The 113,417-nt window shown below is 45.9% G+C and overlaps 1 protein-coding gene across 2 annotated transcripts; it reads left to right on the top strand.

The window, feature by feature from the left end:
- The first annotated feature begins 15,157 nt into the window (after positions 1-15,157).
- On the top strand, positions 15,158-77,224 carry LOC122555711 (histone deacetylase complex subunit SAP130-like). Of its 2 annotated transcripts, none has more exons than XM_087993863.1 (21): positions 15,158-15,304; positions 27,236-27,365; positions 32,878-33,134; positions 36,113-36,280; positions 36,411-36,543; positions 37,316-37,443; positions 38,568-38,692; positions 40,653-40,800; positions 41,774-41,864; positions 45,262-45,366; positions 46,379-46,520; positions 47,333-47,460; positions 50,062-50,370; positions 54,493-54,664; positions 55,510-55,614; positions 57,788-58,149; positions 58,905-59,162; positions 59,841-59,966; positions 61,528-61,631; positions 71,829-71,942; positions 74,900-77,224. In XM_087993863.1, exons 2-21 carry the CDS (start codon positions 27,242-27,244, stop codon positions 75,056-75,058), a joined length of 3,258 nt encoding a protein of 1,085 aa, XP_087849989.1. In that variant the 5' UTR covers positions 15,158-15,304; positions 27,236-27,241; the 3' UTR covers positions 75,059-77,224. The 2 variants fall into 2 exon arrangements, with proteins under 2 accessions (XP_087849989.1, XP_043557693.2); XM_043701758.2 differs by having other exon boundaries at positions 54,490-54,664.
- The last annotated feature ends 36,193 nt before the right edge of the window (positions 77,225-113,417 follow it).

Below are 113,417 nucleotides of genomic sequence, written 5' to 3'. Positions count from 1 at the left end.
CCATAATGACAGATGACCAACTGGCATCAGACTAGCATTACCAGTGCTATGACCAGTATTACTCATGAATTATATAACAGTGCACAACATATCACAGCAGGCTGGTTTCACACTAATGCCAGTTCCTGGGTTTTCCTTCTGGGAGCCAATGTTTTTGTCTCCTGTAGAGAAGCTGATGTGATTTGATGTGGTTCCTCTAAAACGTGCCGCATTGAATGCGGAACTTGATTTACCCAGTCGAGTGAAGCTGTGGGTGTGCACAGCACAACTTGGCAGACCAGGTGATGGATGGTCACTTTTTTCTATTTAAGTGGCAGAGCTACTTATGCTTTCAATTACTGCATTTCCCACATTATCCTGCCTTTGAACTAAAGCTCTCAGAAGCAGTGGCAGGAAGATCCGGGAGCTAGGTGAAAGAATACAATTGAAACTGCCCTCACGGATTCCTGGTGTTCCCCACGTCATCTGTCAGCAATGGTTGCCCTGCACAGTAAACATTTCCACGTACAGATCCTTCTGAAAGTCAGTTGATTACCTGCTCCACCAGGGGCCCGAACATTTTAGACCACTGGTACACCACTCTGATGGATGCCTACCGCTCCATCCCCCGCCCTCATTTCGGGAACTCCGACCACAATGCCGTGTTTTTACTCTCGGCTTACAGGCAAAAGCTCAAGCCGGAGAACCGCCCCTCGTGGATACAGGTCCAGTGCTGGTCGGAGGAGGCAGAGGATCAACTCTGGTGCTGTCTGGAATCGGCTGATTGGGCCGTGTTCAAATAGTCCGCAGGTACCTTGGACAAGTCCGCCACCACCGTCACAGACTTTATCAGCAAGTGTGTGGAGGACTATATACCGAGGAAGTCAATCTGGGTGTTCCCCAACAGGAAACCCCGGATGAATAAGGACATACAGAACCTGCTAAAAACCAGGCATGAGGCCTTCAGATCAGGAGACCCACTCAAATATAAGGAATCCAAGTATGACCTTACCAGAGCCATTAAGACAGCCAAGGACCATACCGATCTAGAGACCCAGACAGACACCCGGTGACTATGGCAAGGACTGAATGACATCACAGGTTCTAAAAAGAGACAGTGCAAGATAGGAGACGATGACACATCCCTCCCAGACCGTCTCTTCTATGCTCGCTTTGAGCAGCATTTCGGCGGAGAGGTAACACCTATTCCAACAAGCCCTGATGAACCTATCCCAACAGTCACTGCATCAGAGGTCAGATCAGTTTTCCTTCGTGTGAATCCAAGGAAAGTGATGGGACCAGGCAGAGTACAAGGCCATGCAGTCAGGGCATGTGCAGATCAACTGACAGAGATCTTCTAGGACATCTTCAACCTCTCCCTGCAGCAGGCCACTGTCCCTGCCTGCTTCAAGAGGACCAACATCATCCCTGTGCCTAAGAAGGCTCATGCAGCATGTCTGAATGACCACTACCCACTGGCCCTAACTTCGGTGGTCATGAAGTGCTTTGAAAGACTGCTCATGGCATTAATCAACTCCAGCCTCCCCACAACTCTTGACCCACTCCAATTTGCCTATCGGACCAACAGATCCATGTCAGATGCCATATCACTTGCCCTTCACGCCTCCCTAGAACATCTTGACACCAAGAACAGCTATGTAAGAATCCTATGAATTGACTACAGTTCGGCCTTCAACACTATTATGCCCTTGAGACTGATTACTAAATTTAGTGATCTCGGACTAAGCCCCACTCTCTGCAACTAGACTCTCAGTTTCCTGACCCACAGGCCACAATCAGTGAAGATTGGGGACAATATTTCATTGTCATTAACATTCAACATTGGAGTCCCCAGAGGGTCATACTCAGCCCCCTACTATACTCACTGTATACCCATGACTGAGTCACCAAATACCAGACTAATGCCATTTACAAGTTCATTGATAACACCACCATGGTCAGTCGAATGTCAGATGGCAATGAAACAAACTACAGATGGGAGTTGGGAGACCTGGAAAAATGGTGCACTGACAACAACCTAGCTCTCAATGCCGGCAAAACCAAGGAACTCATTACTGACTTTCAGCAGGATGTTACTTATGCCCCCTACACATTAACAGCACAGAGGTGGAATGAGTGGAGAGTGTCAAGCTCCTGGGAGTGGTCATCCACAACAAGCTTCCTTGGACTCTTCACGTGGACGCACTGGTTACAAAGGCCCAACGACATCTCTTCTTCCTCAGGCAGCTGAGGAAATTTGGCATGATGGTGAATACCCTTGCCAACTTTTACAGGTGCGCCATCGAGAGCATTCTGTCTGGATGTATCACTACCTGGTATGGCAACTGTACCATACAGGATCGGAGATGGTTACAGAGAGTGGTGAACTTGGCCCGGACAATCACAAAGGCCAACTTCCCATCTATAGAATCCATCTCCAGCCCTGCTGTCAAGGAAAGGCCGCCAGCATTCTCAAAGATCCATCCCACCCTGGCAAAGTTTTTCTACAACCTCTACCATCGGGGAGAAGGTACAGAAGCCTGAACACACGCACCAGCCGGTTTCAAAACAGTTTCTACCCTACTGTTGTTAGAATACTGAATGGACTCACATACTCTTAATATTCGCCTGTAACTGTGTTTTTGTTTTTGCCGCTGTGTACCTATTATTTACTTATCTATGCTACTTAACTCTGTAATCTGCCTGTATTGCCCGCAAGACAAAGCTTTTCACTGTGCCTTGGTACACGTGACAATAAATTCAATCCAACTGTTTGGTACGAGGTAAGGTGAGGAGAAAGGGTGTGGGAGAGGCCAATGAAACCAGAAAAGGGGTGGGAAGGGACAAAAGGGAAAACATGGCTAAGTGTAGCACATCTGAAATTAGAGCTGGGACCACCAGCAAAACACTTTGGGCCTGTTACTGGAAATAGCCACTGCTTGCAAAACAACCTATTCAACCTCAATCTAGTCTACTGCATTTGCTGCTCACAATGTGGTCTCCTTTACATTTGGGGTAACAAAACATGGACTGTCCCGCAAAAAGACTGTGTGCTTCCAATGCCTGCTACTTCAACACACCACTGTGTGCCCTGGCCAACATCTCTGTCTCAGGCTTGCTGCAGTGCTCAAGAAAAGCTAAGCGTAAGCTGAAGAACAGCACCTCATTTTCCGCTTGGGAAATCTATAGCCTTCTAAACTCAATATCGAGTTCAATAATTTTTGGGCTTCAGGCACCTTCTCCCACATGTTTATTCTAACCTCCCCCCCGCCCGCCATCCAGCAGGCCTTGTTATCATGTGGTCTGCTATTACATATATTACCCATTGTTAGCCACTAATTGACCCCATTAATAGCTATCCATTCTCCCAGGCTGATTGTTAACCACTCTATTGTTTGTCCAATTATTCCTCTCTCTCATTGGACTCCATCTCCTTCTATTGTTTACTCCTTCTACCCTCCCTCCACGCAATCTTCTGCATAAAAAAAACTTTTTCCTCGCTACCATCAGTTCTGAGGAAGAGTCACTGGACTGAAATGTTATCTCTGATTTCTCTCCACAGATCCTGCCAGACCTAGTGTGCTTTTCTGGCAATTTTTGTTTCTAATTTCGAGCATCCGCAGTTTTTTTGGTTTTTTTGGTTTTTATTTGACTTACTTAACCTGTTGTTCAAACATGTTGCCGTCAGTTCAAAAGGACCTTCTGTCCACCACACATTCAGCAATGTTGTTATCAATTTCAGTGCTAGGGCTATGCCAGATACAAAGACCAATTGGCTGATCAGATCAATAACGTGTTCCTTTGGCTATTTCTAACAACTTACAGCCTATACGTGCAAACTTCAAAACTAAACATCTACTGTTTGATGTGAGTCCACAGTTGGGCAACACTTGCTGAGCAATCCCAAGTGTGCCAATAGAGTCATAGAGATGTACAGCACAGAAACAGACCCTTTGGTACAACCCATCCATGCCCACCAGATATCCCAAACCAATTTAGTCAGTCAAGCTCATTATGTGGCCAAATGTGGCAAGCATCATTCCTGATGAAGGGCTTTTGCCCGAAACGTCGATTTTCCTGCTCCTCAGATGCTGCCTGACCTGCTGTGCTTTTCAAACCCCACTCTAATCTAGACTTCAGCCACAAGAACCTTTTCTCTGCAAAAAAAAAGAACATGTTCAAGCCTTGCCCTGTTTTTGAATTACCCAGGAGGTTGAGACATCTATAGTTCCAGTTGCATTCTCCAAGGCAATCCTTTGGCCAATGAGAGTTGACTTGCTGATCATTCAGTATCCATTTCTCCTGTAGTACCAAATTGTGTTGACTGTTTGATAGTTAGCATTTGTGCACTTGTCCTAATGGGTGTAAATTTAAAGACTTGGACAACTCGTCTGTCTTTTCAACAACATATAATCAAACTAACTGAGTGGGTAACATTGTGACAGATGGAATGGAATATGGATAGGATTAAGAGTGTCTATTGATACTCCTGCAAGTGGCTTCTTGCCTTTGTCATTTCTCACTGCTACCCAAACTATTTCTATATCTCAGTTGCCTGAACCTAATTCTTACCTCTCTATTGTAGTAATACCATCATTGACTAACAGAGCCACCCTCCACCTTTTCTTAGCTTTCTGTGTTGCCTAAATATGCTGCACCCTTCAATGTTTGGGTCCCAATCCATGTCATATAGTTAAGTCTCTGTAAAGGCTATGAGGTCATAACTATTTCTATTTGCATTCTCAGTTTATTGGTTTGAAAGCAGTGTGCATTCGGGTACTAAGCCCTTAGTTTTTATTTATTTTTCTACTGATTATTATTTTTGTTGTTTTTTTTCTCTCTTTAACAGGATTTAACACAACATTTATTGCCCATCCCTAATGGCCCAGAGGGCAATTCAGCGTCAACCACTTTGTTGTGGGTCTGGAGTCACATGTAGGCCAGACCAGGTATGGATGGCAGTTTCCTTCCCTAAAGGACTTTAGTGACCCAGAAGGGTTTTTACAACAATTGACAATGGATTTATAGTAGTCATTAGATTCTTAATTCTGGATATTTATTGAATTCAAATTCTACCTTTAGCCATGGATTTGAACCCAGGTCCCCAGAACATTACCTGGGTCTCTGGATTAACAGTCCAGTGATAATACAACCTAGGCCATTGTATCCTCAGGCAACAATATAATTTACTCTCATATTTATACTTTCCATTCCTTCCTTTCATGGTTTATCATTTTCTGTACTTTTCCTGATATCTACTTCACTCTACTTTTTGATTTCCACACCGTCCCACAGTAGAATACTAGCTTCTGTGTTTTGCATACAATCCTCTCCACTTCTCCCATCATTTGATTTGCTAGAGTATAGGTCCTAGCATGACTCAAGCTTCCCAATCCCAAACCCCTGACCCTAACACCAATTTACTCCAACTCCACCACCAATCAGCATATTATCCACCATTTCCCAGCTGGTTTCCATTCTGACGAAGAGGCATTGAACTCAAAACATTAACTCTGCGTTTCTCTCCACAAATACTGCCAGATATGCTGAGTTTCTCCAGATCTTTCTGTATTTGTTTCTGACCTCCAGCATCAGCAGTTCCATGTGTTCTTTTATTGCGCAAGTGTAGATCATTCTAATGGTCCATATCCCATTCCCCAGTTCTGGTATTTCAGTGTGTAAGCGACACATTTATTTCACTAGTCTTATTTTCCCTTTGCCAATTTGCACATGGCTCAGATAACTATCCAAAGATTACTACTTTTGACGTTCTAATTAATTTAGTGGCTTGCTTCTCATTACTAACTATGTAGACCTTTCTCCTTGTCCTGTTGTGCCACCGGTACTTATATGGACCATCCCATTGCAAGTTCCTCTCCAGCCCTGAACAGGTGCCCCAAACTCTGGCTTTGGGCAGGCAACACAGTCAGGTGGAGTCAGCCTCTTTTCTGCAAAGAACAGTGTCAATCCTCCTCACTACACTGTCATTATATTCCTATTCACTCCTCTGCCCTCCCTATGCCCCATTTGAATAGCTTCCTGGACCATGGTGCCATGGCCAGTTTGCTCATTTACCCTGTAGACCTCATCTTCATCCAAATAAGAATAATAGAATCCCTACAGTGTTGAAGCAGGTGATTTGGTCCATCGGGTCCTCATCGACCCTCTGAAGAGCATCCCACCCCACCCACTCTTCTGACGTATCTCTGTAACTCTGCATTTCCCATGGCTAATCCACCTAGTCTGTACATCCCTGGACACAATGGGCCAAGCCACCTAACCTGCACATCTTTGGACTGAGGGAGGAAACTGGAGTACCCAGGTGGAAACCCACACAAACTCAGGGAGAATGTGCAAACTCCACACAGACAGTTGGCTGAGGGTGGAATTGAACCTGGGTCTCTGGTGCTGTAAGGCAGCAGTGCTAACCACTGAGATGAAAGAAACTCAAACCTGTTGGTCTATTGCAAAGACTGCGATTCCTGCACTCCTGCTGCCTGAGCCCCCTGTTCACAGACACTTGAAGAAGAAATCATTCCTTACAAAGAATCATAACGTTTAAAGAATCATATCATATCTTGCAATGGCCAAGATACTATCATCCCCATCCCTGGATATGTCCTGTCCCATTGACTGGACAAACCCAGCAGATGTGATGGCACAATGGTATATGATCGGAAGGAATGTTCTCTCTAAGCTGTGCAACTACTTAAAGAATATAAGAAAATATCTTTTGGCCAGTTTTTCACATTCAATAGATTAATACATGCCATGGGTAACAGCTCGCAGTTTAATTTTGGTAGCTAAAACTGTTTGAGGAATCATCACAATGCCGTAATCGGTTTAAAATTGAATATAGCTATCATAAAAACCAAAAAGAACTGCGGATGCTGTAAATGAGAGATAAAAATAGAAATTGCTGGAAAAGGTCTGGCAGCATCTGTGGAGAGAGAAATCAGTGTTAATTTTTGGGTCGAGTGACCCTGCTTAAGAACTAAGGAAGTTCTCGGAGTTCTGAGGATCACTTGACCCGAAATATTAACTCTGATTTCTCTCCACAGCTGCTGCCAGACCTGCTGAGCTTTTCCTATCAAAAAACATACTCGCTCTTGTCTGAACACACAAAGCTAATGAGGTACTGAAAAAGACATTAAGGAGAAATGAAAAGAAGCAAAAAAACTACTGCCACATTACTCTGAAAGATCCCAATCTGATTTGATCTGGAAAACCAAACAGTGTCAGCCCTCATTAATACTTGGAATACCAGATGCTTTCAGCTTTTTTACTCTGTAACAAAGTGTTAGATGTTCTGCATATTGTCAGTTCTCTCTCTCTCTCTCTGAATGGCTACTTTTCTTGTCACATTTCTTTGCTACTGGCTCTCCTGCTGAACTAGCCTGATAAACAAATCCCATGCCAGACCTCAACCTCGGGACTGATGCTGGATCCCAGATATTTCCAAATTTCAGATCGGGGAGTTTAGGCTGTGGGTGGTTCAGGTGAATCTAAGTTGGAGTCAAGAGTTGCTTGAAGTGCAGGACAGAGTGGTGTGTGAAGCCAGTAACTAGACTGAACCCTCACTGCTCTAAAGTACCATCTAAAGACTTGTCAAGGAAATGTTTTATTTAATTTTAATCAAATAAGGAAGATTATAAAATCGTCCGGTTTTCAAACGGTTCTTAAGTAACCAATGTTGAAGTATTCTATCTGAAAGTGTAAAACCTTTTTCTTGATAGTTTGTTTAGTTAATTAATGAAGCGTTACAAATGTTGACCTTCTCTCAACTCCCTCAGTGTTCTATCAACTCCTCTCTATACAATTCTGAGTCAAATTTATTTGCAGATACATTCTAATGTATTCAAAAAGCACACAATCTGTAGGAAGTCAGTCAATATGACTTTTTATAAATTCCTACTTTGGAAATAGAACCAGTCTGACTCAAGATTCGGATACAGACAGAATCTAACCGCGAGCTGAGATGTCACCTTTGTTTGTACTGATAAAACTTTAAGTTATCTCGGGACTGTGACGTGTAACAAGTTCTGGGATTTATATATTAATGAATGGAAACCTGCATCCCCTTCTAAGTGATTAAAGACTTAATAGCAATCTAGGTTTGTTCAATACATCGCATCAGCTGTACGACACTATGATCTTTTACAATAAAGTCTGATCCTCCCCCACTAGCTACCCAATGAAGGAGCAGCACTCCGAAAGATGGTACTTTCAAATAAACCTGTTGGACTATTACCTGGTATTGTGTGATTTTTAATTTTGTCAACCCCAGTTCAAAACCAGCACCTCATCATGGCTACCATTGATACTTAAAAGTACTTAATGAGACAATACCCTTCATTGGTGTGTCTTAACAACTTTTTTTTTAGATTAGATTCCCTACAGTGTGGAAACAGGCCCTTCGGCCCAACAAGTCCACACCAACCCTCCAAAGAGTAACTCACCCAGACCCATTTCTCTTTGACTAATGCACCTAACACTGTGGACAATTTCGCATGGCCAATTCACCTGATCTGCACATCTTTGGATTGTAGGAGGAAACCAGAGCACCCGGAGGAAACCCATGCAGACACGGGGAGAATGTGCAAACTCCACACAGACAGTCACCTGAGGCGGGAATCGAACCTGGGTCCCCGGTGCTGTGAGGCAGCAGTGCTAACTACTAAGCCACCATTAATGCCATTAATGACTTGTTGCTTAATTAATTACAACTGTGGTCTCATGTTAAGACCTAACACTTCAAGGATTTTGAGGACTTCTTATCCTTGGTCTTCTTTTTTGAATCAGGCTCTCTCTTATTTTTAAATTTATACTTGCGTTTGTGTTCGATACTGCTTTTCTTTATTTTCATGGAGTTTGTAAACAACATCATTCTTATCTTTCACATGAGAAAACCTTGTAACTAACTCCTTAATCTGAAGTACTATTATGCTTTAATGAAGTGTGATATAGCTACATGCCATAAAGAATTAAAATCTTTGTTACGGTCAACTGTGAAGCTTAAAAAGAGGGGAATGATTCACCCCTTCTTACCTGGTTGTATGCCTTAACAGAGTTACAAAGGGCATAGATACTATACCTAACCTCGGACAGTGGCACTATTGACACTGACTGCAAATAGTTCAATCTTGGCAGTAACATTTTAATTCTGAATAATAAAAACATTCCCCCAAAATATCATGAAATTAACTGACTAACTTATCTATTAAATTAAATTTAATACATTTTGCTTATTATGGCATGTTGTGACTGAATTGGGCAAAGATGAGTTGAATTCTTGTGGGCAGGCTTAAGTCTATTTTTAAGAAGTTGACTATTGTGTACTTGTGTATGTTGGACTGTCACTTTAAGGGTCCAATCATGTGACATAATAAGAGGTCATTGGCAATTTTGAGTGGCCATTTGGCAAACTTGCCCATCTGTGGAGTGAGTAACTTTGGAATAAAGATCCTTCTGTTAAAGACTTCCGTCAGTTTGGGAATGTAATACAAGAAGTGGTGACAAAGATAAAAATTATTTAAGAAATCCTCCTGGTCAATCCATTAAATCATCAACTAGAAATTCACAATCCTTCATCCAAGAGGTGAAAAGTGCAGAAGAAACTTGCCACGGTGCTCCATTCTAAAAGAACACTGTGAGATACAAGTATCCTAGCCTGAGGGAAGTGTTTTGAGCTAGGGGTGTAGATTTTTTTTTTGTGGGACATCATATCCTTCCCATTTAAAAAGACAATGGCAGGAAAGTTCAGTGCCAGAATACAATATCATGAAAATACAAAGATGTGTAAGTCCTTCACAGAGAGACTCTCTTAATTTATTCAAGCCAAGAAAATTGAAGCAGATACAGTGCCTGCACATTAATGGGGTGGGGTGGGGGATGTTTAACCTTCTGAGGAGTCTGGTATAACCAGAGAAGTCAGGTTCCAAAACTTGGATGAAGTTGTCAGAATCCTACAGAATAATTTTTCACCAAAACCATTGGTGAAAGGTTCAGATTCCCCAAATGCTGCCAGCATGATGGTGAATCTAACTCCTAGTTTGTAGCAACTTTAAAGAAATTAGCAGACACACAATGCTGGTCTAATGTATGAAACAATCCAGAAAAGATTACTGATGGAAAGGGACCTGCAGTTAAAGAAAGCACCAGAAATAGCAATCTTGGTGGAGCTAGCAACCAAGGAAGCTCAGCAGCTCTGGTATGAGAGTTTGCAAAATGGTGGCTGAGAGATGAGTCCAGTACCAATACAGACTCAAAATTACCACTGGTGTGGAAAAGCAGGTCACATAGCAGCGAATTGCTGGTATAAAGAAGCTAGATGCAGAAACTGCGGCCAAACAGGGCGCACTGAATAGGAAATAAACATGAATAACATACATACTGGGCTGATATAAATTGGTACACACCTGCAGTGATTTTAAGGTTTCTATTAATCTGGTTATATGTACTGAGCAATACCTTTCCCTTTAACCGATGACTTATTATTTGGTGATCAAGCTGGAGGTCAGCTTTTCAGTAAAATTGACCTTAGTCAAGACTATCTCCATATGAATGTAAATATTTGCTGATTGTAAAACATAAAGGACTATTCAAATACAAGAGACTTCCATTTGGGATCACCTGCGCTATTCCAACATGACATGGATCAGACTTTAAGTGGATTGGAAGTAGCCCAGTGTTACCTGGAGAATATTTTAGTCACAGGAAGAAACGAAAAAGACCTTCTCTAATCTGCTAAATGACTATGGCAAGTTTGTCCCAAATCTTGCACCCATTCTCATGCAGTTGCACAATTTATTATGACAGAACTGGAATTGGAAAGAGGAAGATCAATGTAAAAGGGCCTTTAAACAAGCCAAATAAGCTTTATTAAAGTCAAAGTCCTGACCCATTTTGACCCAAAGTTACTGTTGCAACGAGCATGTAATGAATGACTATATGGAGAGGGAGCAGTTGTTTCTCACATATTAGCCAATGATGAAGAGAAGCCAATAGCTTTTGCATCAAAATCATTAAACGAAGCAGAAATGGAAAATGCACAGATAGAGAAAGAAGTTCTTGGAATCGTTTTGATATTAGACCATTTCCAACAATGGCTGCATGGCGGGAATTTACCTACCAAAAGACCACAGACCACAGTATCTCATACACAGATACCTTCTCTAGCTGCCAGCCATATCCAGAGCTGGTTGTTGTTGCAATCAGCTCACGTTTATACAATTAAAAACCCAATTTACACAGGTTTTGATGAAGATTCACAGGACTCTAAATGTTAACATTGCTTTCTTCCCAGCGACGCTGCCAGGCTTGCTGAGTTCCTATAGCAATTTCTGATTTTGTTTCAGACCTCCAGTCTCTGCAGTTCTTTGTTTTATTGCAATTCATGTGGGAATGTTGATGGCCTCTCTATGTTACCTTTGCCAAGCAAGTTGACTATAAACAGTTGAAACTTTATTGCTGGAACAGCACAGCAGGTCAGGCAGCATCCAGGGAACAGGAGATTCGACGTTTCGGGCACAGGCCCGTCTTCCTGAAGAAGGGCCTGTGCCCGAAACGTCGAATCTCCTGTTCCCTGGATGCTGCCTGACCTGCTGTGCTGTTCCAGCAATAAAGTTTCAACTTTGATCTCCAGCATCTGCAGACCTCACTTTCTCCTTGACTATAAACAGCCCTAATTTAGACATTTTCTACTTCAAATAAGTAGAGAACACTTTGGTAATGACAGGACAACTTAGGAAGGACATTAGAAATGGTTGACTATTATCAGAAATGATGGACATGGTACTTTGTGAAAAGATCATAGGAACAATCCCAGATCTGAAGCCATACAATTGCATGGTGGCTAGAACTATCTATACAAGCAGGATGTCTCCCTTGGGGAATGAGGGTCGTCATTCCACCACAGCAAGGAAATGCGTGATAAATCAACTACATGAAGGTGGTTGTGGCATTGTCAAAATGAAAATGATAGCCAGAAGCTATTTTTGGTGGTCAGGGCTTGACTCCAAAACTGAGGTTGAGATGGGAATATGTGTAAGTTGTGAAAGAGTAAACAACCTAACTGCATTAATACCATGGGAATTCCCATGGGGATAGCCAGCAAGGCCATAGCAAAGAATCTATGTTGATAATATCTTTAGAGAAAACCATAGAAAGATGGGGTAGATCTTTGTGAGGTTTGGATCTCCAGAACAACTTGTTAGTGATAATGGACGACAGTTTAAATGACAAGTGTTTATCGACTGAAGCTGAATGGAAATCAACATATCCGATCAGCTCCTTATTACTCAGCCACAAATGATTTTGCAAAGGTTTGTTTGTTAAAGGTAATTCAAGAACAAGATCACTATCCAAAAGATTCAGCTAATCTTTGTTAACATACCGGAACATAACCCACTCACACTTCATTGTTTCGGTATTGCTCATGGTAAATTGTCAATTTCACATGGCATTTGATCTGCTGAAACCACTCCTGGCAATAGACATTGTTGACAGGAAACAATAGAATCAGGTTTTCCAATGAGAAAACAAGGCCAAATGCCACGTTTTCCAAAAAATATCAAGAAGTACTAGCATTATACCATTATTATAGCACAGACTACACTCTCCTACACTGGACAACTGAGACGATGTAGTATGGAGATGTACAGATCAACTTGGCAATGAGATTAATATGCCAGGGAGAACATTAGTTGAAGATCCACTATTAACTGCGCCAACAGAAACTCAGGTATATCTGAGGACAGAGCAGTAACTGGAATACTGGAATATCTGAGGGACTCAGTACCTTAGTGGAGATTAATGAGGCATTTTGTGAGCCTCTGAACATTCAGTTGTCTCAGGAAAAGATAACAACAGATGGTGTTCCTAGTATACCTAAAATAACAGGTTAAAGCCAGCAAGAAGAATAAACGAAAGCCTGGGCTGCACCAAAAGCCATACAGGAATCAATGAACTCTGAAATTACCTACTTTGGAAATATTGTGAATTCTTACATTCCAGGAACCTCTAATGTAAAAGTGGAGGGATATTGCTTGGACTGCCGCTTTAAGAGCCTGACCATGTGACATAGTGACGACATTTGCCAATTTGGGCGGGAAACATCTTACTGCAGGCACCTTGCTGAATGCACAGTGAACGTAATAAATTAAGTTCTGGGAATTTAACACTTCGCTTGAGCTTTTTGGAACATACCACTGACCAAATGAAATGGCTGCTGCTTTATTGTCTGAATTTTGAGGTATGGGGGAGTGACAATAAATGAATAGGATTGTCAATTAGACTTGGTCATGTTCCAAGTAACCCTATAGAGTTAGAGAGCTTTTACTAAATGGTTAAAGACCTGTTGGCCAATTAGGCCTACATCAATCATCTATCTAACCCCATTTCCCAACACTTGGCTTGTAGCCTTATCTGCTTTGGCATTTTAAGTTCTCATCTAAATATTTCTTAAATGTCTTCAGGGCTCCTGTCTTTACCATCCAAATTTTTCCCTCAAATCCACTCACAACCTCCTGCTTCTTATCTAAAAACTTAGTTTCTTAGTTATTGATCCTTTTACTAAGGGGTAAAGTTTCTCCCAATCTATACCCCTCTGAACTTTGTACATCTCAATCAGATCCCACACTCCCCTCAAGCCTTCTCTGCTCTAAAAAAAACAACTCGAGCCTATCTAACCTCACTTCATGCCTCAATCACTCCTACACCCATCCCTAGTGAATATCCTCTGCATCCTCTCTAATTCAATCACATCCTTCCTCTACTGTCGTGATCAGAACTGCTCATAGTACTCCAACTGTAGCTGAACTAAGGCTATATACAGATCCACCATAACCACCTTGTTTTTGTGTTTAATTCCTTGGCTAATAAAGGCAAGTATTTCATATGCTTTCTAAATCACCCGAGATTTCTCTTTGACCCTCTTTTCCTTTAAAGACAGTCAAAGCCAGGGCCATTGAATATTTTTCAGGCAGAGATAAATTCTTGTTAAAGAAGGAGGTGAAAGATTATCAGTAGTATGGGGGAAATGTGGATTTGAGGTAACAGATGAGCTGTGATATTTATAAATGGCAGAGCAGGCTGAATGGTCTACTCCTGCTTCTTGTTGAGAGGTTTGTAACCAAGATTGCAGATCACTCTCCTGATTCAGCCAATGTGGTTCAACTCTGGCCACTTGCACATTCGCCCTATTTACAGTCACCCACTGCGCTTTACTTGGATGCCTCGGCTCAGGGGTCATTTGCTTTTTGGTCAAGAAGTTTCAGACGTAAAACCACGTGCATTCGGTGAATCATCCAGCATGTGCTGGGGTGACTGAGGTGTTGGAATGATGAGACATGCAGCCACAGCCCTGGGATGAAAATGTGAGCCTTTGGTACCCAAGTGACCGCACACCCCTGTCCACTTTATTGAGTGAATGCAGAGCAGCCTGGGCATCACACGGTTCCCGGCGTGGCTGGCAACGCTTAATGATTACAAAAAAAGAACTGCAGATGCTGGTGGTCAGAAGCAAAAGCAGAACCTGATGGAGCGGGTCTGGCAGCGTCCATGGAGAAGAGTAGCAAAGTGACTGGTTTTGGGTCCAGCTACTCTTCTTTGTTTTTTCCAGCCATTTCTGTTTTGTCAACACTTCATGTGCTTTGTTTGACGGTGGGCAGTTTCTGGGGGACATTTTGCTTGGGGGATGGGGTGTGGGGAGGAGACACTCTCCGGGGGGGGGGGGGATGCATAGTCATCCCATGGTGAATCCCTGGGGCTGGTATCTTCCACAGTGGCCATTTTCACTCGGTGTCCAGGCTCCAGGGAGGGCCTACTCAGCAAAGGCCCCCCTGGGGATAGACAGCTCGCTCTTTTCAGCATTTTAATCAGAAAAATAAAGACTGCAGAGGCTGGTAATCTCAAATTTCATTTGGAAACAATCTGCAACTGCAGGGAACATCCGGTGTAAACAAACAGAGTTAGTGCTCGCTCCTCAGGACAGTGTCTCATCTCCAACAACAACAACCGGGCACCGGAAGTGTGCAAAAGACTACAACTCCCAGAGGGCCCTGCGGGAGGCCAGCCCGCGGCCGCCGGTTGCCATGGCAGCCGGGATCCAGGGTCGGCTCCGGGCGCTTCCACCCAATCGCGGCGGGCGGTGTTCGGCGGACGGGTTCGCCTCCACCAATAGCGATACAGGAGGCAACGAGGCCTGGCCAATCCGCTGTCCAGTTGTTGGGAAGGCCGTCGAGGGGCGGCGGAGCCTCGGGAAGTGAAGGCGGACAGAGCCCGCGATCTCAACCCCAACAGCAAGATAACCAGCGGCGAGGGTCAGGTTGGTAACTCGCCCCCACCCCACCCCACCCCGGCGGAGGTGCTCACATCCGCACCGTGAGCTCCGGGGCTGTGTTAATGACAGAGGAGGTGTGACATAGTGAGGCCAGACTCGGGTAGGGGACAGGGGGCTGTAGGTAAGGGAGGGGGCGAAGGGGAGGCGAGGGGACGGGGAGGGGGGGGAGGCGAGGGGGCGGGGGCGAAGGGGAGGCGAGGGGACGGGGAGGGGGTGAAGGGGAGGCGAGGGGGCGGGGGCGAAGGGGCAGGGAGAGGGCGAAGAGGGGGCGAAGGGGAGGCGAAGGGGAGGGGGTGAAGGGGAGGGGGTGAAGGGGAGGCGGGGAGGGGGTGAAGGGGAGGCGGGGAGGGGGTGAAGGGGAGGCGGGGAGGGGGTGAAGGGGAGGGGGAGGGGGCGAAGGGGAGGGGGAGGGGGCGAAGGGGAGGCGAGGGGGTGGGGGCGAAGGGGCAGGGAGAGGGCGAAGGGGAGGCGAGGGGCTGGGGGCGAAGGGGCAGGGAGAGGGCGAAGGGGAGGTGAGGGGCTGGGGGCGAAGGGGAGGCGAGAGGGAGGGGGCGAGGGGGAGGGGGCGAAGGGGCAGGGAGAGGGCGAAGAGGGGGCGAAGGGGAGGCGAGGGGGAGGGGGCGAAGGGGAGGCGAGGGGGAGGGGGCGAAGGGGAGGCGAGGGGGAGGGGGCGAAGGGGAGGCGAGGGGGAGGGGGCGAAGGGGAGGCGAGGGGGAGGGGGCGAAGGGGAGGCGAGGGGGAGGGGGCGAAGGGGAGGCGAGGGGGAGGGGGCGAAGGGGGCGGGGAGGGGGCGAAGGGAAGGGGAGGAGGCGAGGGGGCGGGGAGGGGGCGAAGGGGAGGCGAGGGGGCGGGGAGGGGGCGAAGGGGGGGTGGGGAGGGGGCGAAGGGGGGGTGAAGGGGGGGCGGGGAGGGGGCGAAGGGGAGGTGAGGGGGCGAAGGGGAGGCGAAGGGGAGGGGGCGAAGGGGAGGCGAGGGGGCGGGGATGGGGCGAAGGGGGGGTGGCGAGGGGGCGGGGAGGGGGCGAGGGGGCGGGGAGGGGGCGAAGGGGAGGCGAGGGGGCGAAGGGGGGGCGAAGGGGAGGCGGGGAGGGGGCGAAGGGGAGGGGAGGGGGCGAAGGGGAGGGGAGGGGGCGAAGGGGAGGGGAGGGGGCGAAGGGGAGGCGGGGAGGGGGCGAAGAGGGGGCGGGGAGGGGGCGAAGGGGAGGCGAGGGGGTGGGGAGGAGGCGAGGGGGTGGGGAGGAGGCGAGGGGGTGGGGAGGAGGCGAGGAGGAGGCGAGGGGGCGAAGGGGAGGCGAGGAGGCGAGGAGGCGAAGGGGAGGCGAGGGGGCGGGGATGGGGCGAAGGGGGGGTGGCGACGGGGCGAAGGGGAGGCGAGGGGGCGGGGAGGGGGCGAAGGGGAGGCGAAGGGGGGCGAAGGGGAGGCGGGGAGGGGGCGAGGGGGAGGCGAGGGGGCGAGGAGGAGGCGAGGGGGCGGGGAGGGGGCGAGGAGGAGGCGAGGGGGCGGGGAGGGGGCGAGGAGGAGGCGTGGGGGCGAGGGGGCGGGGAGGGGGCGAAGGGGGCGAAGGGGAGGCGAGGGGGCGGCGAGGGGGCGAAGGGGAGGCGAGGGGGCGGGGAGGGGGTGAAGGGGGGGCGGGGAGGGGGCGGGGATGGGGCGAAGGGGAGGCGTGGGGGCGGGGATGGGGCGAAGGGGAGGCGAGGGGGCGGGGATGGGGCGAAGGGGGGGCGAAGGGGCGGCGAAGGGGAGGCGAGGGGGCGAAGGGGAGGCGAGGGGGCGAAGGGGAGGCGAGGGGGCGAAGGGGAGGCGAGGGGGCGAAGGGGAGGCGACGGGGCGAAGGGGAGGCGACGGGACGGGGCGAAGGGGAGGCGAGGCGAGGGGCGAAGGGGAGGCGAGGCGAGGGGGCGAGGGGGCGAAGGGGAGGGGGCGAAGGGGAGGGGGCGAGGGGGCGAAGGGGAGGGGGCGAAGGGGAGGGGGCGAGGGGGCGAAGGGGAGGGGGCGAGGGGGCGAAGGGGAGGGGGCGAGGGGGCGAAGGGGAGGGGGCGAAGGGGAGGGGGCGAGGGGGCGAAGGGGAGGGGGCGAAGGGGAGGGGGCGAGGGGGCGAAGGGGAGGGGGCGAGGGGGCGAAGGGGAGGGGGCGAGGGGGCGAAGGGGAGGGGGCGAGGGGGCGAAGGGGAGGGGGCGAGGGGGCGAAGGGGAGGGGGCGAGGGGGCGAAGGGGAGGGGGCGAGGGGGCGAAGGGGAGGGGGCGAGGGGGCGAGGGGGCGAAGGGAGGGGGCGAGGGGGCGAAGGGGAGGGGGCGAGGGGGCGAGGGGGCGAAGGGGAGGGGGCGAGGGGGCGAGGGGGCGAAGGGGAGGGGGCGAGGGGGCGAAGGGGCGAAGGGGAGGGGGCGAGGGGGCGAGGGGGCGAAGGGGAGGGGGCGAGGGGGCGAAGGGGAGGGGGCGAGGGGGCGAAGGGGAGGGGGCGAGGGGGCGAAGGGGAGGGGGCGAGGGGGAGGGGGAGGGGGCGAGGGGGAGGGGGAGGGGGCGAGGGGGAGGGGGCGGGGAGGGGGCGAAGGGGAGGCGAGTGGGGGGGAGGGGGCGACGGCGAGGGGGCGAAGGGGAGGCGAGGGGGCGAAGGGGAGGCGAGGCGGCGAAGGGGAGGCGAGGGGGCGAAGGGGAGGCGAGGGGGCGAAGGGGGGGCGAAGGGGAGGCGAGGGGGAGGGGAGGCGAGGGGGCGGGGATGAGGCGAAGGGGAGGCGAGGGGGCGGGGAGGGGGCGAAGGGGCGGGGAGGGGGCGAAGGGGCGGCGAGGGGGCGAAGGGGAGGCGAGGGGGTGGGGGCGAAGGGGCAGGGAGAGGGCGAAGGGGAGGCGAGAGGGAGGGGGCGAAGGGGAGGCGAGGGGGCGAAGGGGCAGGGAGAGGGCGAAGAGGGGGCGAAGGGGAGGCGAGGGGGAGGGGGCGAAGGGGAGGCGAGGGGGAGGGGGCGAAGGGGAGGCGAGGGGGAGGGGGCGAAGGGAAGGGGAGGGGGCGAAGGGAAGGGGAGGAGGCGAGGGGGCGGGGAGGGGGCGAAGGGGAGGCTAGGGGGCGGGGAGGAGGTGAAGGGGGGGCGGGGAGGGGGCGAAGGGGGGGCGGGGAGGGGGCGAAGGGGAGGTGAGGGGGCGAAGGGGAGGCGAAGGCGAGGGGGCGAAGGGGAGGCGAGGGGGCGGGGATGGGGCGAAGGGGGGGTGGCGACGGGGCGAAGGGGAGGCGAGGGGGCGAAGGGGAGGCGGGGAGGGGGCGAAGGGGAGGCGGGGAGGGGGCGAAGGGGAGGCGAGGGGGCGGGGAGGGGGCGAAGGGGAGGCGAGGGGGCGGGGAGGGGGCGAAGGGGAGGCGAGGGGGTGGGGAGGAGGCGAGGGGGCGGGGAGGGGGCGAGGAGGAGGGGAGGGGGCGAAGGGGAGGGGAGGGGGCGAAGGGGAGGGGAGGGGGCGGGGAGGGGGCGAAGGGGAGGGGAGGGGGCGGGGAGGGGGCGAAGGGGAGGGGAGGGGGCGGGGAGGGGGCGAAGGGGAGGGGAGGGGGCGGGGAGGGGGCGAAGGGGAGGGGAGGGGGCGAAGGGGAGGGGAGGGGGCGGGGAGGGGGCGAAGGGGAGGGGAGGGGGCGAAGGGGAGGGGAGGGGGAGTGGAGGGGGCGAAGGGGAGGGGAGGGGGAGGGGAGGGGGCGGGGAGGGGGCGAAGGGGAGGGGAGGGGGCGAAGGGGAGGGGAGGGGGAGTGGAGGGGGCGAAGGGGAGGGGAGGGGGAGGGGAGGGGGCGAAGGGGAGGGGAGGGGGCGGGGAGGGGGCGAAGGGGAGGGGAGGGGGCGGGGAGGGGAGGGGGCGGGGAGGGGGCGAAGGGGCGGGGAGGGGGCGGGGAGGGGGCGAAGGGGCGGGGAGGGGGCGGGGAGGGGGCGAAGGGGCGGCGAGGGGGCGAAGGGGCGGCGAGGGGGCGAAGGGGAGGCGAGGGGGTGGGGGCGAAGGGGCAGGGAGAGGGCGAAGGGGAGGCGAGAGGGAGCGGGCGAAGGGGAGGCGAGGGGGCGAAGGGGCAGGGAGAGGGCGAAGGGGAGGCGAGGGGGAGGGGGCGAAGGGGAGGCGAGGGGGAGGGGGCGAAGGGGGCGGGGAGGGGGCGAAGGGAAGGGGAGGAGGCGGGGAGGGGGCGAAGGGGAGGCTAGGGGGCGGGGAGGGGGTGAAGGGGGGCGGGGAGGGGGTGAAGGGGAGGTGAGGGGGCGAAGGGGAGGCGAAGGGGAGGCGAGGGGGCGGGGATGGGGCGAAGGGGGGGTGGCGACGGGGCGAAGGGGAGGCGAGGGGGCGGGGAGGGGGCGAAGGGGAGGCGGGGAGGGGGCGAAGGGGAGGCGGGGAGGGGGCGAAGGGGAGGCGAGGGGGCGGGGAGGGGGCGAAGGGGAGGCGGGGAGGGGGCGAAGGGGAGGCGAGGGGGTGGGGAGGAGGCGAGGAGGAGGCGAGGGGGCGGGGAGGGGGCGAAGGGGCGGGGAGGGGGCGAAGGGGAGGCGAGGGGGCGGGGAGGGGGCGAAGGGGAGGCGAGGGGGCGGGGAGGGGGCGAAGGGGAGGCGAGGGGGCGAAGGGGAGGCGAGGGGGCGGGGATGCGGCGAGGGGGCGAAGGGGAGGCGAGGGTGCGGGGAGGGGGCGGCGAGGGGGCGAAGGGGAGGTGAGGGGGCGAAGGGGAGGCGAGGCGAGGGGGCGAAGGGGAGGCGAGGGGGCGAAGGGGAGGGGGCGAAGGGGTGGCGAAGGGGAGGCGAGGGGGCGGGGAGAGGGTGAAGGGGGGGTGGGGAGGGGGCGGGGATGGGGCGAAGGGGAGGCGTGGGGGCGGGGATGGGGCGAAGGGGAGGCGTGGGGGCGGGGATGGGGCGAAGGGGGGGTGGCGACGAGGCGAGGGGGCGGGGAGGGGGCGAAGGGGAGGCGGGGGGGCGAAGGGGGGGCGAGGGGGCGAAGGGGCGGCGAGGGGGCGAAGGGGCGGCGAAGGGGAGGCGAGGGGGCGAAGGGGAGGCGAGGGGGCGAAGTGGATGCGAGGGGACGGGGCGAAGGGGAGGCGAGGTGAGGGGGCGAAGGGGAGGGGGCGAGGGGGCGAAGGGGAGGGGGCGAAGGGGAGGGGGCGAGGGGGCGAAGGGGAGGGTGCGAGGGGGAGGGGGCGAGGGGGCGGGGAGGGGGCGAAGGGGAGGCGTGGGGGGGGAGGGGGCGGGGAGGGGGCGAAGGGGAGGCGAGGGGGCGGGGAGGGGGCGAAGGGGAGGGGGCGAAGGGGAGGCGAGGGGGCGGGGAGGGGGCGAAGGGGGGGCGGGGAGGGGGCGAAGGGGAGGCGAGGGGGCGGGGAGGGGGCGAAGGGGAGGCGAGGGGGCGGGGAGGGGGCGAAGGGGAGGCGAGGGGGCGGGGAGGGGGCGAAGGGGAGGCGAGGGGGCGGGGAGGGGGCGAAGGGGAGGCGAGGGGGCGGGGAGGGGGCGAAGGGGAGGCGAGGGGGCGGGGAGGGGGCGAAGGTGAGGCGAGGGGGCGGGGAGGGGGCGAAGGGGAGGCGAGGGGGCGGGGAGGGGGCGAAGGGGAGGGGAGGGGGCGGGGAGGGGGCGAAGGGGAGGGGAGGGGGCGGGGAGGGGGCGAAGGGGAGGGGAGGGGGCGGGGAGGGGGCGAAGGGGAGGGGAGGGGGCGGGGAGGGGGCGAAGGGGAGGGGAGGGGGCGGGGAGGGGGCGAAGGGGAGGGGAGGGGGCGGGGAGGGGGCGAAGGGGAGGGGAGGGGGCGGGGAGGGGGCGAAGGGGAGGGGAGGGGGCGGGGAGGGGGCGAAGGGGAGGGGAGGGGGCGGGGAGGGGGCGAAGGGGAGGGGAGGGGGCGGGGAGGGGGCGAAGGGGAGGGGAGGGGGCGGGGAGGGGGCGAAGGGGAGGGGAGGGGGCGGGGAGGGGGCGAAGGGGAGGGGAGGGGGCGGGGAGGGGGCGAAGGGGAGGGGAGGGGGCGGGGAGGGGGCGAAGGGGAGGGGAGGGGGCGGGGAGGGGGCGAAGGGGAGGGGAGGGGGCGGGGAGGGGGCGAAGGGGAGGGGAGGGGGCGGGGAGGGGGCGAAGGGGAGGGGAGGGGGCGGGGAGGGGGCGAAGGGGAGGGGAGGGGGCGGGGAGGGGGCGAAGGGGAGGGGAGGGGGCGGGGAGGGGGCGAAGGGGAGGGGGGGGGCGGGGAGGGGGCGAAGGGGAGGGGAGGGGGCGGGGAGGGGGCGAAGGGGAGGGGAGGGGGCGGGGAGGGGGCGAAGGGGAGGGGAGGGGGCGGGGAGGGGGCGAAGGGGAGGGAGGGGGCGGGGAGGGGGCGAAGGGGAGGGGGGGGGCGGGGAGGGGGCGAAGGGGAGGGGAGGGGGCGGGGAGGGGGCGAAGGGGAGGGGAGGGGGCGGGGAGGGGGCGAAGGGGAGGGGAGGGGGCGAAGGGGAGGGGAGGGGGCGGGGAGGGGGCGAAGGGGAGGGGAGGGGGCGGGGAGGGGGCGAAGGGGAGGGGAGGGGGCGGGGAGGGGGCGAAGGGGAGGGGAGGGGGCGGGGAGGGGGCGGGGAGGGGGCGAGGGGCGGGGAGGGGGCGAGGGGAGGGGAGGGGGCGGGGAGGGGGCGAGGGGGCGGGGAGGGGGCGAAGGGGAGGGGAGGGGGCGGAGGGGGCGAAGGGGAGGGGGAGGGGGCGAAGGGGAGGGGGGGGGCGGGGAAGGGGCGAAGGGGAGGGGAGGGGGCGGGGAGGGGGCGAAGGGGAGGGGAGGGGGCGGGGAGGGGGCGAAGGGGAGGGGAGGGGGCGGGGAGGGGGCGAAGGGGAGGGGAGGGGGCGAAGGGGAGGGGAGGGGGCGGGGAGGGGGCGAAGGGGAGGGGAGGGGGCGAAGGGGAGGGGAGGGGGCGGGGAGGGGGCGAAGGGGAGGGGAGGGGGCGGGGAGGGGGCGAAGGGGAGGGGAGGGGGCGGGGAGGGGGCGAGGGGCGGGGAGGGGGCGAGGGGAGGGGAGGGGGCGAGGGGGCGGGGAGGGGGCGAGGGGGCGGGGAGGGGGCGAAGGGGAGGGGAGGGGGCGGAGGGGGCGAAGGGGAGGGGGAGGGGGCGAGGGGGAGGGGGCGAAGGGGAGGGGGAGGGGGCGAAGGGGGCGGGGAGGGGGCCAAGGGAAGGGGAGGAGGCGAGGGGGCGGGGAGGGGGTGAAGGGGGGGGCGGGGAGGGGGCGAAGGGGAGGTGAGGAGGCGAAGGGGGCGGGGAGGGGGCGAAGGGGAGGCGAGGGGGCGGGGATGGGGCGAAGGGGGGGTGGCGACGGGGCGAAGGGGAGGCGAGGGGGCGGGGAGGGGGCGAAGGGGAGGCGAGGGGGCGAAGGGGAGGCGGGGAGGAGGCGAAGGGGAGGCGGGGAGGGGGCGAGGGGGCGGGGAGGGGGCGAGGGGGCGAGGAGGGGGTGAAGGGGAGGCGAGGGGGCGAAGGGGAGGCGAGGGGGCGAGGGGGCGGGGAGGGGGCGAAGGGGAGGGGAGGGGGCGGGGAGGGGGCGAAGGGGAGGCGAGGGGGCGGGGAGGGGGCGAAGGGGAGGCGAGGGGGCGAAGGGGAGGCGAGGGGGCGGGGAGGGGGCGAAGGGGAGGCGAGGGGGCGGGGAGGGGGCGAAGGGGAGGCGAGGGGGCGGGGAGGGGGCGAAGGGGAGGCGAGGGGGCGGGGAGGGGGCGAAGGGGAGGCGAGGGGGCGGGGAGGGGGCGAAGGGGAGGCGAGGGGTCGGGGAGGGGGCGAAGGGGAGGCGAGGGGGCGGGGAGGGGGCGAAGGGGAGGCGAGGGGGCGGGGAGGCGGCGAAGGGGAGGCGAGGGGGCGGGGAGGGGGCGAAGGGGAGGCGAGGGGGCGGGGAGGGGGCGAAGGGGAGGCGAGGGGGCGGGGAGGGGGCGAAGGGGAGGCGAGGGGGCGGGGAGGGGGCGAAGGGGAGGCGAGGGGGCGGCGAGGGGGCGAAGGGGAGGCGAGGGGGCGGGGAGGAGAGGGGGGGGGGAGGGGGCGGGGAGGAGAGGGGGGGGGGAGGGGGCGAAGGGGAGGCGAGGGGGCGGGGAGGGGGCGAAGGGGAGGCGAGGGGGCGGGGAGGGGGCGAAGGGGAGGCGAGGGGGCGGGGAGGGGGCGAAGGGGAGGCGAGGGGGCGGGGAGGGGGCGAAGGGGAGGCGAGGGGGCGGGGAGGGGGCGAAGGGGAGGCGAGGGGGCGGGGAGGGGGCGAAGGGGAGGCGAGGGGGCGGGGAGGGGGCGAAGGGGAGGGGAGGGGGCGGGGAGGGGGCGAAGGGGAGGGGAGGGGGCGGGGAGGGGGCGAAGGGGAGGGGAGGGGGCGGGGAGGGGGCGAAGGGGAGGGGAGGGGGCGGGGAGGGGGCGAAGGGGAGGGGAGGGGCGGGGAGGGGAGGGGCGGGGAGGGGGCGAGGGGCGGGGAGGGGGCGAAGGGGAGGGGGCGAAGGGCGGGGAGGGGGCGAAGGGGAGGGGGCGAAGGGGAGGCGGGGAGGGGGCGAAGGGGTGGGGAGGGGGCGGGGAGGGGGCGAAGGGGAGGCGAGGGGGCGGGGAGGGGGCGAAGGGGAGGCGAGGGGGCGGGGAGGAGGCGAGGTGAGGGGGCGGGGAGGAGGCGAGTGGGCGAGGAGGAGGCGAGGGGGAGGCGAGGGGGCGGGGTGGGGGCGGAGGGGAGGCGAGGGGGCGAAGGGGTGGGAGCGGAGGGGAGGCGAAGGGGAGGCGAGGGGTGGAAGGGTAGGCGAGGGGGCGAAGGGGAGGCGAGGGGACGGCGAGGGGCGAAGGGGGGGCGAAGGGGAGGCTAGGGGGCGGGGAGGGGGCGAGGCGAGTGAGGGGGCGGGGAGGGGGCGAGGTGAGGGGGCGGGGAGGGGGCGAGGCGAGGCGAGGGAGGGGGCGAGGGGGCAGGGAGGGTGCGAGGCGAGGGGGCGGGGAGGGGGCGAGGGAGGGGGTGAGGGGGCGAGGCGAGGGAGGGGGGCAGGGTGCGAGGCGAAGGGGCGGGGAGGGGGCGAGGCGAGGGAGGGGGCAGGGAGGGGGCGAGGCGAGGGGGCGGGGAGGGGGCGAAGGGGAGGCGAGGGAGGGGGCGAGGGGGCGGGGAGGGGGCGAAGGGGAGGCGAGGGGGTGTGGAGAGGGCGAAGGGGAGGCGAGGGGGGGGCGAAGGGGAGGCGAGGGGGCGGGGAGGGGGCGAAGGGGAGGCGAGGGAGGGGGCGAAGGGGAGGCGAGGGTGGGGGCGGGGAGGGGGCGAAGGGGAGGCGAGGGAGGGGGCGAAGGGGAGGCGAGGGAGGGGGCGAGGGGGCGAAGGGGAGGCGGGGGAGGGGGCGAAGGGGAGGCGGGGGAGGGGGCGAAGGGGAGTCGAGGGGGCGGGGAGGGGGCGAAGGAGAGGCGGGGAGGGGGCGAAGGGGAGTCGAGGGGGCGGGGAGGGGGCGAAGGGGAGGCGAGGGGGGGGAGGAGGCGAGGGAGGGGGCGGGGAGGGGGCGAAGGGGAGGCGAGGGGGGGGAGGAGGCGAGGGAGGGGGCGGGGAGGGGGCGGGGGGGAGGGGAGGGGGCGAAGGGGAGGCGAGGGGGCGGCGAAGGGGCGGCGAGGGGGCGAAGGGGAGGCGAGGGGGCGGAGGGGGGGCGGGGAGGGGGCGGAGGGGAGGGGAGGGGGCGGGGTGGGGACGGAGGGGAGTCGAGGGGGCGGGGGGGAGGCGAGGGGGCGAAGGGGAGGCGAGGGGACGGCGAGGTGCGAAGGGGGGGCGAGGGGGCGGGGAGGCGGCGAGGGGGGGGGAGGGGGTGAAGGGGCGGGGGGGGCGGGGAGGGAGGGAGGGGTGGAGGGGGCGGGGAGGGAGGGAGGGGGTGAGGGGGCGGGGAGGGGGCGAGGCGAGGGAGGGGGTGAGGGGGCGGGGAGGGGGCGAGGCGAGGGAGGGGGTGAGGGGGCGGGGAGGGGGCGAGGCGAGGGAGGGGGTGAGGGGGTGGGGAGGGGGCGAGGCGAGGGAGGGGGTGAGAGGGTGGGGAGGGGGCGAGGCGAGGGAGGGGGCGAGGGGGTGGGGAGGGGGCGAGGCGAGGGAGGGGGCGAGGGGGCGGGGAGGGAGGGAGGGGTTGAGGGGCGAGGAGGGGGCGAGGCGAGGGAGGGGGTGAGGGGGCGGGGAGGGAGGGAGGGGGTGAGGGGGCGGGGAGGGGGCGAAGGGGGGGAGGGGGCGAAGGGGAGGCGAGGGAGGGGGCGGGGAGGGGGCGAAGGGGAGGCGAGGGAGGGGGCGAAGGGGAGGCGAGGGAGGGGGCGAAGGGGAGGCGAGGGAGGGGGCGAGGGGGCGGGCGAAGGGGAGGCGAGGGAGGGGGCGAGGCGGCAGGGAGGGGGCGAAGGGGAGGCGAGGGAGGGGGCGAGGGGGCGGGGAGGGGGCGAGGGGGCGGGGAGGGGGCGAAGGGGAGGCGGGGAGGGGGCGAACGGGAGGCGGGGGGGCGGCGAGGGGGCGGGGAGGGGGGGCGAAGGGGAGGCGAGGGGGCGGGGGGGCGGGGAGGGGGCGAAGGGGAGGCAGGGAGGGGGCGAAGGGGAGGCGAGGCGGGGAGGGGGCGAAGGGGAGGCGGGGAGGGGGCGAAGGGGAGGCGAGGGGGCGGCGAGGGGGCGAAGGTGGGCGGGCGGGTGGAGGGGAGGGTGGGCGGGCAGGGGAAGCGAGGCGGGCGAGGCGTGGCGGGGAGGAGGGGCGAGGCGGCGGGGTGGGAGTGTGGGGCGGGGGGGGGCGGGAGGTGGGCGTGGGGAGGCGGGGTGGGGGCGGGGCGGGGGTTGGGGAGGGAGCGGAGGCGAAGGGGGGTTGGGAGGTGGCGTGGAGAGCGGGCAGAAGAGAGGTGGGGGCGTGTGGAGGTGAGGGGGCGAGGGGAATGCCTCAGACATCTTGGTAGCCCACAAACCCACTAACACAGCAGCTAATCAACATGAAGGACCCTATACAGACAACAAGTAAAACTAATGTCATTTACAAATTACTGTGCAAGAGCTGTAACAAACAGGCAGAAAACTAGCTATTAGGATACGTGAATATCAACTGGCCATAAAACGACATGATCCACTCTCACTAGCATCCTTACATACAAATGAGGAAGGACACCACTTCGACTGGGACAACACATCCATCCTCGGACAAGCCAAACAATTCCAACCTAACTCTATCAACAAACACATTAACTTGGATCCTATTTACCACCCACTGTTTGGCGGTGGGGGGGGAAATGATGTCGACACATGAAATTACATCGCCAATCAAAGGGAACCTAAACACATAAATGGAAAGCGGGCCATGCCGCCAGTGCTTCAGCCAGAGTCTCACTGACGATGTTGCCTAGTATGATGATGAAACATCTGAAAATGAACCTTCCAGCTCACCGAGCAGACCTATATCCAGTAAAATGCTAATTAGTTGGATTTTGGTCTCTGGTGCTGTTTAAACTGATTGACGGTATTTGAATTTGTTTTTGTACCGTGGCAACACAAAACCAGCTATTTGTGATAATCAGATGTTACATTTTTAAATTGTTCAGCACACTCTGTGCTCTCAGTCCTTGCCAGTTTCCTGTCTCTCTTAAAGATACAGTACACAGGTACACCTTCATTACAAGTGCTAACCACTGAGCCACCATGCCCATCTGTGCTAGTTATTCAGGACACAGTTGAGACAACACCTTATTTAAAGATTTAAAAAGCCAGATTGCCCATTTGAAATAATGAGGTGAACGTTTATCTAGGCGTGAGCATCTTTGGAACACTCTTCCTGAAAAGGCAGTTGCAGTAGAGTCCTTGAATATTTTTAAGGTTGGGATGGATGGATTTTTAAGTGATGGAATGAAAGGTTATCGAGTGGACAGGAATGTGAATTTGTGGTTGCAATAAGCTGAGCCGTCATATTAATGAAAAGCAGGTGTGAGGGACTGAACGGCCTGCTCTTGCTTCTTCTTTATATCGATGGGGAAACAAAACTACAGCAGTGTACTACTTGCACCATCCAATGGTTTTATCTAATTTCCCCTTTACTATTTTGTTCCAGTTTCCAATGAGCACTCAACAGTTTCCACGACCTAGCGCACCCACATCAGGCCTGGGAGCAGGTCAGTCTTCCGTCACCAGCATGCAGAACAGCAGTGGTCCGGGGGTGTCAGGCAACAACGCTGTAACAGGCAAGTGGAAAGCTATCTCATCAGTATCTTTGTAAATTAACTGAATTTGCAATGAAGGTCTTGACAGGAGAGCATTAAGCAGGGACTCATCGTTAGACTTTTTGAACTCCATGAAATCGTGGAATTAATTCTACCATCAGTGGTTCAGTGAGGATTCTTTTATTCCTATCTTGATAAGCAGTTTATGAACAGGTGCATGATGTAGATCCTAATGATGGATGCTAGATTGGAGGACTTGTTTATGACGCTGGGACTAGTTACCATAGTGGGTTGCAAAAATGATTTCAACAAATAGGGTTACCTGACATTTCCTTCCAGCTGGTTCACTCTGAAAACGGATGTAGTTTTCTTTTTATTCATTCTCTGGATGAAGGCATTACTGGCCAAGCTAGCATTGACAGGAACCTTGATTATCTGAAGGACGTGGGTGGGGAGTATTTCAATCAGTTAATCAAATGCCAGATAATGTCATTTAGCCAATCATCGGGACCTTGCGATCTTGTTCGGATAATCCGAAGTTCAGATAATTGAATGCTGGATAATCGAGGTTCCTCTGTATTTCTTATCCCTAATTGACCAGAGGGCAGTGAAGAGTCAACCACATTGTTGTGGGTCTGGAGTCACATGTAGGCCAGACCAGGTAAGGATAGTGGGTTCCTTCCCTAAAGGACATTAGTGAACCAAATGAATTTTTCTGATGATTGACAATGGATTCATGTTCATGGTTAGACTCTTAATTCCAGATTTTTTTTTATTTAGTTGAATTCAAATTTCACCTTCTGCTATGGCAGGATTCAAGCATGGCGCCCAGAACGTTACCTGGGTCTCTGAATTAACAGTCCGGTGATAATACCACTAGGCCATTACCTCCCCAGAGAGGAAATTCACTGCCTGAGAGGGTGGTGGAGGATGGTACTCTGCCAACATTTACAAAAACATCTGGATGACTACATAATGCCAGGGCATAGTAGCTACAGATCAAGTACAAGTCATAGTCATAATCATAGAAATGTACAGCACAGAAACAGACCCTTCAATAACTGTAGTTTGCTGATCTTCTGTTAGCATAGACATAATGGGCTGAAGGGCCTGTTTCTATGCTGTATATACATTTACATTATGGTAAGCCAATACATTTCAGGATGTGGAACATGCCACCCCTGTACAGGCTGGTTCACTCTGATTTATTCTCAAACCCTTACAGCTTTGTTTTACGCTTTTGGTTTCTGCTTTGACATGACATTCTTTCCTCCAGCTGTGAGCTTAAGACCATTTCAGAATTTGAGCAGATCATTCAGATTGATACTTTGGTGCAGTAATGAGCAGTTGCTGTATTGCCAGAGGGGTGTTTTGCATACAAGACATGACAACTGTATATTTGGGTTGATGCAAAAGAATTGTGTGGTATCTTCTATGAGCAAGGAGATCTATTTTATGCCCAAAGCTCACCCCTAAATGACAATAAAAATAAGCAAATTAAGCTTTTGCTCTGTGCAAATTAGCTCCCTGTGTAAGGGAGTACTCTTAAAAATATAATTTATTGTCTATCAAGTGTTTTGAGGATAGAAAAAGAAGTTTTGTTCAAATGCATCCTTTCAACTGAGGTATTTCTATGCATTGACCATCCTACTGGCTAATCTGACTTTCTGCAGTGGGAGAGAATTGATGAGAACTTGACTGAGATTACTCAGAATTGGACTGCAATTACGGAGTTTGCATCAGTAAAAGCTTCATTCCTGGCTCCACCAGGCATTGTTTGGCATGGACCAAGCAATAGGAGAAAGTGAGGACTGCAGATGCTGGAGATCAGAACTGAAAAATGTGTTGCTGGAAAAGCGCAGCAGGTCAGGCAGCATCAAAGGAGCAGGAGAATCGACGTTTCGGGCATAAGCCCTTCTTCAGGAATGAGGAGGATGTGCCAAGCAGGCTAAGATAAAAGGTAGGGAGGAGGGACTTGGGGGAGGGCGTTGGGAATACGATAGGTGGAAGGAGGTTAAGGTGAGGGTGATAGGCCGGAGAGGGGGTGGGGGTGGAGAGGTTGGGAAGAAGATTGCAGGTTAGGAAGGCGGTGCTGAGTCTGAGGGTTGGGACTGAGAAAAGGTGGGGGGAGGGGAAATGAGAAAGCTGGAGAAATCTGCATTCATCCCTTTTCCAACAACACATTTTTAAGCTATGGACTAAGCAATAGCCTATTGCCACTTAAATTGGGCGAGTCTCAGAAATGGAGCTCTCTGGTTGGGGATAGTAAGAATCTATCTAGATCTGCTGAAAGTGAGATAAAGAATACATAAATAATTAGTATTTCGTGTTTTGTAAAGTTCAGCACATGGGAGTTATTGCAGAAGTAATATTCTTAAAAACAAACAAAGGTTTTAAATGAGCTCAGTTGTTCACTAGAAGGAGTTTTGTCATAGCCAGTGTATTTCCTCAACAGACAGGACTAAGGCGGTTATCTGTTCATGTGTTGCTGGAAAAGCGCAGCAGGTCAGGCTGCATCAAAGGAACATAAGCCCTTCTTCAGGCTTATGCCCGAAACGTCGTTTCTCCAGTTCCTTTGATGCTGTCTGACCTCCTGCGCTTTTCCAGCAACACATTTTTAAGCTCTGATCTCCAGCATCTGCAGTCCTCACTTTCTCCTAGGTTATCTGTTCATGTTCACTTCGCTGGTTTGTGGGAACTTTGTGTGTTTAAATTAGTTCTGAAAATGTGTTGCTGGAAAAGCACAGCAGGTCAGGCAGCATCCAAGGAGTAGGAGAATTGATGTTTCGGGCCTGAGCCCTTCTTCAGGGATGGGTGGAGGTGTACAGGGACTGGATGTCCATGGTGAAGATAAGGCGTTGGGGACCGGGGAAGCGAAAATCATGGAGGGCGTGGGTGGTGTCCCAAACGTAGGTGGGGAGTTCTTGAACTAAGGGGGACAGGACCATGTCGAGGTATGCAGAGATGAGTTCGGTTGGGCAGGAGCAGGCTGAGACAATGGGTCGGCTGGGGCAGTCAGGTTTGTGGATTTTGGGCAGGAGGTAGAAACGGGCGGTGCGGGGTTGTGGATGAGTCTGCACCTGTGGGTAAGGCCGAACCACAACAGTCTCCTGTTTCTCATCTCGGAATGGAAGTGAAGGGATCGGATTAGAATGCTCACGGGGCAAGTGCTCCACATCCCGATTCATCTCCTCGTTGGGGGCTGGAAGTAAACAGAAAATAATGGTTAATCCACACATCACACAACTGGAAAGAGCCGCTGATAAAATGTGAGGTTGGAGGTGGTGGATGGGAGATCCCCTGAGGTGATGAGGTTATGGATGGTCTGGGAGATGATGGTTTGGTGGTGGGAGGTGGGGTCATGGTCAAGGGGGCAGTATTAGTTGTCACACTCCCTACATTTTTAACAAGAACTGCACTTCACTAAAATGGACCGTGGCATGTTATGAAGGTTACTGTAAACATGACTTTTTTTTGTTTTTGTTGGTAATTCAGCTGAAACAGGTGACAATATCAGTGGTTGGTTTGATGGAAGATGTTTGATTTTTTTTTCTCATCTAAACCAATGCTTCCTTAGTTATTTTCAATTTTTACCCTTGAAAGTTAACACAACTCCAGATGTAACCTGGGCACTTTTCCAGATTGTTGGGTACATGCCAGGGCTTGGAGAGGGTCATGGCAAATTCTGGGGTATGAATTTTCAATGCTGTTGCTGAAGTGTTTTTGTCAGGGTCTCATGATGGAAGCTTTCATCGATATGAAGATGGAATTTCATCTTCAGAAGGACTGTGTGGTGTTCAATCAGACTGATACTGTAATGGACAAATGCATCTCATCCAAATATTTTAAATTCGAATTCTACCATCTGCCATGGTTCCCAGAGCCTTTACCTGGGTGTCTGGATTACGAATCCAACAAAAATAGCACTGGGCCATCACGTCACTGACAACTGTCTTCAGTCATTGTGCAAATCCATCCAGTTCATTTAATATTCTTTAGGCAGGGAAATCTACCTTTTGAACCCTTTTGATTCCAGGTGCACACAGTGTGGTTGACTCTTTGAATTAAGGAGGGCGGAGGACAGTCAAAGGTAATTAGAGGTAGGCAACAAATGCTGGCCTTGCCAACAGCATCAACATTCCCTGAAAGAAACTTTAAAGAAATGCTGACATGCGTGGCTCAGGATAGCTCCCAAGTCAATGCCTTTGTGCCATACCAGAAGCAAAGAGTGGGGTTAAATGAGTGCTATTCTGGCTGGCAATCAGTGACTAGCGGTATGCCTCAGGGATTGGTGTTGAGTTTGCAATTATTCACAATTTATATAGATGATGATTTGGAGTTGGGGAACACGTGTAGTGTGTCAAAGTTTACAGGTGACACAAAGATGAGTGGGAGAGCAAAGTGTGCAGAGGACTGTGAAACTTTGCAGAGAAACAGATACTTTGAGTGAATGGGTAAAGGTCTGGCAGATGGAATACAATGTAAATAAATGTGAAGTCATACATTCGGTAGGAGTAACAGTAAAAAGGATTATTACTTGAATGGTGAAAAGTTGCGTCGGGAGTGTGATGCTGGAAAAGCATAGCAGGTCAGGTGGCATCCGAGGAGCAGAAGAGACTATGTTTCGGGCAAAAGCCCTTCATCAGGTAAAAAGTTGCACCATATTGCTGTGCACAGGGACCTGGGTGACCTTGAGTATGAATCGCAGAGGGTTGGTCTGCAGGTATGACAAGTAATTAGGAAGGCAAATGAAATTTTCCCCTTCATTGCTAAAGGGATTGAGTTTAAAAGCAGGTTATATTGCAGCTGTACAAGGTGCTAGTGAGGCCCCACCTGGAGTACTGCGTGCAGTTTTGGTCTCCTGCTTGAGAAAGGGTGTACTGGTATGGGAGGGGGTGCAGAGGAGGTTCACGAGGTTGATTCCGGAGTTGAGGGGGTTGGCTTATGATTGGAGACTGAGTAGATTGGGATTATATTCATTGGAGTTCAGAAGAATGAGGAACGATCTTACAGAAACACATAAAATTATGAAGGGAATAGATAAGACAGAAGTAGACAGAATGTTTCCACTGGCAGGTGAAACTAGGACAAGAGGACATAGTCTCAAGATTAGAGGGAGCAGATTTAGGACTGAATTGAGAAGGAACCATTTCACCCAGAGTTGTAAATCTCTGGAATTCTTTGCCCAGGAAAATAATTGATGCTATTTCAGTAAACATTTTTTAAAGCTAAGCTAGATTTTTTTTTGAACAATAAAGGGCTTAAAGGATGCGGTGAGAGTTCAGGTAAGTGGAGCTGAGTCCACGAAAAGGTCAGCCATGATCTTCTTGAATGGGGGAGCAGGCTCAGAGGGCCAGATGACCACATCCTCCTAGTTCTTATGTTATTATGTTATCTTTAAATTGAAATGCCAGCATGCTGAAAACTGTATCTGTAAATATTTACAAAGTGTTTTGGAGTTTTAGCATTTTATCAGCGGCTCTTTCCAGTTGTGTGATGTGTGGATTAACCATTATTTTCTGTTTACTTCCAGCCCCCAACGAGGAGATGAATCGGGATGTGGAGCACTTGCCCCGTGAGCATTCTAATCCGATCCCTTCACTTCCATTCCGAGATGAGAAACAGGAGACTGTTGTGGTTCGGCCTTACCCACAGGTGCAGACTCATGCACAGCCGCTACCAGCTGCACAGCACCATCTACAGCAGTCTGGGGTGCCTGTAACTCTGGGTGCTCCTCCCACACACCTCACACAAGGCACCCAGCTCTCCTTCCCTGAAGGACTAATGAAGGTACGTTGTCTTCTTCTAAAAACCATTCACTGAACCCCTCTAAGTTTAAATTTGAGATGGCGTTAATCATGTTTCTGTTCATTGCCGGTGTTTTAATTATGATATCAGTGCATCCCAGGTGGTTTTGAGTTTGAGGGGCCATATGTTGTTTTCTTCTGCTTATGCGACCAGGACACTACTTACATAGGTGATTCTTTTAATTGTAGTTTTACCTGTACTTTCTGACTGGGGACTAGAGTTAACTGTAAGTTAGGTATTCCTGCTTTGTCTCATTAGTATTTGGGCCAGTAAGGCATGATCCAATTGACATGCTTCAAAACAATAAAAGGGGTTCAAAGTGGTAGGTGTAGAGAAGTGGTTTGAGGGCAAGTCAAAAACAAGGTGGCATCATAAAATTAGAGCCAGGCCATTAAAATTGAAACCTGGGAACAATTTCTGCCTTAGGATAATGGATATCTATATGTTGGGTCTAGTGACCCTGAAGGAGTGAGACCTGAAACCTTAACTCTGCTTTCTCTCTCCCTAGTTGCTGCCAGACCTGAAATTCTCAGAAATTTCTGTTTTGGTTTCAGATTTCCAGCATCGACAGTTCTTTGTTTTGTCTTAATGGAAATCTGTAACTGTTGGGGTAAAGCTGAAGATGCTGAGGTCAGTTGGAGTATTCAGTACTTGGATCAATAGCTTTTTGTTTGGTAAGGATATTGTTAGAGGTAGATGGAGTGGAGGTACCAAACTCATTGGTGGAGCACCCGAGAGAAGCATTGTGGCCACTTCTCATCCTTGCAGGTTGGCAATGGAATCAGGACTGCTCCAACGTCGATGCAGTTGTCACCACAAACAAAAACAGAAATTGCTGGAGAAACTCAGCAGGTCTGGCAGCATCTGTGGAAAGAAAGCCGAGTCAATGTTTCAGATCGAGTGACCCTTCCTCAGAACTGGCAGTTGGCATCACGTTCTTTTGCATTCCAGCACCACGAAGCTGAGCAGCATTGCTGCAAGTAATTACAAAGCCCTTTGGAGCTTGTGCCTCGCTGAGGTTGGTGTGCTGCATGTGGCTCTTTCCAGTCCTTTGATTTTCAACATGATCATCAAGCTGGCTCGTTATCCTGAGTGAAGTCACATCGCTATTCTTTCAGTGCTGCATCTGTCAGACGGGCTCAATTATTTCATAATGACTCATGCATCTCCTGGGATATTACTTGTAGTGAGTCAAAGAATATGGCAGTTCTATTTGATACATTTTTTTTTTCTTGAATGATTCCTGATGAGTTTTTTTTTTATTAAGTTAACAGTTGAAAAACAATGACCCTTTGTACTAGGGACACATTTTGAAGTCTGATTTATGCCATCATTGATTTTTAATACATTTATTTTCCAGGGACGTGGTTGAATATAATGTAAGGTCTAGTAGGGCATGGTCCTTGTTGAAATTTGCCAGCTTTGAGAGTTAAATGATTATGGTGGAGGACTTCATTAACGCATTGCCTCACTGAGGCATGGACCTGCTTACTGCCTGACAGCATAATCAGGAAGCCTGTATTTTGAGCAGCTTGTCTGTGTGTTTCAATAGCTTATGTGACCTTACTTTTGTTTCCAGCAGTAAGCATATGGAATCCTTCCCAAAAATGTGAGATTTTATTGCCATGTAGTAAATGTGGAGAGAAAGCAAAATGGAAACCTCAAAGGTTCTGAAGAAAGATAACTGGACCCAAAACATTAATTGTGCTTTGTCTCCACAGATGCTGACAGACTTGCTGAGATTTTCCAGCAATTGCTGTTTTTATTCCTATAGCATTATGCTAGCCTGACCAGCTCTGATTCTTCCAAGTCAAGTACCCACTGGATGCCAACAGCATTGAGTTGTGGCATTTATTAAATTACAGAGTAGGTGGCTGTTGAATCTATGTAGGCTCTCTGCAAGAAAATCAAATCAATTCCATTGCCCTGCAGGTTTGGCTTCTTCCAATATCCCCTCAAGCTCCCACAACTCTTGTCCAAAATCTTAAATATGTCTGTCTTGGTCTTTGTGCAATCAGGTAATAGGAACAATTTTTCCTTTTCTATCTTGAATTGCCATAATCTGGTGTACTTTCATCAGATCTCCTGTCAATATCCTTTCTTCCAAGAAGAGTCTAGTTTTTCCACCCTAACCTGAAAACTAATATCCCTCAACGTTGCAGGATATTCCACTAAATCTGTTCTGTGTTTTGTCAAGAGCTCTTGCATCCTAAAGGGTAGTAACCAGGACTCTGTACTGTCTTTAGTTGGCATTAATCAGGGCATTTTTTAAAAGGTTCAATATAAAGGCCCTGTTGTAATATTCAGTCCAAAAGAATACAGTAAAGTTGCCATAGTCTTACTAGTCAGATTGGTCTCTCATTCAAGAGACAACCAGTGGTGGTTTAAGCTCAGGGTCTCGGATGAGGGAAGAGATTGAGAAGGACTGTCCTTTGTGGTAACCTCCAGCTAGTGTGGGAATTCAGTACCTCTCTTCATAAAACCTAAAATCCCAAATCTTTGTGAAACGCTCTCCTAATATGTCCTGCCGTTTTCAAGGACTGATTAACATGAACCTCCGGCTCCTTCTTTTCCTGTATAGATTTTAAAACTATAGCATTATAAGTTTATATTGCCTCTTCCTATCCCTTCTGCTAAAATGTGTCACTGCAGATTGCTTTGTGTGAAATTCCATTTGCCCTTTGCCTGCCTGTTCTGTTAGCCTATCTGTTATGTTGTAAGTGATTGTATCACACTCTTGTTTGACTTTCAATTTTTTCCTTGAGATCCACAGAATAACTGGTAACACCACTGAGGTGGTTAAAGTGTTTGTAGGTACAGCACCCATGATACTATCTGTCTTGCTCCAAAGTACTTGTGAACATTTTCAAACCAGCTAAATTCTTGCTGCCTTTTCCAGTCCCAATATTGCCATTTTTTGCTTACCTGCACAAAGTCAGAAGGTAATTTTGTCTTCATAGACCACCCTGAAGCCCCCCTTGCCCAGTCGGCCCATTGCTCCGGCTCCGTCATCTAGCCTTGGACATTTGGCTGTTCCTCCGAAGGTTTCAGGACATGTGCCTGTTAGCATGGACGCGAGTGTAGCGCAGGCCTCTGCAATCCCTGTGGCAACGATTAGTGGGCAGCAGGTAAGAGCACCAATCTCCTAACATGGCAATTCACAAATGCGCCCTCAAGCACTTTAAACAAGGGCAATCTGTTCTATTCTGCAGTTGTCATTTCCATTGTTGACTTGACACTGGATCATTTCATTACTAGGGGCATCCTAACATCCCTCATCTGATGGGTACCAACGTGCAAATGTCAATCATCCGAAACTCTGTTCCAGCTTCGCTCCATATTGGACCTTCCACAGCACAGCCACAGATGTTCTCATCGCATGTGCCAAGAGGTAGTGCATTAGGTCTAGTCAGTCTTTGTACGTTTTTCTGTAGAGATTTGAGAGTGGAAATAAAGTAAAAGTAATGGATTGTTGCATTTAACTTCATGGATTAATTTTATGGTTTTTAATTAGGTTAAAATTGTGAAAGGTTGCATTGCCCAGTGGTCAACTGGGTGTATGACATTGATTAATGTACACACCTTTCTTTGTGTTTCTCATATTTGGGCTCAGGATACTTTATAAATTGTGCAGATGAGGTAACACCCATCATATTGTTCCAATAAAATTGCAGACATATTCACTTTCTCCTGTTTTTAGGCCCACAAGCTGAAACTGTCCTCGATACAGCCTGTTAAGCAATCTTTCCATTTTATAATGCAGTTTAAAGGCTAATCACGTGTGTCAGTTTGTCTGTCTTGGTGACATTGTCCCTAGGATCTGGGGTCTGTGAATGCAAGCCCTGCTTCACACATGGGTCCATAAACTATATTGACACTTCAGTGAAGTGTTGACTACCGCATACTAGATGAGTCCACCTTGAATGAGTTTAAACTGAAATCCATCTGCCTACACTTTGGTAACTTGGAAAAACAATTGTAAATGGTCACTTTGCATTCCTGGTGCCTTGATACACTGATAACCCTCCAGCTGATCAGTTATTTCACATGTTTCCATGACTTTTCTGCACTAGAGTAACTCTGGTCAGTACAGGAATTCCCTCCTGGTGAGCCCTGTTCAGATGCTTCTTGCAGATATTTAAATTAAGTGTTTTCATACATAGGTGCAGCAGTAGCAGCAGCAATATCGAGTTCCAAAGTAACTACAGTTTTGCGTCCTGCTCCAGCACCATTACCAACAGCTGGAAATCCTCAGACCGCTGTGCAGCATTCTCTGCACCTACCTATACAGGTAAGTACTTTTAAATATTGAGCCCTTTCTAAACTAAAGCCTTTTATTGTGATGGAGTTGCAGAGCTCTTGAGATCTGGTAGGGTGAGTGTCGTGTTGTTAAAGATAAAAGGCTTTACATTCAGCAGACTTTCCAAAAGAAGGATCTGGATGAGATATAATTCTCAACTCTAAGCAAGACTGAAATACACCTCCATAGGCTGTTAGCATGCTGAACTCTCTTAACCTCCCTGGTTGACCATTCCTGAGCTTGGGTTTTCTGCCCTGTGGGAGGCTGATCGTCAAGAATGTTTTTTCACCTCCTGTTTAGGTCCACCTCATCATGTCCACTGCTGTGAACCGTTCTCTACATCTTACACCTTCATCAGAGGCGAGGCAGATTCATGTAGTGTTCTCATTCTTTGGGTTCCCAACTGTGTTCTGCATAGCCTTCAACCCATCCTCACCTATATCCTCCAGCATCAAGTTCCACATGATTCCTTGCATTGTCCGTTCTGAATTTGACTGGTATCCTGTGATTCAGTTGTTGGAGTTGGCAAGCCCTTGAAATTCACTAGACTACTCCCAAGTAAAATGTGTTTACCTTGATTTATTTATTCATGGTGTTGCAGCATCTCACCACTCCTCCTTTTCTATCTTTTCTAGTGCAACCTGAGATAAGATGATCTTCATCCTGCATTGCTCTAACTCTTTTTAGAGGGTGATGAGCATTGAATGCGTCTAAGGCCATGTCACATTGTGTAGATTGGACAGCAGCTGTTGAGGAATCTATCACCTGAGCAGCTCCTGTTCTATCAAACTGAAAGAATACTTGTCTTCAATAGATGTTATGATCTGGAAAGCAATGTCTAAAAGGGTGGTGGAGCAGATTCAACAGTCTCTCTCAAAAGAGAGCTGTTTGTATATTTGCAATGGAAAAACTTTCAGGGCTGTGTGGGGAGAGCTGGAAAGTGGCACTAAATGAATCAGTCTTTCAAATTCTAGCGTGGATGTGATGGGTCTAACTGACCTCTGCTGTATGATTCTCTGATGAATTAACATCCAGTGTGTCAGCTTGTGCTGTTTGATATGCAGTGGCATTGCCTCACTGTTTTAAGTGTGTTAATTTTGAGTTTTGTTTTGCAGTCTCGTCCTCCTTCAACCACCTCTACAGCAATTCCTCCAGCAGTGGTAGCAACGGTATCTGCAACACGAGCCCAGTCTCCGGTCATTACAACAGCAGCAGCTCATGGGACAGATGTGGCACACAGGTAATTTCAGGAAATTAGAGAGCCAAGGAAAAGTTTCTTATGTAACAGCCCTGCATGACTGAAGTTGGGCTTGTCTAATGCTCTGCTTATCTTTTAAGGTGCCTGTTCTTTGCAGTCAATGTATTGCCCATGTAATATGTAGCAATTAATGTTTTAGTGCTTTTTTTTAAAGAAACTGGAATTCAGCTGTTTGAGATGCTATCAGAAGGTGACAGCTGTTGATGTTGGAGTCTGTCCAAAATTTTGAGTCCCACAAGAGAAATGAATCAGGGAACACTGCCTGAGACTTGGTCCATCTCTCAGGCTTTTGTCAATTGTTTAGAGTTGTGATGAATAGCATCGCTCCCTTAGTGGTCGTGGTTTTAAAAATTGGCCATTTGCTCTGTCTATTTATAATGCTGAGTATTGTACTTATATTTCCAATCAACCTGTTCAGATGTTACTTCACACCTCTAGCAGGTGAGACGTGAACCTGGGCCTCCAGGAGTAGGGACACTAATTGTCCCACAAGAATTGCATCTTGTAATGCCATTCTGAAAAATGCTATTCTCAGCTGATTCTGAATGAGGGAGATTTGGAGATATAGATAATTGTCTATATCTGAGGAATTAACTGTCATACCTATAACCAACGATTATCACTGGACATTATTATAATACGTTGGGTAACTTTTAATACACAGTTACTGTTAGACCAGAATTGCAGTCTAATAAGTCTCTGGGAAGACCATATTTAACGAATGCGCTCCATTCTGGCTGTTGAACTTCAGGAAGGATGTTTGGCTTTGGTGGGATTGCAATACATTGACCACAATGATACTGAGGCTGAAAAGGTTAATTTTAGGTTTCTGTAACATGGACTGCCCTGCATACCCTTGAAAATAAGAGATGGAACGATGACCTAATTGAGGTGCTTGATTAAATTAAGGAGTTGTTCGGGTAGATAGTGTTATGCATTTGACCAGACCCCCTCAAAACATTTTAAGAAGGTAGCCTAGACCCTAACATTTTCTTATTTGCAAGATAGGCATGAAGTGCCATGTTCCAGCTGCAATACAATCGGTCAAACTACTCGACGTTAAGCAAAACACAATTTATTTAAACGCTATAGTTAAAATACTTAGGAAAAGAATGAGGAATTTAGAGCAACAAGTATTGGAAAACTTAACTGCTTTGTAGATATAGCAACTATAAACTAATATAGTAACATCCCATAAATACACCCCTTGGTAAAAAGGAAAAATCAGATGCAGATTCTCACATGCACTTCTCCCGTCCAGGAGGAAAAAAAATCAAGAGAAAGCTCAGAGAAAGTAGCAGCCACGAGACAGTCACTGAAGCTTCCAACCCTTTTGAGATCCCAAATGCTGCTTCTACTACTTAAATAAACAAAATCCAGGAATCTGGATCTGAGAGAGCTGGCCACATCCAATCAGGCTGTTTCTTTTTTTTAAAACAAACTCTAGGCCTCCCAAGCTATTTACTCAAGAAGTCTTTAGTAGTCAGTTTGATAACTCTGCTTTACAATCCCTCTTCAAAAACAAAACCAGGACAAAGTAACAGTGATAGCATCATCACAAAATAAAATGTTCCCTCTGCAGGGCAAATCTTGAGCAAGGGGGCATAACCTTAAAATTAGAGCAAGGTTGGTCAGGGATGTTGTCAAGAAGCACACCTTCACAAAATGCAGAAACATAATCTTCGGTTGGAGTTGGGAGTCAGTTGACGATGTCAAAACAAACTGAATTTTCCTTCCTTAAGAGTCACATAATTAAGACGTTGTAAGTGAAGTTGAGATACAGATCGATTGCAAGCGAATTGAATGGTGGACCAGCCTTGAAATGCTGAGCCACTATCTCCTGCTCCTATGATTATGCTCCAAACATGATTATCTGTCACTAGATATTCAAATTGCGATCTCTTGTCTGATTTTGTTACTTTCCTCCCTCTATCCTCTGCAGTCGACCAGCGCTGACCATCCAACCTCACCCATCTGCTGCTACAATTAGCATCCAGCGCACACAGCAGTCCAGGGATACAACAGCTCGAATTACATTACCTTCCCACCCTGCAGTGGCTGCCCAGAAACCACAGCTCCACATTACACAGGTAAAGGATCCAGCACTCCTCCCCTTCCCTCCCATTTGGGTTTGCTGCACTAAGAGTTACCAGGGACAATCCCAACACCCATCCAATACCCCTTGAGACTCTTCCACTTTGATCCAAGTTTTAAGTATTATTTCAGAAATGGCATGTTTCTGTAGCATGGTCAATTATTGCTTTAGAATCAAACTCATGTATAATTTAACTGGAGTGTAAGGGTCAGTTGACTTTCTTGTTCTTGCCCCATTAGGTCACTAACTTTGCACCATGTTCTTGTTTTCAAGTCAGGTGATTGTAAATTAAGTATCTTCAAGTTGGTTCAGAAGTGGAAGATGTTATGCATTTGAGACAAATCTTTTGAGACCCTTGTGCATCTAGTAATGTCTGCACAAAGTACTGGCTGCTTTGCTGAAGCAAATCTCCAATGTCTTTGTAATTGGGGGCATTTGTCAGGCTGTGATGAACAAACAAGTAGGATCATTGGGATTGATGGACAAATCAGCCACCTTCTGTGAATGTGATTTTTGACACATTCTTACACAGGAAACTCTTGTATGTGTTTATTAGCAGGATAGTTTCTGCAGCAACATAGCCATTGATGGTTCTTAAGCTATCATTGCTTTTTCAATGGAATAAAGGTTTTTTTAAACAGATTAGCAACACTGGAAAGCATTGAGTGTGTTCAGAACTGATGTGCTTCAGCAGCACTGGTTGTAGCCAGTGAATAATGCCAACAACAGCATACTATTTTGCCATCATGGCAGAGCTACTTGTGTTCTCAAGCTGACCACTGTCAACTATTCATAATGCAAGGTCTAGTTGAGCTGGCTTGACATTTTTGTTTCGTAGCGTGTTATATTTTGTGCTTATATCAAAATGGCTTTGTTCCTGTTGTTCGTCAGCTATTGGAAATAGAGTTGAAACCAGAGCTTGTAATGTTGTCAGCCTCAAGACCAACAAACCAGTTCTCTTTCAACAGAAAACAATGTTCAGTACCGGGACGCCAGTTGCTGCTGCCACTGTGGCACCCATACTCTCCACAAATTCAATCCCCTCTACTACAAGTCAGGGTGAGTACCTGGTTTCTGAAAAACAATGCTATTGTACATTTGCTCTAGAGATTTCATCTTAGACTGACTGACTGTTGACTGCTCTTTAAATTAAGATTACTCTGATAAGAACAGAGAGAGAGAGAAACATACTTGACCTCAACGAGAGTCACGGTATAGGTCTGTTTAAAAATAAAATCATGTACTGAGACTTCTGGGTACAGTTGCTGCATTTCAATTCAAATTTGGGTTCACATTGTTTAGTCATCACCAGCCTAAAAGCAAAGCATCTCTAGGCACATTTTAAAACATAGCCTCCTCGGGTGAGTTAAGTAAACAATAAAAGTACGGCACGTGCTGATACTTTCAATATAGAAATTTTCTGGAGATAGAATTCCTTTTCTCAATTGTACAGTAACCCTCAATAAGGTTTCCTCCTTATCACAGTATTGAATCCATGCTATCAAAGTCACAAATGACATCTTATGTGACTGCGATAAAGATAAACTATCCTTCTCATCCTCGACGTGTCAGCCTTTGATGCATTATCCTCTTCCAGTGCCTTTCCACTGCCATCCACCTGTGTGAGACTGTACTCCCTTGGCTCTGTCTCCATTCAGCTAATTGTTGACCAAAAATCCTTGCTGTGGTGTCCCTTCCTGGTTCTGCACAATTAACCTCTGTTGTCATCTCAAGGTCTGTCTTTAGCTCCCTTCTGTTTACCAGCTATGTTCTCTAAGTGGCATCATTTGAATCTTAAAGACTGTTTTCGTATTCTATTGCACTACCACTCTACCATAATTATCAGTTTGCTGGTCATGCATTCATTACTGGATGAATAGAATTTCTTCCAGTAAAATATTGGAAAGAATACGTTCATTGTTTTCAGACCCAGTCCAAACTCTCTTCCATTTGCCACCAATTCTGTTCTTCCTGGCATCTGTCTCCACCTTCTCAACCCTGAGATAAGCAATTTTGAATAGTATGTTTGCTTGCTGAACTGGTAGATTTGTTCTCAGGCATTTCATCATCACGCTAGGTAACATCATCAGTGAGTTTTTGGTGAAGAGGTGGTGTTCTGTCCTGCTTTCTATCCGTTAAGGCGGGTGATCTCCTTTCCGGTTCTTTTTCTCAAAGATTGGTAAATGGGGTCCAAATCAATGTGTTTATTGATGGAGTTCTGGTTTGAATGCCAGCCTCTAGGAATTCCTGTGTGTATTTCTGTTTAGCCAGTCCTAGGATGGATGTGTTGTCCCAGTCGAAGTGATGTCCTCCTTCGCCTGTGTGTAAGGATATTAGTGATAGCTGGTCATGTCTTTTGGTGGCTAGTTTTCTGCCTGTCTGTCCAATATAGTGTTTGTTGCAACAGGCAGAAAACTAGCCAACAAAAGACATGACCAGCTATCACTAGTATCCTTACACACAGACGATGAAGGACACCATTTCAACTGGGACAACACATCCATCCCAGGTCAGGCTAAACAGAGACACGCATGGGAATTCCTAGAGGCTGTCCTTTGCAAAGCTGGACATGAGCCATGCCTACCTGCAATTGTGACTGGATGCGGAGTGCCAGAAGTACCCAAACTTCATACCCATGAGGTATTTATATCAATATACAAGACTGCCATTTGGGGTATCATCAGCCTGCACCCTTTTCCAGAAGACCATGGAGAACATTTTACAAGGGCTACCCCAGGCTGCTATTTATCTGGATGACGTTCTAATGATGGGAAAGACCAATAAAGAGCACTTGGAGAATTTGGACATAGTGTTTAAATGTTTTGCCAAGGCGGGTGTATGCCTTAGAAGGGTTACACCGTTGGGGAAGGAAAGGTATCTCCACAGTTCAAGGGACTGACTCCGAGCTGGCTGGCCACAGCCAGTGTACTGTGCACAAGTAAATAAAAGGTGACTTGGTGATGGGATACTGGTCCTTCATGCATTTATTTCAGGAATGTAAACAAGTAGCCATATCATTGGACAGATTGATTTGGCATTTGAGACCTGGCTGAGAGAGAATCTGACAGTGTGGAAGCAGGCCATTTGACTCATCGAGTCCACACCGACTTCTTTGAAGAGCATCCCACCCAGACCTACCGCTGTATTCCTGCATTTTCCATGACTAACCCACCTAGCTTGGGCACTATAGGCAACTTAGCACAGCCAGTCCACCTAACCTGCACATCTTTGGACTGTGTGGAAACTGGAGTGACCAGAGGAAACCCACACAGGCACAGCATGTGCAAGCTCCATGAAGTCACTTATGGGTGGAATTGAACCTGGGTTCCTGGTGCAGTGAAGCAGCATTGCTAACCAGTGAGGCACCGTGCCGCCCTTGAGATTGTGTTGTTTTCCACTATAATGGTAACGCTCACAGTATAGTGGTAATGTCCCTACCTCTGAGCCAAGAGGTTTGGGTTCAAGTCCCACCTCCAGAAGTATGTGATAACAACTCCAACTTGGAAAATAGCTCCAGTGTAATGGTCATTATTTGAATCCAGGCTTGATAGATTTTTGAGTGATGAGTGTTCAATTGGTTCATTTTGGTAAAGAGGAAATTGAGGCCAGTATGGTCCGTCGCCAATGATTAGGGTTGCAATCTTACTATTCTGAAGCTAAACATTAAATTGTTATTCAAGTTGTGTGGCTGTGGTTCTTATTTGTATTCCATGTTTAGTGCAGCAGTTTCAAAGCTTCAGATGGTAAAGCTATATTTAAACTAGTCACTAAAATGCTCTTCCTGCCCTTGTCACAAGTCACAACACATGTATAATGCTTCAGCATACCAGTAGATGGGAAAGACTGGAATCCCAGTAAAGGACTAATTTACGTAGTAATTGACTTACTCGTATCAAAAATGGCCGATGTGTGATATTGTTTCCAGCACTTAATCTATTTTTGCTGCATATCAATGCTGGATATTTTAGTGTTAATCCTTTTTCTAAAGTAGGCTGAGCATGGTTGTGAAAAGGAAGTGCCAACATTCATACTTCTGGTCTTGGTCTTTTGTGCAACACAGTTCAATGGCTAGAATGATGCTTGATTTTTAGCAGAATCTGTTGCTTCAATTGCCTTTGCACTGTGGAAAGTTTTAGGCTTCCTACACTGTAACAGAGAAAGCAAAATTTGTGAGAATTTATCGTGAAACAAATAGAAGAAAATCAAAACCTGAACCATTAGTATGTTTAAAAACAGGCCTTTTAAAAGGTGTTTTGTTTCCAGTTAAACAACAGGACTAGGAAGTTGGATAAAAAACATTTTTTCCCTCATTTTGTTGTGTTTCTATATCTCCAACTTAATTTAATCTATATGTTGTCATCTGAGAGGTTGCCTTCCTTAGGAAAGAGATATCATTGGCTGTCTGTCCACTTTACTGATATTTTCACTGTTCACAATCCCACTTTTACTTTTACAGGTGCAGTTTCCCATGCTCAAGTGACCAGCAGTACAATTGTTAACATGACAATGGCCTCTCACACACCACACGCTCCCGTGGTCACCACTTCTACTATTCCAGTCGGTGAGTCAACATCACTGAACCCCAAACTCCATAGTTGAAAGGAATTTGATTCAACCCAAGCCTGGGCTGGTGTTTGGAGATTGGAAGTGTTTACATGCAAGCTTCAGGTTTCTGTTCTGGCTGATAGCAGCCTCCAGAGACTGGTGGAATAATGTATTGAATGACAATGTCAGACTTAGCATTTGGCGGACTTTATTAGAACGGCCCTTCCTATATAAGTGAACTGGTGACCCGGCAATGCGATAAAAGTATAGATGGATAGGAAAAAAAACTGCTTCACTTCTCAGTTTACAAGGTATACAAACAGAAAAGTTATGACGCAGAAGGATGCCATTTGGCCACTATGTCTGTGCTGACTGAAAACAAAAATGCAATATGTTCCACCTTCCAGCTCTTGGTCTGTACCTCTGTAAATTGTGGCACATCTTTTAAATTCAAGGCTTATTATTATTTTAGACACCACAATTAAATCTCTTGTCAGCCTTTCTTCCAAGGAAGACAATTCCAAACTAGCCAATCTGTCTTCACGGCTGAAATTTTCCATTCCTGGCAACACTCTATAAATTCCTTCCCTAGGGGTATGTGGATCACACCATAGCCGGTGGATTGCAGTGGTTCAAGAAGACAGCTCACTACCACCACCTCAATGGCAACTAGGAACGGGCATAAATGTTGGCCAGTCAGTGATGCCCACATCCCACTAATGAATTAACAAAAATCTCCTTTATTCCTTTCTAGTACAATCACATTGTAATGTGGTGACCTGAATTGTGCACTGTATACTGCAATAGTGCACTGAAATAAAATGATCCATTTTTGAGATGCTTAGAGATGGAATCTTGCTATTTTCTAATCTTGAACCAGGGTTTGATTTTATAGGTAGGGTGTATGTAAATTCACCTGCTCATCCACGACAACTTTGGAAAAGTTACAGTAACCCTGGAAATCTGGCATTGGCAAAAAGGACTCCAATCTTCACCACTGACATATGCTATTTTGTCTTGTGTTGCAGCAAAAGTTGTTCCTCAACCAATAACCCACACGTCCCCACGGATCCAGCCTGACTATACAACAGAAAGAGGAAACCTGATCCCCATCCCTGGTCACAGGGCCTCGCCTAACCCTGTTACCATGGAAACACGAACTGAGAACAGGTAAGCTGTCAGGCAGAGCTATGATCTCCAGTGTTTGATTCGATAGGCTAGAAGCCCAAAGGAAGATTTTTGAAGGCGTCCAGACATAATGTAGTTGATTTATGTCAAGGTTTTCCCCTTGTACCTCTGCCATTCCCATCCTTCTGAGGGTGCTGACTTATTTTTGACGGTAGCTACAGACATGCCTTGTGATACTTGAGTGGCCCTAAACTGTAGCATGAAGGGGGTAATGTCTGTCATGATGTCTCCCTTTTCTCTCTCTCCACGCACCCTCTGTTTCTCCCCTCTTTCCTACTCCATGCTCCAAATTTAGGATTGATTAGGATGCGATTGTCTCTCCAGTGCTTTGCACACGATTTAAGGAACCTGATCAAAGAACATAATCCATTGTTTGTGTTCACAGATTGGCAATTTGACCTCTATTTTCTAATCAACCTGTTCAGACCTGGAAGGACTTGAACCCAGGCCTTTCGGGTCCAAGGGTAGGGACACTACAATTGTGCCATAAGCTGCCCCTGAATGTTTCTTTTAACATCTATTTTTCTAATAAATTTATTCGGTGATATTATTACATCCATCTGGAGCAGATGGACTTGAACCTCAGTCTCTTAGTCCAGAGGTAGGGGATTGTACCTGTTTGACAAGGTGACCAATTCAATTTAAAGCATTTGAACGTACTGAAATCTAAGTAAACCTGTAGAGGTTGGTTCTAAATTTAAATGGTCTAATCCCAGATCAGTTTGTGAAACCTTTTGTAATTGCTACTAATTAAGATCAACTTAGTGTTGTAATTTGTTTTCCTTGCCATCCAGACAAGTATCTATGCAGTTCCAGTATTATCTGCCAGCTTACCCACCATCGGCTGCCATTCCTGGCTACTCAACACTGGCACATACCTTTCCAATAAGCAGTACAGTGTCTACAATACGCCAGTACCCAGGTATGGATGTATTGCATTAATTTATTTGTGTATTTTTACAGTAGCCAGGATGTGAATGAATATGGAACAATGAGCTGTCAGAGGTGTTCAGTCAAGGGAGTGTTGAAAGCTCAAATAATAAATGCTGGAAGTACCCAGCAGGTCAGACAACTGGGGAGAATGAAAGTGTTAATGTTTCAGATTGCTGACTGGCTTTGAAATATTTTTGCTGTGCAATGTAAACTCTTTCTCTTTCCAAATGTGTGCCCTTGATCTGTTAGTTTTAATTGGTTCTGCTGACATGTAAGAAATTGGATGTCCCAGGAGATGTTTTTTTCTGTCTTGCAGGCAGGTTGTGACAATCTAATCACACTCTGTAAATGCTGCAGTTTAAGGAATAACCTAATCTCACTCTGTTTTAAGGAATAACCTATTCACACATTGTTTCTGGAAATAATCTAATCACTTTACATTGATTTTGGGTGGCATGTGACAATGGGGGAGTGTCAGCGGGTTGTATCTTGCATGCATGACTGACTGTGATGTAAAACCCTGTATAAAGGGAGGATGGTTCTCTTGTTCGGGGAGCCTTGCTTGACACACTGTGCAAGCATTGCGAAGAGTGTTAAGTGATCCTCCAGAAGCTTGTACTTGCTGAAATAAATCCTGGCTGTTCACAGACGTTGGTGTATTGCAGTAGCATCAAGCGTGTATGAATCTCAAGAAGGAAACCTTACACCCTGATCTACTTAACATTGCCAGGATTAACTGTCTACATTTCAGACTTCTAGCCTGCTTTTTATATAATTCATTAAAGTTGAGTTTCTTGGCTGAATAAACTTAAATTTCTGAGGGTCTGTCATTCGATTTTAACTCCTATTTTGTCAGCAGCTTCCTGGAAATCTGCTTCTAAATCAGTCTGCTTGAAACCATACAGTATTGAGTTCCCAAAGATACATATATGCACTTAAAAACATGACAGCACCTTACTGGATTTTAAATCTTGCAATGCCTTTCAAAAAGAATCCGGCTTAATTGAAAGCATGCATTTTGGCTGACCTAATTTCCTGCACTAAATTTCACCACAGGTTTAATGACTAATCAACAATTAGTATTCATGTGATTATTTATTGCACAATAATTAGCTTGAACATTTAACACCAAATGTTATGAAGGTATGTGCCTGTGATCTTTGCATTATTCCCATTGACGTGAAATAAAATGTCTCATTTTAAATGTCATGAAACAACCTTGTAATTTTCTCTTTAATTATGATAGAAAGCTGCTTGATGTGTTTCATGCTGTTGTTAAAAATTCCAACAGTGAGTCAGTGTGGATATTAAGTTGAAATTTAGATAAGATTGCTTTGACATTTGATGTTACACTTAGTGACAAGTTGTGCTGTCCTTATCGTTAATGGAAATTCTGTTACTTAATTCAGTGCATCTCCTGGAGAGAGATTTTTAGACTAGGCTGGGCTCCATAATCACAGATGTTCTTGCATCTTCAGTAAACGCATAAAACTTAATTTCTGCAGTTCTAAAAGTATATTTTGTGTGTGTATGTAAATAGCATGTTAAATAGAATTTTCTGTTGATTTTTAAACCATATTTTTTTTTTAACTTCATCAATTATTTTTTAAATGAAGTACCGCTGTTAAATGAACCCAAGCTCCAAAGTGCAGACTGCATCCTGGGAACTGACAACTCTCTAGTACCTTTTACAAGTGGCTGATAATCTTGTCAGGCTGATTATCCCGAGGTTTTATTTTCTCTGACTGGGCAAGCTTGTCTGATCCAGCTGGATATCTGGAGAGTTATTTTCTTGTTTCTCTTTTCACCCAGCTTACAGACCTCTTTCCATTGGGTTCTGAGGTCAGTTGAAGGTATTTGTTCACTCTTGTGATTAATCCTTCACCAGATGCAGTGATATTAAAACTGAGACTACCTGTGTCTTTGACTTGTGCTACACTAGATATTGTTGTTGTTCAGAGGCATCCCAATTTTAGGTGTAATAAAAATAAAAATTGCTGGAAAGCTCAGATCAGTATCTGTTTAGAGGGTAATAGCTAATGTTTTTAGTCTCTTATGACTCCTCTTTAGAACAGTTTGAGATTAGTTAAGGCCAGTGACTGGGCTATTTGTTTTTATGATTTCCACTTAACTACATCAGTTTCAGGTTAGAGGGGAAAGAATAAAAGGGAGCCTGAGGGGCAATATTTTTTTAAGAGGGTGGTATGCAGAAGTGGTTGAGGTGGATACATTAACAACATTTAAAAGGCATTTGGACAAATACATGGAAAGGAAAGATTTAGAAGGATATGGGCTAAGTGCAGGGAAATGGGGTTAGCGATAATGGACATTTTGGTCGGCATGGATCAGTTTGGACCTGTCTCTATGCTGTAGAACTCTATGACTTAATATATGATTTTAAAAGACTAATTTGCAGGGCAATGGAGAAAGGGCTTGGTGTGTGACTGAATTGGAAAGTTGTTTCCAAGAATGGGCAACATGGGCTGAATGGTCTCCTTTGGTCTTGAAAGGTTCTAAAACGTCTTTGTAAACCACGAACCTCCTGAATAAGTTTCTATTTTTAAAGAATGATTTCCAATCTTTGTCTCAGTTTCAGCACAAACACCGAGTTCCGTGTCTGCAGCAGCCATTGCAGCTCAGGCGGGTGTGGGTGTGGCCTCCACTGTCCATCTGAACCCCATGCAGCTGATGACAGTCGACACCACCCATGCACGTCACATTCAGGGGCTTCAGCCTGCGTCAATTGGTGCCCAGGGCCTTCAGCCTACTTCAATCGGTCCCCAAGGGATTCAGCCAGCTCCACTGGGGACACAGGGGATTCAGTCAACATCTATCAGCACTCAAGCTATGCAACCTGCACCACTTGGCCCTCAACAGACCACTGAGAACAAACCACCAGGTAAAGGGAAAGCTTCATTTTGAATAATTAATGGATTTAACATATCGCTGCACAGCGCATAGAAACAGTCGCTAGCAAGCGATACATCCTGAATGTATCTTAAATAAGTGAAGCGATTGTGGCCGAATTTTTGATGTTTTTGCTGTATCTTGATAATTTTAAAATTGGCAGCATGATAGACTTGCATGTCCACATAAGTAAATGATTTGAATTGTTTGAAAAAGCGATTTATAAGGCACCTTTGCCTTATAAACGGAGGCAAAGTATAAAAGCGAGGAAATCATGGTGAACTCTTAAGTTTCTGGTTCGGCCTCAGCACGATCATTGTGTTCAGTTTTGGTAGCACACTTCAGGAAGAATGTGAAGTCCTTGAAGGTGCTGCTGAGAAGATTTATTAGAATGGTACTGGGGATAAGAAACTTCACTTACATAGCGGATTGTTCTCATTGGAGCAGAGAAGTAAGCATGGAAAATTTACTAGAGATGTTGAAAATGGTCAAGGATTTGATGAAAGTAAGCATGGGAAGATCAGTAACCAGAGGGGAAAGATTGAACATAATTGCTAAGACAACTAGTAGGATAGTTTGAATTTTGTTTGTAAACTTATTGAATTGATATTTAGGATTCGCTGTTTGAAAGGGCAGTGAAAGTAGAGATTGGAGTTACTTTCAGAAGAGAATGGAAGTAAAGTTTGTTGCGGTGTGGGGAAAGGGCAGAGGAGTGTGGCTGTTTTTGACTTTGCTCTTAAGACCTATCTTTTTGACCAAATGTTTGGGTAACCGTCCTACTGTTGTTCACGTGTTAAAATGTATCTATTAATGTTCCAAGATGCCTTACAGATAGGAGTTGTTGGCTTTTTCAAGAAGTACACATAATTTGCAAATGGGTGTTTCTATGCTATGCAACTCCAACTCCTGTGAATTATCTATCAGAGGGTTAGATGGGGTGGACAGTGAGAGCATTTTTCCTCTGATGGCGATGGCTCGCATGAGGGGACATAGCTTTAAATTGAGCGGTGATAGATATAGAACAGATGGCAAGAGGTGGTTTTTTGACTTAGAGAGTAGTAGGGGCTTGGAACACACTGCCTGCAACAGCAGTAGACTCGCCAACTTTAAGGGCATTTAAATGGTCATTGGATAGGCATATGATGATAATGTGATAGTGTAGGTTAGATAGGCTTCAGATTGGTTTCACAGGTCGGCGCACCATCAAGAGCCGAAGGGCTTGTGCTGCGCTGCAATGTTCTGAGTTCTAAAGTTTCTGGACCTTACTTGGCCTAGGAATCTAAGCTTAGCCCTAGTCGTCTGGAGGCATATTGTAGCTCATTTGTGTGTTCCTAATACTTTTAATTATAGGGAAGGATTAATAACTTTTGTGTTGTCTAGCAGAACCTATGTTACTGCTCTGATAGCCCAGAGGAGAAAATTGCATTGACACAGTGACTTTAATGTTGTAAAATGTCCCATTTGCCAGGAGAGACTTGTCAGACAAAATTGACATTGACCGTGGAAAGGAGGCATTGGGGCTGGTGACTATTTCCTTGAGCAGAGATATGAGTAATAGGAGATATTGAAGGAGAAAAAGAGACAAAGGTGAAAGGTTAAGGAAGGAAATTGTTGAACTTGCAACCCATACAGCTCAGGTCCTGCACATAAATGGTGATGCCACGATAATCTGGATGGGCAAGCAGCCTGGACTGGAGAGGTTACACAAAACGGGAAATACGAGACCATGAATGGATAGAAAATGAGGATGAGAATTTGGAAATTAAACCCATCTGTGACCTGGGATATGGGTGTTGTGAATGATTCGCAGTGCAACTTGGGAGACGGGCAGTAGAGTTTTGAATGAACACAAATTTTAGGATTCTGTTATGGGAGGCCAGCCAGTCGAACATTTTAAAGAGAGGAATTTGTATTACACAGCTTACATCTTGAATGGTTTGGGATAACTCAAAAATGTTGGTTAGTAAGAGATTTGTTTTCAAATGAAAAGCATGCAATACCTCTATTTCTCTATAGTGTCGTACGGCACAGAAACAGACCCATTATCCTCTTGACTACAGAAGCTTCTTGACCAGCGTATTATATACATTGCTTGGCTGTTGGAACATATAGTCATATGCGCTGACTTGTCTGTATGAGTGAAGTTTGCATTTTTAATGGGGGAGATTAGACAATCCAGTTGGTGGAACATTCTGATTGGTATGGTGCCAGGTAATTTGACATATAAGTTTGGTTGAGGGATATTAGTGGCAAATGAGCTGAGGCCACCTGATGTTACAGAGGTGGAGTTAAGTGTTGGTGATGGCAAGTATCGAATTAGAAGCTCAACACAGACTTTAATAGAACCCCGAGGTTTTGTCACAGTATGGGTTGGCCTGGAACAATGGTTGGAAACAACAGTGAGCGAACAGTGTTTGTGGCAGGGTCAGAAAGCAAAGGAATTCTGCCTAATCCAGAGACTTAATGTTGACCAGTTGTGGTTATGTTAGAAGGTTGTAAGTTTAAGTCCCACTCAAAGCAGGAGTGCAAAGTCAAGAGAACGCTCAGGACACGCATAAGAAAATGCTGGACCATCTGAAGTGCTATCTTTTAAATGCAAAACCAAGGCCTTGTCTACGCGATGTGTGACATAAACAATCTGATTGTATTAATTTAAAGCCGTGGACAGTGGTTTCTCTTTCTCACTCCAGCACCAGTGTCCTGTAAGAAGCATTTAGCTTGCAATAACATGTCTAGAGCTGCTAACCCTGTCATTATCACATTTTTGGATTCTACTTACACCAAAATTGGAGGTGTAGTGGACAGCGAAGAGGGTCACCTCAGATTGCAACAGGATCTTGACCAGATGGGCCAATGGGCTGAGAAGTGGCAGATGGAGTTTAATTCAGGTAAATGCGAAGTGCTGCATTTTGAGAAAGATAATCTTTGCAGGACTTGTACACTTAATGGTAAGGTCCTCAGGAGTGTTGCTGAACAAAGAGACCTTGGAGTGCAGGTTCATAGCTCCTTCAAAGTGGAATCGCAGGTAGATAGGATAGTGAAGAAGGCATTTGGTATGCTTTCTTTTATTGGTCAGAGTATTGAGTACAGGAGTTGGGAGGTCATGTTGTGGCTGTGCAGGACATTGGTTAGGCCACTGTTGGAATATTGCACGCAATTCTGGTCTCCTTCCTGTTGGAAACTTGAAAGGGTTCAGAAAAGGTTTACAAGGATGTTGCCAGGGTTGGAAGATTTGAGCTATAGGGAGAGGCTGAACAGGCTGGGGCTGTTTTCCCTGGAGTGTCGGAGGCTGTGGGGTGACCTTCTAGAGGTCTATAAAATTATGAGGGGCATGGATAAGGTAAATAGACAAAGTCTTTTCCCTGGGGTTGGGGAGTCCAGAACTAGAGGGCATAGGTTTAGGGTGAGAGGGGAAAGATATAAAAGAGATCTAAGGGGCATCTTTTTCAGAGGGTGGTAGGTGTATGGAATGAGCTGCCAGAGGAAGTAGTGGAGGCTGGTAGAATTGCAACATTTAAGAGGCATTTGGATGGGTATATGAATAGGAAGGGTTTGGAGGGATATGGGCCAGGTGCTGGCAGGTGGGACTAGATTGGGTTGGGATATCTGGACGGGTTGGACCAAAGGGTCTGTTTCCATGCTGTACATCTCTATGACTCTGCTGTGTGTTTATTGGCAGCCACATTCCCACTTTACATCAGTGACTCCAGTTGCAAAGAGAGAATTTGTAGTACCTGCTTTTGGGACATTATAGATAGAGACATAGAAATGGAAGTGTTTGGATGATGATGCTGAGAGGGCCACAGGTAATTGAAGAGGGAGTATTTGCACACTCCATTGTGAATTGATCAGATACATCGTGCTCTACTTCCACCAATGGCCAAGGGCCTGCTGCCACAGATCACTTTACAAAATACTGCACGCTGGAGACAGGGAATGGTGCTGTTGTTACACCGTCAGAAAATTAGACAGTAATCACTGTTGTATGGATGGTGTAACAAAAACTTTAGGGTTCAAATGATGAGCACTTCCCCAAAATGTCAAATGTCCCTGAGCTTGGCGTGTGTAGGATTTGCAAGTCTGATATTACTTATCTGTGCCTGTTTCTCAGCAGTGGTGCTAGCAGATGGAGCCACCATAGTAGCGAATCCTATCAGCACTTTCAGTGCAACGCCTGCTGTGACCACAGTGATCCAGACCCACACTCAGAGCAGCAGTACGACTGCACCAGCACAGGGATCGTCTCCGCGACCCAGCATTCTACGCAAGAAGCCTGCCTGTGATGGGTAAGAGTTTTTAAAATGCTGGTTGTACTTTGTCAGCTCGATAGGCGCAGAGATCACAGGGGAATTGTGATTTGAAGTTTTTCTACAGCCTAACTATCAGTTGCTCAGGGACATGTAGTGAATTCTGACTATTATGCATTGAACACCATCTTTCTGTAATGTCAGTACATTTTAGGAGATGAGAGAAAAAATAAATCTGATAAATCATCCAATCCAAGTATAGAAACCTCCTTGAGGATCCAGGGGGTGGGGATTTTATGGTTGCTGGTCTCAATACAGCAACTGAACTGACATTCCCAATGTTGGAAATGCTGTTCAGTCTCAAATAATCCCATCCATATGCTGTCTATACCTCACACATCTGAAAACAGTTCACATGCAGCAGACTTCCAGAGCCACAACCAATAAATAAGCTTCCTCTAGCCAAAACAAACTCAACTAAGTACCATTGTTAGAATTTTATGCAGGTTGGTTGATGTAATTGTTTTGAAAAGATTTTTATCTGACTTGTTAGGCAGATCAGTTGACCTGAAAGTGATGCCTATGAAATTTGGCTTAGTGCACACACACACTTGATCCGGATACGTCAGAGCCAATGATTTTGTTCAGGTTTTTACACACCTGATCTGGTTGCCTGGAGTCTGATGTTCTACTGAGGACCTCTGACCTTTGGTATGTTTATTCAGCTGGACCTGAGTTGAAATGCCACTAAATTGCGACTGTATTTCTAATCACTGCTTTATTATTAGGGCCCCTAGTATACGTTATGTTGCCTAAAATAACTGAGCTGTGATCTTGCTCACCAAGATATTGAAACTTTTTTGTGTTCCTTTTTTTTATTGCAGCTTGGCTGTCCGGAAAAGCCTCATTCCTCCACAGCCAACAGAGACTACAAGCCCTCGACTAGATGGCACGATGCGAACTGCATCGGGATCCCCACGACCAGTTGGGTAAGTACTCTTTGGGTGTGCATTTTTTTTTTTGTTCCTCAAGCTCTTGCATCTTGTACAGAAAATGTTGTAAATAATCAGCAGGCCTGACAGTATCAGTGGAGAGAGAGAAACAGTTATCGTTTTATTTAGGTCATTGACAGCTCAGATTCTGCCAGAGCTGCTGAGTATTTGTAGCATAACTTAAAAATCTATGGTTCTTCGCTGCAATGTTTGTGAGAGACAAGTATCTGAAGAGTCCTATATCATAACAGGTCACCTCATAATAAGTACCCTGAGGATTCTCTGCATAGTCAAAATCCTTTAGCCTAAGAAAATCTCCTGGTTTGGTTACTGCTAGTGTTGTGTTTGTTCTTAGTAGATAATTCCGAGCTGGTCCCAGTCCCTGGATTCAGAAAAAAATCAATCATTGTTTCCAATTGTCAGATGGCAGAGCAGGCTCGAGAGTCTGAATGGCTTACTGCTCTTAATTCTTATGTTCCTATGATTGCTAGGCAGCATGCTCTTCTGAAAGGCATGTACATATGCAGCTCTTCTGATTTGTGATGTAACCATGATTGAATAGTCCATTAGCATTCCTAGTCAAGACTTGGCAACAGGAAAGAAAATAAATCTTATAAAAGACCCAATCCAAGTATCAAAACCTTCTTGATGATCCCGGAGGAGAGATTTTGTTTTTACACTGGTAACAGTCGGCGTATTAGGTTTGTCCAGTTGGTCAAGACTTGGGCGGTTTTGACAGTTACCAATGTCTCCCGAGTTCAGCCAGGAGATCAAAGCTTTCAAAATCAGGTTAGAAACTGGTGAAAGGGAGAGATTGAATAGACAAAACAAAAAATGAAAGAATTGCAGATGCTGAAAATCTGAACTGTTCTGAAAAAGGGTCACTGAACCTGAAATGTTAATTCTGATTTCTCTCCACAGATGCTGCCAGACCTATTGAGATTTTCCAGCAATTTCTGTTTTTGATTAGAGTAGATACTTAATTATAGATTTTCTGCTGGTAACTCCTTGACTTTGAGGCAATGTTTAGGTAAAACCTGGAGCTATGATTGAAGTACTTCAGCACAATGTAGAGAAATGACTCAAGTAATAGACATGCGTTTAACAGTCTGTTTAAGAAGCTGGTTTTATCTTGCTCATTTACCAGATCCTGAGAGGCTACCAAATGTGCAAATTAGGGGCTGGCACGGGCTGCAGGCACCTTGAGCTTGCACCACCATTCAGTAAGGTTATAAGGCTTGACCACTTCTGTGTGTCTTCAATAGGATTTGTTGCCATATTCTAGTGAGAAGATTCACTACATAAAATGAGGTTAATGAATGTGGGGTATAAATTTCAATCCATAGAGTGCTGACCGAATGCAAGCAGAATCTTGCACACCAATGTTTGCCACGCAAGTAAAAGACTAGATCATCAGCATTCCTGATAAATAGAAAATAAATTAGCATTAATTTTACAACCTCAGAGCACCTTTTGAAGCACTTTACAGATAATTTAAGTCCTTGGAATGCCTTGGTAATGTAAGAAGTACAGCAGGAGAAAGTGAGGACCGCAGATGCTGGAGATCAGAGCTGAAAATGTGTTGGTGGAAAAGCGCAGCAGGTCAGGCAGCATCCAAGGAGCAGGAGAATCGATGTTTCGGGCATAAGCCCTTCTGGAAGAGAGCTTCTTCTAAAGGGCTTATGCCCGAAATGTCGATTCTCCTGTTCCTTGGATGCTGCCTGACCTGCGCTTTTCCAGCAACACATTTTCAGCTAAGAAGTACAGCAGCCAATTTGTGCACAGCAAGCTCCCACAACTAGCAATTTGACCAGATGTTCTGGTTCAATCATGTTGATTGAGGAATAAGTATTGGTTAGGACACTGGGCAAAACTCCTCTGGTTGTCTTTGACACTATGGGATGTTTTATGTCCCTCTTTAAGGGCATGTGGGGTCCTGGTTTATCTAAATGACTCCAAAACACTTACTCAGTACTGCCCTGGTGTGTCGGCCTAGACTTATATGCTCAGGTTTTTGTAATGTGGGTTTAAATCCACATTCCTCTGACTCAATGTTTCTCTGACCGTAAGTGCCATTAGTGACCCACTGTATCCTTCCTGGATGAGAGGCAGTTGATGTTCCTTTTGCAATGTTTTAATCTAATTCACTTGTTTTTTCTGCACCTTTCAGTTCCAAATCCAAACCAGAAATCCACGTTTCCATGACTGCGCCAGTGGCTGTCGCCATGGAGGCGGTCAGCAGCCAGAGTATGGAGCAAATGTCTGTGCTGGGACAGCCAAATTCCCAGCAGCCTCAGCCACCAATCCCAACCCTCATTGCAGCAGCAGCCCCTCATGCTCAACCGACTGCGTTGTCAACTGTTACAGCGGCTGTCTCAGCCACGCCTTCAAGCTCAGTCTCCATGGCCACAGTGGTAGCTCCTCCGTCACAGCCGGTCGCCATTTCTGTTCCTGTCTCCATGAGCTCAGCATTACCAGATTCTAAAATCAAACAAGAGAGCGAGCTTGTGGACTCGCTGCAGCCAGTGTCTGGTAAGTAAATTGGTGGAAGGAGTTCTCCTCCTCGTGGATAATGGTTCACATTCAGTCAAATACTTGCTAGAAAAGGCATTTGAACAGTTGACGAGTGCGCTGAATTCTCTTTCTGCCTGACTATTTCATGCATTAATGCTTTTTATCTGGAATATAGGTGGGTGGGGTGAGATACCTTAAAGTAGCTGAAAGGTCAGTATTCTGTGGCCTGCCAGGAAGCATCAAGGGTCAGGAAAGTGTCAAGAAAGACTATGCTCCTTGTGAAAGTCTTGAGTTGTTCACGCTTGCCACTGATTTGTCTTTTCAGACTTGCAGAAGGACTCTTGAACACACAGATGCAATACTCTGCATCTATAGAGGAAGAATTAGTGAATTATTAGACCTTGAGAAAGGAAGTGGTAGAGGAGAAGAGTGTATTGTGGTGCAGTTGAATTCCAATAGTCCATTTCTGCTGGCCTTGCCATTGTGTGAAACTGTTGGATAATGGACCGGTGTATTCCCATGGGAGTGAGCAGCCAGCTCCCCCCATTCAAGCGAAAGGTTTCACACTAGTGAATTTTTTGACATTTTAGAATGGGGTAGCCAGGACCCTTGGAAAGACTGCTTGGATTCTGTATTTTGTTTGCTTTTATTTGGCGTGTGGTAAATGATCATATTGTTGTCTTTTTTTTTGAAGATGTCTGTTCATCTTTCCTTTGTTTCCCTCTCTGTCCCTCACTGTTTCACCACTCTTCCTCCTCTATCTCTAATCCCAGTTACAGTCTCGTCATCACAGCCCATGTCAGTGAGCTCAGCTGCTCTGACTCCAATGGTAAACAACCTTGGTCTTCCTGGTAATGAGCTGCTGCCTGGTGCATCCCCTCGGAAGAAACCCCGCAAACAGCAGCACGTCATCTCCACAGAAGAGAGTGAAATGATGGAAACAAACAGCACAGATGAAGAAAAGAACAGCAGTAGCAAGCCGGTTCTCCTCAAAGCAGAGAAAAGGAAATCACCTCCCAAAGAATATATAGGTAAAACAGTTCTATACCTGAAAGAGGAATGGGAAAGGGCTGGTGTCTGTAGCCATAGGGAAATGGGGGAGGTGTAGATTGGGGCTGGTCTTTGTGACCTGGAGTTGGGGGGTGGTGTTAGTGGGTCTGGTCTCTTTGCCCTGCCCTCGTGTCTGCATTCCTGACGATGAAGTTCGTCCTTGTTAATTTGGTTTGTTTTCACATCCATAAAAATAAACAGGCAAATGGTTTACTTGAAGGGTTATTCAAGTCACTTATTAAAGTTACACAGAGCCGTCAAAAGCTTTTTTTGGTCATAGCGTGTGATCCCATTCACAGCTAAACTATAAAATCTCCTTGGTGGTTTTCCACTCCTATGTGTTTGAGGACAGTTCAGTACTTAGGGTAGTAAATATCAGGGCCTGGTTATCAGCAGTGTGAAAGTTCAGTCAATCAAGGTGATTTGACACCTTATGATTCTTTGGTGGTGCCTTCAGTTCTACTGCAGCTTAATATTTCTCTGTACACCACTGTGTGTCTAATTTCACCTTTGTGTCCACTGTATTGTCATATCAGGTGTGGAGTCTGTGACCCACCTGCTTTGGGAAGTTGGTGATGAAGGTTTTCCAGGTATCGGGTTGCAGTATTGTTATCCACCCTTTTGTAACCCCCTCACTCCAACTTGATATTATGTTGCAGATGAAGAGGGTGTGAGGTACGTTCCTGTTCGCCCTCGACCTCCAGTTACATTGCTTCGTCATTACAGGAACCCTTGGAAGGCAGCATACCATCATTTCCAGAGATACAGTGATGTGAAAGTCAAAGGTCAGTTTTATTTTGCATTTCTGTTGTGTCTGACTGAAGGAACCCGTACGAATAGTGAATGTTTCCAAAAGGAAAGGCATTCTGTTTGGAACAGAGTTCATCAAGCTGTTTAACATCGTTGTGTTCCAGTAACTTATCTTAAAAAAGGTCATTTCCTCAATGTACATGTACACAGCTGTATGTTTAGTCTGTATTTATCAGATAATATACCTGTTAAATAAAACTGTTTGCAATCGAAACTTTCTTTTAATAAAGAATTATTGGACGTTAGCATTGCTGTCTAAACCAGCATTTATTAGTTGTCATGAATTGCCCAGAGGGCAGTTAAGAGTCCGGCACATTGTTGTAGGTCTGGAGTTACATATAGGGCAAATCAAGTAAGAATAGCAGATTTCCTTCCTTGACGGACATTAGTGAATTAAATGGATTTTTATGGCTATTAACAGTAGCTACATGATCATTAGGCCGTTTATTTCCAGATTTTTATTACGTTCATATCCGTCATCTGCCATGCCAGCATTCGGACCCATATCCCAAAAGCATTAGCCCGGGTGTTGTGAATGTCATTACCATTATATCACTGCCTCCTCCAACTATTGGGCCCTACTAAATGCCAGTTAGAACTTCATTATTGTATTGCAATGACCTTCCACTGCACTTAGTACTTATTACTTGACTCCACAGTTGTTTCAGTGTAAAAAGGGCTGGGCACTAAATGCTGGTCTAGCCAGCAAAGCCCACATCCCATAATTGTTATTAATTGGTTTTGATGATTTTATTTTTATAGGATACTTATCAGTTGACATTTGACATTGAATGGTAGTAGCAAAATTTTAATGTCTAGTTGACAGGTTATGAAACATCATGTGATCTGTCATACAGTAACCGTTCCACAAATCTATGTATTCTGCACATGGCAAGAGCCATAAATCTTGGGTAAATATCCAGTTATTCAGGGTTTTAGTGATGCTGATAGCTGTAGGAGAGCTGTCTGCCAGAATAAGTATTATCAAGGTATCTTGAAAATACGTCAGAACCACTAAAATAAACCAACTTGGCTTAATATTTCATAACACATGATACACTTGCAGTGATGCAGCACCCTCAGGATTTCACTGGTCTGTCAGCTTGGATAAGCAATCCTTATTTAAACACTCAGCCTTCTGCTTGTGAGCTAAATGAGCTAAACCCAAGGAGCATGACTGGCTATTACTTTCAAGTAATGTGTGTATCCTTTCAGGCAAAGTAAAATAATGCTGAAATGACCCACTTTCTTTCAAGTTTACTTTGTTTAGATCAGCTAAATTGGGGGGGAGAAAAGACCAGGTCAGAAGTCTGCTTCCGTTTTAGATTTTACAGGATTGAGGGGTGGAGACTGTTAGACATATCACTGTGGCAGAGTTTGGCTTTGAATCTAGCCTTAAATAATCTGGAAGATTTCACTTCCAATAGCGAAAACCAAAATAAGTTCAGGAAATCTGCCTTTCCTTCCAGTTTGACCTTGCTGTCTAATAATCTTGACTGGTGCCTTTTCTCACCTGTCCTCTCTGTTTAATGGCAGAGGAGAAGAAGCCCACATTGCAGGAGATAGCCAATCAGAAAGGAATTGTCTGCAAGGCCCAGGGTTGGAAAGTGCATCTCTGCGCTGCACAACTCATGCAGCTGGTAAGTGAAGCCAGGGAGGGGAGGTGTAGTTTGCGAGAGGGCGGTGGAAATCACGGTAGTGGGTAGTCAATATGATGTCTTTTGTGAGACAGTCACATACAATCAGCAATATCAGCTCTTTTCTTCAAAAGCCTTGGCAGCATTTTGTCACAGAAATACCAGCAGTGGTGTTCACCCACTGACCTATGAAGCAGAAATTGTGAACATGTCCTGCAGGTCACCCTTGCCTACCAGAAAATGCCAAAATGGATATTTTCAAAACTGCCTCAGGTTTGCAGGAAATTGTTTATTTCCAGGTGAGCAATGAAAATGTCCTGTTTCAACTAGGTCCTTTCAAAACAAAAATAAATGAAGTGTTCTGGAACTTGATGGGAGTCTTTGGGCAGTTTATAGATAACTGTCCAACTTGAAAGTAATTTGTGCTAGCTTTACCACTTATGGTTTAATTAACTTGGTATTTATTCAGTTCAGGATTTTTTGTTTGGGTTGGCTTGTGCATTGGAGCAGCCTGAAATCACTGTGACTAGAAGGGATGGTATTTCTGGGTCTTTCATTTCAAGTTGGAAATCTAGCTTGCAGTACTTGTTGTGTATCAGTTCCAAGGGGAGAGTTGCATTTTATAATGGTCCTTCTGGTGTTGATTGGTCACCTAGCAATTGAGGTGTTTAAGGAGATGGATTTGGGTTATGTGGTTACCAGATACTCTCTCATTTGCAGTATATCAGCCTCTTGCATCACGATGTTATAACAAAGGATCCATTGTGTTGTGCCTTAGCTAAATCTAAACTTTCCACTGATGCTTTACAGAATTTTTTTTACATTTAATTAATTGTCAACAGTGATCTTTTGTTACCGATCACCAGCTGTAATGCTGCAAGATACATTGTGCACCATTATTTTTGTGCAGCTCTTGTGATGCTTTGTTCAGGCTGATCCTGCAAGTAATCAGTAACCATAAAAGCTAGTGACTGATAGTTGCAAGTTTGACCACAAACCAACTTTTGGATATGTTTGATAGATGTTTTCTTTCCAAAACTCTATTGTAACTCTCAAAAGGCCATTGGTATTTTTGATTGACAGTTTCAGCCTTTATATATGGGTATTTGCAATTCAGAATAACAGGCACCTTCTTTGATTTCAAATTCTGTCAGTTGTATGAATGTGGCTTCCTCAGTTACTGCTACTGATGTGAAGCTGCTATTAGTATTTAAGTAGTTCCAAAGTGGTGCCACTGCCAAATATATAACATTGCCATGAAAGCTGTTATCTTATGTAGGCAGCATTCATCTGTATAAATAGTCAGCACATACTCTACTTAAAGCATTTTTGGTTGTTTTGCTCCAGTATCTTATATGTATATTGGTAACAGTGAAATTCCTCGTGTCCAAAAACAGCTATTAATTCATCAAACCTGTGTGATAGTCACGTGATAAAAACTTCAGAAGTCAGGCTATGCCATCCTCTAATCTTCTATGACCTTGCACTTGTGCTGTCAGTACTCTCCCATAAATGCTACAGAGTTGGAAACAAGCTCTCACTCCCTTTCCCAGGGCTAGTGTTGCCTAGTCACAGCTTTGAATGACTCTTTTTGACTGTTGAAACTTGGAATTACTCTGGTTTCCATTCGGCTGCCTTGGGCGTACAACCATGTTATGATCAGGGTATTTCCAACAATGATTTCTCTTCCAATTCTATTGCCTCTCGAACTGAACACACACTGACCTCAGCTAAATTACTATCTTACACAGTTGAATGTAGCTACTTTTCTCTTGTACTCTGTACCCCTATTAATAAAGTCTAAGATACTGTATGCATTAATTTCCTCCTCAATTTGACTTGCCTTGTTTGATTTATGCACATGTACATACTCAATCCTTTGGGTTCTGTATCTCCTTTAGAATTGTACTATTTATAATGCCTCCATGTTCCTGATTTTGAAATGTGCCCTGTACACATCCAATGCTAGTTAGTTCTTGCTGTCCTCTCCCAAAAACATTCACTAGTGTCATAGAGATGTACAGCATGGAAACAGACCTTTCGGTCCCACTTGTCCATGCCGACCAGATATCCCAACCCAATCTGGCCCCACCTGACAGTACCTTGCCCATATCTCTCCAAACCCTTCCTATTCATATACACATCCAAATGCCTTTTTAATGTTGCAATTGTACCAGCCTCCACCACTTCCTCTGGCAGTTCATTCCATACACGCACCACTGTCTGTGTGAAAATGTTGCCCCTTACATCTCTTTTATATCTTTCACCCTAAACCTATGCCCTCTAGTTCTGGATCCAGGGAAAAGACCTTGTCTATTTACCTTATCCATTCTCCTCATGATTTTATAAACCTCTATAAGGTCACCTCTCAGCATCTGATGCTCCAGGGAAAACAGCCCCAGCCTGTTCAACCTCTCCCTACAGCTCAAATCTTCCAACCCTGGCAACATGTGGGCGGCACGGTGGCACAGTGGTTAGCACTGCTGCCTCACAGCGCTGGAGACCCGGGTTCAATTCCCGCCTCAGGCGACTGACTGTGTGGAGTTTGCACATTCTCCCCATGTCTGCGTGGGTTTCCTCCGGGTGCTCCGGTTTCCTCCCACAATCCAAAGATGTGCAGGTCAGGTGAATTGGCCATGCTAAATTGCCTGTAGTGTTAGGTAAAAGGGGTAAATGTAGGGGAATGGGTGGGTTGCGCTTCGGCGGGTCGGTGTGGACTTGTTGGGCCGAAGGGACTGTTTCCATACTGAAATGTAATCTAATCTAATCTAACATCCTTGTAAATCTTTTCTGAACCCTTTCAAGTTCCACAACATCTTTTCAATAGGAAGGAGACCAGAATTGCACGCAATATTCCAACAATGGCCTAACCGATGTCCTGTACAGCCACAACATGACCTCCCAACTCCTGTACTCAATACTCTGACCAATAAAGGAAAGCATACCAAATGTCGCCTTCACTATCCTATCGACCTGCGACTCTACTTTCAAGGAACTATGAACCTGCACTCCAAGGTCTCTTTATTCAGCAACACTCCTCAGGACCTCGCCATTAAGTGTACAAGTCCTGCTAAGATTTGTTTTCCCAAAATGCAGCACCTCACATTTATCTGAATTAAACTCCATCTGCCACACCTCAGCCCTTTGGCCCATGTGATCAAGATCCCGTTGTAATCTGAGGTAACCTTCTTCGCTCACCACTACACCTCCAATTTTGGTGTCATCTGCACACTTACTAACTGTACCTCTTAACCTGTCATCCAAATCATTTATATAAATGACAAAAAGTAGTGAACCCAGCACCGATCCTTGTGGCACTCCACTGGTCACAGACCTCCAGTCTGAAAAACAACCCTCCACCACTACCCTCCGTCTTCTACCTTTGAGCCAGTTCTGTATCCAAATGGCTAGTTCTCCCTGTATTCCATGAGATCTAACCTTGCTAACCAGTCTCCCATGGGGAACCTTGTCAAATGCTTTATTGAAGTCCATATAGATCGCATCTACTGATCTGCCCTCATCAATCCTCTTTGTTACTTCTTCAAAAAACTCAATCAAGTTTGTGAGACATGATTTCCCATGCACCAAGCCATGTTGACGATCCCTAATCAGTCCTTGCCTTTCCAAATACATGTACATCCTGTCCCTCAGGATTCCCTCCAACAACTTGCCCACCCCATCGACGTCAGGCTCACCAGTCTATAGTTCCCCGGCTTGTCCTTACCATATTTCTTAAATTGTGGCACCAATTTAGCATAGTTGAAAAAATTGCACTGTGTTTACCTGGTGAGCTTCAGGCACATGCTCCAGGTGTGATATTGATGTATCACAGTGCCATACAGTAACACATTCATCCACTTGGCTGTTCAGTGTGGCAACACATGACAAGCATTGTGCCAACAGAAATGTGAAAAAGGCAAGACAAGGCTGAGATCCTGTACACATCTAAGAAAGTGCCAAGTGAGCACTAAATACTAGGCAGGGGTCAGAGCTTTGGTGAAAGATCCAGAAGGGACGAGAGAATTCTTTTTAAAATGACTTGTCAAAATTTGAAAGATTGTACTTAGAAAGATGATGAGCTCTGATTGCAAATAACTTTTTAAAATTGAAGGCTTATGGAAGAAAGAAAAATGATGTGCGCCTAATGACGACTGCACTTTTGAAAAGCCACCACAGGCCCACTTGCCTGCTGCAAGTTGAAGATGCTAATTAGGCTCAAATAGCGTCCTCTGTGACTGCAACTGTGATACATAATTTCCTCAATCTCTCTGCAATCTTTGACCTGGTTGACCACGCCATTGTCCTCCAAAATTGTCATCGGTTCAGTTGCATTATCATGTATTCATGTCATGGTCAAGGCATTTTCAGCAGCATCATCTCTTCCCACACTGGTATTTTTCATTTTTTATATTATCAACTTCCTCTTTGCCATCTACATCCTATTCCTGTTGGAGTTAGATTCTACTTGTATGCTTTTAACAGCCAATTTTACCTATTCACCAGCTCTTCAGTGTATTGCAGTCTAACACGAGTCTTGGTTTTCTTTCATTATAGGGTCATAAGGTCAACAGCATAGAAGCAGGCCCTTTGGCCCACCGTGTCTATGTTGACCAACAAGAACAAACTACTTTATCCCATTTAACTCCACTTGGTCCACAGCCTATTGTATCCTGGCATTTTAAGTATTTGTCCAGATGATTCGTAAATGTTGCAAGAGTATCTCAGGCAGTACGTTCCATATTTCCACCATTCTCTGGGTGTAACTATCTTTCCTCTGATTCCCTCTAAACCACCTACTTCTCACCTTAATCTTTTGCCTTCTAGTGATAAGAACATCTGCAATGGGAAAGAGGTTCTCATGATCTACCGTATCTATGTTTAATAATTTTATCCTCCCACAATCCAAAGATGTGTAGGTCAGGTGATTTGGCCATGCTAAATTGTCCCATAGTATTAGGTGTGTTAGTCAAGGGTAAATATAGGGTAGGGGAAAGGGTTTGGGTGGGTTTCTCTTCAGAGGGGCGGTTGGGCCGAAGGGCCTGTATCCACACGATAGAGAATCTAATCTAATCTAATCCAATCTAATGAGATCCACACCGACCCCTCTTCAGCCTTGTTAGTTCTAAAGTAAACTAACTCTGCCTATCCAATCTCTCCTTATGACTAAGACTTTCCATCCAGGTTCATCTTGATGAATCTCTTCTGCACCCTCTCCAGTGCAGTCATGTCCTTCTGTTAGTGTGGCAATCAGAATTATGCACAGTATTCCATCTGTGGCCTTACCAATGTTTTATAAAGTTGTAACAAGGCTTCTTGCTCCTGTATTGTACATCCTGTCTAATGAAGGCAAGTATTCATATACATTCTTCACTACCCTATCTGCTTGTGCTGACACCTTCAGAGATCTATGGACTTGTACATCCCGAGCAACCTACAACTCCTATGTAAATCCTTCCCTTATTAGACCTCCCAAAATGCATTGCCTCTCACTTAAATCGGGAAGACTCAAGTCATCGGTTACAGCCCATTGCAATAAACATATCTAGCCCCCTTCATAGCCACTGTCGGTGTAACCTTTTTGTAACCTCTCCAAACTATCAAATCTCAAGTTGAGCTTCCAATTCCATTTTCACACCTTTAATGTCTGCCTACATCCACAATGTAATATTGTTCATCCACATTTCAGTCTGTCCCTGAAACCCATGTCCTTGTCTTTGTCACCTCCAGACTCTAGTCCCCCTCACGTCCATGCCCATAAATCTTCAGTTTATCTTGTCCAGTCTGACAGCACTTGACTGTGCTCCCATCAATTCTCCATTCCTCTAAGTCTTCCCTCGTCTGAATCCATCCTTCCTTTGGGCCACCATTGATTTGATTTATTGCTATCACATGTGTTGAGGTATAGTGAAAAGGGTTGTCTTACGTGCTTTACAGGCAGATTGTATAGTACAAGTGTATCAGAGTAACTGTGCAGGATGCAATGTTACACCTGCCAATAAGATGCAGAGTGAGAACAGCATTAACGGTTAGAGGTCCATTCAAAAATCTGGTAACAGCGGGGAAGAAACTGTTCTTGAGTCTGTTTGGACATCTATACAAACATTTGTATCTTTTGCCTGACAAAAGAAGGTGGAAGAGCTTATAACTGGTGTGGGAGAGGTCTTGATTATGTTGGTTGCTTTCCCGAGGTAGCAGGATGTATAGGTGGAGTCAGTGCATGGGAGGCTGGTTTCCTTGATGGTCTGGGCTGTGTTCACTACTCTTTGTAGTGTCTTTCAATCCTTGGGCAGAGCAGTTGCTACACCCCTCTGTGATGCATCCAGATTCTGTGGTGCATTTATAAAAAATTGTAAGAGTTTTTATGGCCTCTTACTTCCAGCTGTCTAGTCTCCACACTCCAGAATTCCTCTCTGAATCCCTTTGAACATCTGTCTCCCTCTCCTTTCAAATTGATTGTGCAAGCTGATCTTTTGAACAGTCAAGGCAAAGGAAGGTATTTTGTCTAATTGTACTCTTTAATGTCCTATGGGATGTTTTCCTAGATTTCTGAAAGGGCTGGACAGGATGCTTAATAAGAACCCATGATTTTGGGGGACGTATATGAGCATGGACAGAGGATTGGCTAACTATTAGAAGATGGGTGGGATTGGGGAGCATATTTTAGGATGCTAGAACATAGAACTGTACAGGTCCTTCAGCCGAGCATTTATCCTAATCTAAGATCAACCTAACCTACACACCTCTCAATTTATTACTGTTTATATGTTTGTCCAGCAGTCACTTAAATGTCCCTAATGTATCTGACTCTACTACCACCGCTGGCAGTGCATTCCATACACCCACGACTTCCTGTGTAAAGAACCTACCTCTGACATCTCCCCTATACCTTCCTCCACCTTAAAATTATGACCCCCCCATGACTGCTATTTCTGCCCTGGGGAAAAGTCTCTGGCTATCTACTCTATCTACACCTCTCCTTACCTTGTACACTTCTATCAAGTCACCTTTCTTCTTCTTCCTCCTCCTCTTCAGTGTGAAAAGCCCAAGCTCACTCAACTTTGCTTCATAAGACAAGCTCTCTGATCCAGGCAGCATCCTGGTAAATCTCTGCACAATCTCTAAAGCATCTACATCCTTCCTATAATGAGGCGACCAGAACTGGACACAATATTCCAAGTGTGGGCAAACCAGGGCTTTATAGAGTTGCAGCAAAACCTCGTGGGTCTTAAACCCAGTCCCCCTATTAATGAAAGCCAAAACACCATATGCCGCCTTAACAACCCTGGCAACTTTGTGGGATCTATGTCCGTGGACCCCAAGATCTTGCTGTTCCTCCCCACTGCCACGAATCTTGTCTTTAACCCTATATTCAGCATTCAAACTAGACCTTTGAAAATGAATCACTTCACACTTTTCCAGGTTGGCCTCCATCTGCCACTTCTCAGCCCAGCTCTGCATCCTGTCAATGTCTTATTGTAGCCTGCAGTAGTCCTAGACACTATCTACAACACCACCGACCTTTGAGTCATTGGCAAACTCACTAACCCACCCTTCCACTTCTTCATTTATTAAGTCATTTATAAAAACTACAAAGAGCAGAGGCCCAAGGACAGATCCCTGCAGGACACCACTGGTCACCGACCTCCAGATGAATACTTTCCATCCACTAGCACTCACTGTCGTCTTTTGGCCAGCCAATTCTATATCCGGCCAGCCAAATGTCCCTGTATCCCTTACCTCCTAACCTTCTGAATGAGCCCACCATGGGGAACCTTATCAACTGCCTTACTGAAATCCATATACACCACATTCACTGCTCGACCTTTGTCAACTTGTCTCATTACATCCTCAAAGAACATAATAAGCCTTGTGAGGCATGACCTGCCCCTCTCAAAGCCAGGCAGACTATCTTTAATCAAACTATTTTTTTCCAAATAGTCATAAATCTTATCTCTCAGAATCCTTTCCAGTACCTTGCTTGCTGTAAGACTGGTCTGTAGTTCCCAGGGATTTCCCTGTTCCCTTTCTTGAACAGAGGAACGACATTCACCTCCTTCCAATTATCCGGTCCTACTCCTATGGAAAATGAGGATGCAAAGATCATCGCAGAGATGCAGCAATCTCATCCCTCGCTTCCCCTAGTAACCTTGGATATATCTGGTCTGGCCCTGGGGATTTATCAATCTTGATGCTTCCTGGAATTTCCAGCACATCCACTTTGTTAATATCAATCTGTTCAAGCCTATTAACCTGGTCCACAGTGTACTTACTATCAACAAGGTCACACTCTCCAGTGAATCCTGAAACAAAAAACTCATTTAGGGCCTTCCATACCTCCTCAGACTCCAGGCACACGTTCCCTCCCTATAACCCTGATCGACCCTACCTTCTCTCTGATCATTCTCTTATTCCTCATGTAAGTGTAGAACACCTTTTGGGTTTTCCCTAATCCATCCCACCAAGGCTTTCTCGTGCCCCCTCCTAGCTCTCTTCATTTTTCAGTTCTTTCCTAGCTACCCTGTAATCCTCGAAAGCTGTGCCAGATCCTTGCTTCCTCAACCTTAAGTAATCTTCCTTCTTCCTCTTGACAAGAAGCTCCTCTTCTCTTGTTATCCAAGTCTCCTTCACCTTATCATTCCTTGCCTGTCTCAGTGGGACAAAGTTATTCAACACTCGCAATAAGTGCTCCTTGAATAGACTCCATGTTTCTCTTGTGCATTTCCCACAGAAAAATTGTTCCCAATCTATACTCCTCAGCTTCTGTCAACCAGCAATATAATTTCACCTCCCCCAATTAAACATCTTCCCATAGTGTCTGTTTCTATCCCTCTCCATGGCTTTGGTAAAGGTGAGGCAGTTGTGGCACTGTCACTGAGGGGTCTGACCTCTGGCCTGGTTCGTTGCCTAGCACCGAATCCAATATGGCCTCCCTCACTCCCTCTATAAAACCCTGGTTAGGCCTCACTTGATAGCTGTATTTAGTGCAGTGGCAGAGTCCCAATTACTTACAATATATGTTAATAACTTGGATGAGGAAATGAATGTGGTATCAGCAAGTATGTAGATAACACACAAATGGGTAGGAAGGCTAAAGGTGAGGATGACGCAGGCTGTAGATGGTTATAGACAGGCTAAATGAGTCGGCAAAAACACAGTAAATGTAAGAAAGGAAAATATGAGGTTATGCTTTTCATGAAGATTAGAGGAGCTGATTATTATTTAAATAGGGAGGGGGTGGCCGAAGATTACCAAATGCTGTAGCACTGCAGGATATTAGGGCCCACATGTAGGAAACAAAATGCAAGTATCCATGTTCGGTGAGTAATAGTGAGGGCAAATTGAATGTTGCCCCTTATTTCAAAGATAATGGGAATCTTACTAAAATTAGACAAGGTACCAGATCACAGCTGGAAAATTGAACAGTTTTGGCCCTCTTACCTAAGGATAGATATTCTTGCATTAGAGGCAGTCCAGAGAAGGTTCACGAGGTTGATGCCAGGCATGGGAGGATTTTCTTAAGAGGTGAGGTTGAGTAGACTGACCCTGTACATATTAGAGTTCAGATGTACGAGAGGTGACTTTTTTGAAACATGCAAGATTTCTGTGGTCCTTGACAGGGTTGATTCCCTTTGTGGAAGAGTCTAGGACCAGAGGGCATAAACTCAGAGAAGGAGTCACCCATTTAGGGGGAATGAAGAATTTTTTTTTTTTAACAGTAGTAAATGTGGAATTCTTTAATGCAGAGGGCTGTTGAGGCTGGGCCGTTAAGTGCTGAGATGGACAGATTTTTGATCAGTAAGGGAATCTTCCTGGTTGGGGTTATGGAAATAAGGGCTATGCTGTATGACTCTCACTCTTTGGCCGAAACGTGGAGTTGAGGATTATCAGATCAGCCATGATCTCAATGGGCCATACAGCCTGCCTCTGCTCCTACATCTTAGGGTTCCTTTGAGAGTGGTATATAACTGTCAAGGTGCATATTTGAAGAATGGACTCTTAGGTTAAGATACTCAAAGTAGCTTCAAGTTAACAATGTTTTGTGGGGAAAAGATTGAAGAGGAAAACCAACTCTTAATGTTTATTAGCTGAATATCATGTTATCCAAGGATTTACTCTGTAATTAATTGGAAAAATGTTCAATTTTGGACTTCTCCTTATGTCTCTTTTTTTATTTGTTTCCTTAAATACTGACTGGCACAGACAAGTTTGGAACATGATGTGTACAGCCGCTTGGCTTCATTACAAGAAGGACTGATTCCAAAGAAGAAGGCGGCTGCAGATGATGACATGCATCGAATCAATGAGCTGATCCAGGTATGTGGATGTTTCATATGAGCTGCTTGTTCAGTAGCCTGGAAACTCCACAAAGGCACCACCTCTGGATTGTTAACATCAGGCTAAATACAGACCTACGTTAGACTTCTTTAAGAAAGTCTGGTTTCTTTTCAGAAAGCTGTTCTGGGAGTGCGTCAAAACCCATATCAATTTCCATTTCAGAGGAAAGGGGCACCAGCTGCATGGTCCTCTCTAAGCCGCTCACCATCCTGACATGGAAATGTATCACCAACCTTTCACTGTCGCTGGGTGAAAGACATAGTCATACAGCATGGAAACAGACCCTTTGGTCCAACCAGACCAAACAGACAATGTTCATAAACTGAATTAGTCCCACCTGCCTGCACTTGGCCCACATCCCTCCAAACCTTTCCTGTTCATGTACTTATCCAAATGTCTTTTAAAAATTGTAATCATACCTGCATCTACCACTTTCTCTGGCAGTTTATTCCACTCTCAAAACACTGTGTGAAAAGAGTTGCTCTTCATGTTCTTTTTAAATCTTTCTCCTATCTTCTTAAAAATATTCCTCCTAGTTTTGAACTTCCCTACCTGAGGGAAAAGGCCCTAGTCATTCACCTTATCCATGCCCCTCATGATTTTATAAATCTTAATAAGGCTTCCCTTCAACCTCCTATGCTCCAGTGAAAAAGGTCCCAGTCTTTCTAGTCTATTTTCATATCTCAAGTCCTCCATTCTCAGCAACATGCTGGTAATTTTGTTCTGAGCCCTCTCCAATTTAACAATATCCTTCCTATAACAGGAGACCAGAACTGCACTCAATACTCCAGGAGAGGCCTCAACAACATTCTGTACAACTTCAACACACCGTCCCAACTGCTATACCCCAAAGGTCTGAGCAATGAGGGAAAGTGTGCTAAATGCCGCTTTAACCACCCTGTCTACATGTGATGCAAATTTCAAAGAATTACCTTCCTGAACCCCTAAGTCTCTCTGTTCTACAAGACTACCCCAGGACCCTTGCATTAATTGTATAAGTCCAGACCTTGTTTGTATTATCAAAATGCAATACCTCTCATTTATCCAAAGTAAACTTCATCTGCCACTCCTCAGCCCATTGTCCCAATTGATCAAGATCTCTTCGTAATCTTAGGTACTTCTTCACTGTGCACAAAACCACCAATTTTGGTGTCATCTGCAAACTTACTAACTATGCCTCCTATATGCTCCTATATAAATGACAAACAAAAGGAACTCCCTTCCCTAGCAGCATTGTGGCTGTACCCAAACCGCATGGATTGCAGTGGTTCAAAACGGCAGCTTACTGTCACCACTTCCAGGCAGTTAGGGTTGGGGAACAAATGCTGTCCCAGGCAGCGACACCCACATTACACAAATGAATTAAAACAAGTATGGAATGGAGGAGGTACAAATGATTGATCCTCATCAGTCCGTGTGTGGTGTTAATAAATACATTACACAGCAGTGCCGAATGAGATGAAGCAAGGAAATCAGAAAGTCCATAAGTTTTGGAGCTTGTTGGAAATGAGTTGGAATAAGATTCTGCAATGGTAGCTTGCTGTCCAGGCATGAATAGGATATACAAGTATCTGGATGGGATCTTTTAACGCCAGAACTATCTATATCTGTGTTCCAGCATTATTTATGAACTTCAGAATACATGGAATATTGTAAGTAACTGAGGAATGCTGTAAGGGGTGTCAGTTCAGTTTTACAATAAAACTGGCAATAAATAGTTGATGTCAATAAAGGTAGTCGGGAAGCTGCTGGACTGCTATGGAAGCTGAAAATGACCCCAACAGATTCACTAATGTCCCTTAGGAAAGGAAGCCTGTTGTTTTGCACATTCTGGGTGATTCTTGCCTGATCTCTGGGAATGTCAGGTGGAGGTTGGTGAGGCTATCTGATGTTCTGGTCGCCTTGTTATAGGAAGGTTATCATTAAACTGGAGAGAGGTCAGAAACAATTACCAGGATATTGTTTGGAATGAAGGGTTGAGGGATTTTTGTTTTCACTGGAGTGTTGGAGGTTAAGGGCTGATGCTATTGAGGTTTATAAAATCATGAGGGTCACAGAAAAGTGAATGGCAAAGGGTCTTTTCCCAAGGATGGGCAAGTTCAAAATTAGGGGGCATATTTTTTAATGTGAGGAAAAAGTTTTAAAAAAGGACATGAGGGGCCAATTTTTTTTTAGTACAGTCATTTGTGTGTGGAATGAACTGCCAGAGAAAGTAGTGGATGCAGGTACAGTCACAATGTTTAAAAGACATTTGGATAAGTACATGAATAGGAAAGGTTTGGAGGGTTAAGGGCCAAGCGTAGACAGGTGGGACTAGTTTAGTTTGGGAATATGGTCACTGTGGACCAGTTGGACCGAAGGGTCTGTTTCCGTGCTGTATGACTCTATGACCTAGTGAACCACTTGAATGAATTAAGCCACCACTTGAGTCAGCACCTTTAAAGGGGTTGTTCAGAATGGGAAATAAATGTTGGGTAGCTAAATCAATAAGTCCTCTGAATGAAGAATGAAATGAATCGGCTGTGCCATGTAGCTGGCTGTATAGAATTGCCCAGGGTAAGAAATTAGCTTGGTTGATGGAGAAAGTATGTATTATTTCCGATGGGTTCAAGGTAAATGATAAATGTCGTGGCCTTGCATCCGGACTGAATAAACTGAGAGGCCTCAAACTGGACAACATGAAATATAGCAGATCTTAATCTCTTTCTTAAACAAAGGTCAATGGAATGTATTTATCTGTTTTCACCCTTCTTTCCTAACACACACCCTTAGCACAAAGTATTCGATAATTTTCACCAGTGTTGCATCTGATATTTAGTTGTGCTGTTAAATTTTGTACGTAATGGGTTTTATTTATGATGTTACTCTGCTGTTCTTGATGTGGGTATTTATTTCTTAACATCTATCAAACTACTTTTGTACTATTGTATTCACAGGGAAACATGCAACGCTGCAAACTGGTTATTGACCAGATCACCGAGGCCAAAGATACCATGATGAAGGTTCTGGATCATAAGGATAGAGTTCTGAAGCTCCTCAACAAAAATGGCACAGTCAAAAAAGTGTCTAAATTGAAGAGGAAAGAAAAGTCCTAAAACATCATGTTGGATAGTATCTGTTTTAAAGCCACTGTATAGATGTTTAGTTTGGTATCTAAATAAAGCCGAGATTTGCAGGTGATGCATAGGTTCTACAGAACATGAACAATGCTGCAGTGTGTCCAGGGGTCACAGCAGAAGAAGCACTCACCTTCCCAAAAGCGCTTCCATTGTTGGTCAGACAGTGATAGATTGATTTGTAAGCCCCCATTCCCCTTTGAAAATCATGAGTACCTACAAAAAGGTTTTGATTTTGACCCAATTTGAAACCTTTGATACCAAGGAAATATCCTCTGAGCTAAAAGACCAGGGCTTCTTCCTCCCGTGCTTTTTTTTAGCCTTTGTTAACTACTTCGAAACAATAAATTCACACTAACCTACAGTTTTTTCCTGTTAACTTTGTATCTCTGGGGTGTGAATTTTGTACTAATGGATTATCCATTCCTCTGAATTAGCGACAGTTCATTACTTCTGTTGGTTTACAGAGCAAGAGAGGATGCTAATTCACTCATCTCGATTGGTGACCTTGGTCAGTTGCTGGAGTTAAGAGGGCTGGCTGTGGAGCAGATGTGAAGAATGATTCGTTCCAACACCTACTGTTAGTGAGCATGCAAGTGCAATGTAGGTGACAGAGGAAGAAGTCCCCCAGTCAGAGTTTGTGTTCCTCTTCTACAGGTAGAAGAGGTTTGTATCTTAGGGTTGCTTTTATGGCTGTCCTTTGTGCTTGTTGAATGGGACTCTCAGTCCTGAAAGTTCAGTGGTCTTCTGTGATGACTGGGAGTGACTCAAGCTACTGTTTTCTCAATGAGAAAAAGAAAATCCCTATAATTTCCATTGCTTTAATTTAGGGGAGAAAAAGGTGTTTGCGAATCAAACTCATCTGCTGGTGGGCCCTCACTGTATTGAGAGTTTGGTGTGACTCTTGACAGGATGTACAACAGAATTGTAAATCTGTTACAAAGAATAGCTTTACACTTTTGGTCTGCAGAGGAAGTCAGTTCTCCGCATCTCTTGCTATCTCACCAGGCTGATTGGAACTGAGTGCTGCATTGTTTCAGCTGAGTTCTCAGTTTCTCCCCACACCAGATTCCTATGCTGGTGAAGTACAGAGTCTTACCATGTGATGGTCTTTCTAACAGAACTTTTTAAAAAAAAGTGGAATAACTGAGATTTTTTAAAACAAAAATGAAAGCTCGCACATTTCTCGTTAGACTTGGCAGCATTTCTTCCTTCCCCACACACCGCTTGCCTCTTAGCGCAGACTCGATGTGTTTGGTGTTTGACCAGTAGTGTTTGTACTCAGAAGGTTCAGTAGGTAAAGCCTGGACTACTGCTATTGTGAAGTGAGTTTGTGTGAAATGTTTGTAGTTTGTGTTGCAGTTTCTTGTACATATACACTTGGAGATCATTAATAAACAGTACAAGCTTTTATACCAATAATGCAAATCTCTCTGAAAAATCTGATGCTCTGTGAATTGTATAGTTTTTCAGTGTGTATCTGTCTGTTTGTATTTTCCAAAGCTCGTACCATGTCAGAATAGCGGCCATGTTACCTGTCTTGTTTGCTGGTTTTTGAATCTCCCTAGCTTACTGATTTGGTCACAGTTATTGAATTTGGGGAAGGTATTTGGCCTGGTAACTAACTGAAAAGTAAGTTTGGGCTAAAGTCAGTTTTTCTTTGTCTGAGGCCCATGACCATTTTGTTGCTAATGATTTTGTGAGATGATCAGTGTCAGCCAGTTCCTCAATTCTTTGCCTGCAATCCGTGCAGTTTTCCCAAGGTTTGCATTTATATTCTTGGAGCTGTGATCAGTGCTCAAGATACAACACTGCACTTGGCTTGCTCCCTGAAAATGTGGTTAATTGTACTGTAGTGAGGCAGGTCTCTGAGACATAATTGCCTATGCACACGGAGTGTCTTTGGGTTGAGTACTGTTAGAGCTGACTAACTATATTTCAAAAAAACCAATAATTTCCTTGATGTCCAGTTTCATTACTGTTCCCTTGCAATTTTTTTCCAATTAACACTTTTTCCATCCCAAACACACTCCTCAACAGCAAGTGTTGTATCTTTTCCAATATCTCTCTCTCTCTCTCCTTCGAGGTGTATTTTTAATATCATTTTTACTTTATAGTAATAAAGGTCAAAGCTATGACTTTGAACTTCACAGTTTAAATATTTATTTCCTTTTGTATCACTTCAGCTCCTAAAGGGTGTATTTTGTCTCTTTCAGTGCTACTTTTACAATTTGACTTCATTTTTCCCAGTGGGCTACATTGTCAGTACTTTGAGATTTTTGCCTTACTGGGAGATGACCCCTAACCCCAATGATATTTCCATCCCTCAGGGATACTGCATGTAAGACGTAAGACTGAAGCTGGAAACTTCTTGCAGCCACCAAATTTAGCAAGTGTGAGGATGGTAATTTGTCACAGAGAGAAAGGAGACACCGCTAGTCTGTTGGGAGGCTTAGTGAGGGGGTGAAATTCTCAATGTTGCCAAGGGAGCGGGGTGCTGATTATACTTAGCATGATAGCACAGCCCCCTTTGACTTTCGAACACTCCACAAGCTCCAGCATTTGATCAAAGCAGTGGCTAACGTCTCGCTATCTGAATCCAATATGCATTCGACTGTCACCCAATTCGCTAGTGAGGAGAAGTGTGTACGGTGGTGGGAATACTTTGCAAATTTCCACTTCTGATTTACCCTTACCTAGGCTGCTTGAAGTACAACTGCAAAAGAATAGAAAATCTTCCTGTGCTACAAGTAATTGTCTTAGTTAGAGCAGTATCCATGTGCTGTAGGAATAAGGCTGCCTTTGATCTGGTCGTGACACAATATTAGTACATGATATCAAAAGCCATGTCGCTATCAGTTCTCCACTTTGTCTTACACCCCTCTTTTTAAAAGAAAAAGCTGCAGGGCAAGACAATGTGGCTCTGCCGTTCAATCTACATAACACAACTGCTCCTTTAACTCCACATTCCTGCCTGATCCACAGACCTGAGATTTGTTGATGCCTGAAGGTTGACTGATTTCAGTTTTGAATGTACGCCACCTGGGCACCTGCAACTCTCTGCAGCTGAGAATTCCAAAGATTCACAATCCCAAGTGAGTAAATTTCTCTTCAACTCAGTTCCGAACGGTTGGTCCCTTATCGTGAGAGTGTGGCCCTCCAGCCAGAGGAAAAATCATCTATCTTGTCAAACCCTCTAAGAATTTCATATTTCAGATTCTAAATTCTAGAGAATATGGATTGATACTACTATTTTTTCCTTATCACAGGAGTTAATTTAGTGAAACATTTGTACCCCCTTTTAAGACCAATACCCTTCCTTGGGTATGGTCACCAAAACAGTGTTCAGCATTCCAGGTGTGATCTCTTTAAAGTGCTGTGTAATCAAATACTTCTTTACTGTTAACTGTTACTGTAAGAGAGTTGGGGTAAATACCATTTGCCTTCCTAATTTCTTGTTGCATCTGCATAATTGCCACTTCCATGATTCACCTTGCATATGAACATTTACTGAGCTTCTGTTTTCGAAACCATTGTTTTTACATTCTTTCCGCTAAAGTGAATAATGCAACACTTGCCCAGTATACTCTTTGCCAGTGCTGCACCCAGTGACATTACCAATCCACATTTTGCAGCCTCTTTGTCATCAGTCCATTTTCTCACCTAGCTTTGTATGGTTACCCAACTTTATTATAGTTGGTTCCCTCATTTAATTCACTAGTATAGATTTTTAAGTAGCTTAGTCTTGAGTTCTGTACTTGGACTGTAACTTAGTTACAGTGTGCCATCCTAAAATCATTCATTTATTCTGGACTTATTTTTGCCTATGGCTATCACAGATTGCCTTCAATTCTTACAGTCCTAATTTAGGAACCTGAAACCCTTCTGAAAATCCAGATGTATTTCTTAAATGGTTCCTTGTTATAATAGTTACTCCTTCAAAAAATGTTCTACTTCATATCAGACCTCGGACCTGTACCATTGCACTAGTTTATTTCCTTCCTGCAAAAATATTGTCTTCTATGCTATATGTCCTGTCGTAATGCCTCAGAGAATGTTAGAATTGCTAGATGTCTTTTTGTATGCTCCTTCTATTTCTAAAGTCTTTATTTTTTGTTTTGAGATCCTGGTCATTAGCAGCAAGCAACCGCTTTTAGGTTCAAGAATTAGCTAAAGCAATGCTTCCTGGTAATATTGTCCAAAACTGTGCTGCCAACTCAATGCTGTCAACTCTAGCAATGGTTGTTTGAAGTCATTATAGTAATTGCGAATGAGCAGCCACAGTTATTATTGCTTTTCATAACTGCATATTGGGCTGTTGTATCTGTCCCAGAGACACTGCGTGCAGCAGGTTGTCAGATATATGTGCTGACACTGAAAAGTCTGATAAGCTACTGCACCAAAGCCGAGTACTTGAATAATGCAAATTAAATTGACTGATTTATGGGGGGTGTTAATGTGCAAAGTTGAATTGAATTCTGATGCTTCGTCCCTCCCTTGAGCCCGATCCATGGTTTGGGTTTCTTTAGACGTGATTTACTCTGTGAATCTCTTGACTAGTCTATCTCCATGGCACATTTACTTCACATCAGCCAAAACTCTGCTGCCTGTATTTCATCCCCATCAAAGCTGTGTCCAGTCTTTATTAAACCACACTAATAACTTATTCAAAGCCTTGTCCCCTTCTAATATCTGAGCCATTCAAATCCCAATTACATTTCTTTTAACTTCAGCCTCTTCCACCTTCATTCTGGTATGAGTAGGTTTGTTCTGAAAAATACCAAGAATGTGTGGGTGTAGACATAAGGGACGTTTTGACAGGCTGAGTTGCTTTTGGAAGAAGGGAAAAGCTGAGGGTTGACCTAAGTGAGGTCTTTAAAATTCTGAAAAGTTTTGATGGGTAGGTGGGAAGAGAATATCAGAGACCATGCGTGTAACAAAATATTCAAATCAGATATTCAGAAGATAAAGAAACTTCTTTATCCAAAGATCGGTAAGAATTGTCGAATCTCTATAGTGTGGAAACAAGCCATTCGGCCCACCAAATCTACACCAGCTCTCCAGATAGCATTCCACCCAGCCTCTTCCCTGCCCTATCCCTACACATCCTTGGCCAATGCAGACAATTTAGCATAGACAATCTTTTGGGCTGAGGGAGGAAACTCACACTAACATGGAGAATGTGCTAACTCCATATAGTTACCTGAGGCTGGCAATGAACCTGGGTCCCTGGTGTTGTGAGGCAGCGTGCTAGCCACTGAGCTGCCCCACTTGTTAGCATGGGATGATTAAAGTAAATCGTAAAGCTGTACTTGAAAGAAGGCTAGAAAAACGCGTGATGGAGACTGAATAGAGGATTATACTTCTAGGTTTCGATGAGGAAAGATGGAGGATCTCAAGGGTGGCATAACCCTACTGTGACCTGTTAAGCCTTTGATGTGCTATTTATCCAGTGAATTGATATCCTATACAGAGACATTGAATTTGAATTCAATTAAAATCTGGAATCAAAAATCTAATGCTGTCAATTGATTTAAAGACCCATCCTCACTAATGTCCTTCAGGGAAGGAAATCTATCATCCTTACTTGGTCAGGCCTGCATGTGACTTCAGATCCACTGCAGTATGGCTGCCTTTTAACTGCCCTCTGAAACAGCCTGGCAAGCCACTCAGTTGTACCAACAGCTAGAAAATATTGAAAAATGAATGAAAGTGGACTAAGGAACAGAAGTGATGGTGGCAAAAACAGCTCTGTCAACCCTGCAAAGTCCTCCTTGCTAACATTTTGGGATTGTGACAAAATTGGGAGAGCTGTTTCCCAGACTAGGCAGGAAACAGCCTGATATGGTCATACTCAGAATCATTTGTCACCACGTCCCTGACACCACCACCAATGGATATGTCCTGTCCTACTGGCAGGACACAGCAGCACTGTGATAAACAGTAAGGAGGGAGTTGCCTGGGGCATTCTCAACCATGAATTCTGATGCAATCAGGTTATACATTGGCAAGGAAACCTCCATCTGGTTGACATGTACTACTCTGTGTTAAACAACATGTGAAGGAATCATTGTGTATGTCAAGGGGCCAGGACGTACTCTGGGTAGTGGATTTCAATGTCCACCATAAAGAGATGTTCAGCAGCAGCACTACTTCAGAAAGATCTAGCAAATCAAGACTGGGCATCCATGTGGCTTTGTGGGCCATCAACAGCAAAGTTGTACTCCACATAATCTGAAACCTCATGACCTGGCATTATCCCCACTCAATCATTACCATCAAGCCAGTGGATCAACTCTGGTTCAATGGAATATGCAGATGAGGAGGCCAGGAGCGGCACCAGGCAGACCCAGGAATGAGATGTCAACCTGGTGAAGCCACCAAACAGCATAAGTGGCAAGCGATAGACGGAGCTAAGCGATCTTACAGCCAATGGATCAGATCTAGGTTCTGCAGTCCTGCCTAATCTAGTTGTGAATGCTGGTGAATCATTAAGCAACTCACCGACGGTGGAGGCTCCACAAATATTCCCATCCTCAACGATGCAAGAGCCCAGTATATCCGTGCCAAAAACAAAGGCTGAAGCATTCACAATAATCTTTAACCAAAAGTGCTGAATGGATGATACATCTCGGTATCCTTAAGTGGTTCCCAGTATCACAGATACCAGTCTTTAGCCAAATTCGATTCACTCCACATGACATCAAGAAATGTTTGGAGGCACTGGATATTGCAAAAGCTGTGGATCCTGACAACATTACAGCACTAGTACTGCTCACTTGTACTCCAGAATTCGCACCACTGTTCCAGTAAAGTTTTAACATCCACATTTACCCAACAATGTGGAAAATTGCCCAGATATTTCCTGTCTACATAAAGCAGGACAAATCCAGCCCAGCTAATTATTGCCCCATCAGTCTCCTCTCGACCATCAGTAAAGTGATGGAAGGTGTCACCAACAGCGCTATCGAGCAGCACCTGCTCAGTGGCACCCAGTTTGGGTTCCCCCAGGGCCACTCAGCTCCTGACCTCATTACGGTTTTGGTTCAAACATGGATAAAAGAGCTGAATTCCAGAGGTGAGGTGAGAGTGACTATCCTTGATATCAAGGCTGCATTTGACTGGGCGTGGCATCAAGGGGCTCTGGCAAAACTGGAGTCAGCGGGATTGAGAGGGAGAGATCTCTCTGCTGGTTGGAGTCATTCCTGGCACAAGAAAGATGGTCATGGTTGTTGGAGGTCAGTCATCTCAGCTCCAAGACATCTCTGCAGGAGTTCCTTAGGTTGGTGTCCTAGGCCCAACCATCTTCAATTGTTTCATGAATGACCTTCCCTTCATCAAAAGGTCAGAAATGGGGATGTTCGTCCATGATTGCACAATGATCAGCACCTTTTGCAATATCGAAGCAGTCCATTTCCAAATGCAGCAAGATCTGGAAATATCCAGACTTGGGCTGACAAATGGCAAGTAACACTTGTACCTCAACAAATGCCAGGCAATGACTGTCTTCAACAAGAATTAATCTTATTACTTAATCTACTACTATCAACATCCTGGGGAGTTACCATTAACCAGAAATTGAAAGAGCCAAATAAATTATGTTGACTCCAAGAGCAAGTTAGAGGCTAGGAATACTGCAGCGATTAACTCACTCACCTCCTAACTCCCCAAAGCCTGTCCATCACCTAATAAGGCACAAGTCAGGAGTACGATAGAATATTCCCCACTTGTTTAGATGGCTGCAGCTCCATAAATACTCAAGACCTTGACATCATCCAGGACAAACCAGCACACTTGATTGACACTACATTCATTCCCTCCACCAGTGACGCTCAGTAGCAGCAATCTGCACTATTTATTAGATGCATTGCAGAAATTCACCAATGATCCTTAGACAGCGCCTTCTAAATCTACAACCACTTCCATCTGGAAGAACAGGGGCAGCAGATATATGGGAACACCACCACCTGCAAGTTCCCCTGAAGCCACATACCACCCCGACTTGGAAATATATCGCCATTCCTTCACTGTTGCTGAGTCAAAATCCGAGAATTCCCTTCCTAAGGGCATTGCGGGTCAACTTACAACACATGGACTGCAGCAGGTCAAGAAGGCAGCTCACCACCACCTTCTCAAGGGCAATTATGGACAGGCCATGAATGCTTCAGTGACACCTGAAATAACTCCACCGAGGCCAGTATCGCATCACGAAGTCAGTCTTTATAGACAAGTGGAGAGTCCTTGACACTGATCCAGCTCCCTCAGAGCCAGCTCTCAGAGTGAACAGAATGTCTGACACTCCTGGTTTTTTGGTGTTTTTTTACAGCTGTTGTGCTTATTTTTCCCCAGTACCTGTGTTGCGTATGTGTCGATGCAGGACACAGTGAAAACACGATTTGTACAAATAACTCTATTGCTATTCCACCACCAGGAAAAACACCCCAGTGGCCAAGGAACCAGTGACAAGCCGGGGCAATGCATATGTGAAAGAAAAGGTGAAGGGGAGAGTAAGGATTAAATCAAGACAGTATTGAGGGGGGTCATCCTGTTTATTTTATTATTTTTGAGTCATAGAGATGTACAGCTTCGGTTCAACCCATCCATGCCGACCAGATATCCTAACCCAATCTAGTCCCACCTGCCAGCACCTGGCCCATATCCCTCCAAACCCTTCCTATTCATATATCCATCCAAATGCCTCTTAAATGTTGCAATTGTACCAGCCTCCACCACCTCCTCTTGCAGCTCATTCCATACACACACCACCCTCTGCGTGAAAAAGCTGCCCTCCAGATCTCCTTTACTGTTTCTTTATTTTCTTAGAGGGAACAGAACCTCTCACACTCCTGTTTATTTTTTTTCTCTTTGCACTCCTGTTTATGTCTGTCAGCCTGGGCTCCCTGACTGGACCAGATTAAGAGCCCCAATCAGCGAACTCATATTCTTTGAGGTCCACCTGGCTGACCTTGTTATCATCACTTCAATATCCATATCCCATGAATTAATTTAAAAACAAAACACTCCTGATTGGATAATTCCTGATAATCAGTCAAAAAGCACATTTTCCCACAGGGCAAATATATTAAAGTAATTGTGCAAGACTGGCTTTTAACTCCTTACAATTTTTTTCTTGCATTTCTTGCAGGTTAAACTTTAATTCCTCAAGATTTGGGAGTTGTATGTGCAATTGGTGATAAGTTCATAGCAGTCCAGGTCTTGACACTCGAGGATCAGAGTCACTAATCATGTTCAGCGATGATGAATTCCAATGTCAATGAGGCCTGACTGAAGGTAATATGGCTGGAGTCCTTTACTCAAGTGTTACAACAGGGACATAGACAGCCAAACCAAAAGAGCCTTTCCACCTCTGTAACACAGTAAAAATGAAACCTTCAAAGGCCATCAAAACGAACCCTGACTTTTTTGAATAATCAATCCCAGATTCTGTGAATAATCGATTTCAACAAAAGATTTACTGACAATACAGGAACTTTAGCAGAGAAAAATTATACAACAAATTAATCTAATTGGTGTTGATGTTTAAACTTCATAACATTTGCTTTCAGCCATAGTCACACAAAGACAGACTGATTTAGTGATTAATAATTTAAAAAAGTTCCATGAAAGCTGTGGCACATGTATACAGGGTCATTAAGAAGGCGTTTGGCATACTTGCCTTCATTGCTCAGACCATTGAGTATAGGATTTGGGATGTGATATTGTGATTGTACAGGATGTTGGTGAAGCTAGCTTTGGAGTACTGTGTACAGTACAGTATAAAACTCGGGCACGTTGTAGCTACAAAACATTGTGATGATGTCACAGGGAAGCTGTGAATGATTGGCTGGTAAGAAATCTGCACTAAGTTTGAAGAACGTAGCAGCAAAGTATTAAGAAATTAATTAACTCATAAGTTTTTATATAAATTAATAAAGTAACTAAGTAGAGATGGCTGGGCAGGTGGTGTGCTGTAGCTGTATGATGTGGGAGCTGCTAACCTCATTGTGAACTGCAGCGGCCACATCCACAGCAAGTGTTGGTTGCTGGAGGAACTCCGGCTCAAAGTTGATGATCTGGAATCTGAGCTTCAAACACTGCGGCACATCCGGGAGGGGGAGAGTCACCTGGATGCTTTGTTTCAGGAGATGGTCACACCTGGTAGATTAAGTATTTCAACAGCAGGGTATCACTGTAAATGAGGTAGGTAGGGAGATCCTGAGTTTAGAAACGGAGGAGCCTCTTCTCTTGACCTTTTCCAACAGGTATGAGGTACTTGCTCTGTGTGTGGATGAGGAAAAGGGCTGCGTGGAGGATGAGCCAGCTGACCACAGCACCATGATGTAGGAGGCCATTGCAGAGGGCGGTGCAAATAGACAAGTGGTGGTTACAGGGGATTCTATAATAAGGGGGACAGACAGTATCCTTTGTAAGCAGGATTGTGAGTCCCACATGACATGTTGCTTGCCCGGTGCCAGGGTGCAGGACATCTCTAACTGGCTTGAAAGAACATTGGAGCAGGAAGACAAGGAATCAGTTCATGTGATCCACATTGGGACAAACAGCATGGGCAAGTCTAGGAAGGAGGATCTGTTTGGGGATTATCGACCCCCACTATGAATGATATTAAGGAATATAATATCCAGATTACTACCCAATCCATGTTCAAATTGGTTTAGGGATAAGAAAATTAGGGAAGTAAACACATGGCTAAGGCAGTGGTGTGGGAAAGAGGGTTTCCATTTCATGGGGTATTGGCATTAGTTTTGATGGGACGGTCTCCAACTGAACACAAGGTCTTTAACTCATGAATTGGAGGGGTAGGGTAAACGACAGGAAGTATGATGGTAAATGAAAAGGAAATCAGCAGGTTAGCATGTGTGCAGGAGGGTTTAACTACATTGCAGACTGAAAGAAGTAAAAAGGAAAGATAACTCAAGAGGTACTATTAATGGAGATGTTGGAATTCATAAAGAAGGTACAAAAACTAGCATTCGGACACTTTACCTGAATGCTCGAGGCATCTACCATACAAGGTGGATGAGGTAATTATTGCGAATGAATATGATTTAGTAGCCATTCTGGAGGATGGTCACGCCTGGGAGTTAAACATCCAGGGATGTCAGACTATTTGGAAGGACAGACAGGGAGGTAAGGGAGGTGCTGTAGCTCTGACATTCAAGGATGACAGGGTGGTGAAAGGGGATATAGGTTTTATGGAGAATAAGATTTAATCCATTTGGGTGGAATGAAGAAAAAGTCACTGATAGGCGTAGTCTATAGGCTCTGGATTAGTGGTGCTGGAAGAGCACAGCAGTTCAGGCAGCATCCAAGGAGCTTCGAAATCAACGTTTCGGGCAAAAGCCCTTCATCAGGTTTCCAGCATCTGCAGTCATTGTTTTTACCTCGTAGTCTATAGGCCACCAAATAATAATACATTGGGCAGGCGATAAACAAAGGAATAACTAATGCTTGTAAAAATGGAATGGCAATTATCATGGGGATTTGAATCTATATGTCGATTGGTAGAAAGGTCAGTCAGGGTAGTCTTGAGGAGAAGTTCATTGAATATATCCATGATAGTTTTCTTGAACAGTGTGTAATAGAACCGATGAGGGAGCAAGCTATCCTAGATCTGATCCTGTGTAATGAGACAGGAATAATTAATTATGTCATTCTTAGAGATCCTCTTGGAAGGAGCGATGTTGCGGTTGAATTTAGATTACAGATGGAAAGTGCAAAGATAAAACCCAATACCAGGGTCCTGTGCTTAAACAAAGGAGATGAGCAATAGGATGAGGGAGGAGTTGGCTAAAGTAGACTGTAAGCAAAGACTTTATGGTGGAACAGTTGACGAACAGTGGAGAACTTCCAAAGCAATTGTTCAAAGTGCTCAGCGAAAGTAAGTACCAGTGAAAAGGAAGGACTGTAGGAAAAGGGGTAATCTGCCATGGGTGTCTAAGGAACTAAAGGAGGCTATCAAATTGAAAGAGAAGGCATACATAGTAGTATGATCAGCGGGAAATTAGAAGATTGAGAAAGCTTTAAAGGTCAACAGAAAGCCACGAAAAGAACTATAAAGAAAAGTAAAATAGATCATGAGAATAAACTAGCTCAGAATATAAAGACAGATAGCAAAAGTTTCCATAAATATATAAAACAGAGTGGCTAAAGTAAACATTGGTCCTTTAAAGGATGAGAAGGGGCATTCAGTTATGGGATATGAGGAAATGGCTGAGGCATTGAACAGGTATTTTTATATCGGTCTTCACAGTGGAGGACACTAATAACGTGCCAGTAAGTGACAAAGAGACCAAGGTAGGTGAGGATCTGGTAATAATCATTATTCTGAAAGAGGTAGTGTTGGGCAAGCTAATGGAGCTAAGGATAGACAAGTCTCTTAGCCCGGATGGAATGAATCCCAGAGTGTTAAGAGTTGGTAGGAGAAATAACAAATGCACTTGTAATTTTCCAAAATACACTGGACTCTGGGGTAGTCCCAGCAGCTTGGAAACAGCAAATGTTATGCCACTGTTTAAAAGGGAGATAGACAAAATATGGGGAAATTATAGACCAGTTAGGTTAACTCCTGTAGTGGGGAAAATGCTTAGGTCTAATATCAAAGAAGAAATAGCAAGGCATCTAGATAGAAATTGTCCAGTTGAGCAGACGCAACATGAGTTCATAAACGGCAGATCATACTTAAATAATTCTACAAAGAGATTATGAACATGGTGGACAATGGGGACCCAGTAGATGTGGTGTACCTAGATTTCCAAAAGCCATTTGACAAGGTGCCACACAAAAGATTGCTGCATAAGGTGAGGATGCAAGGCGTAACAGGCAATGGATTAGCATGGATAGAGGATTGTTAACCAATAGGAAGCAAGGAGTGGGAATAAATGAGTGCAATCAGTAACTAGTGGTGTGCCTCAGGGATCACTGTTGGGACCACAATTACTCACAATTTACATCGATGATTTGGAATTGGGGACCACGTGTAGTGTGTCAAAGTTTACGGATGACACTAAGATGAGTGGTAGAGCAAAGTGTGCAGAGGACTGTGAAACTTTGTAAAAGGACACAGATAGTTTAATTGGATGGGCAAAGGTCTGGCAGATGGAGTACAATGTTAATAAATGTGAAGTCATCCATTTCGGTAGGAGTAATAGTAAAAAGGACTATTACTTGAATGGTAAAAATTGCTGCTGAGCAGAGGGTCCTGGGTGTCATTATGCATGCAGGGAGGTTATGTTGCAGCTGTATAAGGTGCTGGTGAGGTCACATCTGGAGTACTGGGTGCAGTTTTGGTCTCTTTACTTGAGAAAGGATGTACTGCCACTGGAGGGGGTGCAGAGGGGGTTCACCAGGTTGATTCTGGAGTTGAAAGGGTTGGCTTATGAGGAGAGACTGAGTAGAGTGGATTATATTCATTGGAATTTAGAAGAATGAGGGGGGATCTTATACAAACATATAAAATTATGAAGGGAATAGATAAAATATAAGTAGACAGGATATTTCCACTAGAGGGTAAAATTAGGACAAGAGGGTATAGCCTCAAAATTAGGGGGAGCAGATTTAGGACTGAATTGAGAAGGAACTTGTTCACCCAGAGGGTTGTGTATCTATGGAATTCCCTGCCCAGGGAAGTGGTTGAGGTTTCCTCAGTAAATGTTTTTAAAGCTAAGATAATTTTTTGAACAGTAAAGAAATTAAGGGTTATGGCAAGAGGGCGGGTAAGTGGAACTGAGTCCATGAAAAGATCAGTCGTGATCTTATTGAGTGGCGGAGCAGGCTTGAAGGGCCAGAAGCTCCTGGTTCTTATGCTCTTATGTACAGTTCTGGTCGCCCTGCTATAGGAAAGATGTTGTTAAATTGGAGACAGTCCAGAAAAGATTTATGAGGCTGTTGCTGGGACTGGAGGGCATGAGGTATAAGGAGAGGTAGAACTTTTTTCACTGGAGCATAGGAGGTTGAGGGTGACTTTGTGAAGGTTTATAAAATCATCAGGGGCATATATAAAGTGAATAGCAAAGGTCTTTTCCCGAGGATAGGGGAGTTCAAAACTAGAGGGCATATTTTTAAGGTGAGAAGAGTAAGATTTAAAAGGGACATGAGGGGCAACTTTTTCACACAGTGTGGTTTGTGTATTGAATTGGATTAGCTTTATTGTCACATACTCAAACGAGTACAGTAAAAAATTTTGCTAAGATACCAAGGTATAGATATTCAGGATCAAATTCTTAAGAAATAAAAAAAATTTGAAAGATGAAGAAATAAATAGTCTAGCATTAGAGGCCACAGGAATACGTTAGAAAAATAAAGAAGTTAAAAAGTTCAGAGTATCAGTCTTTCTGACCCAGTCCATGCCAGCACCTAGCCTCAAGGGAGACCTCCACCATCTCGCTGCTGCCTGTGCTGGACCCACCAATGCAGGAGTTGCCCCACTTTAGGCACCATGTCTTCACCCCTGGGCCCACTTTGCTGATACCGTTGACCGCGCAATCGCCCCACTGCCAGGCCAGGCCACTGCCGAGCCACGAGTCCCACTTCAGCTGCAGATGTTGCCCTGCCAGTGCTGCCATCTTGGAGAATCCGCTGGTGCTGGTGCTGCCATCACCGATTGCTGGAGGAGCTTTGCTGGCACCGGCCCCGAACGCCGGGAGAATGACCCTGCTGCCACAGGCTCCAAATGGCGGGAGAATGCACTTGCTGCTGATGCCACCGGACCTGAATACCAGGAGGATGACCTGGCAGCCACTGGCCCTGGTATATGGATTGAACTGCGTAAGAAAGTGGTAGACGCAGGTACAGTTTCAACATTTAAAAGACATTTGGACAGGTACAGGAATTGGAAATGTTTAAAGGAACATCGGCCAAACGCAGGCAAATGGGAGACTAATTCAGTTTAGGGAAATTTGGTCGGCATGGATGGGTTGAACAAAGAGTCTGTTTCTGTGCTGTTCTGACTTTGAGACTCTGTGGTCACATTACTTGAGTGGTTTTCACGGTGTATTGTTCCTTTGGCATAGATGATTGTTTCTTCAATGATTTCCCGAAGATGTTGATCAGGGACACCCTTTCTGTTCTCTCAGAGGAAGCCAGTGAAACTTATAACTTAGTTTCTCTTCTCTGAACTTCCAATAGCTGATAATGGGAGGTTCAGCAGTCAGCTTTCAAACCTTCATGCTGTAGCATCAGTAGCCAAAGTCCTTCTCCCAATAAATCCAATTCAAAACTCTGGCCTTTCCCTGTCAGACTGACCATCTGCCCCATGACGTTATCATTCAACCTCTACCAAGTGCTTCTCTGTAGGTCTCTCCCAGACTTGCTAGAACCAATTCCCAAGTACTGACCTTGTTGATGCCAAATACCTGCTATCTGGTTAAACATACTGGTCTCTCCGCTGTTGAAAAGTCCATGGAATTCCTCTGATAAAGAATCAACCTGTGATTAACTTGCTACTGCTTGGAGTTCAAAGGTCATCCTCATCCCACAGTTTTCAGTTGACAGCTTTGAACTAAAATTGATAAAAATTTATAAAATATGAAAAATCAACAAGGATTCTAATACAAGTGAAAATAAGATGAGGACAAAGATTCAGAGGTCAAGTCACTGGCCACAGATTGAAGCTTGGTGAGGGTAGGCAGAAGAATCTAAGAGAAGTAGAGTCAGTTTAAAGACTCAGCATACCTATTTGTAGATAAAGATAAAATCTTGTTTCTTATATGATACTCAACTAATGTCTCAAAATACGTTTCAGACACTAAAATGCTTTTGAAGTTTAGTCATTGCTGTAATGTAGTAAAGACAACCAATTTGCACACAGGAATTGCCTCTACAATCAATGTGATCATGACCAGGTAATCTGATGTGGATTGAGAGTTGCACATTGGCTATGGTGCTGGGATAACTCCTCTGCTGTAATTTGAAGGAGTGTCATCAGATCTGTTGCAGCCACCTGAACAAAAAAAGGTTAAAAAACACACAATGCCAGGTTAGTGTCTAACAGGTTTATTTGGAAGCACTAGCTTTCAGAGCGCTGCTCCTTCATTAAGGATCAAGGAGCAGTGCTCTGAAAGCTAGTGCTTCCAAATAAACCTGTTGGATACTAACCTGGTGGTGTGTGATTTTTAACTTTGTACACCCCAGTCCAATACCGGCTCCTCCAAATCAAAAGGATGGTTCATAGCATCATCTGAAAAGGGCACTTCTGACACTGTCGTACTCACTCAGTATTGTGTTGGAATGTCATTCTTGATGTTTGCGTTCAAATACCAGAGACGCGTTATTTTTCTGATCAGTGTTTTTGAGGAATATTTGGATTGCATTTGTTTTTTATTCCCAAGTACCATGACGCTGACTCCTCCCCTGCTCCATAGACACAGACAGACACAAACATATTTTTGTATTTCTCAGAAGTGTTATAATCCACTGAGGGTAACTCGAGTGGCACTGTAAGTTGTGACATGCTATATTAGAGAAACATGAATCGTCTGATTATTGAAGGATCACTTATTTCAATGTGCTGGGTCAAGCAATTCACTTTTATCAGCTGCCTAGTTTTTCTGGAAATGAAGGTATGATAATTTTTCAAATGAAATGTGTTAATAATTCTAAATCCTTTGTCAGGGCAGTACATGTGAAATTTCCAGCACTATTAAAATAGGTTAAGAGTTTGGTTAGTTTTTAAAGGTGAATTTCAGGACAGATCTAGATTATCTAAGGAAATGAAGCAGTAGGGGGTCAGCGGAGAGGTTATATTTCTGTTCCTCAAAGTGAGTATTAAACCTTTATCCTTTTTCCTCAGGTCTCACTCTTCAATAAGCTGCCCTGAGGAAATCTCAAGTGCGTTCCATTTTGTGTTGCTTCCTTCATGTCTATCCTTTATCATCTCTTTTATTTACAATTTCAATTCCGGACCTTTTATCTCAAGACTCGTGTATTCCGTTCTGGGCACCACACATCAGGAAGGACATATCTGTATTGAGAGTGAGTGTAGATTCACCAGAATGATATTGTGGCTAAAACGGTTAAATTATGATGATAGGGTGCATTGACTTGGCTTGAGTTCCCTTGTAGATGATTACAGATGGTCTGGTTGAAGGAACTATCATTTAATTTGTAGGATTTGCTTGGCATGGGCAGACAGCTAGTAGGCAGTTTAGAATAACATTGACAGTACAGCTGTCTCATTATGAAATCACTGATGAAGGGCTTATGACCAAAATGTCACCTTTCCTGCTCCTCGGATGCTGCCTGATCTGCTAAGCTTTTCCAGCACCACACTTGTTGACATTGACAGTGCAGCTGTCTCATTGTAAAATCACACCCTAAACTGACCTTTGAATAGCTGAGCATGCTAACTCAAGAAGAAGGTTAGAAAGATAGAAGCTGTTAGCTCTGGTGGATGAATATAGACCACAAGGACATAACCCTAAAACTAGAGCTAAGCCATTCATGTTACAATCCACTTCCTCATGCAAAGGATAATGGAAATTTGCATCTCTTTGCATTCCCTCAAAAATAATGTTGAGGCTGAAGGTCAATTGAAAATATCAACATTGGGGTTTACGTTTTGCTTGGAAAGAGTGTTAAGGGATGGAAACAAGGTGTTGGAAACAAAAACTTCGAATATTTTTAAAGTAGTGATAGAATCTTGGTAAGAAAAGGGGTGAAGGATTATCAGGGGTAGCAGGAATGTAGATTTGAGCTTTACAGTTAGATCAGCCATGATCTTATTAAATGCTGGAGGAGAGCTGTGGAAAACAATTGGGGGTGAGAGAATCCACCCATCATTTTTAATGATCAGTGGACAGTGCCCAATTCTGTGAAAATCCAGTCCTACAATTCAAATCGACTTTGCTGGCTATCATTATTTGGGATGTCCACCCATGACAGCCGCTGCAAGTCTTTACTTTCTCTCATAGGTGAACTCAAATCTATTTTGAACGAATAGATGTTTGAAATATAAACTTTGAGAACAATGAAGTGCTGTCAAACAAACTTGGGGTTAGCTCCCACATTGATGCTTTGTTCAGAGGGTTTCTCTCATACCCACACTACTACTGCTCTGACAGTCCTGGTTTCTATTTATCCTCTCTGAAAGCACAACCTTTAAAACAAGTTTCTTCCAACCTGTGAAACCCACATAATCTAGAGGGCACATCAAAGATATCAGAGATATGAGTTGAGCTAAGATGAGGTTGGGGTTTCAGGATACAGGAGCTATGAGGGACCACAAGCCATGGTTTCAGTGAATAAACCAGCTATGTAAGGCATTGCTGAGTCACAGAGATACATATTTTTAGCGGTCTGACTTGCAGCTGGGGTCAGAGTGGGATAGAAAGTGTGGAATAATCAATGGTGGGAACATGAGTGGAGCTTGAGGAAGAAAGTCTTGTTTGTTAATTCCACCCGAGTCAGAGCATTTAAATAGAGAATCTTTCTGTCAGGTGGACTCGGTTGTGAAACCATCCCTGGGTGAACAGCTTGCCTGCAACACCATGTGGGCTCACGCACAAAGAATGGCTCTTCTTCCAGTATACAATACATTCCAGAGGAATTCATCATGCAACAAAATGAAGATATTCTCTCAATGAAATGGCATCACAGATAAATATTAATTTGGATGAATTTGGTAAATAGATGGTCACCTCTGTGGAGTGGAGAAAGAAGCACTCTCGGTGAGAGAGCTGTCAGAAAACATCAGTTGCAAAGATGGCTGATATGAAAAGTTTATGAAAAAAGTTGCATATCCATTAAAATTTATTATGAACCAAAATGAATCCCAGAGAGTCAAAGGTTCAAATATTTTGATGAAATCAAGAGCTGAGATGGTTCTTAGGCTTATTCTAATAGTCTAACAATTTTCTGGTTTTAAGTTACTCCTGTGATGTAGAAACTGTGAACTTTCCACCCTTCAAGGATATGGGATAGCCACTGCCAGTACATAACACATAATAAAAGCATTGCATAGAAGATACAACTAAATAATTTCAAGGCTGTAATCTAATCTGATGTCTCTGCTGGTTCTTCACATCAGTGATTGATGATAGTCTCAGAATACCATTAAATTACTGGATTGGAATCACTCCAAGGTATGCATTATGCTGTAATAATTTTATTTTGTTTAATTTATTATATAAGATGGCTTGACATGTTTGGTGATTCTGCTGTGATGTAGCTGGTTGCTTTAATCTTGTACACTTGTGAAAAAGAATGCAGCCAGAGGCAACACTGCTGACAGTATATGTCCCCAAAACTGATGGTTGCTGCAAAGTCTGACCTATGGCATTTCCATTTCGCTAATGCACGCCCCCAGATCTGTGGCATTTGATGTGCAACTCTGCAATTGGACCATGATCATAATTCTAAGGAACATGAGAAAGAGAGAGAGATTGCACGTGTTCCATGTGAGGATTTAATGTGTGTGTTTGAATTTGAAACAGCAGGTACAAAATTAACAATGGAGTCCTGACAGCATCTAATGGAACTGTTATTATTAATAATTGGAAGTATTGTGAACTGTGAGGAGACTATTGTTACACTTCAAAAGAACATGGATAGGCTGTTGGAATGGGTAGACATGGTAGTTAAATGCACAGTTAACACAGAGGAATTGTAAAGAGATAGAGAGGAAGTCCATTATAACGTGGATGTTGAGTGTCCAAGAAGTGAGCTTGCATTACAGCTGGACTGTGTTATTGATAAACTCCTACTTTTTCCTATTTTTAACTAGCAAAGTGAAAATTTAAATAAAGATTTACCTCTTTTGGTAGCCATGAGACTCTTCACAATAAGCATTTAACTACGTTATTACAGACCTTTACTGGACATTTTGGTAAATATTTTTGAGAAAGGTTCTTGAGATGGGTTCCATCAGGGGGTTTAGTGTGAGTGTGTTTGAATTTGAAACTGCAGGCACAAAATGAACAATGGGCTTGGGTCCTCACAGTGTCTATTTGCCCAAGAATAAATTAATGAAGCAGAAGTAGTTCTTCCTTTAGGAAGGTGAAGGTTGAGAGGAGATTTGACAGTTGTTCAAAATCATGAGGGGCCCCAACAGAATATAAAAAAGGAGAAATTGTTCTCAATGGCGAGTGTCAAAAATCAGGGGACACCAATTCAAAGAAATGGCAAAAGAAGTAGTGGTGACATGAGGGAAAATGCTTTTATGTTGTGGTTTGATAGCATCTGGAATACACTGCCTGAGAATGAGGTGGAGGCAGATTAAATTACTCTCAAATGGGAATAGGATAATTATCTGAAGAGAAAAAACATACAGGGCTACAGAGAAAAAGTGTGGGACTAGCTGAGTAATTCTTAGAGGGCTGACATATACAGAACATTCAGTCTCTCTACCAGTGATGCTCAGTAGCAGCAGTGTGTATCATCCACAAGATTCTGTGCAGCAATACATAAAGGCTCCTTCCACACCTTCTAAACTCATGACCCATCACCTAGTACAAAGGCAGCAGACACATGGGAACAACACCAGTTTACATTGCCCTCCAAGACACAAATCATCCTGACTTGGAAATATTTTGAATCATTGTTCCTTCACTTTAGCTGGGTCAAGGTCCTGGAGCTCCTTCCCAATAGCGCTGTGGGTGGCCCTACAATCCAAGGACTGCAATGGTTTAAGAAGGCAGTTCATCCCCTTCTTCTCTTGGACAACTAGGGATGGGAAATAAATGCTGGACCACCTCACATCCTATGAACAATTTTTTAAAAAACTCTGTGCTGTAACTGTTCTATGGTTGTATAACTAAGAGTTAGTCTGGTTATCTGGTCTACTTGTCGTGATAGCTTTAGATTTGGGATCTCAGATGAAGAGTTTGTCATTCTCTTCAAACTTTTAAAATTGGATGCAATACCCACATGACTGGGTGGGTAAAGACTTCTAAATCACTCCTATTGGTGGAGACAAGTGGGTTTAGGCTTTTTAACTGATTCCAATTTTAACTAACAATTGTTTTACCATTGCTTTGCCCTAGCATCAACTCAGACATGGTTGGGTAGTTAATTATTTGGAAATAAAGATCTGCTTTGGTTGGATTCTAGGTGGAGTACCACATCTAAGGAAGAATAAACTGACCTTGGAGGGGTACAGCACAGATTTATCAAGATGATACTGGGCCTTAAATGGTGAAATTATGAGAATCAGGTGCAAGAATGTGACTTGAACACCTGGGTTTACAAAATTAAGAGGTGATCAGAAAGGTAGATAAAAACCTACAGCATGGAAGGAGATCATTCAGTCCATTGTGTTGTGACTGGGTTTCTAATGTGTTAAAAAAGGGATTTTAATTCTTAAAAAAAAACAAGAATTGCTGGATAGATCGACAGAAGCTATTTCCTCTGGCAGGGGAATCTACAACAAGGGGAAACCATCTTAAAATTTGAGCCAGATCATTCAGGAATGAAATCAGTTTGCTGTTTTTTTACTCAAAGGAACTCTTAACATTTCTCCATAAAAGTACGATGGTCCTGGGGATCAAATTAACATTCCAAGATTATAAGATCAATAAGTTCTGTTAGGCAAGAACATGAAGTAATTTGGAGCAAAGTATGATTAACCGTAAGCCAAATGAATGGTGAAGCAGGTCAGAGGGTCTAATTAATCCACCTCTGTTCCAATTACATCTTATCTTCAATGTCGAACGACTTAAGTGATTTCTCTTGATTTATTTTGTGACCAAGGAAACTTGCTTCTTTCAGGTTGTCTTTGTACTGTTGAGAGTTTCCTGAGGCAAGACATGATTGGTTGTCTGCCTGCCCCTGTTTTTAGCTGCACGTTTCCACCCAGAACCATGTGTATGTTAGGCCAAGGTTAATAAGTTGACCTTGACAAATATGGACTCGTGCCACCTGGCCTGCACCTAAGTGAGCTGGAGAAATTAGTATGATCTGTCTCCTGCACAATTCTGTTCCTATTACGTAAACTGTGTTTTAAAATATTTTCTAACCAACATGTCAGAGATTATATTACACACCTCTGGAGCAGGTCTCTGGGCTCAAATGGAAGGACACTACTTCTGCACCATAAAAATGCTTCCATTGTAATTTTACCCACCTGAGATGGGGAGTTAAGTGGCTGAAATTAGTAAAATAATTTCACTTGTGAAGAGCAGCAACAGCATAGTCCTTCCAGAAAATCTATTTAAGTATCCATTCTTGACAACTCAATTTTTTTGTCCACTGTCAAAGCTACACATTCTCTGTCAACAGTTTGACGGGGAAACCACACAGACAGCTTTAGCATTAAGGCTTTGTCTCATGGTTTGGAAATGTTGAAATTAAGGACAGGGAGAGATAAAGAAGTTTTTTTTTTAATCAATTCCGGTCAATTCAGTACTATTTTGAGATGCAGCCACAGTTGTAATGTGGGCAACACGACAGCAAATTTGTACATGGCAAGTTCCCACGAACAGCAAACTCTTAAATATGCATGATGTGTGGATAGATTTTGATACATTTGATGGTTATTCCATAAAACATATAATCTAATTTAATAGGCCATATTCAAGATTGAAAAATATCTATTGGGAAATCCCAAACTCAGCATTTGCCTTTAAATCGGTGAACTGTGCTAAATTGTTGAATGTGGACAGACATGTTAACTAGAGGTAGATTTCCAGAAAGAAGTACAAATATCTGAAGCCTTCAAAATAAATTCTGGGACAACATTCATCCCTGGTGGACTTCCTGGCTTAAGTGTCACATAGAAAATGGAAGATTTGCTTGTGGCAACAATGCTACAGCACTCAGATACGGGCTGAAAGTATTGAAATGAGAGTCTTAGTGAGGTCATGATACATTTAAATACCCACGCAGCTTGAAGCATCTGTACAGACTTGGTCATCGAAACAACAACCACCACTTCCTCCACCACCATCTCCACCTTCTGTGACACTGAAGAATAAGGCTGTACTGTGTAAACCCTTGACTCAGAATAAGGGCATTTCCTGTAAACCTGAAATGAAGTCCAAAGGATGTTAAACAGGTAAATGATCAGGATGAAGGGAAATTGTTGTTATTCATGATTTTCAAGCCAATTGAATTAATTTGCTGTATATTTGTTGAATTATTTTAAAAGCATTTCAAAGAAACATTAGCTTCTAATTGGCCAGTGTTGGCAGGTGAGACCACATTGGGCTGAGATATCTGGTAAGCATGGATGAGTTGGACCAAAGGGTCTGTTTCCGTGCTTTACATCTCTATGACTCTATGACACGATCTAGGGAACTATCACTGAAGACTGAATTAGGGTTTTATATGGTACTCAAAATACCATTCTGCAATGAAAGGTCCTAATGGAACAATACAGGTTTTCAAGTAATGTACAATGGGAGGTTGGAAAGGAGAAGGTGAAGGTACTGATTGAGCAGAGGGAATGCATTGCAAGAGGCTTCAGCCTGGGAATGAATGTTTCAGTCACAAATTCATTCAATTCAATCCACATTCACAATGTGTGGAGTGGATTGGTTAAAATGTTACCTAGATCTTTCAATACTAAAGTTAAGGAATTTGAATGTTCCACTTTCTTCAGATCTGGGATGACTATGTGCTGAAGTTATTTGAAAAGGTGTTGATTCCCTGTAACACAGCTGGGCTAAACTATTTTATCAGCACAGATATAGAGTGAAAGACCCTTACTGGTGGGCAGGCTGAGCACAAAAAAGGCTCAAATGAACATTTAAATGGAATATAATAAGGAAACCGTTTTGGAAAGTCAGTAGTTTAGCAACTTATACAATCCAGATATTATTTTAATTCTTTAAAAAAAAAACTAATTTTGCTAATCAAAATACTAAGCAGGTATTGTTGATAGTGGGAGATAGCAGTTTAAAGGTTAAAGAAAAGGCTAATTGTTTTAAAATGACATCAGCAGTTAGCCCATCCATCCTTTCACAAGGCTGCAGTAGTAACGGACAATGAGCATACTAAATCTGCAGAAAAGATCAATGATAAATATAACATCTGTAAAAGAAAATGGAAGGGCATGACCAATAGCAAAATACCTTGACAAAGTTGTGGCAATGGGCTTGAAAGTATTGGATAAAAAAAAATAGTCATAGTTGTAGAAATCTATGTGAATAGAGGTCATAGTTTGACAAGGACAAAGATTATGGAACAGATAGAAAATATAACAAGGAGCAAAAACTCTTACTATTGAGAATTTTTATTGTCTACCAACAAATCAAAAGGAAACTTAATAAAAAATCCAAAAAGCAGTTAGATACGTAAAAAGAATTTGCTGCATATATGGAGGTACTAGATAGAAAACAGGCAAACTGATAACACAGATGGATGTATACAGAAAAAGTTCTCTCTAATGCGATAGATATGGCTAAAGCCAAGCTAATAGCTTATGGTTTTGAAGAGAAACTGGATGACCAAGATATTAGAGTAGACTCCCCAAGCTCTTTTTCTACATGGAGGGTGTAGGAGTTCTCAATTAGATCCATCTTGCTGAAAATAGGTTGCATTCAGCTGAAAGCAGACTTAACAATGTTGTACTGATACCACAAAGGCAAATTAGCAGGCATCTTTGTGACTTTTTGTAGAAAGATTCTATGGATTTTGATTTGATAGTATGATAAATAAAACAGGGACAATTTAAGATTGGAAGTCAACTTCAGAAGCCTTTATATATAGAGTTAGACATTAAGCAGAATAAGGAGAAAGTGAGGACTGCAGATGCTGGAGATCAGAGCCGAAAATGTGTTGCTGGAAAAGTGCAGCAGGTCAGGCAGCATCCAAGGAGCAGGAGAATCGACGTTTCGGGCATAAGCCCTTCTTCAGGAATCAGGAAAGTGAGCCAAGCAGGCTAAGATAAAAGGTAGGGAGGAGGGACTTGGGGGAGGGACGTTAGGAATGCGATAGGTGGAAGGAGGTTAAGGTGAGGGTGATAGGCCAGAGTGGGGGTGGGCGCGGAGAGGTGAGGAAGAAGGTTGCAGGTTAGGAAGGTGGTGCTGAGTTCGAGGGTTGGGACTGAGACAAGGTGGGGGGAGGGGAAATGAGGAAACTGGAGAAATCTGAGTTCACCCCTTGTGGTTGGAGGGTTCCTAGGCGGAAGATGAGGCGCTCTTCCTCCAACTGTCATGTTGCTATGGTCTGGCGATGGAGGAGTCCAAGGACCTGCATTTCCTTGGTGGAGTGGGAGGGGGAGTTGAAGTGTTGAGCCACGGGGTGGTTGGTTTGGTTGGTGCGGGTGTCCCAGAGATGTTCTCTGAAACGTTCCGCAAGTAGGCGGCCTGTCTCCCCAATATAGAGGAGGCCAAAACGGGTGCAGCGGATGCAGTAAATGATGTGTGTGGAGGTGCAGGTGAATTTGTGGCGGATATGGAAGGATCCCTTGGGGCCTTGGAGGGAAGTAAGGGGGGTGGTGCCTTTTCCTCCGCACGCAGCTACACTGGCACCACCCCCCACCTTTTCCTCCACTACATTGATGACCTTATCGGCGCTGCCTCGTGCTCCCACGAGGAGGTTGAACAGTTCATCCACTTTACCAACACCTTCCACCCCGACCTCAAATTTACCTGGACCGTCTCAGAATCCTCCCTCCCCTTCCTAGACCTCTCCATTTCTATCTCGGGCGACCGAATCAACATGGACATTTACTATAAACCGACCGACTCCCACAGCTACCTAGACTATACCTTCTCCCACCCTGCCCCCTGTAAAAAAACGCCATCCCATATTCCCAATTCCTTCGTCTCCGCTGCATCTGCTCTCAGGAGGACCAGTTCCAATACCGTACATCCCAGTTGGCCTCCTTCTTCAAAGACCGCAATTCTCTCCCCAGACGTGATCAATGATGCTCTCCATTGTATCTCCTCCACTTCCCACTCCTCCGACCTTGAGCCACGCCCCTCCAATCGCCACCCCACTGGTCCTCACCTACCACCCAACCAACCTCCATATACATTGTATCATCCGTCGTCATTTCCGCCACTTCCAAACTGACCCCACCACCAGGGATATATTTCCCTCCCCTCCCCTATCAACGTTCCGAAAAGACCACTCCCTCGTCAGGTCCGCACCCCTCCCCACCAACCCAACCTCCCCTCCCGGCACCTTCCCCTGCAACCGCAAGAAATGCAAAACTTGTGCCCACACCTCCCCCCTTACTTCCCTCCAAGGCCCCAAGGGATCCTTCCATATCCGCCACAAATTCACCTGCACCTCCACACACATCATTTACTGCATCCGCTGCACCCGATGTGGCCTCCTCTATATTGGGGAGACAGGCCGCCTACTTGCGGAACGTTTCAGAGAGCACCTCTGGGACACCCGCACCAACCAAACCAACCACCCCGTGGCTCAACACTTCAACTCCCCCTCCCACTCCACCAAGGAAATGCAGGTCCTTGGACTCCTCCATCACCAGACCATAGCAACATGACAGTTGGAGGAAGAGCGCCTCATCTTCCGCCGAGGAACCCTCCAACCACAAGGGATGAACTCAGATTTCTCCAGTTTCCTCATTTCCCCTCCCCCCACCTTGTCTCAGTCCCAACCATCAAACTCAGCACCACCTTCCTAACCTGCAATCTTCTTCCTGACCTCTCCGCCCCCACCCCCACTCTGGCCTATCACCCTCGCCTTATCACCCTCACCTTGACCTCCTTCCACCTATCGCATTTCCAACGCCCATCCCCCAAGTCCCTCCTCCCTACCTTTTATTTTAGCCTGCTGGGCACACTTTCCTCATTCCTGAAGAAGGGCTCATGCCGGAAACGTCGATTCTCCTGTTCCTTGGATGCTGCCTGACCTGCTGCGTTTTTCCAGGAGCACATTTTCGGCATTGAGCAGAATAAGTCAGGAGTGACTTTGGATCAAAATTAGGCAACATCCTCACAGCAAGATGATTTTGAATCTTGAGAAGAAACAGATCAGTTCAAAAGCTTGAATGCTTGTACACTCAGTCCAGATCTGATGCCAGCTATGAGATATTGGAACTGAGTAACAATGACGAAACAGGCAACAGTTGAGGATATCTTGACAGCAAATAAAACATTAAAGAAATTAAATTCAGAAAATGCATACTCAGATTTTTAGCCTTACTTTACCCAGAGGAGATGAAGCTCGTCCTTTTTAGCAATGCTAATCTTCTAGACAGAAATTCGAATTTGGCAGAATTTAAAATATTCTTGGTGGGAAAGAATAATAAATGCTGTTCGTTGGGATGGGAACCAAGAAAATAGAAGGGGTAGAAGTTATCTTAACTACTGAAACACTGGTGCTCACAGAAGCTAAAGATACAAGGTTGTATTTAGTCAATATTTGAAAGGGAATTTTATGCAAGGGGCAGCCTAAGAGGCCACTGTGCATTATGAGGGTACCTGCTCTTTCTGGGACAATGTACATTTGATACAGATTGAGAATTGACCTGGCTAGCATAACGGAAATGCTCAAAATTAATTTATATCATAAATTAATATCATAAATTTATATCATAAATTAATTAGATGGAAGTCACCAGTTGTCAGATTGTTACACAAAAAATCGTGTTTGCTCCCTCGAACAGGGATGCCTGATGGTACGAGAAGTTACAAAAATATGAAAAAAAGAATGTTTTTGATTTCTGACTTTGGTTAAAGAAAGAAAGGAGAATATGGAAAGTTTTGTTATGAGATGTACAACATGAAACAAATCATTTTTGTTTATTTTTCATTAATTTCTGTTCTATAAGAGTTTTTTTTAAAGAGGAGAATCTGCCAGTATAATAAGAGTTATTCTGCTAATTAGGGTTCATTGTTTAAGGGACTGTGCAAATATCAAGGGGGATCAAGGTAAGAGTCCAATGGCACATTGGTAGTGTTCCTATCTCAGAGCCAGGTCTGGACTCCAGTTCCACCTACTCCAGAAATGTGAATAATATCTCTGAACAGATTGATTAGAAAACATCTGGCAGTACTGGGTGACAAAATATTCAATAAACTCTATGACAGAAAGATGTGCTGAGACCTATTTCACTAGCAACCTTAGATCCAAGTGAACATTCAAGGGATTTATTCCCACTTTCTGATCCATTGTTTCCTACTAGCTACAGTTTGTCACACTTTAATCCTCAGCTCATCCTATCTCAAAGATACCCATATTATAGATCGTGTAACCGTCTGTCTACCAATCTCACCTTCAATCTTCCTGCATGCTCCAAAAAAAGGGTTTGAAGCTGATATTCGATTAAAAGAGTGGATATAACACTGAAATAGCAATTACATAAGGTTGAACTTTTAATCTGGGGTCAAGTTCAGGCACGTTGCCTAGATCATTTCTAGGTCCAGACCCCCCTACTGTATCTGTGTCACTGAAGCAATGCTAATTTAATATGTAAAGACCCAATTAGGCGAGAGAAATTTGAGACAGTGAAAGCATGACTTTCACTTTTACTTCCATCCCTTACTGAGATAGGCAGAATGGTGTTCCTCACATTCTTGTGTTTAGATTCCATTTTTAAAAATAACCTTACAATAAAATTCTTTAAGTTGACATCAAAGATAGGATTTATTGACAAAGCATTTAAAACACACATGCCCTCAGGAAATTAAGGAAGACAGGAGAGGAGATAGGCCATAAATTACGGGTTTTAGTAAATCCAGAGGTATTAAAGAACAGTTCACAATTTCCTGGTGGTCTGTCCAGTAAAAGTTGCATTGTTGAGTTGGTCCAGTGGTTTTTCGTTTTTGCAGGCAAAGCGTAATCTTCTTTCCAACTTGTAGACAGTGATGGAGGATCTGAGGCAGACTGCCAACTCACCCTACAGTCCTGCTTTCTCTGTGGAGGTCAGACAGTTATTAACTTAGAAGCCCAGAATCATCAATTTAAGACATTCAACAAGCTCCAATTTCAGTTCATGTGACAATGACAGGCATTTCAGGTGCTGAGTATCCATCTCAGTGGGCTAATTGGAAGGCCTTTAACCTAGCCGTGAAGCTTTACCTCACCTGTCAGTGTTTCCGTTGCGAGGTGTTAAGGTAACTGTAAAAGCATCAGCTCCCATGTTAAAATTACAGATCTTGTGTTTTCCTTTGTCCTGAACTGGTTGAAAGGAGTTGACTTGTCTCCAAACCATTTGTTTATGTAAATATCTATACAAAGTTGGGAGTTCCGAAGTTTCTGGAAATGACTCCAGAAAGGTTATCCATTTTAGAAACAGAATTTAAACACACAAAAAAATATAATACTTTTCTTTCTTTTCATGTGCTCTGGCCAGGACATACAGAACTTGTGTCAAAACGTGTTGTGCTGGAAAAGCACAGCCAGTCAGGCAGCATCTGTGGAGCAGAGGAATCGACATTTCGGGCAAAAGCTCTTCATCAGGTTGGGGGGGGTGGGGTTGTGGTGGTGTTTGATGGTGCAGGAAAATCTCTGCCGGATGCAGAAGAATCATTTGGGGCCTTGGAGTGGAGGTGGGGGTTGTGTTGTGACCACAAGTTTTACACCTCTTGCGGTGGCAAGGGAAGGTGCCAGGAGTGGAGGGTGGGTCGGTGGGGGAACGTGGATCTAATGAGGGAGTTGGGAGGGAATTGTCTCTGCAGAATGCTGAAAAGGGTGGGGAGGAAAATATATCTCTGGTGGTGGGGTCTGACTCTAGGTGGCAGAAATGGCAGAGGATGATGTGTTGTATCCGGAGGTTGGTGGGGTGGAAGGTGAGGACGGGGGGTGTTCTGTCCTTATTGCATTTGGAAGGGTGGGGCCCAAGGGCGAAGGTGTGGGAAGTCGAATAGAAGTGCTGGAGGGCATGGTTGACCATGTGGGAGGGGAAATTGTGGTCCTTGAATGCCATCTGGGATGTCCTGGAGTGGAGTTGGTCCTCTTGGGAGCAGGTACGGCGGAGGCGGAGGAATTGAGAGTAAGGGATTGCATTTTTACAGGAGTAGGGGTGGGACGAGGTGTCGTCTAGGTAGCTGTGGGAGTCAGTGGGTTTGAAGTAGATGTCCATGTTGAGTCGATTGTTGGAGATGGAGATGCAGAGGTCCAGAAAGGGAAGGGAGGTGTCCGAGATGGTCCAGGTGAACTTGAGGTCAAGGTGGAAGAAGTTCATGAAGTTGATGAACCTCCTCCATAACGTTTGGTTCCTGGCCCCGAATGCCTCATCTTCACCATGGATATCCAGTCCCTGCACATGTCCATCTGCCATGACAAAGGCTATCCAAGCCTTCTGTTTCTTCCTCTCCCGCCTATCCAACCAGTATCCTTCCACCAACACGCTCATTTAATTGGCTGAACTGGTCCTCACCCTCAACAATTTCTCCTTCAAATCCTCCTATTTCCTCCAGACTAAAGAGGTAGCCATGGGTACCCATGTAGACCCCAGCTACACCTGTCTCTTTATCGGGTACCTGGAACAGTCCATATTCCGTAGTTACACCAGCACAATTCCCCATCTTTTCCTCTGCTATATTGATGACTGTATCGACCACCAAAGTCAGACCCCACCGCCAGAGATATACTTCCCTCCCCATCCCTTTCAGCATTCTGCAGAGACCATTCCCTCTGTAATTCCCTCATTAGATCCCCACGCCCCACCAACTGACCCTCCACTCCTGGCACCTTCCCTTGCCACTGCAAGAGGTGTAAAACTTGCACCCAGATCTCCTCGCTCACCCCAAAGGATTCTTCTACATTCGGCAGAGATTTTCCTGCACCTTCAAACACCTCATCTACTGTGTCTGTTACTCTCGACGTGGCCTCCTCTACATTGGGGAGACAGGACATCAACTTGCAGAATGTTTCACAGAACACTTCTGGACACACGCACTAAACGACCCCACTGCCCGGAGTCTGACCACTTCAACTTCCCCTGCTACTCTGCCAAGGACATGCAAGTCCTCCTGGACCTAGCCACCCGATAACTGGAGAAAGAATACCTCATCTTCCACCTTGGGATCCTCCAATCACAAGGGACCAATGTCATTTTCACCAGTTTCCTCATCACCCCTCCCTGAAGAAGGGCTTATGCCCGAAACGTCGATTCTCCTGTTCCCTGGATGCTGCCTGACCTGCTGCGCTTTTCCAGCAACACGTTTTCAGCTCATCACCCCTCCCCCCCACCCTATCCCAGATCCAACCTTCCAACTCGGCACCGCCCTCTTGAATCGTTCTAGCTGTCCATCTTCCTTCCCACCTTCCGTTCTGACCTATGACCATCACCCCGCACTTGCAATGACCTATAGCATTCCCAGCCCCACCCCCCTCCCATTTATCTCTCAGCACCCTTGGCTCCCTCAACTCACATTCCTGACAAAGAACTAATGCTCGAAATGTCGACTCTCCTACTCCTCGAATGCTGCCTGACTGGCTGTGCTTTTCCAGTGCCACACTTTTTGACACTGATTTCCAGCATCTGCAGTCCTCACTTTCTCAATGCCAAATTTGTGGCAATGCCCAAAGGCAGTTGGTAGCAATGACCAGGCTGGCAGAATACAGCAACAGAGAACACAGAGCCAGCAGCTTTTCCTTTACTGTTCAAGTAACATGATGTCACTGGAAAAGCCAGCACTTGTTAAAAGTTAACCATATTGCTTTGGGTCTGGAATGACATTCAGGCCACACCGGGTAAAGTCACCAGATTTCTTACCTTGAAGGAGATTTCAATTCCAGATTATTTTACTAGAATTTTAAATTGTAGTGGGATTTGAATCTATGTATTAGCCTTGATCACTGGTCCAATTACATTGCTACCACTCCACCATCTCCTGTAAAACAGAACTATCCACAAGGTATTTGACTCACTCTGCTAAAGTGATCCCAATTTTGTGTCATGCTTTGAGCACCACAGTTTCAATAACCTTTTCCCTCACCAATACTTAATTCAGCAACAACAATACATGATGGCAGCAATGTGCCTCAGAGGGTTCACACTTTCACATGGCTGCTTTGCAAATCTCCAAGTGGCCCTCCCCAAGCCATTCATTAGCTTTTTGACGAGGTTGTTTGCGGACTCTTCTGCCCTCTCACTTTGAACCTTGCAGCCTGTTCCGAATGCAGCAGAACACTGACCCTCTGTCTGGGAATCACTGTTTCCAAAGCTCACCCACTTTTGACCTCCCTCCCATGGGCAATCACAAAGAAAAAGGGAAAGAGCTGAATAGAATAATACAGAACGAGAATAAAACAAAGGACTGTGGATGCTGGAAATCTGAAACAAAAACAGAAATTGCTGCAAAAACGTAGTAAGTCTGGCATATTCTGTGCTGTTATAAAATGCAGGACCTTCACCACAAAAGCAAGCTAGTGGGACAGATGTATTCAAATTATCAAATTTCTTGCAACCAAATGCACTTCCTATGTCAAATTTCCTTACTTCTGGTACCAGTAATTTTTGGGAATATTGGGTATTTCAGTCACAGGACTAGTATCTCATTCATTACTGGCGCACACTCTAGTTTTAAGTATGGCCAAGGCTTATCAGCGTTCCACAGTGTCCTCAGCTCTGCATTAGGATGGAATGATGGAAGACGCAGATTATACTAATTAGAGGATAACGGCTCTCCTGAAGATGTATTCTTCTGGCCAGTCACCTCAGAAAAGATTTGTACCTTACAAAATATGATCCCACAGTTAGCAATGAAACCTAGTTGCAAAAAGGCTGTTGCTGACAATAGAAGCCACTGGTCTAATACTGCATCCAACCCTTGAGAAAAGGAAGGAACCTGAAGAAATTATTTTGTCACCGACTGTCACACTGTGAACACTAGCTAGAGCCCAAAGTTACAGGTATCAGATTATCCCCAGTTAACATACCAAATATGCTATCCTGTCCACTGCTCTTACAACTGGATGTCCTACAGAGAATCACTCTGTAATTCTGCCTCTCAGCTGTAAGGCTGTATGAAGGGATAGGCAGATTCAGTTGACTCTTTTATTTAACAAATACATTTTTTTGCTGATTTTGATTTTTAAAATTTTATACCACATTGCCAACTTTATACATCTTCTTTTAATTTATCAACTTTACACATTTCATTTGATTTCTTCCAATTCTGTGTAAGTCTATTTTTTCTTGGAGCTTTACCAAGTTTATTTTAATTTTTCAAGAATTCTTTCCATCTTGAATTTTAAATACTTATACCATTATTTCCCCAACTTTCTGCCAATCTGACGACTTGATTCAATTGATTAATTTCCTGTCCATCTTTATTTAATTCATATTTCCAACTGCTGACTTTAATTCTTTTTTCCGGTCATTTCTCATACTATCCCTAAGGCTGTTTTTCATTTGTAAAACCTTAATTTTATTGAAAATAGATAACCTTGTTAGGTAAATGTATTTTCTGCTGTTCCTGAACAAATTGTTTTCAATTCTACAAATATATCTCCCATCTGAGCAGACACTTATGGTTTCAAAATAAATTAAAATAATTCCTGTAGTACTGTTATCTTCCTTGTCTCTGGAAACCTCCATATCTGCACATTGAACCTTCTGTCACGCATTTGCTATCTTTCCACTGCCCTCTGCTTCATCACTCACTATGAGATTAACTGGTGACTGCAAACTTCACTATATCCCTTTTGTCGAATGACTACCCCCTGATAATACATAAGGTTCTTTTACTATATTTTTAAGCCTCTGCAAAATCACTGTTTCTTCCTGCCAAACCCTTTCCTGTACGCCACTGATAACACCCTAATATAAAACAGATTCCCGGTGTGCTGCACTTGGAAGACCAGGGAATATGTAAGGAATACCACAAGTAATTAGTTTTATAACAACCTTAATAGGGGTAAGAAACTGGGGAGTGCTAACATGGAATGCAAGTTCATAGTTCCTTGAAAGTAGAGTTGCAGGTAGACAGGATAGTGAAGAAGGTATTTGGTACACTTGCCTTTATTGGTCAGTGCACTGAGTATAGGAGGTTGGGTGGTCATGTTGTGGCTGTACAGGATATTGGTTCGACCACTTTTGGAATACTGCTTTCAATTCTGGTCTCCCTGCTCTAGGAAGAATGTTGTTAAACTTGAAAAACTTCAGAAAAAATTTACAAGGATATTTCCAGGGTTGAGGATTTCAGTAATAGGGAGAGGCTGAATGTGCTGGGGGTATTCTCCCTGGAGCAGCAGAGTCTAAGGGGTGACCGTATAGAGATTTATAATATCATGGGGGGCATGAACAGGGTGAATACTCAAGGTCCTTTCCCCAGTGTAAGGGAGTCCAAAACTAGAGGGCATAGGTTTAAGGTGAGATGGGATCTAAGGTGCAACATTTTCACGCAGATGGTGGTGCGTGTATGGAATGAGCTGCCAGAGAAAGTGGTGGAGGCTGGTACAATTACAACATTTCAAAGCATCTGAATGGATATTTGAATAGGAAGGGTTTGGAGGATATGGGCTAAAAGCTGGCAAATGGGACTAGATTAATTTAGGATGTCTGGTCACATGGATGAGTTGGACTGAAGGGTCTGTTTCTGTCTGGACAGCTCAATGACTATGTCATGTAGTTGATGGAATAAGTTAAATCCCAGTTGTATTAGATTAAATTGTGGAATTTTAGGTTGTTTTTGGTATTGAACTCTGTGATTTTGTCCATTATTGAAAACTGCAAATGAGACACCTTTATTTTCTATGTAGACATTTACTTTGTGTAGCTAAGCCATATTGCCTGTCAGTTAAACTACGATTAAGGAGGAACATCAAGGATGTTCAATAGTATTTGGAAGAGGGTGATTCTGCATTTACTGTTGTTGGTGAGAAATGTGTCACAAGTTTTGGTTTCACTGGGAGAGATTTTTCTTTGGTTTTTGTCATACTGAAGTGATGATCCTGGGATGTGGTAGCACTTTGGGAGGAAGCTGGTGGTTAGTAGCATAAATTTCAAAGTAAGGAAGGATTGCTGAGGTTTATCCAGGATAGGGAAGAGGTAGTGTCAGGCTTAGGAGGCAATATCTGACTTTGGTAACATTTGTTTAAGTCTCTGAGAATTACCTGCAAACACTGAGTCCAGTGATTTCTGAATAGTTCCTGGATGAGTGAATTTCCCTATAGTGCTTTATAAGCTTGTAATGTTATGGAGACCAGAACCGTGCACAGTGTTCTACATGTAGACTGACCGTGGTCCAGTACAAGTACTGTACTACTTTCGAATTTTATAGCCTCGGGTAAAAAAAAACAGAAATATTCAATGGTGAAAGAATTGATGGCATAAAGTAAAAGGGGGTGATGAGACAAATAAAGAATCAAATCATAAATCCAAAGGAGGTAGAAACTTTTCCAGAATGTTTGAGGGGAATGGAAGCAGTGACGAAGATCAAAACTGGTTAAACTTGATGCTGAGTCTGGAAGGATGTAAAGTGCTCAGCAGAAAGATGAAGTGCTTCACTGAACATTGTAGGAGGCTGGAGACAGATAGATCAGACTGGGACAGAAAATTAAAATGACAAGCAATCAGAAAATATGAGCCACACTTGTAATCTTAATGGAGGTGCTCTACAAAGCAATTACCCAATGCAGAGGAGACCATATTCAGAGCACCAAATATAATCTGCCAAACAGAATGACGCTGTTTCACCTGGAAGAAATATTTGGGACCTGAACAGTGACCAAGTGAGTGGGTGAGAGTTCCAATACTCCCCAGTCGGCAATTTCTTGACAATTGTCCACATTTTTGCTTCCCTCTTTTGTTCTTCTTTGCTTTAGTTTTATTTTGAAGTAATCAGGATGATTGACAGCCACTTATCCTGGTTAAAAGGTGATTATAACAAAGAACAATCACAGGAAACGAAGGTTACATAGCAGGAATATAAGGATTACAATACTCTAATGTCACACACATTTCCTGTCATACCTTTTGCATCAAAATATTCATTGTGCCAGTTTACACTGTTAGACTCATCATTAGGTGTACCTCGTCAGTTTACTTGCTTCTGATGTGTCCTTTAAATTGATTAGCAAAGTATTTTGCATTTTTTTTAGAATCCCTACAGTGTGAAACAGGTACTTCGGCCCAACAAGTTCACACTGACCCTCTGAAGAGTATCCCACCCAGATTCATTCCCCTATTACTCTATGCTTACTCCTTATTACTGAGCTTTGGGAGCTTCCAACTGTATCCCACAATGGATGTGCTTGAATGCCGTTCTCTGGCCTGATGTTCACTGCACTCACAGTCCCATAAAATTGATGCTGCCAAACCTCTCCCCAGTGGCTGCAACCAGCCAGAGACCTCCAAACCAGTATGACCCAAGTTTCCAACCACATCCTTATTAGCACTCTTCTCATTCAATGTCCTCCTCCACCCCATCAACACCATAGCCAAATGCTATCCTTCTCTTGAGCTAGACCCTCTCTGCCAGATCAAGTCCTGAGCCTGACATTGGCTCTGAGGCCTACTCTCAACATGAAAGCTGTTCTTGTTCCGAGCATTCCTAGGAAATCCCTTTGAAGTTGCTGAAGTGCACTTTTAGTGTAAATGGGAAAGATCTCCTAAACTTAACGATATAATTTATTGTAGCAGTCTTTCTGTTACTTTGGGGCTCACGATCCATACTCACTTGCATATTTTTATGCTGTGAGAAATGTAGGAGCAGGAGTAGACCATTCACCCATTGAGCCTGTTCAACAATATGATCACATCTGATCACCCCATTCAAAGCTTTTTCCACAGTACCCCATATCTTTTTACATCATTAATATTTAAAACGTTAATTTATATTTTAAACATACTCAATAACTGAGCTTCTGCAGCCCTCTGTGCTAGGGAACTCCAAGATTCATAACCCTCTAAGTAAAAAAAACTCCTCATTTTGGTTCTAAGTAGCTCTGACTTATTTTAAATATTCACTCAACTTTGCAACTATTTTTACCTATTTACTTAAGAGGAATGCTAAGGCATTTGTCATAGAACGATCTTCCATTTAACACAGCACCTTTCTTTGAGGAGAAAGTGAGGTCTGCAGATGCTGGAGATCAGAGCTGAAAATGTGTTGCTGGAAAAGCGCAGCAGGTCAGGCAGCATCCAGGGAACAGGAGAATCGACGTTTCGGGCATAAGCCCTTCTTCAGGAATGAGGAAAGTGTGTACAGCAGGCTAAGATAAAAGGTAGGGAGGAGGGACTTGGGGGAGGGGCATCGGAAATGAGATATCTCCGACGCCCCTCCCCCAAGTCCCTCCTCCCTACCTTTTATCTTAGCCTGCTGTACACACTTTCCTCATTCCTGAAGAAGGGCTTATGCCCGAAACGTCGATTCTCCTGTTCCCTGGATGCTGCCTGACCTGCTGCGCTTTTCCAGCAACACATTTTCAGCACAGCACCTTTCTTGCCTGGAAAGTTCCAAAACACAATTCAAAAGAGCAGGTCAATTCTTCATGATTTCTTGGCAATATTTGTCTCTCAACTAATAACCATGAAACAGTTTATATGGTTATTTTCACAGTGCTATGTGGGAGCATGCTGTGCACAAATGTAGCTGTTGCTTTCAACATTTTTTACAGTGACTACACTTTAGAAGAAATTCATTGGCTGCAAAGTGCTTTGAGATATCCTAATGTTGTAAAAGGTGCTGCACAAACATAAGTCCTTCCTTACTTTCTTCAGCACGTCCTAAAGCACTTTGCCTCACCAATGAGTTCAAATATAGCGCTTTGACAAGGACATGTCTGTAGCACCACACACCATACACAGTGAAGTGTCACACTTCATTTCTAGTTAAAGAAACTTTCAAATTAAACAGTCACTTACAACTCAGAACAGCTACAATTAACATATGAATGGTACCAGGAAATTAACAGCTCCTTGTGGGGTCATCGTACAGAGTAACTAAATATCAGCACCTCATCCTCATACTGCTATTAGGGGCTACATGAGCTCCTTGACATGCAGGTGCAGTGGCAATTAGAAACGCTTATGGCATGTTAGCCTTCAGAGTAACAGGATTTGAATACAGGAGTAGTGAAGTCTTGCTTGAATTATATAGGAGTTTGGTCGGGAGAAAGTGAGGGCTGGAGATCTGAGTCAAAACTTGTGGCGCTGGAAAAGCACAGTAGATCAGGCAACATCCAAGGAGCAGGAAAGGCAATGTTTCAGGCATAATCCCTTCATCAGGAATGTGGGGGGGTGCCCAAGGGGGCTGAGAGATAAATAGGAGGGGGTGGGTCTGGGAGGGAGGGTAGCTGGGAATGTGATAGGTCGATGGAGGTGGAGGATGATGGTGACAGGTCAGATTGGAGGGTGGAGCGGATAAGTGGGGAGGAAGATGGACAGGGAGGACAATTCAAGAGGGCGGTGCCGAGTTGGAGAGTAGGATCTGGGATTAGGTGGGGGGAAGGGGAGATGAGAAAACTGTTGAAATTGACATTGATGCCGTGTGGTTGGAGGGTCCCAATGCGGAAG

Source organism: Chiloscyllium plagiosum, unplaced genomic scaffold (assembly GCF_037043375.1).
Source record: "Chiloscyllium plagiosum isolate Xiang-an unplaced genomic scaffold, Cpla_swu_hap1 HiC_scaffold_13, whole genome shotgun sequence".
NCBI classification, from domain to species: Eukaryota; Metazoa; Chordata; class Chondrichthyes; order Orectolobiformes; family Hemiscylliidae; genus Chiloscyllium; species Chiloscyllium plagiosum.
This window is presented reverse-complemented; position numbering and strand designations above follow the sequence as displayed.

Excerpts from the sequence above, each read along its gene's own strand:
- LOC122555711 (XM_043701758.2), top strand. The coding sequence starts at position 27,242 with ATGAGCACTCAACAGTTTCCACGACCTAGCGCACCCACATCAGGCCTG. Across the intron at positions 36,544-37,315 it reads CTCATCGCATGTGCCAAGAG|GTGCAGCAGTAGCAGCAGCA; the intron begins GTAGTGCATTAG and ends TTTCATACATAG. Across the intron at positions 55,615-57,787 it reads GGATCCCCACGACCAGTTGG|TTCCAAATCCAAACCAGAAA; the intron begins GTAAGTACTCTT and ends TGCACCTTTCAG.